Source organism: Panicum virgatum, chromosome 5K, assembly GCF_016808335.1.
Source record: "Panicum virgatum strain AP13 chromosome 5K, P.virgatum_v5, whole genome shotgun sequence".
NCBI lineage: Eukaryota > Viridiplantae > Streptophyta > Magnoliopsida > Poales > Poaceae > Panicum > Panicum virgatum.
The window spans coordinates 8,964,518-9,103,374 of NC_053140.1; the positions used below are offsets into that span (position 1 = coordinate 8,964,518).

Genomic DNA, 138,857 nt, shown 5'->3' on the forward strand with positions numbered 1-138,857 from the left:
CAACTTGATTCTAGAATGAAGGGCGAGTACTGGCGCAATACCAAAGCGAACATCAGCTCTTTCCTTTGCCCTTTCAATTGCGAGAATTTTATCTGTATCAGACAGCGACTTTCCTGTATTTTCTCACACAAAAGAAGAAAGAACACAAAGAGAGTTATTCCATTCGCTAGGCTGAAAGCCATACACCAATTCTTGCCACAGTTTACGGCTTTTCTGTATTCTCACACAAAAGGAAAATACAGATATTCCACCTGCTAGGCAGAAAGCCTTACTTCTTGCCAGTTACATTCGAACGAACAAATGGTTGAAAATAACAACAGTAGAAATAAGGTCAACCAGAGGCAGCGTATAGGTAGCAATCTGTTGCCGAAAGCTCCAGCAACACAAAAGTCAATTATTAACAAATAGTCCAATGACGGGGTAAAAGCAACAACAATAAGTATCCCTATATTCTCAGTTTCTAACAAAATCAGATGTAGGGATACACTTACAAAGAACACCTTCCTGAAAAACCATGGGAAGAATACAACTCAAAACGAATTGTACAGCAAACTTAAAACTCTGAATGCAAAGAAGGCCGCATGATGCTATGGCCTGTGAGTAACAAGCATCATACCAACAAGGTAAACAAAAAAAAACATTTATTCCAATCAATAGGGAAGACATGCTCAATGCACACCAGAGTGAAAACTGAAGAGTAACCTATTGCTGCACCACCTTCCAGACACGAATGCAAGCATCTTCACCGGCAGTCACCAGAGTATCATTGTCGACGAAGGTTAAACCATGAACGCCACCAAGATGTGCTCCCTTGATGGTAATGCGACTGGCTGCTGGCTTGCCTATCTCATAGACAATAGCGCAGGTGTCCAGTGAGCCAGTGGCAACCAAACGACTGTCAGGTGACCAGGCCACGGTGTTGATCCGAGCTGTGTGGTACAGCATGTTCTTCAGCTTGATCTGATCCAGAAAAAAAATATTTTATATATTAAACAACTTATCACAGTCCCAAAAGGCTACAACTGCTATGCAACTGCATGAAAAGACCCAAATGAAAATCGTACGAGGGGCACATAGCCTTCCACCTCTCCTTAGATAAAGAACCTTACATATTTTCTATTACTTCAGAAACTATTATATGGTTATGAAATCGTGATAAACAAAATTAATAATTAAGAGAGATAGCTATAATTCCAGTTCATGTGAAACAACAAAGCACAGTAAGGTGTACCAAACCATGAGGAGTGTTTACCGAAAGAAATATCCGCACAGAGTCCAGCAAACAATTAAGTGATGGAAACAAAAACAGCAAAAATGGCAGTACAGGAGTATGAAGTTTTAATGAATTTAAGTCACCAACAACAAACATATAATGTGGACACTACATAGTGCATTACTGGACATGATTCAAAGATAAACTCATAAGTGAGAAGAAATTTGGGAGTGCAATATTCACCATTTAACAACTGAAAAAAAAAAGATCTAGTTGAAAACTGGCATTACCTCTCTACTTGCCCGATCCCACACAACAGCTTCCCTGTTGACATCAGCAGAAGCAAACATAGAAACATCTGGTGAATAATGTATGGAAGTAATAGCACCTCGGTGCTTCTCAAGCACAGCTTCTTCTGTAACTGTATCCCCATTGATGGAATATATGCGCAGTTTCCCATCTTGTGCACCCACAACAGCTTCAGTGCCATCAGGAGAAACAGAAGAGGAAGTGATGGTATAATTGACTTTTGTTGTAGAAATAACTTTGGAGTTGTGCAGCAGTACGATCCCAGAATCTGTGGTGATCAGTGCAAATTCAGGATTCTGAATTGCAAGGTTCAAAGCATTTGGCTGACCTCCTACATCAACTGACTCGGCATCTCCACACTGGTCTCCATTAAGAGGAATTCTGAACACCTGCTTTCGAGGAGAAACTGTAAGTTGCCCATAATAACTGAGCCTAATCATATTTCAACCTCTAAAACGAAAAGAAAAGATGGCACTCAAAACTTCAAACTCAGTAGTTAATTTCATGAGTGTTACCCAGATAATACTTAAAAAACACACTTTCATATTGGAAACAATTATAGTGAAGGAACTACTCTAATCACTGTTTATCCAAACAAGCCCCAGATAAAAAAATTGATTTTATATCCAATTAAATATTCAGATAAACACTAGGTATATGAACAGCTTGTTGATTTCTTTTACCTTATTATCGTACCCTGAAGTAACAAGCTCTTCTTCTACTGCAGCAAAGCATTTAATCTGGGTATTGTTCTTGCGCATCAATCTGCCACCATATCCAACGCCCTGTATCCATCTCATGATGACCCCATCATAACTTGTAGACAATATAGTTCTTGGGCTACTTTGAGGAAACAAAACCAAAGAACTAATAGTCTTCAAATGTCCTGCAAACATAACTGGTTCTTTGTCTGGATTGCTTGCAGAGAACACATTAAATGTCCCACCAAGGGAGACAGTCAAGAGATGGTCATTCTGCCAGAGGCAGCCTACAAGCATGTCATCCACACCTCCTGTACCAGGACAAGCCAAAGTTCTATTCAGTTTCCCACTTGCATCTTCCATGATATCCCATAATTTCGCAGTTTTATCAGCAGAAACAGTTAGCACCTAAACGCACCAATAAAGTAAGAGAAAACCATTAGAAGTGGATACACATCGGACATCGTCAATCATATGAAGTTGCTTAGATAGACGTACAAGGATTATCTGCGCCAAACATCCATTGAAAAGGAATGAAGGTGCTTAGATAGGCATGCATGGGTTATGGGGACCAAATATCCATTGAAAAGGGGCTAAAAGGCTTTAGTTCCATACAATCTAAAAGTCGCACAGACAAGAGTCCCATCTAGAGATGAGATGATGCATATTCTAGGTAATGAATTTTTGTAATATACAGGCTAGATCATTCTACATCTCTGTTGAAAGAAAATACTTTATAGATGATCCAATACCCTTATAGGTGGATCATGTTATACAATCAACAATGTTACATTTTAGGTAGGGTGTTTTCTGAATTTGTGGGTGCCTCAATCATGCTTAACAAAGAATTCTACATCAAGCCCAAGACAACCTGGACACGCCATAAATAAGGATGTTTAGTATTATGGTATAATAAAGAAAAACAGAGAACAATTAATATAAAATTACTTGTTTACTGTCAGGACTCCAGCTAACAGCATATATGCTCCCCGTGTGACCGCCTTCAGCGGAAAGCTCCCCAATCTTTTCTCCAGTTTTGCCATCATATATCAACCCCTTCTTATCAGAACTCACAGTGATAAACTTACTTCCATCAGGAGAATACCGGATACAGTTAACAAAGTTTGAGTGATCCCTGAAATTCAGAGTGAACAGGGAAATGTGAAATATATCGCAGGAAGTGCCATAAGTAAATAATGTTACAAGATAATGCATAATAAGTGTATAATGAATGACAACTAAAAGAAGTGTTTGAGAAATAATCAGCGAACATTATTCCTACAAAGCATGTACATCAGGAATTACATTCTCCTTAAATGCATGGAGAGCAATTCTATGCACCCCAGTAATTCCACTGTATCAGCTTCAATTCCCATGCTAGTCAGTTCACGGCTACAGGCATACAGGTGTTGAAAACATTAATGCTGCAAAAACCAAATGCTATTTCTACATAGCTCAAGAAGTAAAGCGGAAAGAAAAAAGACATTGCTATAGCATGCAGTGTGCAAAACAGATCCTGCTGTAATCAAAATCTGTGCTCAGGGCATGTTGTCAGATTCCGATTGCCTTTTCTCTTAATCAGTTTGCTTCGTATACACAGAGTCATAAAGATCGCATAGTGTCATCAAAAACAAGACAAAAAGAATAAATAAAAGGTAAAACTATATTGATATAAGTGATATTGTAAGCAGATGCAAAACAGAAGTAATTATGCCATTCTGGTAGATATCACCCTCTGTTAAAGACATGAATGCATGACTGATACAGAAGCAAATGAAGGTTTTGATTCACACAATTGGATAATGTAGTATGGCAAGCCATATCATGTGAATATATCCAGTCTATTGCAAAACACAAGGAGAACGAAGCAAACAAATATGCCAGAAGAGCAACAGCAGCACACTGTTAAGTAGGTCCACAAATCAGCAATCATTACTGACCTTATGGAATTCTTGAATTTGAACGGCGGTCCTTCGTAAAAATTAGCCAGAAAATCTTCGCCACATGTAACAATGCGAAATGGCCGTGTTGGTTTAAAGTCACAGCTCAGAACCCTCTTTGAGTGCCCATCAAACTCACCAACCGTGCTGCCAGAGTCCCACCTACACATGCAGACAACTTGAATAAGTATATAACAAGTCAAAACACACAAGACAAACTCGTTATGGTCCAAGCCTGTGCCTGTTCCTATGAGGAAGGATTGTTATACAATTAAGTATTATGTTGCACTAAATTCCAACCAAATCATCATCATTCAAACAAACAAAAATACATGCATAGTCCAACCTAAAACCAATTGACAATTATCCTTTTGGCTTGAGGATGTGAGGAGGTTATACAGAATGAGACAAAAAAAAGATATGGAAGTGTCAACTGTCAAGGACTAAAGCTGATAGGCTGAAGTAGTCATGTACTCCTGTTTCACGTTCCAGTTTGCCTCCAAACAGTTTGATCATGCAGAATCCATAAAATCAGCCAGATTTCATCAAATACCTCATCCAATTCACAAAATCCCAAACAATTCATTTCCACCAGAAGAACTACTGGTGACGAAGGCTATCCCGTTATCATAGAATCCATGCCTCAAATGACCTCATACTGCCAGATCACCGGACAACGGCCAGTCACAATTCGAATCATTCAATGGTTGATATGCTCTCATCCGAATCCCGATCACAGCCATACCGCGTTACCGCGAAAAGGGAGGCACCGTTGGTTTCCCCCCTACCCCTAACAAATCCTGAAACGAGATCGAGGTGGAAGGGCAGGAAGACCATCTAAGGTTTGTACTCACACGAATGCGCGGACGAAGGACTTGCCCTTGCCGTCCCCGGAGACGACGATGCGGAGGCCATCGGGGGACCAGCGGAGGTCGTCGACGCGTCCCGAGAGGGGGCGGAACTCGGCCTTGAGCGCGCGGTCCCCGTAGCGGCCCCAGACGCGGACGCTGCCGGAGGCGTCGGCGGAGGCGACCCACTCGCCGTTGGGGGAGAAGCGGGCGACGGTGGTGGGGTAGGCGTGGTCCTGGTAGGCCCAGGCGTCGAGGGGCGCGTCGAGGCGGCGGATGATGACGCTGCGGCCGGTGCAGTAGGCGATCGTGTCCGTCTTCGTGTCCCCGGCCAGGAGGATCCCACGGCCGCGCTCCGTCGCCGGCGAGCACGCGTACGTCTCCACCAGCTGCGCCATTTTTCCCCTTTTCCTTCGCGTGATCTGAGGTCGCGACTCGCGAGAGGGAAGGGTGGAGTGGAGGCCATGGCGGATCTAGAGGGTGGGCCTGGTGGGCCGGGTGGGCCGCTAAGAAATGGCCCACCGCCCAGCACTCCCGCCTGACACTCCCCTGAGGCCCCCCTGAGCCGCCCGCCGGATCGACGCCCCCGCTCCTGACTGCAAGTGCTCGCGACTCGCCTAGGTTTTGGGGGCGGCGGCCGGCAGCGCTCCTGCTCCGAGCTTCTGGCGTCGCGGCACGCAGGAGCACCATCTCTGCAGGCTGCAGCGCGCGCACAACGCGGAGCCGGCCAGCCGGGAGTACGCGGGCGGCGGGCGGCGGGCGGCTGCGGAGCCGCGGAGGGCACGGCCGCACGGAGGCCGGAGCTGCGTGCTGCGACCTGCGATCACTGCGGCACTGCCGGAGGCCGGAGCGCGTGCTGCGACCTGCGAGCCTGCGACTGCAAGGTGCCAAGGTGCAAGCTTCGACGGAGCCACACTGCCACAGCCACAGAGGCAGGGTAATTAGCTTGTTGCTCGCTCTGCATGACTACAAAATTGCAATCCTTACCTGCTAGTTCTAGATTGGTAGCCCAATTAATCATGGTTAAATTAGGAATTATTTATTGCAATTTGTAACTTCTTGCATCATTTTATTGCAGCATTGTTAAGACATTTTACTAAGTCATTGTGGTAATTAATTTTTTTTTGCTTTGTTGGACCACCCTAATTTCAAATTCTAGATTCACCACTGGCCGCGACCCAACGCGGACTGAGGTGGCCACCACAGCACCACCCGCAGCCAGCATAGCTCGCCCGCCGACTCCTGAAGCCACCGCGGAAACAAGGTAAGGATCTACGCCCCCGCTCCTCATTCCCATTTACGCCAACCCATATCCTCCATCCTGATTCCTGACACGATTTCTCTCCACTTCAGCAGGACCCCTCCTATCCATGGCTCGCCGCCTCGTCGTGCGCCACTTTCTCCCACACTTGCGCCTGCAGGCGCCGCGGCCCCTGCCTGTTCCACCGCTGGCTCTGGGCATGATTAGGCGTTGTGTCGGTCCGTTGTCTTCTCCGGTTCTGGCGCATCAAGGTGCGGGGTGTTCGATTTCGACCGCTTCCACCTTCTTTCCTCTTTAATCTCGTGTGGCGATGAATCATGTGAGTTTAGTGTGATGAAGCACCAGGGGACACATGCATCATTACCACCACCTGTACCTGAAACTGCCTGCATAGTGACTTGGGGTTTCCAATGGACTGATGTTGCTGATAATCATAGAGAAATAATTTTCGCCAGGAATTCTGTCCAGCTTCCTTTCTTCATGGAAATCTATGTTACAGCTAGTTGGGAAATATGGAAAATACAAAATGGGAAAATCTTAGAAGGTTCCAGCGTTAGTCATGATCTTAGGGTTGTGAAATTCAATGAACAAGTGGTGCTCCAGATGCACTGAGTTGGAGAGGAACTTAGACCTCAGATTTTTCAATGTCTAGAAACAATTTTATAAGCTGAAATTTTTTTCTATTTTCTTTTCTATACATACTTTGACTCTTTTGTACATATTATGTACATATTAAAAATCTGTAAAATATGATGCTGTGTATGGAATTGCCCCATAGCTTTTCGTAAAAAAAGACAACTGTATTCTGTACAGAAAACCACCCAAACCCTAAACTCTAATCGTGTAGTGGCAAATCTGTTTTGTTGAATCTAGTGATTGGGGCTTTATGCTTAGTTACTGTGTGCTCAGTGCATTCTGAAGTTTTGCGGTTAGTTACTGTGGTTGCTATACAACTGAAAGTTTGAAACTCTTACTTTAGACTGTACATTCCCAATTGGGGAGAAAACGACTCTATGTTCTTTTTAAGACAACATAATGCTGGACTTATTTTCCAGGCAAGATGGAAAAAAGTAACAGAACATATATGCACATCACAAGTTTAAAATTGGGAATACTTCATTAGTAAACCTCAGCACTTTCTTCCTTTCGGGTGGAATGGATTTACACTATTTGTAGTATATCAATTACCTGCGCTTGTAAGTTATTCGGTAGTGCATTTTTCCCTGTTCTATTCCTTTTGAAGTACTAGGTGGTTGATGCATAGAGATAGTACATATGTGCACAATGCGCTATAAAATTCAGGAGCTTATAATATTGCCATTCATTGGCCACTAGATATGCTCCAGAAGGTAAGGAATTTGTTTGAAATCTTCCACTGCTTCAGTTAAAGAATGATAACTTACCAAATGGTAATTTGATTTAATAAAAGGAGCATTAGATTATATTAAGGCAGCTGTAGAGGCAACTAATAGATAATTCATATTTGATCAGTCTAGAATTGTGTAGTTTTGGTGTCTGAATGAACCTTTGAGGAGTATAATTTATACAGAAGGGATCTTCTTTGTCCAGGAATACGATACTTTGCCGACGATCACTCACACTACGATCTGTTTGGTAAAAGAAGACCAGGGGATGAAGAGTTCAGAAAAGCTTGGCAAGAGGATGTTGATGAAGAGGACTGCCTGTGGACAGGTAGTGAAGATGATGACGAGGAGGAAGAGAGTGATACAAAATTGGAGAGGGAAATTAAGAAAGTAAAGAGGCAAGCCAAGGAAAATGCAAATCTTATTGATGCTGATGACAGTGATGAGTTAAGAAGCATATGCCCTGAGAGTGATGAAGATGATATGACTCTTTGGAGTGGCAGTGAAGACGATGACGATGATGATATTCCCTCTGAGGCACATCCCAGTGAACGCAGCGATTCATATATTGATAAGGTGTTTGAATTTGATGAGTCACCAAAGTACCGCACAATTTCAGAGCTGTTGAAAGCAGAGAATGAACCACCAGAGCTATCTCCAGGAAAGCAAGCAAGAAAACTTGCCGTAGAAAATGCTCTTAAGAAGTTGAAGAAAGGCCCTGATGGACGCTACATTAACGTATTTGATGTTGTCACTGATATAGATATCCTTATTGGAGCATTTGAGAATATTGTTTCAGGACCAGAATATGCAGAGCTGCGGGAGGGTGGACCAAAAAAGCTCAATATACAGTTCTTTAAGGATATACAAGCACGCATGAGGGACCCAAATTTCAAGTTTTCTCCAGAGTTGAAGTTAAAACCAAAGAGTAAGTTAGTGTCTAGGAAAAAGTGGCAGAAAGCAAAAGCAAGGAAGAGGAAAAATGACAGACGTTGAGCTGACATCATACATTGTAATGTATTCTTCTTTTTTCCCCTCATCAGAATGCTTTCTGTAGTGTATGGCAGAAGCACTTACATATAGCATATATGTTTGTATCTTCCCATGTGATGTCTGTTCTGTTTAGCTATTTAGAGAAGTTCTGGATTGCGTAGTCTATCCAAGTTCAGTAAGAAGCAGGGAGTATGATTGTCCATTCACACATGAGTGATGCGAATTTAGTCTGCAACACTCATCGGACTTGAAGTTTCTCTACTCTCTTCACTCTTCAACACATGACTGTCTTGATGTTGTCGTTTTTTATGGATTGGAACGTGGGGCGGGGGAAATGATAAAATTGTTGATATTTTATAGTTCTCTTGCATTTAACAGGAATAACTAATGTCCTTTGAAAGCCTCACAATGTATATTAGTGGGATCAACTATAGGCCCTGTTTTTTTCGCTTAGCTTATAATCTAAGCGTGGCTGAGAAGCGAAGATTTTCTCGCTTCTCGTAGTTCAAATTTCTGAAGCGGATTACCACAGAAGCGAAAACAAGCGAGACATTTGGTGGGATTATCGCTTATTTCCACCGATAAGCCGATTATAATCGGAAACAAACAGGGCCATAGTATTACAGTGACAGATTTATCAGTAACCTAGTATAACCTATTAGCTATATTACTAGAAGCTTTCTACATCTCTCCCTTCTGTTGTCATTACAAACTAATTGTTTATCTTTCATTATAGTTCCATGGACATAAATTTGTTTCTTCGTATTGTTTGAGTGCGCTTGTGCAGATGCATGCAAATGAGCAGAATTATATTTATATCTCGTTGCTTACTTCTGTATTATGCAGTGATATCTTTTCTCAAAATATTATGTTTGTTTGGTCTTTCATAAACATTAATACTCAGATTATGTCAAAACCAATTGAAATCATCCCTTACTGGCTGGTCCAATGTTTACCGTCATCCAGGTGTGACCTTACTTGTTCTGGACTTGTTTCAAACTGACTGGATACCGCTGGCTTTTTGGCCTTTTTATTTGTCCCATGTAGTATGCTTATGATCTTGGAAGATCATACAATGATCGTCGATCCTATGGCAAACAACATTTTTTTGGATGTTTGGTCACTGAAGTATGATCTAAGCTTACCCATTTTATTTGTAATCCATATAATAGATTATTACTAATGTAATCGTCATGTAAAGACTAATGCTGTCATTCCACTAACCTGTTTTTGATAAATTGGGGATTCAGCCTGCATATTGAAAAGTTTAATTTGTTCTAGAGCAATCCATGGTCGCTAAACCCTGCATATCATGCTGACTGGATCTGATTCTTGTGCCAACCACAACTGAGCACAAAACTAAGCTAGCCAAAGGTTACGGATTTGCATGAAATTATTGTGCCAACAAAACCATCAAACTTTTGGTGTGGCATGCCATCCTTTATTTTATACCACCTAGCACAAGGATTTATTATGAGAAGTTGCCATAATAGCATAAAGGTTTTGAAAAACAATTGCTTGTAGTATATTTGGTCTGGAGTGCTTGGGACTGAAAGTGTGTCATGCAAATAATGTACCTTCTTTTGTTCACTTCTCCTTTTCAGGAAAGATCAAAGGAAAGGAAGCTTCTTGCTGGATCATGCGGGTGAGCATGCTCGTGCTCTACTTGTAGTTAATCTATACTTTATTACCCATCTCGCCTCAATTATAGCTCTGCTTATATTTAATTGCTGCCGAACATAATTATAGGATTCGCTGGGCTAGTTTCTTATCTGGAAGCATTGGTGACGGATCAATATTAAAGTTCCTGAACCTGTTGCTATTAGTCGACCTGAAAAGCATCTACTTCTGAAGTTAAAAGCATCCCCTGCTGAAGTTTCCCTTTGAGTATTGTAGTTGGCTGGCTCCACAACCTAATGATATATTGTAGGCTTTCAGACTTCTTTCATTGGGAGCATAAAGTTTCATCTTCCACTTTTACTCTCATAAAGCTAAACCAAAGTATACTATAAGACGGCGAACATAGTTTTTAATTGACAAAAAGGCAAGGTACTTTGAACAAATTGTGTTGAACAAATTGTGTTGAACAAATTGTGCTTTCTTCAAAATAAGGTAACTACCCCTGAAATTGCAAACCATTCTTTTATGTTTATTAATACAAGAATTTTGTATTGTTGAAGCTTTGTTCTGAGTTTTAACTGAGCATCTTTAGAATTCCAGTTGTTTATTGGTAATATAATAATATTTCGAGTCATGGTACTGACGTACCGGAAATGAGTTGTGGTAACTGATCTTTAGAACAGTGTTGTCGCTTAAAATTTTCAGGAATGACACGACTTCCGCAGTTGCTTTTACAGTTAAGGTCCCCATCGGCCATACTGCTTAAACTGCCCAAATTCCGAAGTTCCACTAATATACAACTGGAAACATCACCCAAATACCAAAGCTCTGAATCAAAAGGCTGGCATGTCTGTTGAGGCTCCCAATGGATCTCTGCTCGCTTGTTCATCTCGCAGGGGCCAAGTTTTCTCGGTAGTTGTAAACACCATTCCACTGTGCTTCACACCTGCAGGTCAAAAAGTCGTGGTGCCCCTGCTCAGGCATTGCCGTCACAGAGCTCCCTCTTTCTTGAACAGTTTTTCCCCCCTTTACATGCTTACCCCGTCATCATAATCCCTTGTACTAAAAGCAAGCATCAATTTTATTCTAGTTATATACCAAAGCTGCTTGATAAAGTCTAAAGATGATCATTTGTGTTTATAGTTTGCTGTGCATGGCATTCCATGCCCTCAGCTGCATTCCAGCTTTTGTCCACTGCTCCCTGTGTTCTGGTCCCTCCTCAGCGCCTAGCTTGCTGAGAGGTCTGCTGTAGTGCTGTACATCCTCAGCCTCACATGGTTGTTGGAGTACTTCACACACACTCTCTCTCTCGTACATGCACACAATGTGCATGTGTGTGCAAGGGATAGATGTTGACTGAAATGGGGAAAGCCTCATCTCAACTACACTAGCATGATGTACTGGGTCTGCTTTAGTGTCTCTCTCAGCTTTCTATTGGGGAGAAACCTCTTACTGGGTCTGCTTTAGTGTCTCTCTCAGCTTTCTGTTGGGGAGAAACCTCTTTTCCACAAAGCTAGTGTGTTGGGTATCAATACGGCAAGGGGCACGTAGCCCTAGTTACATTCCTGACGGAAAGAAAACTGAGTGGTTATCCAGATTTGGCTTGTTTGGTCTGTGACCGCATGTCTCTGTCTTTGGCCATTTCACTTCAGCCATTCAGGACCATTAGTTTGGTGGAAAATCCATCTACTAATTTATGCATACTTGTTGGGTCAATGTGCTTGTTACCGTGCATATTTATTTTTCGCTGAAATAAACTGCATACCTGCATCCTAACTCTTGTTCCATACTTCCATCCGTGCCTTTCAACTCCAATAGTTCAGCAGCTGTTGCATTGCACGATCCTTGCATTGAGTTGACCATCATTGCTACTGCAGCCGTGCAGTGCAGGCTGGGATGCCGCACGCCCCCTGCAAGTGTTTGCAATATTATACACACATCAACCATTCCACTCATCCATGGAAGAATATACAAACCATTTGTCTGCCAACCTCTCTTCCCGAGAATCCTATACATTCTTTACACATGTGAAGTGGGGGAACTGCCAACCGTGCACCACAAAAGTATTGCCTTTTGCAGTTCGTACAGTTAGCTAACTACTTGAAAACTGGATAAACTGTGCACTAAAAGTTCATGGAATCCTTAAGAATATAAATACAGGGATAGGTAGGTTTGTGCATTCCACCTTTGTGCCATGCTCACCTCAGTGCTGGGTAGTATAATACTGGGAAGTCGAACTTATAGGGACCTTTAGAATAACAATCTTAGTACCAGCGTTTCTGATTTTGTTTTTTTTTTCTCAACAGTTATCAATTGTCTATATGTCTGGATGCATCATGGTATCTGTACTATAGTCTGTCAAAAGTGGTAAGGAGGACTGGTGAGAAATCAGAATTTATTTTCGTTAGGGACCAATGCCGTCATGAAGTGAGCCACAACCATTATGATGCGCATTCATTTTCAACCACCTTTACCAGCATACACTTTCATCATGGTTCATGGAATTTGATCATGGTTGGCAACTTTGGGTTCCGCAGGCTCACAGCTTTCTTGCAAGGAAAACTGCACCCGGTGTTTGCAACCTTCCCCTTTTGGTTCTTGAAATCCATTTGCAATATGTACGTCTATTCTCCTAATGTTTTCAACCTTAGAACACTACTATGTGGATTTTTGCTGCCTAAAGTATGGTGTCAGGCCTTAAAAACTCGCAAGTCATCTATGCTTAATTAGCCAGTTAACCTTTAATTTCTCCTCACATGGCACTCCCACCAGCTCCACTCCAATGCCATGACCATCTGCTGGGTGGTGCGGGACAAATTCTGCCAGTACATCACCCCCGATGTTTGACTGCTAACAGTTGTTCAACCTCTCCCACTGTTAGCCTGATGCCATGATCACAGGTCACATGCCACAGGATACAAGTCCACACCAGATATACAATATACAAATTATAGCAAGCCAGTCAGGGCAAAGCACTAGGCAGTAAAAGGTATTACATTACAGTGTTTGATCACCCTCTCATGTTGCCCCTACTTTCAACAGCACATCTAAGTCAACACCATGATTCATTCTTGATACAGGCGAAACCATAAGAGCAGAAAAATAATGAGACGAAAAAAGAAAAGGTAGCAGGACTGCATCACCATTACCATCCTTCATCAACAACCTCTAGATTCTAGCTTTGTAGCAACATCCCTACATGACAACACATCCCTTGGTGTTCTCATCACTGAACATGGTCTCCACATCCCCATTGCTGGCCGGGTAACCAGCGCTGCCAGGATGGGGATGGTAGTAGTAGTTGTAAGGGTTGTAGTAGCCAGTGTAGGGGCTGATCTGGGGAGAGGAGTGGTACATCATCTGCGGCTGCTGCTGGGGCTGATGCATCATCATCATGTTGCTGTTCAGGCCCCTCAAATTGTTCTTCATCGCCGCCGTCGCCGCCGGGTGATGATGATACCCCTGCATGCTCGCCATGAGGTTGTTGCTCTGCTGCTGCTGGAGGTGGTGCTGTTGCTGTAGACCTCCATAGCCGGCAGCAGCATAGGACGGATGGTTGAAGCCTGTGTAGCCTTGGAAGCCAGGAGCGGCATTGCCTGCTCCCAGGCCATGGCTCAGGCCCAGCATGCCAGACATGGCACCAGCGTTCCTCTGGGCACCATTGGCCATCTTGGCGTTTGCCGCTGCCGCCATGTTGATCACATTCGCATTCTTCTGGTTCTGGACGCCGACGCCAGCACCCATCTTGGCATTTGCCGCTGCCATGTTGATCACATTCACATTCTTCTGGTTCTGGTGGTGATTGGCTCCACCACCTCCGGCGCCACCATTACCTTTCTTGCCATTGTTGTGGTTGTTGACAGCGGCATTGTTGCCGTTCTTGTTCTGGTTCTGGTGGTGGTTGTTGCTGTGGAACCCAAGCTGGCTCATCTTGTCCCCGAGGAAGCGGAGCTCCTCCTCATAGTCATCGTCGAACTCGTCATCCTCATCATCATACAGGTCATCATCCTCGGAGCTGAGCTCAGCGAGCTGGTGCTTGTTGTTGTGCTGGCTCTTGAACGCCTTGAGGCCCTGCATGAGGCTTCCAACCCCTCCCCCCTGCCCGCCCTGCTCCTTCTGCCCGCCGTTGTTGTTCTTGTTGTTGTGGCCATCCTTGCTCAGATTGGCACCTTGCTTCTGCTGATGCTGCTGCTTCTGCTGATGCTGCTGGTGCTGGTGCTGGTGGTTCTGCTGCTGCTTCTGCTGGTTATTGCCCTTGTGGCCCTGGTTGCCGCCGACCTTCTGCGGCGACCACAGCTCGGCATGCTTGCCGCCTCTGGTGAGCTTCCGGATCAATGTCTCGGCGTCCACGTCCCCCGTCACCGAGACCTTGTGGTTGTCCACATCGATGGCCACCGAGTACACGCCTGCACGAGATGCAAACAGAGATGGGTTCACAGGCGGCTCGTGAGCCACGGTAAATTACCTACCAAGTACTGGCCACCTATTACGTTATAGGGATCACAGGATGCGTGGGCTTGTGCGGCGAGTGGGGTTGCGATCCAGAGTCCTTTCATGTCACACACAAGATTGGCAGGGAATTTCACCCCAACGGCTCAACCTGAGGCAAGGCCCTTTTTAGTTGAAACCCAATTTTTTTTGAAAGAATCTTGCTAATTTGAAGTACTAAATGAAGTTTATTTACAAAACTTTTTTACAGATTGGTTGTAAATCGCGAGATGAATCTAATGATACTAATTAATCCATGATTAATCCATAATTAGCGGATGGTTACTGTAGCATCACTGTTGCAAATCATGAATTAAGTAGGCTCATTAGATTCGTCTCGCGATTTACAGCCCATCCATATAAAAAGTTTTGTAAATAGATTTCATTTAGTACTCCATGCATGTGTCGAAACATTCGATGTAACTTTTTTTTTTGTGTTTACAAAGTTTACGGGGTAGGAACTAAACAGGGCCTAAAACTGCATGGCCTATTTACCATGACTCTCCGGTAAAATGCACATCAGCTCAAAGCTGGTGAAGTGGCGAGCCGAGTTAAAATCCGTTCTTTTCTTTGTTTTCTCCAAACTAAGGCTGTGTTTAGTTCCAACGAAAAAAAAAATTTGCGATGGAATCTTGCTAATTTGAAGTACTAAATGAAGTCTATTTACAAATTTTTTTCACCGATGGATAGTAAATTGCGAGACAAATCTAATAATGCTAATTAATCTATAATTAGGGGATGATTAATATAGCATCACTATTGCAACTGTTGCAAATCATGAATTAAGTAGGCTCATTAGATTCGTCTCGCGATTTACAACCCATCCATAAAAAAATTTTGTAAATAGACTTCATTTAGTACTCCATGCATGTGTTAAAATATTTGATATGAGCTTTTTTTCGTTTACAATTCATGAGTAAAAATCTAAACAGGCCTAAGATACTAGCAGGAAATAATTTTGGTCTGAACCTTATGTGTGAGGTACATGAAAAGCCGGGATTTCTTGTCGTGTCAACGCATTGAGCAAGACACAGGGTGGTGCCTTCAGTTGCAAGTGGACAAAACCTTCAGTTTTTATGTCCGGACAGAACAAAAAAAGAAAGATAATTTTCAGTAAAGTGCTTGTGTCAAGAAAAGGGAGAACTGAAAAAAAAACAAGTACCTACCACTAGCACCAGCTGAGAGAGAGAGAGAGAGCGCGCGCTCTCCTGCAGGAGGCCAAGAAATGGGGGGACGGCGAAACAGCAAAGCTGAGGGCGTGCATGTGAGAGAAGGGGGGGGGGGGGGGGGGGGGGGCAAGTACCTTCAATCTTCTGGAGCAGCTTCTTGACCTTGTGCTTGCACCCGTCGCAGTGTATGTTCACCCTCAGCAGATGGTTCTGCGGGAAGGAAGGAAGGCAAGGCAAGGCGAAGACCCCAGAACAGTTGAGTCAGCTCTCTCGCTCAAAGAAGCCACATGTTTGACATGAGAAAAGGGGAGGGGAGGGAGAAAGGAACCTGGATCTTGACCAGCTTGAACTCCTCATCTTTGGTCATTCTGCCCGGGGAGAGCTAGCGCACTGTTGGCAGGTCGCTGCAAGGCTGCTGGGAGGAGAGGGAGAGGGGGCGCCGGAGGAGGAAGAGGCGCTGCAGGAGGCTGGAGCTGCAGCCGAGCGAGCTCGCGGCGGCTCAGTGGAGTGGGGTGGTGGGAGAGGACGGACTGGAGTGACGGTGCTGGTGGTAGTGGTGGTGGTTCTTGCTGTGCCGTTGCGGTGCAGGAGAAGCAGCCACTGCTACTCAAGCGTGTTTATTTCCAACGAAAAAAAATTCGATGAAATTTTATTAATTTGAAGTACTAAATAAAGTCTATTTATAATTTTTTTACACAGGATTATAAATCGCGAGACGAATCTAATGATAATAATTAATCTATAATTAACAAATGGTTACTGTAGCATTACTGTTGCAAATTATAGGTTAAGTAGGCTCATTAAATTTGTCTCGTGATTTATAGCCCATCTATGTAAAAAGTTTTATAAATAGACTTTATTTATTCATTTAGTACTCCATATATGTGTCAAAATAATCGATGTGATATTTTTTTTTATGTTTACGAGTTTTACGGGGAAAAATACAGTGCCTCACTTCCCCTCCCGCATTTAAGAATGGGGTGGAGGCTCCTCCCCTAGCCCGGCCCCTCTGCCCAGCAGCCCCTGCTCGTCGCTTGCTCGGTCAGACGGTGACGTCACTTCTCTACTGCTCGCTCTCGCGCTCACTGACCTCGGGCCTCTTTGGTTTTCACTGTCATAGCATAGCATACAATTTCCGAGAATTTTTTTTTACATAATACATGGAGTATTAAACGAAATTTATTTGCAAAACTTTTTTACGGATGGGTGCAATTTTTCACGACGAATTTAATGATAGTAATTAATCAATAATTGACGATCAAATGCCTCATTAAATTCGTGTCGCGAAGTAGAACAAGACTGTGGAGTTAATTTTATAAATTATATTTATTTAATACCCTTAATTATTGGTCCAAATTTTTGTGCTATTTGTACTAAACCAAACCAAGTACCCTCACCTTCGCTCGCGCACCCGCACCCACATGGCCCGGCCTTCTCCTCCCTCGCCCTCCCTGCCCTGGCCCCACCGCCGGGGTAGAAAATATCGCAGGCCATGGCCATGGTGCTGTCTCCTCTCTCTCCTCTGGCTGGAATAGAATAGCGCGGTAAAACCTGGCCGTTGCAGTGCCCCAGGACATTGTCTCGCGCGAGGGTCTGACTCGAGAGCGCGCGTGCGATTTGCAGGCTAATCCATCATTAGGGAACCCCCCCCCCCCCCCGCATAATATAATAATATCGTTATACACGCGTCCGAGGAGGGAGGAAATTGCGAGCGTGCCACGTACCACCAGTCCACACGACCACAGCTCCCGACCTCTGCTCTGTCCGCGAGCTCTCCTTGCCCTTCCATCCATGGCGACTTGGCGAGGCTCGATGCAGGGAGGGAATGGGCCGATGGATGGTGGTGCTGGTGCTGGTGCCAAGGATTATATTACCGGCGATATAGCATTTACCAGTGAGCTCCGGTATCGATAATTGGTTGAAAATCGGTGAAAAATCGCCAAAACCGATCGGTAAAGGAACCCAAATTCAAAAAAACGAAAAATCGACAATTTATCGTCGATAATCAATGCAAACTGGACGACTTATCGCTTCGCATACTGAAAATATATTTTGGCAGTGGAAAAAATATAAAGGTTTGATAGCATTTAATTTTTTAAGTTATATATTGTATTATATTAGATAAATTACACATATATGCACAATTTTGCATTTGAAGCCAATGCCAATCTTCTCTCCATGTTCCCAAACTAAGTCCTGATTATCAGACATTCACCTGCAAGAGGGAAATCGAACCATGTCTGTGTCAAAATTATGCTACGAATAAATGATACTCACTCTTAATTTGTACCATTTAGGCATACAATATAAAGTAAAGGCATGCACCTTGTTTTCCTATTTAACATAGCATATCGTACAACAATAAACTTTTCTCCGGGACTAATATCTAAAACTGTAGCCTAGATTTTAGATCTGTGATACAACCAACCATCCAAGAAATATTGTATACCAATGTAGTATATTTGGCCAAATCGATGAGTAGAAATACAAAAAAAGCTGATCTGAACTGAAAATCATCCGATACAAATCGATAATCAACGATTTACCTCGATTATCGACGCCACAATCACAGCTCCCTCACTCCCAGCTACAACATCATCGATAATCGCCGCATATATATCGATTATCGGCCTTAATCGCACGAAAAATATTTTTCCCTAAGCAAACAATTATTGCTTTCAACATGTGACAACACTCTGGAATCAAGAGGTCTAGTTTTTTATAAAAATAAGTTCTCTACTTTTTATGAATTTTTTTAAATTTTTGAATTTTCCATTTGAGCAATGTTGAGTACTCTATCCTGCTTGTGATGAGTGAATTGTCAACCGTATGGTGTGATCGTGCGCTTGGTCTTTGGATTGCAGGTCGACGGGGAGCTGTCGTGGAGGTGCTGTGGCCGATGGACCGTGCGGTGGACGGCGGTGAAGGGCAGCTGGGACCGGAGCTCGGACCGGGTGGCAGCTGTGGCGTCCACTCCTGAATCGAGGGTGTCGCGGTGTAGGGTCGAGATGGCGGACTAGAGGGGGGTGAATAGTCCTTTCTAAAACTAATTGCGCCGGCTAACCGAAACTTATGCGGAATTGAAACTATTCGCTTAGCCAAGACTACACCCCTCTAACTATAACTCTAAGGCACCTCCAAAAAGATCCTACACAAAGCAAATGGAGTGCCAAGCTAGTAAGAGCTCTCTTAAAAAATCTAATGCCAAGACACACAAGACTAAGCACTAGTACTTCACAAACCGCGGGAGCTCCTACACAATTCTAATGAGCAAAAGCACAAAGCCAACCTAAGCTCACTAGATGCTCAAGGACAAGGATACACAATCCAAATCCAAGAGCTCAACTTGCTTAGTTACACAATCTAAGCAAGAGCAACTAATTAAGCTACACAAGCTAACTAGATACACTAGGATCTCTACTTCTAGCTACACAAGCAAGAAGTTGATTAGCAAGCTACACAAGCTAACTAATCACTAGAGAGCAACTACACAAGCACAAGATATAGAATAATGTAAATACAATGCTTGTGATTTGGAGAAAGCAAACCACCGAGAAGAGTAGACAAAGTTGACACGGTGATTTTTATCCCGAGGTTCACTTGGTTGCCACCAAGCTAATCCCCATTGAGACAAGCTCCAAGGTTGCCGCCGATCCTCTTGCTAGTGGTGACTCTCAAGTCACACTCTCCCACGTGGAGTGCTCACACCGAGCTCTAGCACATGATCCGGCCGGACCACTTGTTGCTTTTCACGTCTCGCTCAACTAGAGTTGCTCTTCGCGGCTCCCGCGGGGTGAGCACAATACCCCTCACAAACTCTTCTCCGGAGCACCGCACAAACTTCTTGCGGGCTTCAACGGAGTCTCTTGCCACCAAGCCGTCTAGGAGGTGGCAACCTCCAAGAGTAACAAGCACACCGGCTTGCAACACGATCACCTAGTGCCACTCGATGCAATCTCTCAAAGCAATCGCACTAAAATCGCTCTCTCACTCGATCGGATGAATACTATCAAGTTAGAGTGAGTAGAGGGCTCTCAAGCACTCTCACACATGGACACTAAGTCCCCAAAGTGCTCAGCACTCACAAATGGCCGGCCACACCCTCTATTTATAGAGGGAGGCCCCAAACTAGCCGTTACACTCAAATCCCACGAAAACTGAGTTTTCGCGGACTGTCCACCTCACAAAAACCGGACCGTCCGCCATTTAAAACCAACGGCTAGAACTGCAATGATTATGTGTCAGAGTCGGCCGTTAGAGCCCCGGGCGGACTGTCCGCGCCCCTGGGGCGGACTGTCCGCGGTTCAAAACTTCGAACCAACCGATTTGCAAACGTCTCTGACTAAATCTGGAAGTTACCGGCGGACTGTCCGCTCCCCAGGGGCGGACTGTCCGCAGTTCAAAATGTGAGCACACACACAAACCGCAGTGTTTCTGTCCCAGAAATTTCAGTAGGAGGCGGACCGTCCGCCCCCAAGGACCGGACGGTCCGCAGGTCATTTTGGGCACCCAAGACAGAACAACCAAGTTTCTGCGCCCGTTTCAGCTTTTAAAGGCGGACCGTCCGCCCCCATGGACCGGACGGTCCGCAGGTCATTTTGGACCACCCGCAGAGCCAAAAACGGTTCTGTTTGAGCTCAACCGAGATAACTGCGGACCGTCCGCCCCTCAAGGGCGGACCGTCCGCCCCTCAAGGGCGGACCGTCCGCGGGTCTAGTGCGGACCGTCCGCAGGTCTATTTCCAGCAGAAATGTACCTCGGTAAAACGGCCATAACTCTTAGCTCCGATGTCCAAATTAGGTGATCTTGGACTCTATGGAAAGCTAATTCAGAGGGCTACACAACCCAACTGAATACTTGATCCAAAACACAATGGATCAAAGCAGTATTCCACTCCAAGAGCCACCTAATTTCCGGAGAACACCGAAAAACCTTTCTTACTTCCCAATGTTGATCAACAACAACTCCAACTCTTTCTCCTTTGCAAATGTGCCAACACAACCACGTGAACAACACCATGTGCATGTGTGTTAGCATTTCACAATCATTTTCAAAGGATTTTCACTTGATCTCACCACGCCACTCGATCCTAGCTACATTACAATGTTAGATCGCTCAAGTGGCACTAGATGACCGATATGCAAACAAGTTTGCCCCTCTTGATAGAACGGCCATCTATCCTAAATCCGGTCATGCACTTCTCTACACAACCTTTGACCGGTGAAATGAAATGCCCTACAAATCATACCTTTGCCTTGCGCATTCCATTTCATCTTTCCAAATATTGATGCCACACAAGCACCAAACTCCATCAAGCCTTTTGATCATCTTCATGAGTCAACACTTGGCTTGATCTTCCTTGAATGATATGATCCACTCCATATCATCACATGACCTCTTTGGTCCATCGATCTTGACCTTGCTCGCTCTTCACCGTTGCCTCGGTCCATTGGCGCCAAATCTTGCCCAAGCTTCACCGCCTCGCGGTCCATCGCTTCAAAGCCTTGACTTGCCCTTCTCCATTGCAACCGGTCCATCAAGCCAAGCATTGTCTTGATCTTCTCCACTTTGGTCACATGACTCCATGTCATGTCTCATATGCAATGAGCTCCTCGATCACACTATATGAGCATAGCATCAATCCCTTAGCCATTTCTCCACCATGGCACATGTTGCTCATACTAGTGTCTTTGTGTGGACTAATTTCCTGTGTATCTCAACATAAACACTTATTAGTCCACCTAAGTTGTCACTCAATTACCAAAACCAAACAAGGGCCTTTCAATCTCCCCCTTTTTGGTAATTGATGACAACTCTACAAAGATATGGAAATTAAGCATATTCCAAGCTAGCACTTCACACATGTGTAAATAGCTAACTTGGTTTGGATTTTATGTTTCTTATCCACCATTAAGACCACTTGTAAAGATTGGATAAGCACCATAAAAATCCGACTTGGTAGTGATAACTCCCCCTACATGTGTGCTCAAGAGATTTGGTTTTAAACTCACACACATGCATAAATATGAAATTTGTGGGATTGTTATCACTACTAAGTGATGCTAAGGTATATAGCATAAACCTTTGAAGCATGATACCAATTTGAGTTGCATCATTGGAGTTCATTCCTTAGCATCAATGAGTAACTAGACATTCATCAAAAACTCAAGATACCTCATGAGATCAACAATATTAGCAAGGCTCTTGATCCATTTGTAAAAAAAATGTCTAGCTACAATCTATGCATGCTAGTTATCAAATCATCAATTAAGTTCTATGACTAGCATACATCACACACAAGCAATGCATATATAAATTTTAAAACTTATGCAAATGCAAGCAAGCACATGAATATGCACATATCAAATGCAAACAACTAAGTTCATGAGCTTGCTCCCCCTTCATGAGCTTGCTCCCCCTACTTGTGTGCTCCTCTTGTCCAAGAATATTGATCCTCCTCAATATTGCCCCTCTTGATCCATGTCCATGATCGTACTCTCATCTCATCTCTCCCTTTGTCATCCAAGGATAATTCATATCTTTGTTCATTTCTCTCCCCCTTTGTCATCAATGACCATAAAAAGGGCCGAAACCACATGAAATTGGCCATGTGAAGATCAATGGCTACCACTTGAGGTTGTACCTCTTGTACTTATAGGGTTACCACTTGAACACCCCTTGTAGGCAATCATATGAAACATTTGTGGTTTGATACAAAGAGTTGGACTTGGGTAGATGGTTGAGTCTTGAATCTTCATTTTTGATGGACACTTTCAATTTGATTGGAATTGACACCACTTGTAACAACAACATGTGGAAGCATGAAGATCACCTTGAAATGCCACATGTAGGATACTAGTAGGATCCTTGACCTTGATACTTTGTAGTGGGGCTCCTCCCCCTATGTCAAAGTGTTTTGTCAATCTACTTGAATCTTGAGCTCTTCTTGATGAGGATAGCTTTCTTGATTTGAATTGATCACTTAAAGTTGAGGATCACTTGTGGAACCAACATTATTGCACTAGATCTTCTTGAATGAATACTACTTGTATGACCATGTATATCACTTGTAGAGATACAATGATATACCTTTTGTTGAATCTAGTATCACTTGTAAAATCATGATGGACCACTTTATTGAATTTGACATTAATAACCAATTCTTGAACTAGATTGTTTCCATGAGCTTCTTTCTCTTTGACTTGATCTAGACTACTTGCCCAAATAATTCAACTCGGTTTGAACCAATGACAAGCTTCTTCACACCTCATTCAAAGGGTTATCTTGACAATGTTGAGTTAAACACTTGAAAACTCATTTTCTAGATCAACTACTTGGGTTTAATAGCTCATGAACATGTCATATGTTACCACTAGATCATATCAACCATAGAAGCAATAGTGGCATCATAAAACATTTAAAAATATTTTATTTTTCATGAATGATCACTATATGTGACTATATGCACTAATCATGTCCTTAGCATATAATGAATGCATATGTCAAGAAATTTCACCTTGCTATGTTGGAGTAGAGGATAGTCATTAGATTTCGATTTAGTTCTCCAACTAGCATCATGAAGTCCAATTATAATAGCTTGGTGAAGACAATGAATACCATCCTTCACCCATATGAAATGAATATCACTTATCATCAAATGTATTATCTTGTTGTGGTTGGCTTGCTTCATCTCTTTGATCCTTGCTTGCATGAGAGAATACCATTTGAATATACTTGAATTATCATGAATCTCTCTATATTGGGTATTGCTTGCTTTTCTTGATCTTCCAATTTTAGTACCAAAAATGTGATAAGTACACTCTACAATCAAATGGCCTTGTACCTAATACTTGTCATGCTTCTTGTCATGCTTCTAGCTCTTCTCAAAACCAAACCTAAGTTCCTCAACCACTTGTAATGATGATTCCAACTTGAGAACCTTTCAATTTAAGTGACTCAAGATCAATCCAACATTTGTCACTTTTCTGGCAGATTTTGTGCTTCTCAAAGAATACATCAAATCTCTCAAAGTACATGTTGAATTGCCACAAAAATTTGTGGAGATGTGTGGCACTAAGTCATCTAGTAGCCATAAAAAATTGAGCTTCAATGCTTTTCTAGATTGCTACCAGATTTCACATCTTCACTCATGGGTGCATGTTGAAAACTTTGTAGTTCATGATAAGTTCAGCTGTCAGGATCCTCCTTTTTGTCCATTCGCGGACTGTCCGCAATATCCTAGCGGACCGTCCGCCTTTGAATTTTCACACCGCCGCCCGACTGAAACTGCCTCTGGCAAATACTGCCCAACACAGGCGGACCGTCCGCGGTCCTTTGGCGGACTGTCCGCAGTGTATTTTTGCGGTTGAGAATTTCTCTGCAGAGCCTCTGGTGAGCAAGTCCCATGAACGGCGGACTGTCTGCCCCTTACCCGCGGACTGTCCGCAGTACCAAATTTCAGACTGTCCAGAATTTGTTCCAACTTTCTCAATTCCAACCTCAATTTGGGATCATTGCTCATATAAAAATCCAAAAATCTCAAATATTGCATGAAAACCTTCAAAAGACTCATATGAGCAAGTTTCAACAAGAATTCAAAAATAAATCGAGTAGAATCATGAAAACTCATAAATGGCTTAAAAATTCAGAAAAATGAAACAAGAAGTGCATATATGAACCAAATGCCATAAGTATTAGTTTTCAAGTCATATTTGAGAAGTCAAATGACAAGTAGCTCATTTCTCAACTTGCAAAATGATTTTCATCCAAAAACGAGATTCAACTCAAATAAATTTGCAAGCCATCAAATATTTCCAATAAATCTTCACAACTAGAAAAAGATACTTGTATGTTGTAGAACTTGGACTTCATTGTTTTGACTTGACATTGGGATGAGAATAGCACTAGGCTTCGATTACTTGACTCAATCACATGATGAACAAGATAAAACCAATTGAGTCAAGCCTCCAATGTCATTGGTACCTACACACATTTATCCACGTTTTGATGGTACCCAAACTAGGTTGGGTCCTCTCAAGTTAGGAGCAACATACTTTGGCAAAGCCTTAGTATGAATAACGGGATGTTTTGCAATAGTAACAAATGAGGTACCATTACCATCCTTTCTAAGCATAATATTTGCATCAATTGAAATAAGCTTAGAATTGTTACCTAAGGGACATGAATAAGCCATGTGTCCCCTTTCCCGGCATAAGTAGCATCTTCTCTTTTGTTGAGCCTTTTCTTTCTTACTTATTTGATGCTTCTCATTGCCTTGCTTCTCATAGTTTGCTTGAGCCTTCTTCTCAAGCTTGTTTGGGTAACCCGAAGCTTGGTGACCCAATTTTGCACAACTATAGCACTTGATGTGAGCATGTGGATTCTTATCTTGAATCATGTTCTTGCTTAACATCTTGGCATCTTGAATATGAGTTGGATGCCTTGCTCTTGCCTTGCCACCCCTTCTTGTTCTCTTTTTCATCATCTTCAAGTCATCAACTTGATCATCATGGTTGATCTTGACTTGAGGTTGGGGTGCCTTCTCTTGCTCAACTTGTGGCTTTGGTTGAGGTTCTTGTTGCTTCACCAATTGCTTGGTTGGGCACATTGAGGTGAGGTGACCCCAAGAGCGGCACTTGAAGCATTTGATATGTTTAAGCTTCTCTTCTTCCTTCTTCAACTTTAGCTTTTCTTTGTTGGGGCAACCATTTGCAAGATGTCCCATCTCATGGCATTGAAAGCACATGAAATGAGATAGCTTCATTTCTTCTTGCTTCTTCATCTTTCTATTATATTTATTTTTGCCCCATTTCTTGCCTTTGGCTTTACTCTCGATGGAACCAATGCCACTCATGTCACCGAAGCTTCTTTGATTTTTGATTATGCTTTCAAGGGTGACTTTTGATTTTGTCCATCTCTCTATCTTGTTGCTCAAATACTTCACTTGACTTTGGAGCTCTTTGTTTTCTTCTACAAGGTTAGTCTCATATTGCATAGTAGAAGAAGAACAAGCATCTATATGTGAAGTACATGGCATAGACAATAAATCATCACATGAGGTGGATACATGTTTCTTTCCTACATCACAAGGGTTAGCAACATTTTGCAATTGATCTTTTAACCCATGTGATGAGCTCTCACTAGTTTTAATTCCTTTACTAGAAAATTTGTTAGTGAGTAAAGCATGGTCTAGTACCAAATTCTCATGAGCAACACTAAGCTCCTCATGAGTCAATTTTAGCTCATCATGTGAACAACTCATGACATAAAGTAGATGCTTTTGTTGTTCACACGTGTCTTTGAGAAAAGAGTTTTCTTTTTCAAATTTGATTGTTTTGGCTAACACTTCCTCAAATAATTTGGTCAAGCTAGCATATCTACTCAAGAGCTCATCATATGAATTAAGATCAATCACATTGCAATTTGATACCTTTGTGTCACCTTGTGACATGAAGCAATGTGGAGATGGAGATGAGCTTGACATAGCAATATCATCCATACATGAGCCAACTTGATCATCAAGTATGCTTGGAGTAGAATCATAATTTGCAACACTTGAATCATCATCAATCATGTCAAGTGAACTTGTTGTAGATTGATTATCATCGTCATCACTTGACCATGAGGTGGAGCAATCTTCCACAACCACCATGTCATGGATGTGCTCATCATCCTCATGCACTTCCTCCTTGGTCTTATAATCATCATGATCATCGGAGGCCGCCCCATATTTCTCATTTAGATAACTCCAAATCTCATGGGCGGTTTCCTTGTCCATGATCTCACCAAGAATGCAATTATGCAAAGATCTAAACAAGATGTTAGTAGCTTGGATGTCTAGATCTAGGCATTTCTCTTGTGTTGGAGTTAGATTTCCTTCATCTAACACATGAGAAAAACCTACATCCACCATCCACCACATTTGAGGGCAAATAAATTTAAAATTGCATATCATCCAATTTTTCCATCGTGCAAAGTGTGTGCCATCAAAAATATGTGGACACTCAACATCTAGCCCATAAGTCGCCATCCTCTCGGGTCGGTAAGGACCACAAATGAGAGACATCGGCTCTGATACCACTTGTAGGGTCGAGATGGCGGACTAGAGGGGGGGTGAATAGTCCTTTCTAAAACTAATTGCGCCGGCTAACCTAAACTTATGCGGAATTGAAACTATTCGCTTAGCCAAGACTACACCCCTCTAACTATAACTCTAAGGCACCTCCAAAAAGATCCTACACAAAGCAAATGGAGTGCCAAGCTAGTAAGAGCTCTCTTAAAAAATCTAATGCCAAGACACACAAGACTAAGCACTAGTACTTCACAAACCGCAGGAGCTCCTACACAATTCTAATGAGCAAAAGCACAAAGCCAACCTAAGCTCACTAGATGCTCAAGGACAAGGATACACAATCCAAATCCAAGAGCTCAACTTGCTTAGTTACACAATCTAAGCAAGAGCAACTAATTAAGCTACACAAGCTAACTAGATACACTAGGATCTCTACTTCTAGCTACACAAGCAAGAAGTTGATTAGCAAGCTACACAAGCTAACTAATCACTAGAGAGCAACTACACAAGCACAAGATATAGAATAATGTAAATACAATGCTTGTGATTTGGAGAAAGCAAACCACCGAGAAGAGTAGACAAAGTTGACACGGTGATTTTTATCCCGAGGTTCACTTGGTTGCCACCAAGCTAATCCCCGTTGAGACAAGCTCCAAGGTTGCCGCCTATCCTCTTGCTAGTGGTGACTCTCAAGTCACACTCTCCCACGTGGAGTGCTCACACCGAGCTCTAGCACATGATCCGGCCGGACCACTTGTTGCTTTTCACGTCTCGCTCAACTAGAGTTGCTCTTCGCGGCTCCCGCGGGGTGAGCACAATACCCCTCACAAACTCTTCTCCGGAGCACCGCACAAACTTCTTGCGGGCTTCAACGGAGTCTCTTGCCACCAAGCCGTCTAGGAGGTGGCAACCTCCAAGAGTAACAAGCACACCGGCTTGCAACACGATCACCTAGTGCCACTCGATGCAATCTCTCAAAGCAATCGCACTAAAATCGCTCTCTCACTCGATCGGATGAATACTATCAAGTTAGAGTGAGTAGAGGGCTCTCAAGCACTCTCACACATGGACACTAAGTCCCCAAAGTGCTCAGCACTCACAAATGGCCGGCCACACCCTCTATTTATAGAGGGAGGCCCCAAACTAGCCGTTACACTCAAATCCCGCGAAAACTGAGTTTTCGCGGACTGTCCGCCTCACAAAAACCGGACCGTCCGCCATTTAAAACCAACGGCTAGAACTGCAATGATTATGTGTCAGAGTCGACCGTTAGAGCCCCGGGCGGACTGTCCGCGCCCCTGGGGCGGACTGTCCGCGGTTCAAAACTTCGAACCAACCGATTTGCAAACGTCTCTGACTAAATCTGGAAGTTACCGGCGGACTGTCCGCTCCCCAGGGGCGGACTGTCCGCAGTTCAAAATGTGAGCACACACACAAACCGCAGTGTTTCTGTCCCAGAAATTTCAGTAGGAGGCGGACCGTCCGCCCCCAAGGACCGGACGGTCCGCAGGTCAGTTTGGGCACCCAAGACAGAACAACCAAGTTTCTGCGCCCGTTTCAGCTTTTAAAGGCGGACCGTCCGCCCCCATGGACCGGACGGTCCGCAGGTCATTTTGGACCACCCGCAGAGCCAAAAACGGTTCTGTTTGAGCTCAACCGAGATAACTGCGGACCGTCCGCCCCTCAAGGGCGGACCGTCCGCCCCTCAAGGGCGGACCGTCCGCGGGTCTAGTGCGGACCGTCCGCAGGTCTATTTCCAGCAGAAATGTACCTCGGTAAAACGGCCATAACTCTTAGCTCCGATGTCCAAATTAGGTGATCTTGGACTCTATGGAAAGCTAATTCAGAGGGCTACACAACCCAACTGAATACTTGATCCAAAACACAATGGATCAAAGCAGTATTCCACTCCAAGAGCCACCTAATTTCCGGAGAACACCGAAAAACCTTTCTTACTTCCCAATGTTGATCAACAACAACTCCAACTCTTTCTCCTTTGCAAATGTGCCAACACAATCACGTGAACAACACCATGTGCATGTGTGTTAGCATTTCACAATCATTTTCAAAGGATTTTCACTTGATCTCACCACGCCACTCGATCCTAGCTACATTACAATGTTAGATCGCTCAAGTGGCACTAGATGACCGATATGCAAACAAGTTTGCCCCTCTTGATAGAACGGCCATCTATCCTAAATCCGGTCATGCACTTCTCTACACAACCTTTGACCGGTGAAATGAAATGCCCTACAAGTCATACCTTTGCCTTGCGCATTCCATTTCATCTTTCCAAATATTGATGCCACACAAGCACCAAACTCCATTAAGCCTTTTGATCATCTTCATGAGTCAACACTTGGCTTGATCTTCCTTGAATGATATGATCCACTCCATATCATCACATGACCTCTTTGGTCCATCGATCTTGACCTTGCTCGCTCTTCACCGTTGCCTCGGTCCATTGGCGCCAAATCTTGCCCAAGCTTCACCGCCTCGCGGTCCATCGCTTCAAAGCCTTGACTTGCCCTTCTCCACTTTGGTCACATGACTCCATGTCATGTCTCATATGCAATGAGCTCCTCGATCACACTATATGAGCATAGCATCAATCCCTTAGCCATTTCTCCACCATGGCACATGTTGCTCATACTAGTGTCTTTGTGTGGACTAATTTCCTGTGTATCTCAACATAAACACTTATTAGTCCACCTAAGTTGTCACTCAATTACCAAAACCAAACAAGGGCCTTTCACGCGGGGATTCTAGGGGTACCCACAGCTGGGTGGCGGAACGCACCCGCCTATTCCCAATGAGGGAGTACTCGGGGAAGTACTAGGCGATGGGGCTAGATCTACGCTGAGAAAGGGGACTCAAGAACACACGATTTAGAGTGGTTCGGACCGCCGGAGCGTAATACCCTACGTCCACTGTGAGATGTATTGTTCTTGGTTGTGTGTATGAACCTATCCTCTGCTGGCCTTGGCTCTTGCTCAGCCTGAGGTTTTCTAACGGCGTCCCCCCCTTTTATAGATCAAGGGGGAGCGGATACATAGGGCGTTGATGCCCCGACAGGTGGGCCCAACGTGACTGTGGCTACAGTGGTAGCGAATCTTTACTGCTGCTCTCCTGACTCAGGGGGGTCTTTTCTTGTCCCGTCAACTAGGCGCCCGTTGGAGTAGCGTAGCTTGCGGCGTGGCCTGCTGAGGCTATTATGTAGCGTCATAATGGGCGAAGCTGAGCCGTCGTATCCATCTGGCAGACGCAGTATGGGCGGCGCCAGCGGCTCCACTGCCTTGGTAATACGCGATCAATAGTATCCCCTGGTCAATGAAACGCCTCAGCTTCTGTCATATCAATGCAGACGTTCACCTACCGCAATAAATGCAATGGTGGGTGAACGTTGGTATGGAAACCCAAACGGCCATGTCTTGCAGACACGTGGCGGCCCCGGACCACCCCGACGCGGGGCGTCGATCTCTTCCCTTAGCGAGGGGTCCGGTTATTATACAGGGGGTCCGGGACCCCATGAGGGGTCCGGGACCCTGCGGGGGTCCGGTCTCCTCGGGGAGGTCCGGAGCCCCGACTGCTTGCGCACGAGTTCCTGCCTTTTCCGGGACACGTGGTGTCTCCGGACCTTTCCCAACTGAGGAACGGCCCAGGCCGCTGCTGGGAGAACAGGATTCCGGACCGCAAGGGTCCGGCTGTTTGGATGTAATTAAGGATAACTACAAGATCCTTGCCTAGACACAGCAAGAGGGGGTACCCCAGTCCTGGGGTACCGACAGAGGGCGTAAGCGGCGATGAAAGGCGAGTTTCTTGGTTTGCGCCACAAAACCAAGGAGGCGGACGCGGTTGAAGACGCCAAGTCGTGGAGGCACGGGCGTCGGTCTCGGGACTGACGGAGGTGACGGGCGTCGACGGCGTCTAGGGCCTCAATTGCGGGCGAGGAGGTGACGGGCGTCGGGCGGCGTCTAGGGCCGTCAGAAGGCCGAGGCGGGAACGACGTCTAGGGCCACGGCGTGGAGGCGGGAATCTTCCCACGCGTGAGGTTTTGACGGTTTTCTCAAAATCGGCCACCTACCCGGGTTTCGCGGACCCTCCAAAACCGCGGACTGAATTTTCATCAAGATGGCGGCATCGTGGAGAAGACTTCGTTCCGAAGAAAGAACCTCGGCTGTCGGATGAGATCGTGTACAGGGGGTGCTGCAGGCCAACCGGTCTGACCGGTCCAGCGTACCGGTCTGACCGGTCCCGCGGGTATAAATACCCCTTCACTTGTGTTAGGTTGAGGGCGGCTTTTGTATTCTGTTCGTGGACTCATTAATTCTCCAGGCCGCTGCCCCTGTGTCTCCCTCCCTCTGTTCTTCTCTTTAGAGTAGAATTAGTCCATGGATTTGTGAGAGTTTGTATTGGATTTGATTGGGAAAGGAGGCCCCATCCTCCTTGTGCCCTCTGGGCTTTTGAATCAATCCAATCCCCTAGTTTTTGTGCCCTTGTGTGATGGATTTCGATTTTCGTTTTTGGTGCACATGATTGCTAGGTTTCTACGAGCTCTTTGTTGTGATTCTCGTGCTTCTGATCCTGTCCCAAACCCTCTGGAATCACGAGCTCTTTTGAATTAGATTTCTTGAGTTTTTGAGAAAACCCCAATCCTTCTTGATCTCCCCTCGAATTCTCGAGATTCTTTGATCTTTAGGACGATATCTCTTGGGGATATGTTCACGGGGTAGGGGCGAAGCAATCCCCCAAGTTTCATCGATTTTCGTGGTCGTTTGGTTGAGATTCATCGTTTGAATCCAAGTTTTCGGGGGTTTTCTGAGTGCCACCGATCAGACCGGTAGGCAAGACCGGTCAGACCGGTCTGCAAGTTTTTGAACAAGCTGCGACCGGTTAGACCGGTCCAGTGAACCGGTCAAACCGGTCCAGGCAGATCAGTTCTGCAGCTTTCCCGATTCGCTTCCGATTTGCTTCGTGGTTTCGCTCGCTCGTTCGAGGTCTTTTGTGTTGGTTTAGCTTTTTCATAGCTATTCGAAACTCTGGTCAGAACGCTTGAGGGTTTGGGTGATTTTCGGGATATAGGCCGACGGTTTAAATTTCGAAGAAATTTTGATCGGCTCCCATTCACCCCCCTCTGGTCGCCGGCTTCGGACCCTCACCATTGAAATCCACCGAAATTCCAGTCGGTTTACATTTTCAGCTAGCATCGATAACGATAAATTTCGATAATCGCGATTATCGAGCGGTTTTGTATTCTAGGGCTGGTGCATGGCAAACCCCGTCAGAGGAGAGCGGAGGAGCGGCGAGGGCCGAGGGGTGACGTGGTCCTTGGCTCGCCGCCGTGTCTGTCTCCGCGTGTGCGCGCGCGCGCGTGATGGGAGGGAGGCCTGCGCCTGCGCCTGCACGTCGGCGTCGGAGTTTGGGCTCCCGCAGCAAAAAAAACCAAAAGTATACCGCTGCCTGTATCGAAAAAGCGAGGCCTAGGAGGGAGCACGGAGCACCACGGTCCAGGGAACAAACAATTTATATATATATTACTGTTGTTCTAATGTTTTGGCCTTGGATCGGTCTCGGAGATTCTATGAACAGTGTGCGCAAGTTTTCCCTTAAAAGAATTTCGCATGTGTGGAGTACTAAATGAAGTCTATTTGTGAAAAAATTTTAGGGATGAGTGTAATTTTTCGCGACGAATCTAATGACGGTAATTAATTGATGATTGACTACAGTGACGCTACAGTAACTAAAGATCTCATTAGATTATTCAGGATTCAGAGCGCAAGATTCTAAAGTTGGTTTTGTGAATTGACTTTGTTTGACACCTTAATTAGCGGTCAAAATTGATAAAATTTCTAGTCCAGATTTTTCTAGTTCAAATCAAACAGGGTCTTTCTTCCCCTTAAGCATTTTTCAGTCTACCTTCCTTCCCGTGAAGAAAAACACGCTTGCAACACCAAGCCAACCAGCCGAACAGAGTGATAGCCGCATCTGCCTTACTAAGCTCCAGGCTTTATGCTCGCACTGTAGATAAAAAGATGTGCTAGTACAGTACTACTAGCACTACCATTTATATTTAGGTAGGGTCTTACTTCTGCTAAACGTATACTCCTTGCACGGTATACCAAGATTTTCTAGCCAGTGAGCAGCCAGCCAACCATCTTGTGCCCGCCCTATCTTCTTCAGACTCACTCATGTGCCATCGTCCTTGGGCAAAACCGTACCCGATACCGCGGCAAAGCATTTACAGGGAGCACCAAGACAAGCCAACAAGGCAGCAACAGCCATGGCGCTCTCGAGTTACAGCAATTTCCATAAATTGCATGTACGTAGCTGCATACAACATGTACACGACTTATTCGACAGTACGCGCGCTACGCAGCCATGCAATGCAATGCAAGGTCCTCCACACCGCACGACGGCAACAGTAGTGAACAGGATGCGCGTACGCCGGGGGATACTAACGTGGGCCCACGTGTCGGCCGCGGAAACAGTAGCCATGCCTCGCAGCTCACTGTTTTGGTGCAGTGACCTTTGCTGCTTTGCATGGAGGGAGCTGGTGGCCGACGCGGACGTTTAATACCGAGAGGGGGAGATGAGGGAAGGGACAGCCGGGGGGTGCTCCAGCGAGGCCGAGGAGGAGGGGGAAGAAAGCCAAAAGGGGACGGAGGAATTGAAAGCTAGGAGGAGACAGAAAAGCCAGCGAACAGCGACGCGACGGCGACCTCCGCTTCGCTCGCCCCCGTCTCCGGTGGCGCCCGCCGTACGAACACGACGCCGCTGCTGCGCGTAATCGTACTGTACTGAAGATCTTTGCTTCACGCTACTGAGGTGAAGGTGCAGGCAGGGGGGGCTCAGTTCAGGCAGGCCTCATGACTCGTGGCTGGGCAAGCTGGCTGCCACTGCTCGCCCAGCCCAGCAAGTATCTGCATCGTATCGTACGTATCCATGGTGCCTCGGAGATCGATCTCCCGACGCATCTGCTGCGCCCGCCGGTGAACGCGCCGTAAACTGAAGCCGGACGCGATCCGCGCCGCTGTACTGCGCTGAACCGTAGATCCTCAGCAGCAGCTGGCCCCGGCTACCTTGCGCTGCGAAAGATCCACGCCGCTGTACTGCGCTGAACCGTAGAGATGCACACGCGCACTTGAGTTTCGGGTAAGAATTCGATGCGGGTAACTGTTCCCTCCAGTTTTTTTGAAGCGGATAACAACTACTGTCTCCTCCAGTGAAGGGGTTGCCAGGTGTACTACAACCCTAGGCTCCAGGGAAGCACAGAACCATGCCATTTCGCTCCACTCCAATGCATGCGTGCGTGCATGCGCAAAGGCGACTAGGCGAGGCCGTGACGGCCTAGGAATGAAGTGGATGAGGCCGGCATGGAATTGGGCGCCGCGCCGGCCGCACTGCTCCAGCACTGGCGCCAGTGCCGGCAGCGCGCCACAGCGGCGTGCCGGCGACGGCGCGGGCGATCCAAAATTCCAAACTCCTTGATCAGCCAGGCGCTCCCCTCCTGCACTGCAGCAGCCTCGACCTGCATCGATGGGCAGTGCCGCTGCTCCCTCCAACGGGTAAAAGGGCGCAGCGGCGGCAGGGCCCCCCTGGACCCTCGGCGGCGGCAGTAGCTGTTGCCCTTGCCCGTGGCCTCGCGCCGCGCAGCCACCGCCCCCCTTTGCGCGTGCACTGGCCTGCCCCTCCCGGCTCCCGGGGCGGTGAAAGCCGACGGAGGGGAGGGTAAAAGCGAGCGAGAGAGGGACGTGCAGGGTGCAGCCAGCCGTAGGGCGAGGGCCCGGGACAGCACCCAACACAAGAGCAGCGAGTGAGTTCGCGCTGGATTTCAGGGCTCGCCCTTGGCGTCTCCCCGTTGGCCGCGCGCGCGCACGAGAAGGCGCTATGGTTCTGTGTGAGAACCGTCCAATTTGCACTCGGTTTAGGTGAAATTATTTATTAATATTTTAAATTGAGGGCTAGCACGTGTCCGTCTCTCGACACGCCACGCGCTAATCCACACTTTAGAGGCACTTAATCAACACAAATCACCTAGAACGAGAGCAAACCCGGTAAAATATTAACTTTGTTCTAAGAATTTGGATATCTACATCCATCCTCTGCTGGGAGGGAGTCGGGAGAGAGGGCAGGTTGCAGCGTGAGAGTGGTTAACGTGCCTGGGTCCTGCTCGAAAGACGCAACAGCATGCCTGCATCCTGCGCGAAGCTAGTACTCGTACTACTCCATTGGCGGGCAGTCCCGTCCGTGCTGTTCCAGAGCCGATGGAACGGATTGCTGAGGTTGTGGGATGTCGTGCTTGGATCCCCTCTGAATCTGATCCGTGATCTCTCGCTTGGCGCCGATCAGATGTGACCGAGGGTCTCGGCTTCGCAGAGGACAACAACCACTGATACGAAGGATCATGGCTTGGATCCCCCGAAATTTACTGTAGCGCGGGTTAAAACACTGTAGCATACTGTAGTCGTTTGTTTGTGGAAGATATTGTCCTGCCATGACCTAACTAGGCTCAAAAGATTCGTCTCGCAACGTACATCAAAACTATGCAATTAGTTTTTTTATTTACCTACATTTAGTAATTCATGTATAGGTTATTTGCTACATTTAATGTTTTGATGTGATGGAGATGTGATGTTTTTGTGGGGTTTTTGGGGGAACTAAACAGGGCCCATGATGGATAACGTCTCGTCTCGATCTCGGTTCAAGGGTGTGCTTGTCGTTTTTTTTTTGATCAGGTGTTCTTGTCGGTGATGCCGTTTCCTCTCGCTGGAATGCTGGGCACTTTGGTCTTAAAAAACACCGTACGCCAATACCTGCACAATTGCCGGTGAAGTGCGCTTGTTTTTTCCTTTTTTTTTGTTTACCGTATCGTATAACACTGCTCGTGTTCAATCAGGTAGTACTAAAACATTTTGCGGTAATATCAGACGTGTTCGCACGCAATCGTCGATCAGAGAGACAGCAAGTACCGCGAGGTCGCCCACACAGTAGTAGCGTGTCCGCAGCCTGAAGTGAGCAGCAGAGCAGCTACACAGTGAGCTCAGCGCCGAACAGTGGCAGCGCCCTGCCCAGTGCCCACATGGAGATGCAGTTGCCACACGCAACACGTGCAGCTCTACTCCGTAGGCACCCGCAGCATTCATACGGATGGCACGCTCGCAGCGGCAGGAGCGTGGGCGCCCCAGCGAGTCTGCGACGGCGATGTTGGGAGCGTGTGTGTAGGCTACGGTTTTTGGTGTTTTCCAGGACTCCTAGTAGACCCTGTTCTAACGAATTTTTTGGAGCTGGTTGGCCAAGCAGAGAATCACTGCAAGAGGAGTACAGTACAGTAGATTGGAGTCCTGGCGATTATAAGAAAGAAAAACTGCAATCCACACGCTGTCATTTTGAAAGGCAAGAACGTGCTAGCATCACTACGGGCGGTGGTAATCTGTTCCCCATTTTGGACCTTGAAAACGTATCTACGTGGAATTGTTACATAGAAACCGTGAGAAATGCCACCCAATTCTTGGAGCAATGCGAAGCAAGTTTCGCTGGCCTAGGCCGTAGCCCTTCCCATCCGTGACAGCTGACGCCGCGTCTGCCTCCAGCGCCCTGTAGCAAGCAAACCAAAAGTACTCGAGAGAGATCTCTCGGCCGGCCAGGTACACCGCGCCTTTTTACGCTTTATCTACTGGTGCTGTTGCCATGCTCAGGTCTTTTCGACACAGTTACGACGTGCAGGTGCAGCACCGCTGGCATCGCAGGGCCGCGGTACAAGCAAAGAAACCGACGCCCCCCCCCCCCCCCCTGCTGCCTGCGCTGCACGAACCAGGCGTGGCGTGGCGTGGCGCGATCGACCGAGCGGTCGGTCACTCATGGCCGGCCGGCGCACCCGCCCCGTCGAACACGTCGACTGGACTCGCCTCGTGTGTGATTGCAACAGCACGGCAGCGTCAGCGGCAGAGGGGACTGGAGGAAGGATGCGACGACAAGCGCACGACGCGTCCGTGGAGTGGCCGGGTCGACGGGACAGCGGCGGCGGCGGCGGCGACATGCGGACGCGGCGGGACGGCGACGCGCGCCCCTGTCGCGTGCGTGCAGGCCGGTGAGGTCACGGACACGGAGGAAGGCAGTGCATGTGGGCGCTGTGTCCTTGTGCCGGCCGGGTGGTAGGAGGCTAGGAGCACGCCGGCCGTAGCAGGAGTAGGAAGGTGCTATGTGGGGAGCTGGTCGGGGCTAGCATTGAGAGTTCGAGGCGCACTGTTGCGTGCGGTGCTAGTATACTACACGAGTAGCAGATAGGCTTTGTGGTTTGTGCACGCAGGCGTGCCGGACGGCGAGCGCGTCGGCGTCGCCGTTGCTCTCGTTCCTCTCCCTTTCGATGCGCGACGCGACGGGCGGGCGTTCGCGATTGGGCGGCGGGCGGCCCCCGGCGACGTCATGATGCGGTCAAATCCAATCCAACCGGCAACCGTCGAGGAGCGCGCCAGCCAGGCCGCCACCGCTAGCTTTTCCAAAGGCGACTGGCGAGGCGGGCAGCCCGCAGGCACGGCTAGGGCCCTGGTTGGTTTGGTGTAGCATGAGTAGCACAAAAATTTTGACTAATAATTAGGGATACTAAATAAAGGTAATTTACAAAACTAACTCAACAACCCTGCACTACTTCGCGAGACGAACCTAATGAGGCCTGTGACCGCACGATTAGAGGATGGTTACTGTAGCATCACTGTAGCCAATCATCGATTAATTACTATCATTAGATTCGTCGTGAAAAGTTACACCCATCCGTGAAAAGGTTTTTCAAATAAACTTCGTTTAGTACTCCATGCATTAAAGATTCTTTTTTTGGGAATTGTGTGTGCTACTTATGGCCGTGTTTGGTTAGATTTCGTGGAATTACTGTAGCACGTTTGACCGCTAATTTAGAGTATCAAATGAAGTCTAATTACAAAACCACCTCCATAATCCCCGTGTAAATCGCGAGACGAATCTAATGAGGCCTTTGACCGCGTGATTAGAGAATGGTTACTGTAGCATCACTTTAACAAATCAGCAATTAATTACCGTCATTAGATTCGTCTCGAAAAGTTACACACATTCCTAAAAAAATTTTACAAACAGACTTCATTTAGTACTCCATGCATGCGAGATTCTCTTCTCGAAAAACGTGCGTGGAAAAAACCAAACACGGCCATGCTATGCAACCAAACAGGGCCTAGGCAGGGATGCACTCCGGGGGCATGCTTGCTTTTGGCCAGCATCATGGCTGCAGGTTGCCGGCGTTAAAAGGCGGGCGCGTTCATGATCGCCGGCGAGGCGGTGACGCAAGCAATATTCGGGGGCCCCGGGGCCGCCGATCGCCCGGGTCGGGGGAGGAGGCGGTGGATGATGGATCGGTTGGCACCGGGTCACATGTCAGGCGGTCGAAGCAGGGCTGGCATCCCGGTGAGCAAAAGAAACCGCAAGGGCCACCGGGAAGCTGGCCGGCGTTTTGGGCTTCGAAGCGAGTGGGCGCCCTGGCAAGCCGGGCCAACCACGAAACCTAATTTGACGAAGCCCAAAAAAGATCTCCCATCAGATGAGCACTGAGCAGCCCGGCAGCGTACCAAGCACAGCAAGGAAATGAACCGCGTAAAAGCCAGTGTGACTGTGTGAGCACGACTTCAGGCCATTTTCATCGCGATTCATCTCATTGGATCACTACACTTTTTTAATGACGATACTGTTGCAGCTAAGCAAAAAAAGCAATTATATTTGAAACAAAGCATAGTACTATAGTACGAGATAACTGGATCATATTACCTGACACGAGAGCATGTGAGGTGCCTCAACATGCATATCTCCTGCTTGAAACCCACCCAAATGACACCCCAAAAAGAAAAAAAAATCCCAAACGCAACACCAAGACAGAAGCCCCATAGTGAACGGCAACGGCTGGACGCTACACATTCAGGTGGCAAAAGTCCCCTCACTGACGAACCAACCAATCACGAGCTATCACCGTCGTCATCCTCGTCGCTCTGGACGTAGCTACTGTAGTCCGGGTCGTCATCTTCATCAGCATCGTCAGCAGGTGTGATGTCGATGTTGATCGTGAGGACGATGCCTGCGGCGGCGTCCGGCCCGTCAGAAGCCTTGGGCACAAAACAGACGTACTTCTCCGGCGGCCAACCAGCATACCACAAGGGCCATACATTGCCAACCGCCGCAGTGATGCGATGGCGCGGCGAGCACGAGAAGGACACCGAGCACCCAGTGATGTTGATGTACTGAACGCGGACGAGGGAGACGGCGTACCCGTGCGGCTCTGCCGCCGGCTGCGCGCTCAAAAGGAAGAGCTGCCCGTCGTCCTTGCAGCGGAAACGTGGGAGCCCGGTTCGGCGACGCGGAGATCGAAGGGCGCCCAGTATCCGAACGTCGTCGACGGCCACTTGTGGTGGCCGGCGAGGTGGTCCAGTAGCTCCTCCTGCGGACCCGCAAAGCGGCAGCCGGGCTCCGGGCATTCGCACGGCGCGTAAGGACAAATCAACCGGTGGGGCGCGCAGTCGCGGCCGTAGGCGGTCTTCACGGCGCACCCGGCGCCGCAGTCGACGAGGATGGACTGGACGGCGCGCTCCATGACGTGGCTGCGCGCGAGGGCGCCGGAACATTCAGAGCACTTGCCTTCAGGCAGCTCGTCGCGGCAGGACGAGCACAAGAAGTGCCCATCGGAACACTAGAAGGAAACGGAAACACACGGTGCAAAGGAAACATTAGGATTTACTTGAAGAACAGTAAGGCAATAGCAAGTTCATCGACGACGACCGATCAAGCAAACGCTTCTTTCTTCCATTGTCAAATGAATCTAAATCTATACACACGCATCGCAATATATTGGAGGAGCGGTTTACCAGGAATATCGGAAGCCAGAGGGGCCGGCCGCACGCGTCACAACTGAAGGCCTCCGGCTCTATGCTGCACTTGAGTCTCTTGGCGCTGCTCCCTCCCTCTTCCAGAGCACCTTCCCTTCTCTTGCCAGTGATGCCATCTCCCTCCATGGATCGCCCTCCGAATCTGTTGGCCCTGGGGGCCGTTATTGGGCGGGCGTTCGCCGCAACATGCTACTAGCGAACGAAAGTTGCAAACAGTTAGCAACGCACATGCATAAAGATTAGCTAGTAGTGTTCTCGTTTCCGCATTCCCATGTCAAGCTTCTCTGGATTGTTTTTGCGCATCCTTAGGTAGCAACGGTGCTTTGATCTTAGCACAAAAATGATTTTGGCGTGTATTTTTTTTTCTCGTTTTGGGATAACGGGTGAGGAGGGTAGAGTACACGGGCGGAGAAGTTGGCTTCTAAATCTATATGAAGGCAAAAGTAGCATAGAGAAAATATCATGCTCATCAATATAATTGAATTGTAGCTCAGAGCTTGATCTGTAATACAAAAAACACTTTGGAAAAGATCATCAGCCATGCGCGTACACAATGATGAATGAAAAAAAATTATATATATCCTCTACTTTTGAATTATGCTTTTAAGAATTTTTTTTACTATAATTCATAAATACAGGTAGATCTCTCTATATTCTGAAATTTCAAGCTACAAATACAAAACTTCAATATTGAATGTGACAAGCTTTTCTCATAGTTAACAAGAACTTTCTACATCCTAGATTTCAATTCACCAATTCAAAGGTCCATACACAAAATTTATAAACTTTCAAATCGTGTACACAAAACTGTTCTTATATACCTAACTTTGATTTCATACATGCAAAACTTCACATTAGGGAATAGCGGGTGAATGGGTAGAAAACTGGGCGGGGACGATTTCCACATACATATGAAAGCAAGAGCCTTGCTTCAAAATATTTTTCTTTTTTCCAGACAAAATTAGAGTAAACTAGAAACCTGGGCGCGGCGTTGCCGCGCCATATATGTTTTATATGTTGGGCCAGTGTTATCTTGAAGATATAATTGTCAATGGTCACTGATGAATATTGGCAGCAGGTTTATGAAATGTAGAATTAAGCAGAATAAAATCAGAAGTGTAACAGAAGGATGTAACCATTTACAATAATATAATGAAAGTTGATGATTGGGTGCTTATACTTGATACATAATTAACAGATGATATATAAGTGTATAGTGTCATCATACATTCATATATTTCATACATGGCTCCCGATGGCATAGCTCATTGTACAGCATTGAACAAACAATTAGTACAGGGTAGTGCAATAGAAGCCGTAGTTCCCTCTCTCTCTGTCTCTCTCTCTGCTGTCGTCCATAGCTGGAGGAAGGCAAGAAGGAAAGTACAGATGAACAACTGTGACTTAGAAAGGGGGATAGGAAAAATAATTTTTAAGCTAAAAGCAATAGATTTACAAAGAGCCATTAGGTGATACGAGGCAAATGTACCTTTTGGTAAGTCTCAAACAAATGAAGGTGTTATTATGTGATCTTTGTCGCTCCTTTGTACACCTATGGAATAACTGTCTGCTTTGATTCAATTTGAGAAGAAAAAATGATATTCATCTGTATTTGGAAGAAGTGAAAGTGAAGCTAATCAGTGGATGCATATATACTCATTTTAAATTGATTGAAGTATTTCTTTATATACTATATTCTGTGTTTTTGATCCACAAGATCCATCCTCATTTTCAATCAGTATTTTTAGGCCCTTTTTGCTTGTAACACGTGACAATGCAACATATAATTGTCCATGTGTAAATACTTGTTTCTTTAAATATACTCCTACATTTGACAATGTTTGTCCCTGACTTTTGTTGATTGTCATTGAGTAGCAGACTTTGATAGGAAATTGACGGTGATTTAAAGTAAATGGCCAATGAGGTGCTTTTGTTGTTAGATTTATTCTTGGAATATATGTTTTTTGTCCAGTATGTGTACCTGTTATTATTTCAGCCTCGATAACATTGTCTCCTAAGTTAGTTACTATTAGTCTTGTTCCATTGCATAGTCCTAAGCTTTGATTAAGATTCCTCAGTAGCATTATTGGAACACCAACTTTTAGCAGCAGTTTATGTGGTGGATAATTATTAGCATTGAGTGTATTAAGGTATTCAACAGGATATAAGATATTTGCATCATTTATTGCATCTGAACATTTTGATATACTATCTGCACTTAAATATTCTCTTTCTGGACCAGGCAGGAACATTTTGATATACTATCTGCACTTAAATATTCTCTTTCTGGACCAGGCAGTAGTTTTGTCATGTAATCATTTATTTCATCGACAATTTCATTTGTAGTTGCCAGCATAGCCCTCTCTTTGAGGTAATTTGGCTGCTGAAACTTAGTCTGAAAATCAGGGTAAGTATAATGTACCAGTGCTTGTATTTTATGACCTGTAGTTCTAATCAGTAGTTCTTCTGGTATTTCTACTAACATTAAGCCTGAGCCATCATCGTTATTAGTTGGATCTTTGGTATCTCCATTGCCAACACTTAATATCCAATTATTGAAAGACTCAATTTCCTTGTATTCTGAAGTGTTTGGGTTGATCCTTTTTAGTCGCATGTTCTCAGTAAGATATATAGTAGTTACATGTTTCCATAGATATGATTTAACAATTGATGCACTTATAATCTGTGATTTGGAGCTGTTCTCTATAACAGGGAGTATTTGTTTTGGATCTCCACCAAGAACAACAACTTTTCCTCCAAATGGTATGTCAGAAGCTTCTTTTGTGGATTCAGACATTATATCTCTTAACGATCTATCAAATGCTTCGAAACATTGTTTGTTTGTCATTAGAGCTTCATCCCATATTACAAGGGAAGTTTCAATAAGTAGTTTAGCGAGTTTTGTGCCTCGTTTTATGTCACATATGGACATCTCGTCTATATCAATAGGTATTCGGAATCTGGAATGAGCTGTTCGACCATTAGGGAGTAATAGAGAAGCTACGCCTGATGATGCAACTGAGGACTATTTTCTTTTGTGCTCTTAAATATGATACAATTGTGGTCCACAAAAAAGTTTTTCCAGTTCCTCCATGACCAGATACAAAGTAAAATTTTGGTCTGTTATCTAGAACACTCTGAACTATTTGATGGAAAGCATCCTTCTGATCTTTATTTAATTGAGAGTATAATTTATTTGCCTCTTCTTGTAGATGTTGCACGTTGTAACACAATTCTTCTTGAATTAATTGATTGTGGATGTCTAGTCCAGAGCATAGTGATTTATATGGAAGGTTGTAGTTGTTTATGTTTTGTCCATTTCTACAAAATATATGTTCTAAGTGTTGAAGTAACAGATTTTGGAGCTCCATTTCATTAGGAACATATTTAATCGGATAATATTTTTGTGTTAGTTGATGTTGAATATCGTCTACCATTTTATACCAATTTCTATCAAAGAACTCTCTTTCATCCTTTAATTCGCAAAATGTAAGCATTATTACAAATAAATCTCGAAGCTGTGATGGTGTTGCCCACTTAGTAGCTTCTTCAAATGTATTATACCATTCATTGTCATCATTTAGTAATCCTCGTGCTGCACATGCTTCTTTGAAGGTTTCATACACTGTACCATTATATGTCCGTAGATCAGCATAGCTAGTTGCTCCTTTCACTATCATTAAGAGCATGCGTTGGTAAAATCGTTCACCTTCTGCTGGGTTTACATAGTATAATCTTCCTATTTTAAATCCGTGTTGACGTTTGATCCATTTCTTATTTGTTTCATCCCATCTCCATTTGAGTGGGAACTCACAATATGTAAGTTCTTTAGCTTCCTCGTATTGTTTGTTTGTAACAAACCATTCTGTAAGCATAGTTTTTTGCTTCTTTGGATCGTTGGTAATATCACTTAATTTAGCATCTTTTTTATTTTAGTTAAGTTCATTAGTGGTAGATGAACAGGTAGTCTTTCAATCGGTGGCCAATGGTAGTGTATCTCATATCCAAGTAATCTCCATAGTGCGTCCAGTTCACATATATATCTACAATCTAAATATTCTTTAATTTCATCGATGTCTTTGCTTTGTTCATTTACTGGGGTATCTTGTTCCTTCTTTATTTGTTCAAAAAATATATGTGCTTGCTCTGGACCCTTGTTTACATATTTGCATAAATATTTTAGGACTTTGCATTTATTTACATATTCCACATTTATATGTGCTTGGTATTTTTTAAGAAGTTGTATATTGTGAGGAACAACCCATTTATTATCTAAGTTGTGATTATCTCTACGTATGTATATACCCGTGTCTCGTCTTCGATACAATGTGAAACATGTATCTGTAAAATTGGTCTCTTCTTGAAATTCCTTAGGATAGAATTTCGAGCATCTTCCTTTTTTCATACATGGGCAATTCCAATTTTTTTCTCCACATGGTCCGTGCATCATGTGTTCAGATACAAGTATGTATCCTAAAGGATCTTTTATAGGATCAGGTATTTCAGCAGATATCCAAGTGTTTATTGTATCGCTTGTTATTTCATTTCCTTTTTTATCTAACCAAACTAAGATATGAACATGAGGTAATCCTCCTTTTTGAAATTCTATAGAATATAGTATTGCTGATATAGGACCAAAGATCGAGCCAGACCGTATGTCTTCTAGTAATTGTTGTAGTTTCATATGAAATACACGGACTATAATATCAGGTCTATCATTAGGATGTTCGCCTTCCAAGATTGTTGAAGTTATTTCTGGCCATTTAGGATTACATGTGAATGTTATGAAAAGATCTGGTGGTCCATATACACGACATATTGCTATGCCATCATGGTAATTTTGTATCACATAACGTTTGCAGCCAACATGGTTAGAAGGTAAAAGTACTCTTTTTCCTATTTGATTTGCTTCTGTCATCCCTTTTCCTATTGCATCAAATATTCCTTGAATATATTCAGCTCTTAGTTTTTGTTGATTTCTAGCAATAAATTGAAGTCTATCTTCATCCTCCATTGCTCGTGCATCTACTATCACTTGTTTTGATAATCGGCCATAGCATAAATAAGGGTTTGGTTGATTGTTTCGATAATGCATATGGTATTTAAAAAATTCATGTACGGTTACCTTGTTCCTTTTCTTTTTATCTCTTTGAATTGGTGTAGCATCATGATAAGATATACCAAGCTGATAACCTCTCTCTCCATATGGAAATAGCAATGGATATTGCAATGACAAATATGCGGGATGAAATATGGATATTCGTTGTAGTCCCCTATTTCGATTAGTAACAATAATATCTCGTTCATAGTTCTCAAGTGTCATATCACCTACTATTAACATTGCTAATTCTTCTGGATGTGACATTTCATATTGTATTGGATCTCCTTTATTAGCACCTATGATTCGAATACTAATATCGATATTTCCATGTTCCTCAAGTAGGTCACGTGCATGTCGAAATATTTTTACCAATGGATTATGCTCATCAAGCATTTTTTGCAATCCTCTTATTATATCTGGGTTAAGGTCGGTTGTATCAGGATCTTCTTTAGATATAGCCCGTATTCTATTTTGAATTTCATTTTTTGTATCAAAGATATATAGCTCAGCAAACTTGGGAATTTTATTTGTTTCGGGTAAAAGTGATCCTATACGATGATGTACTTGGCCATTTATTCGAAATACATATGGGCCTTCTCCTTGGTTTATAGTTTTGTCAATATTACCTCCCATTGATGTAAAAGCGAACATGCTATTATATTACCATATCTTTTGTAGGAAATGTCTTGAGTATCCATCTCCTTTGTGGTCCAATAATCTTTTTAGAAATTCAGGGGGTTCTTTGAATGGTGGTATTTTGATTTTTCCATATTTACAACAATTGGAGTACAATATTTCCCCGTGGCCTCGTTCGGTGTCGTATTTGTTGCGCTCCTCAAGCCAAAATATTGCATTGCAATATTTGCAGCTGTATTTAGGTATTCCTAAATATGATCTTTGCGCATATGTCTGTTTCAGGTACTGGATTTGTTCAGGTGAAAAGTATACCATACCATGAGGTAAAGACAAGTACGCATGTTTTCGGTCATGTTGTAGGCATCTTCGTTTTGTAACTTCTTGTATAATTTGATTTTGCTTCTTTTTCTTTGTTCTATTTTTGCCCGTGTGATATCTTTTGATATTTCTTTATTCACATTTGTATTGTCGATAGAACATATTTGTTTATGTCTTTTATTATGGCTGCTACTAAGTTCTTGATCAGATTGATACGATCTTTTACCCATTTCTATTTATAAATAATACATGACACAATTAGTACATAGTAGGAAATAAACAAACAATTAGTAAATCTAAATGATAAAATGGGTAAAATGTGATGATGGGACAATATTAATGCAAAAGAAAATGAAGTGCGAAAATAATTAGTTATTCTGAATGTTGTACTAATTGAATTTAGTTAAAGGATATTTACTTTTCTCATTTATTATTTTCAAATAATGGAAACTGGAAACAAGTATGGTAATTTATCAATTCAATAGATTTATTAATTAATTTATCTAGTATCCCTCCAATGTTTCCTGAAGGATAAGGTAAATGTATTGGCAGTAGTAATGCAATTATAATCATGTTGACAAATTGGTAATTTTTTACATAAACAATTCAGATTTTATTTTTTAAATATAATCAGTAATATAATAATTAGAGAAAGAATTAATTAAAATGGTAGATCCATACCTTTTTGGAATTTGGTTGTTGGTTCTTTGTACGTCTTTTTCACTTTCAGTATTTTTCGTAACTTCTTGTCCTGCATGAGTTATAGTGGTAAGAAATATATTTGCAAGAATTCTCAGCTAGTCTTTTAACTACAGGAAGAATATTGTATCATGGGTACTAAAATATTCTAAGATGAAACACACACATATAGCACACATATAGTTGCATTATGACACACGACATAAATACTTAATTAATTCCTTCAAGGAGGCGACACAGACAAGGAAGCAAGGGAATGGTTCATATAGTTTGTGTGAAACAAGCCTCAGTTGCAGAACAAATCAGTAGCTATAGCCCAAGTCTTAATAACTGAGCAGCCTTCTAGGAGGTTACACACAAGGACGCTACGACAGTTGTAGAACTGAGCAGTGTTAAACTACTGTCAGACTGTCAGATATTCTTAAGGACATGCTACAGAGTGGCGTTTCACATGTTTTAGCTATATGTACTTAACAGGCAATTTGTCGAGCATATGGTGTGCATTTTTTCCCCCACCATGACAGGCACTATGAGTAGATGAGCAACGTTCTTCTTGAAGAGGTAGGTACAGCTATAGCCCAAAGAAGAAGAGTTGAGGAAGGAGTGTCCATGGGGGCGAAGTTCAGTGACAAGGGGGTTTGCCTGGTTTGCTGTTGTAGTGGCGGCGGCCGGTGGTACTTGAGGTCCTCATCGTTGCCGGGTAGATGGCACTGGAAGTTAGGTAATTGAGCGTGGGAGGGGAGAGGTTGCTCGCGCCGGGCTGAGCGCCGCCACCGGACGCGGTGACATCTGGACCAGACTTCACATCCCCGTAGGACCTGCTGCACGGCACCGTCTTGCCGGTGGTGGTGTCGCCGGCGCCACCGGCGGTCCCTACATCCCCGAGCACCGGGGAAGCGGTCTGGCCGCAATCTCTCGGCTGGGTACCGGGGAAGCGGTCTGGCCGCAATCTCTCGGCTGGGTGGTAAAGGATTTGGTGGGGTGTTGCGGCAGCTTGAACGGGTGCCGCATCTGGGCAATGCGAGCATAGAGATGGAGGTATGTTTCAAAGTTCCCAAGGATTTCGGATGCATAATATTTACCTGCCTATCGATGGAGTTAATGGATGGAGGCGTTCTGATATCGCCGGATTCCGCTTGCCTGATCCTCAACGATGTTCTCGAAGGGAGCGTAGGAGCGTTGGATGGCTGGGAAATTGTTCTTTTTTGGTGGGAGGCCGTTGCAGAGATCAATTGATGAGCAATTGAGGAAGGTTATGCTGATGTCGACGGGATTCGCGAAAGGTCGAGGGACTCCAGAACCTGCCTTCCGTGTCCTTGATTTTAACCGTTGCGAAAGGTCGAGGGACTCCAGAACCTGCCTTCCGTGTCCTTGATTTTAACCGTTGATTGTAGATCCAACAGTGAGAAAAGAAGGATGACGTGGCCCGATCTCCTGCTCGATCCGATGGGGCAGATTTCGTCTTTTAGACACTAGAAATTTGTGGCGCGGCTTTTTGCTCCTGCCAATGTTATTACCAGTTATATGGCTTTATGCACACTAATTAGACTCGAATTGTTTGCCAATTAAATTACAGCAGATGCTATTACAGTGCCGGACATCAATAAACATGGTGTTGACGTCAAGCACCTTTTCTTTCTTAGATTCAGCTAGTAGGCGAACAAACGATAGTTATCCATGCATGGGTGCTAGCGCTATCTTGTTTATTTTGTCAACTGAGCTAGTAATGTAGTATGCATTCGAGATCAGCTTGGCAATATAAGGAAGAGAGAAGTCACATGAGAAGAGAGTAAATAAACGTCCAAAACTATAGCCATAGATATTACTGAGCTCACAGTTTACTAAATTCAGATAAGCTCACATTGCAGCAATTATTTAAGCTACTCGCTAGCAGTATAGTGAAATGGAGTCCAGGGAAGGAGGAAGCAACATTAGACCCCATTTACGATTATTCGTCATTAATCTCCAATATATGCTATACAATGGCACGAATACTATTGTGTTGAATGAACCAAATGTCATATTGTTCAATTTATCCTCACACAGCTTTTAGTCAGCAGCATAGAATAAATATGAAAGGAAATGTAGCCTAGGCTGTGCTAATGATAGAATGCAACTGCAGGTTTTGTTTTATGTACTTAAGCGATTGCTCTGTCTCATGAATGTTCATAGCATGTTCTTCTCTGCATCTAAGTTTGTCGTTCCTGAAGCCCAGCCATTTGGTCTATAGTCTTTTTCGTATGATGCCTCTGAGATTCTCGGTAGTGGTAATTTTAAAGTACTTGGATGATTTTAAAATGACAACATTAATCAATAACTGAATGGATAACTTTGTTAGCATTGCACAGTAAAGTATGAAAGTATATGTATGCATCTAAGCTTTTATGATCAGAGTGAACAAAGTATAGTACTGAACATTAGTAAAAGTTTCTGATACATTTTGCTAGAGCTCTAGTGATATAAGTTACTGATTGAGGTCAACAACGATCTTTTTATGTATGGAAAATACCAAATATAGATCATATTTATCCATGGAATGACTATGTAGTTGCATTCCTGGACCAACTTCAGTATGCTTATGAACAATGCTATCTCCTCTAAAATCAGGCAGAAAAAGTAGTTTGATTTGGGAGCCTGGCCAAGCATCGAAGCATTAATCCACAACAAAGAGAAGCAAGCAATGTCGCATTAATCCAGCAGCATAATCACAACTGCGGATGGAGGTAAGCTGTAGCCTAGTTGTAGTACACTTCCCAACAAAGAAGATGTACCTGACTGAGCGTAGATTGTTGCGCGGCGGCCGGCCAGCAGAGCCGCGACAGGATGCACAGGGGCGGACGAATGATCGGAGTTGTGAATAGATTCCGGCGGGCGATGGCGTGGTGTGACCGTGTGAGGCAACAGCAGAGCTTGCTGGATTTGAGCGTGGAAGAAGCCGTTGCAGTAGCTGGCTATGGATAGGAGTTCGTCCGCCCCTGAGTCGGCACGAAACGATGCGGCCGCCGCAACCTCCTCTTGCTCGTTCTGGTGGGGGTCAGACGGAAGAGGAGCGGTGGACTTGCGGGGAGGAACAACGGGGAAGAAGGATGGCCGCACGCCACGACTCGTGAGGGGGCCGCCGTTGCTCAGCCTGAAGCGTCTGGAAGATGGCCTGTGCGACTCGCGAGCGACGGGATGAGCTGAGCGTTCGCGAAGCGTCGGGAAAAGCCAGCGCGGGACGGCCAGGATGGACGGCACGATCGACGTAGGCATGGGAATCGGACGATGATGAAAACTGGGCGACGTGGCCCAATCTCCTGCTCGATCCTATGGGGCAGGTTTCGTCTTTTAGAGAAGATGTGTCTCAACTATTAATTCTAAAAAATACTTTGGAGCATTCATTCTTAACTTCATGCTCGTGTGTTTGAAAAAAGTATACTTCTAGACAAAAAAAGCTTTATAATTCAAAAACTTTGCACTCCCGAGTTGATGAACTTTCAAGTATAATATTATAAACTCTATACTACCAACTCCAAAACTTTATAATTCCTAGAAATAAAAATATATTCAATAAAAGCTCACATGCATGGCTAAAACAGATATATTGAAGATATTATCCTTGAATTTTTACTAACTTTGAACTCATGTAACCCAAAACTTTGTATTTGTAGCTCAGAAATTTTACCTTACGCAACCTTGTATTTGATTATATATAACTTTATAATACAATATCAAAAACTTTTGACTCCATTATAGAAAACTTCTTCCTCATACAGGCAAAACTTTCCAGAATCTCCCATTTGAATGTCCATATTCAAAAACTTCATGTTCATATTCGCAAGAACTTATGAGCTATATGTACAAAAAATTTATGTTCACGGTTCAAAAATTTCAAAATGCATAATTAAAAATTGATTTTATACTCTTTACATAACACTTTATAATAGAATTGAAAAACTTTTGAGTGCGACATACAAAACTTTACAGACTCCCAAACTTTAAATGTACATATTCAACTTCATAGTATTTTAAAAAAAAATTATAGATCGTCACTATATATATAATTTGAAAAATTCCGTGTGATTAAAGTAATTTTTGTCCTTGAGTTTTGAATTCTATACATGTCTCTTTATATAAGAATGTGAAAAACTTTTGACTAATATATGAAATACTTTGTAGAATTCATAACATCAAATGTATTGAGAAAATATTCGAATTTGCAAAATTTTATTATGAATCACATGTGCAAAAGCTTACCATTTGTAGTTCACAAAAAATTAACCGCAAGTTTTTAAAATCTATATACACAATCCATTTTCAAATATGTAATCCTATATCGATGAACCAAAAGGAGGCCTACGGGAGCCTCTTGCCGGTTCCGCCAGTATTATCGCAGCACGCGTATAGCTCTTGTGGCTACAAAGAAAAAGTTACCGCTTCAGCATAGCGCGTGGCAATTTACCGCGTTGTCTCTCGGCCGCTCAACGAAACTGTCACGCTGCAGAGATATACCTCGGCCAATCCGCCGTGCTTTGGTCGAGGTCGTGTTCTTCTTACGCCAGAGGCAGCTGCAACGTCCTTGCCTAGCGAGTTTTTTCAGCATCGCACGTTCATCGCCAACGCTTGCTGTGCTCTCCCCTTGCTCCATGCCTTCACTTGCTTTCCTGTTTCTGTCCCCGTCTTGCTGGAGGCGTGGCAACGGAGGTTGCCTTCTCCCACGGCCTTCCTCCGCCGCTGCCGCGGCTTGCCGACCACACAGTTCTAGCGGCGCGCCCATGCAGCACCTACAGGCCGCACGCCAAAGGCCCACGGGGACACCGGCGCCGAGCCCTGATCCATGATACCATGGCCGTTGTTGGCCTTGCGCATCAGCTCCCTAGACAGCGGGATTGAGGAGAAGAGCTGACGACGATGCGATGTAGAGCCGCATCAAGTAATCTCCCTTCTGTCCATTTTTTCGGTTAGCTTAGCCGCTTCTGGTCTCGATGCCGCCACGGCGAGGCCCCTGCTGTATTCCATGATGGCCATATAATGATGGTCCTTAGTCGATCTTCCGGCTTTATTTGGGCCACCACGTTTTCAATATGCCATGCCCAGAGCTGTGCAGCATGTAGCCGGTCATGGAGCAATAGATTTGCTTGTGGAAGGGCAAACATGTTTCCTCTCTGGTGGTGAAAGTTGGGACATTCTGATTCATTATTTTGAAATTTGGGACAGTGGTTTCTAATACGACGCAATTCATATGTGCAGTATCTTCGTAGTTGCATGAATGGTTTTTGGACAAATACTATTCATGTGTCAAAAGTCTTCATAATTGCAGGGCTACATTATATGTTGTGCCCACATTTTGGGTGCCTTCTCTTTTGAGAAGATTCATAAGGCATTCTAAGATTCATTGCTTAGGACATCTTTGTTTTTCAGGTAATTTGGAAACTTCTGATGCTATATATAGATGACAGTAGCAATGTAGGATCCACCGAATGACCCAATGGATCCATCGAGAAGATTCATAAGGCATTCTAAAATGGTAAGCATCTCTGATGTTTAAATGGATGTACTGCTTCCGACTTGGACTGTTCCATATTTACGAACCACAGTGAAATGTATTCATGCCTCCATTTTTTTGTCCTATTCATATTTCAGTTACAGGCTACTATTTCTGCTTGAGGTTCCAGTTTGATGTTAATCTTAGTAAGCAAATTAAATCCTGTTCAAAAAGGTAAGATAGGAAACAATATAGCCTTTCTTAAAAAATTCTCGCTACAAAGATTTTTGCTGTTTATTTCTTTGTAATAGGCAAGTCGATGGATTTAATCCGTTCACTGCACCCACAACGGAACAGTGCTCCTGACAGACGGGACTGGCACGAATAGCAGGCGCCGGCGCGGCAAAGCGCGCCATTCTTTCTAGTTGTATACACAACCCATTAGAATAGAATACAAGAAACTTTTTACTACTATATTCTATATTTTATGGGAAATTTATCCCTGTGACACTGCAAAAATCAGATCAACCTTGTATTTGATTATAAATAACTTTATAATACAATATCACAAAACTTTTGACTCCTTTATAGAAAACTTCGTCCTCGTACAGGCAAAACTTTATAGAATCCCTGATTTTAATGTCCATATTCGCAAGAACTTATAAGCTATATATGTACAATAAGTTTATGTTCATGGTTACAAAATTTCAAAATGCATGATTAAAAATTGTTTTTTATATTCTTTACATAACACTTTATAATATGATACGAAAAACTTTTGAGTGTGGCATACAAAACTTTATATACTCCCTAACTTTAAATTACATGCATGTGTCTTTATATAAGAATGTGAAAAACTTTTAACTAATCTATGAAAAGCTTTGTAGAATTCATAACATCAAATATATTGAAAATTTCATATTCGAATTTGCAAAAGCTTATTATAAATCACATGTGCAAAAGCTTACCATCTGAGTTCACAAAAAAATTTACCGTAGGGTTTCAAAATCTATACACACACTCTACTTTCAAATTCTATACACAACCCATTATAATAGAATATAAGAAACTTTTTACTATTAAAAATTTATCCCTGCGACGCTGCAAAAATCAGATTTTATGTAGAACACGTCATCAAGGTCAACTTTATCTTCACCACACGAGGAAAACATGATTTTAGTGTACAACATTTCAAATCCAATAAAAACTAATCATTTGCGGCTGACATGTTTAAATAAACTACCATTTTACTCTCTATTGGGCCCACTTGTCATCATCTTCTCCACCTCTATTCTTCCATCTTCTCTCTCCATATGGCCTTTCTAGGTCAGGATGGTCAACTTCGGCGGCTGCAGTTGTTGACAGCTCGTATAGGTGCTAGCGACACATCTACTGCGGCAATGATGACAGAGTTCATGGTGGGGCATGGGCAAGCAGGAATGGTGGGAGCTCGAGAGTGCAGCTTGCGGTGAACGGTGGCGGGGGCCGGGGAGCTAGTCGGGCGGCGCGACTCATGGCGATGGTCATGGCGAGGAGCATGAGCGTCGTGGCCATGTAAAGGAGTTGTGGAAGGAACAGAGCATCTCACGAAGTTTTACACGGAGTGGAAGGAGAACGAAGGAAGATGTGGATAGAGATAAAGCACCATTTAAACATATAAGTTTACGTTCATCTATTAGATGAGGTATTCCTGTTCGCTGCTATCTGGTGGCAGCGCACGCACGCCCAATAAGAAAATCGGTTGGCCCTGCCCCTGCGGCTTGCATACGAGTGTATGGACGAGTCTCGAGGGGTTGCAGATATATATTGTGATCTGGTGGGGATCCGATGGTTGGAAGCAATTCAGATTTCCGTATTGTTAGCCGGTCAATTACTTTTTAGAAAGGTGCGCTAATTACTGCCCAGAGGGAGGGTAATTATCGAGGAGTCCTGTTATGGTGTGGAAAACCATAGCGGGGTGGCAGAATGCACCCGCCTAATCCTAAGTGTAGGATGTGCTTGGGGGGCAGTCAAGGAATGCTCGATCTAGAGGCGTAAGAACACGGAAGAACACAAGGATTTAGAGTGGTTCGGGCCGCCGGAGCGTAATACCCTACGTCCACTGTGTGATGTATTGCCTGAGCTTGTGTGTAAGCTGGGGGAGGAGCTATGCCTGTCTCTGCATGTGTAAAAACTTGTGGAACCTCGTATCCGTGTGAACCTGTGTTCTAGCGGGCGTGCTCTCCCTTTTATATGTCCAAGAGAAGCACGTACACTGAGCGGGGGCCCGACAGGTGGGCCCGGTGATGTATTATAAACTATACTTTGGCCTTCAATGCCTCAAATCCGGAGATCTTGTCATCGGCTTTCGTGCGTAGCTTCTGACCAGGGATGGTCTTGAGCTGTCCTGTCGGAGTAGAGTCTAACCTCTGGAGCCGCGCGTCGAGGTCATGATGAAGCGCCGAACTACTGACTCAGTCCGCTGTAGCAGCGTGCACTATTGCTCCAGTTAGTAGCTGGTCATCATGATTCGTTGCCCATCCGCGCAGCGCTGGGTCTTTAATGCTTGCCTTGGTAACTGACGAGCCGCCTTGGAAACAGGCGGGCTTACCGTGTTGTCATGTCACGCCTGTCCAACCCGTGAGTGGGTATCCGATGCTCTTCTCTGGCAGCGCACGCCCCAACCACCAGCATTTAATGCGGCAGGAGGGCTGGCGATCCACAGTGTGGACTGACAAAAGCTACCCCGTGCCCAGCGGCAGCAGAGCACGCCTCAACCGCTCGCACTTAATGCGAGTGGGTGGGGGAGTTTCCAGTAGAAGGCTTGCGCCCGCGCCCGCGTCTGCGTGACACGTGGCGGCTCCGGACCCCTCCCGAGCAGCTAGCTAAGCCGAGAGCTCACGGGGTCCGGATAGGCACGTGGAGGTCCCGGACCCACCTGCGGGGGTCCGGGTCCGCGGCCACATGTGCTGAGCATTTCCACCTCTGGGACACGTGGTGACACCGGACCCGTCCCCGAGCGGGAAGCGGGTCCGGGACCGTTGGTCCGGTGAGATGGAGCCGGACCCTAGGGGTCCAGCTGCTCAGCTCCTTAGGGCGTAGTCACGGATAACTACGCGAGTCTTGGCACAGTAGAAATGGGTACTCCAGTTGCAGGGTACCGACAAGTCCCAATGGTGTAATTATGGTAGTTTCTATCTCTATTGATTAGCCTCAGAATTTATTTTATTGTTGCAGATATGGCAAAAGAATTAATGAAGAGAGAAGGGCCAAACTGTAGAAACCGTTTCCTTCTCGAGAAACCAAATCATCCCTGGCAAGTTGCACCTATGCGCCTAAAAATGACGGAATCACCGATGAAAAACTCCACTCATTTCTTCGTCCTCTCGCTCAAATCTCTTGCGCGGGCCTCTCCTGCCATTCACCCCTCTCCTTCCGTCTGCAGCCTCGCCCCTCCTCTCCTCATATGCTCGCATGCGCCCGCGCCGCCCTGGGAGGGGCCGACTGCGAGCAAACCGAAGGCACCATCATGGATTGGGGGTGTCGAGAGGGAGTCGCGAAGGGGGAGCTGGGAGCAGAAAGATTCCACGAGGGGGGAGAAGGGGTGGTGAAGGTGGGGTCCATCTCATCTAACTGACTAACCCTAATAAATACTTCATCCGTTCTAAAATATAGGTTGTTTTAACTTTTTTAGATTCATAATGTTTGCTATACATCTAGATATAACATAGATACATAGCAAAATATATGAATCTAGAAAAGTCAAAATGACCTACATTTTGAAATGGAAGGAGTATTCATAGTTTTTTTTAGGATTAGATGCAAATAATCTCAATCCAATCGTGATGTTTGCATACTTTAGGGTTAGATGAAACTTACTCTTATCCATGAACTCTAGGAGCCTCGACTCGAGGCCGCTGGCGAAGCTTCGTGCATACTGAGCTCTAGAGCAATCTGATAGATTTATCTATCTATCTATACTATAAAGACCGAAAATAATTGAATTTTTTTCACTCAAATTAGGTTCGCCATACCCCTCACGCTGGATCCACCTGTCGGGTTGGAGTGAGGTGGAAGGGAGGGTAGACCCATAAAAATCGCGAGTTACGAGATGTTTCTGCCAAAAAGCCCTTTACTTTTTTTTTTCACCGTGACCTGCAGCGTACCCGCGATCGTTCCCATATCTCATCTCCGAAACACTTCCTTCTCCAATCCTTTTCCTTTTCTGTCGTGGCTCCCCTCTCCCGAGTGATTTTTTTTTGGGGGAAGCCATTCGGCGATGGAATTGAAGCAGCGGTGGCTAGATGGCTACACCGTGGCTGCGGCTGCCGACATCGACCTGCATGTTTCCATTGGGCGCCACCATGATAGCCCCAACTCTATGAGTTGCGAAGGGAAGTACCCTCCCATAATACCGTCACATTGCTTTTGTTCAATCGAAAGATTTGTGGTCGTTGTTTGCGAGCAAGATTGATAAACTCTGAAGTCCTGCTTGTGCTCTCTGCGGTGGAGGCTCCTGGAGGGAAGCTCGCTCCCCTCGCACCCTGCTGCGCCTGATATGATGGCTCTGCTGCAACAGGGTGCTCACCTCATCGCTTTTCACATTGTGTTTTTAGTTATAGTATATAGATTATAAATGAATCGTTGCATTTGTTTGCTCCAAAGATGCTTAATGTAAAGCAGCTTCTGGATCCAATAAAACTTTCCCTGTGTGGGTTGACTATTTTCTGTCAGAATTATTTGACATTTCCTCAATGTACATAGTGGCACATTTTAGATGGACTTGGCCGGTTGTTTCTCCTAGATGCAGAATTGCAGATAGATATTTTAAGTAGATAGAAGCTGTTGTATTAATTATACATGGAGAAACTTGTGTTACTTTTACATGGAGCCTTCAGAGTACAATCAGACAATTTATTTTTTTCGTCAAGTTGAGTGTTAAATTTTGAATTAAATTACTATCATGTAGAAGTTTAAGAGATTAAAAGTATCAGTGTCAAGCTGTAGTTTCACACCAATAAACATGACAAAAAATGGCAAATGTTATGAGATAGTAGTAGTGACGTTAATCATGATACACGTTTGGTTTTTGGAATTCATTTTAAATTTTAATTTAATATACTTGTGAATTAAAATCTACTTAAATTTTTTAAATCATGTGTGTGTCGCATGTGCGTTTAGGAGAGAGAGAACGAAAGGAAAGATCTCGTCCTAGGCAGCCCCCTCCCGTAGCGAAATTTTAGGCGCCTTTGACGCACGACGCGTGAGGGGGAAAAAAGAGAACATTTTTTGTTCAAAAAAAAGATAACATTTATTAAGAGAAGAAATCTGTATTGTAGGAGTAGATGGTTTCTTGCTCACGTGGCTGCTATAGAAACCGTGCCGGACTCCTCGTTTCACCAAGGCAGTAATTGCTCTGGTAAAAAAAGGCAGTAATTGCTAATTAGCGCCGCACCACCGCACTTTGACTGGCCGCGGCCGCTGAATTGCCTCCGCCCTACTATATATCTGGAGCCCCCTGGTGCCGTCATTGATTCGGAGGCCATGGAGAGGGACGGGATCGCCACCGAGGAAGAAGGCGGTGGGCACGGAGGGTCTGGGTCCGGTCGGTGCAGCGTCGTCAGGATCAGGCTGAAGAGCACGCTGCAGAGCAGCATAGCGGTGGAGGACTTCGGCTGCCATGTCTGCGCCAAGCCGCTCCGACCTCCGATATTCGAGGTATCTTCTGTTCTAACGCAAGTCGATCGTCCTAATTTAATTTGCATCGCATCGTGTGCTTAATCCTAAATCCTAGTGTACCGCCGGCGGCCACCTGCTCGTCTGCTCGTCCTGCCGCGACGAGCTGCCGGGCGGCAAGTGCTCGTTCGGCGGTGGCGCTGGGTGCGGCGGCGCCCTCGCGCGCAGCCTCGGCATGGAGCGCGCCGTCCGGGCCGTCCTCCTCGACTGCTGCTACGCCGGCCGCGGCTGCACCGCGAGGACAGCCTACCACCTCAAGGAAGAGCACGAGAGGGCGTGCCCGCACGCGCCGTGCTGCTGCCCGGAGCCCGGCTGCGGCTTCGCCGGGGCGGCGGCGGCGGAGCTCCTGGACCACCTCACCGGCCACCACGCGTGGCCGTCGAGGACGTTCAGGTACTGGCGGCCCTTCGATCCGCTCGACCACTACAGGAAGTCCGCTTCTGGGCCGCTCGTCGCCCAACCAGCAGGCTCGCAGGCTCTCCGCTGCGAGAACGACGGGCAGCTTTTCGTTGTGAACTTGCGACCCGCGGCGGCGCCGCCTGGGCTCGGGCTTGCTGTCTCCCTCGTCTGCGTCCCGCCCTACGTCAGGGCCACCAGATTTGGGTGCACGGTCTCTTTCTCTACCTCGAGCCCTGGACTCAGCGGCACTTGTACATTGGACGATCTACAGCCCCTGTGCCTTTCGGACTGGCCGCCGACGGAATGCACATGTGTTGTGCCCAAGCCCAATGTTTGTTACCGCGACGATGAAGGCTGGGGTGAAGTCGTTCTCGCAACAACGATAGTATGTGCTGACCCTGATCACGAGGATGACGATCGGGACGGCATGGGCTTCGTTGCTACTGACGAGGACGACGACGACAGTTGCTGATTGCTCATTTGGATATTTTGGTCATTTGGTGGGCTGCATGCAGGATTATGTTGAGATCCTATCCAGTTGCATTGTTCCAGTGATCCTGTTCATGTTACAATTTCCAATAACAAGATTGTAGTAATGTATTCAAATTGATATATAGTATTCCATCTGTTATACACTTATACTCAATGGAATCTATTGTCAAAAGTAAATTGTAACTTGAGTTTTCAACTTAAGATAGAATAGGGAGGAATATTTGCAGAAGCTATATTCAAATTTTAACACTTTTCCCCTAAATGCAAAAACATAATTACACCTAGTGTTAATATTCGGGTAGATTATTGTTTTATTACTAAGAGTGGTGTAGATTGAAAACCGTGTAAGTCTGGTTGATCTCAAATTTACAATTCTTGAACAAATAATCCAACAAGAATCACATCAGTCTGACTAGATTAGGAGATACCGTATATATCAACCTTGCAACTTGTGATCAAAACCAATTCAGCCTATCTTTGAGATGAAACAGCAATAATAGGAACATAATAAACAAAGATTTGAAGGATAAATGAAGATAAACTTGAATGCAAGAATTTAAATTTAAACTAAAATCAAAAGCGGATGGAGAGAAACCAGAATACCGAACAATAATCTTGCAAAAATGTGGTCTTTATTATGAAGATAATGTCTACATGATATTTCATTATAACAAAACAAAAAAGTTTTCACTACTTTTTATACAAAGGAAACTTTATTAAAATAAAGTTTTGCCCTCGTAATGGTACATACAGTCAATACAAAAGGAAAAAAATAAAAGAAAGAAAAAGAAAGAGGCCTAGTACATGCTAAGCGGCACAAGATTAATTTCAAACTCGTAAGACTTTCCAAATGACTCGCTATTGGAGAGTGAAAATATATAGAAAGCGATTTTTACGCAGAAGACTTTCCAAATGATAATTTAGAAAGTGAAATTTAGAAAGACTCTTGGCGATGCTCTAACTACCTATCAACCCACACTCCATCTGCGGAGAAATAGCTTGACATTGTGGCTCCTATTCTTTTAGGTTTGCGTTTGGATGTTGGCATTGAGGCTCTAGAATTGGCATTGGCATTGGATAGCACCAAATGCTGATGTTTGAATGGCTTTAGTTTTAGAACTAGAAATCATTCTCAATGCCGAAGCGGTATTTTGCTGCCTGCGCCCGCTCGCCCTCAATACAGAGCCATGACCCTCTTTATTGGGCGGAATTGCCCAGTGCCGCTGCTCCCGCTTCCTTCGTCTTCCTCCCCGGTGGCCCTTTGACGCGTCGGAGTGGGAGGAGGCGAAGGCGCGGCGCCCCTCCCTTTCCTCCCTCCGTGGTCAGCCTCGCGGCGCCCCTCCCCTGCCTCCCTCCGCGGCGAACCCTGCGCCGCCCCTCCGCCAGCGAGCCGCACGGCACCCTTCCCCTGCCTCCCTCCACGGCGAGCCCTGCACGGCCCCTCCGCCAACGAGCCGTGCGGTGCCCCTCTCCTACCTCCCTCCGCGGTGAGCCCTGGGCCGCCCCTCCACCAGCGAGCCGCGCGGCGCCCCTCCCTTCCCTCCCTCCACGGCGAGCCGCATGGCGTCCTCTCCTAGCCCCCTCCATGGAGAGCCCCGTGCCGGTCCTCCGAGCCGCACGACTCCTCCCTCGCCTCCTTCGGCGTAGATAGACTCAGATGCCACGGTGTGGACATCCAAACATAAATCGATATTCACCAGCTGCTTTGATTCCATCTTGCAATTTCATCTACATTCAAACAACAGTTTTGATATTGTAACCTAATACCAATACTAGGTTGATTTGGCATTGAACCCAATTCAATACCAAGGCCTCCAATATCGACATCCAAACATAGCCTTAGAGTAACTCCAGCAGACTTTCTAAACAGCCCCCTAGCGTAAGTTTAGAGGGTTAAAAGAAAAGATACACTCCAGGAAACCATCTTCTAGACCCTGTATTTTAGAGACCCCTTCAAATCCCCTTCACCCTCCATTCTTAGGGGTCTCTAGGGAGCCCTTTATTATAACTTCAAACTGAAGGCTATTGCTAAAGTTGAAGCAAATTTAGAAGCCCTTATAAAGTAGAGGCAACTTCCATTTAGCATTTAGAGAGTCTAGCTTATGGATATTTTTGAAGATGCTCTTATACCTCAAAGTCCTCAAAACTCCATCGTAGGATATATAATTCACTTGATAAAATTCTAATTCAAGAAATGTATCAGGGGAAACATGTTCAACATAATAGAAAACTAGTATTATCTAAACTAATCACTCCTTGATATGTAAGATTATGTCCAAAACGATACTTCCTCCGTCCTGAAAAAACTGTTTGTTTAGCCTTCAAATTTTATCCTATAAAAACAATCTTTGAGGAAGTATGTTTATTTTCATGGTTCCCATTTATATTTTGACAATGTCTAGCAAATAGCACTCAAAATTTATGTACTCCATCCGTCCAAAAAAAAATAAGTCAGTGAGGGAGTATAAGGCCTGTCTCAATGTGGGTTTTATGAAGAGTTTCATGGCAATAAATATCATCAATTTTGCTGACATGGTAAGGAGATAGAAGGATTGAGTTTTGTCGTGGTGTGGAAAACCACAGCCGGGTGGCGGAATGCAGCCGCCTAATCCTAAGTGTAGGATGTGCTTGGGGGGCAGTCAAGGAATGCTCGATCTAGAGGTGTAAGAACACGAAAGCACACAAGAATTTAGAGTGGTTCGGGCCGCCGAAGTGTAATACCCTACGTCCACTGTGTGATGTATTGCCTGAGCTTGTGTGCAAGCTGGGGGAGGAGCTATGCCAGTCTCTGCATGTGTGAAAACTTGTGGAACCTCGTGTCTGTGTCCACCTGTGCTCTAGCGGGCGTGCTCTCCCTTTTATATGTCCAAGGGGAGCATGTACACTGAGCGGGGGCTCGACAGGTGGGCCCGGTGATATATTTGATATTGTACACAGCGGAGCCTTAAATGCTACAGATCCGGAGATCTTGTCGTCGGCTTCCGTGCGTAGCTTCTGACCAGGGATGGTCTTAAGCTGTCCTGTCGGAGTAGAGTCTAGCCTCTGGAGCCACGCGTCGAGTTCATGATGAAGCGCCGAACTACTGACTCAGTCCGCTGTAGCAGCGTGCACTGTTGCTCCAGTTAGTAGCTGGTCATCATGACTCGTCGCCCACGCGCGCGGCGCTGAGACACTGCTGCGTGCCTCGGTAACAGACGAGCCGCCTTGGAAACAGGCGGGCTTACCGTGTTGTCATGTCACGCCTGTTCAACCCGTGAGTGGGTATCGATGCCCTGCTCTGGCAGGGCACGCCCCAACCACTAGCATTTAATGCGGCAGGAGGGCTGGCTTTAGGCAGAAGACTCGTGCCTGTGGGACACGTGGCGGCACCGGACCCGGCGGTCGGCGGCCGCGCCCACAGGGGCACGTGGCGGCTCCAGACTCCTATCCAAATAGGGTGCTGGATCCGGGTCCCTTGGCTGGCTCGATGACTCAGGCCTCCTGGAGGTCCGGCTTCCACTTGTAGAGGCCCAGGTCCGGCCCGCGGAGGTTCGGGACCTGTCCGCGGGGGTCCGGACCCGTGGTCCGTGGTTGCCGCTCCTGAGCGCCTTCGTCCTTGTCTTGTAGGAGAGGGTACTCCTGTCTGAGTGTACCGACAAGTTTCATGGTATGTGAGGAGAGTCTCATCACCATGACAGGGGCGAAGCCAGCCCAGCTGATCATTGGGGTCTTCTTCACAAGAAAGCTGAGGTCTAAGCTGTTGATAATAATAATTTGCATTGAATTTGGTAGATTTTATCGGGTCCGCAGACCCCGGTAAACACCCCTGGCTCCGCCACTGCACCATGAAACTAATCTGACACGGTTATCTAGTTCGCAGTCTAGATATCTGTACCCATGAAACTCCCACTGGGACTGGCCTAATAACACCCTACCAGTTGGAGTAGATCCCACGTGAATCAATGAGTAAAAGAAATCTGCGTGGCTGCATGCAGTGTGCCGCCGTTAGTAAATTTTCGGCACCCTGCACTGCGCCCTTTTGGAAGGGGAAGAGGTGCGACCGAAATCATGGCGCTGTGTAGATGGATTTTGTATTGATTGTGGGCCCGTAGGATTGTCTAAAAGTTGAGATGATTTGTTTTGTGGGATAAATTTTGAACTTTACGATGACCCTTTTTTTAGACGGAGGGAGCATTTATCAAACAACACCGGTTTTGTTATAGTCTGTGGCCCCTCACCCCTGGCCCATCAACAGTTTCAGCACTCTTCTCTTTAAGGTCCCGTTCGGTTAGCCCCCCGTTCCGCGCCGTTCCGAGCGTGGAACGGCCAGGAACCATTCTGGTGCTATGTACATGTACATTAACGAAGGGACGCTCCCTGGGAATCATTCCCACGTAACCGAACGGGGTGTAACACCGGGATGGGCCAAACGACGTCCACTCGTGTAGCCATGACGAGAAAACCAAAAGCAGCGAGAAATTGATCGAAAGCCTCTTGAATTCTCGTAGCTCTCTGACTCCTCGATTTACTCCTAGGCATGCAGTAATTAACGCACCTTTCTAAATAGTAATTGGCCGGCTAACGATACGACGAATGTAACGACCCAAATATAATTATCATGTTAAATATCGCATAATGAGCATCTTTGTTTAGCTTTGAGAAAAATTTTGTGCTTGATTTGAATGCATTTGTATTTAATTGTTGAATTGTTGATACATTTGAAACTCATGCTTTGTGAATCAACTTGCATTATTATTATATGACTTATGTTGAGAGTTATTTTTATAAAATACTATTTTGAAAATCTAGAATTTAGGTGATTTTCCCCGAATTTTAGGAATCCATCCTGAAGCCAAACAGCTCAGCCGAAAAACCCAAAAATAGCATTCCGGGAAGAATTTTCATTTCAAATCTACAATAGTTTTTCCACCAATTACAAGCAAAATGGGTTGCTCTTGATTTCTAGTATCAACACAAAAATTGGCGTGATTTTTGGAAGCTTGGAAAATTAATTTTGAAGATTGGAGCAAAGAAAGAAGTTTATGTAAAGAGCCAGGATGTTAAGTGACTTTGTTCTTCCACTGTCTGCTTCTCCCTCGAGGACGGTCCGCGAGAACCACCTGTGTGCGTGTCATCTTTGCAGAGAAGTTGCGCCACGTATACTCACACCTGTCCATGCCCCATCCGACGCCCACCTCAACCAACGCCCCCTCCCCTCCCTGTAGTCTTCCTTTTCACACAGAAGCTCCTCCCTCCCCTTGCCCTCTTCTCCACTAAGCTATGGAGGAAGAACCCACCTCTCCTCACTAAATCCACCACATCCTCGCCGAAGTTCGATAGAGGACCAGCGGAGGACGACGTCGACGAGCTTCTCCACCCCTCGTTCATCTCTTTCTCACCGGAGACCTAGGAGAAGGCCATCCCCAAGCTTCTTCTTCATCTTTCCCAAGCTCACAAGGATGAACTCGACCCGATCTACACCGACGGCGCTCTACTCCAACAAGTGGCCCTTTGCTTGTGCTCCACACGTCAGCGGTGAGCTCCGCTCACTGTTCCCCTTTCTTCTTGTGCCCTCATTCAAGCTCTCTATCCCATCCATGGCCTTTCAACACTTTTCACCATTGATGACTTAGAGCTTCGTAGACTTCATGCATGTCAAATCTACTAGCCAAACAAGTTCCCCATGTCTTTAGAAACCCATAGAAACAAACCACACTCGAAACTGTTGCCGGAGCCTCCGTCGGCGACCTCGCCGGTGAGCCTCGGCCGACAAGCGGACGGTCCGCGACCTACGGTCGGACAGTCTGCGAGTCGTGACCTCCTAGATCGAGCCTCTACACAAAACACGTCCCCTGAATTTTCTACGGCGGACAGTCTGCGATTCACCCCTGGACGGTCCGCCGTTCACTTCCAAATTTTACACAGAACCGATGCGTTTCTGGAACTCATCCCGAGCTTGTACTGCGGACGGTCCTCTCTTCCGGACCGGACGGTTCGTGGGTACTGTAGCAGTGGCAAGTACAGTTTTTGGTTTAAGTGTATAAGCATGTATCATCTTATATAATTTCTATAAAATTGAATATAGCTCCGATTGATGTGAAACAAATTTTGTTGGTTTTGTCTTGTTATTATCCACCTGTTAAAAATATGTTTTCTCCCCAAATAGTTATATTATTTTCTCAGTTTATTTAAGGTGTGTTAATTATATTAATTACATAATTAATTCTCTGTTAGTCCAAAAATTATGGAACCAATTTTGCTAGCTTCCTTATGATGTGTACTATCCATTAGACATGTTGTTTGGCATGAATTGTTTGTAGATTGATACAGTTTAATCCATATTTGCATAAACCTAATTAGCTATTAAATTGCACAATAAATACATATGTGCTTCTAAAATATGGATCCAATTTTGCTTACTTTGTTGAATCTTTATCTACTGTCTAAAATTGATAACACATTTTAACTAGTTATATAATCATATAGTTTCTAGTTTGTTAATAAAGAGCTTTGCTACCTAGTTGAATGCACGCATGGTTAATTATTTTCTGCTGCTCCTAAATTCATGGAATGAACCTTGTTAGTTAGCAATGCTCATGATATGTTGTTGATAAATGCTAGCTTTAATTAAATGTTCTTAGAAGGATGTTAATTTATATATACGTGTTCTAAAACTAGTTTACTTGTACAACACCTAGTGAATCAATTGTGCTCATGTGAGCTATCAACCTTCCTGTTAATTAGAGATAAATATGATATGCTTTTATGGTTAGGAACCTCCATGAAATAATTTATAATAACAATGCTTTCTTAATTAAGTATAACATAATTTGCTAGCTTTTCTTTTACATAATGATGATTGTATCTTAACTAAGATGTGATGTTGCTAGACATCCTTTAATTCTTGAGTTGTCTAAAATTGGGTATGCTAGTGTATCAACTTGAATGAGCATGCTCTAATCCTTTATGTTGATAACAATCACGAACTAACTCACATGGTTGATGCTTGATGTTGTGATGAGTTACTTATTCTTAATTTATATGACAACTAATAGTACCACAACTAGTTTTGATGACATCTTTTTGTTACAACTTATTTTGTAGAGTGTGTGCAAAAATATTATTGTTTTTTGCATCTCCCTTTGTAATTTTGGTGTGCCTTATTTTAGTTGCTTGCTTTATGACCTTGAATCATGTTAGCCTTTACTTCTCATGAGTCATTGCATCTCATATGCATAAGCATTCATGGCATCTTTTCTAATTCATGCATTTATCTCCTTTCCTAGAGGATGACGTTTCGAAGTGTCGCGGTTGCGGAGTACCAAGACAGGCACCTATGTATCTCAAACCCTACTTTTGAATCTTAATTTGCTATTATAAAGTATTATTTGTGCATGGGCTTAACCCTAGCTAGTTCATGTGATGTGAGTAGAACCCATTTGGCATATTTTCCCTTCTAGCTCTAGAATCACTCATACTAGGCAAAGTATGTTTGTTTAGACTTATCGACTTAATTTGCTTAGCCATGCTTAGCTTACGGTAGAAGTCGAGATATGGCAAGGTCACCATCACTCGCAAGTTATAGGGTGTTTGCCTAAATATACTTGAGTAGATGAGAGAGACTAAAACATGAGCAAGATAAGAATGATGGATCGAGACTTGAGCAAGTGTCGTAGGGTCATGTTGGGAGTGGAATCCAAGTGGCTTAGACTTGCTTGAGTTGGTTAAGGACCGACGTGTCATCGCTTTGATACTTGAGCATTTTTTCATACAAACCACATACTTAATAATGGGACGGTAAGCCAACTAGCATGAGTCACACTTTGCCTTGATCGGATTCGGTGCGAGTTGTGATGAAGTGTGATCGGCGGTTCCGGTGCACTTGTCCTTCCCGACCGTTCGATCATAGCCGGTTGTGTTTGTGTGAAAGGTTGAGGCATGAATCAACACTTATCCTTGGCCGTGGGTATGGTCGTTGGTCTTGTTCTCGTGTGGGAAAAGTTGTACACCCCTGCAGGGTTTTTGATCTATTGCAATAGCCGCGCTCTCGGTCATTGAGCACGCTCTTGTACTTTAACTTTAACGTAGAGTTCTCGTGAAGGGCTTATGGAAGATTGAGCTCATGATTACATGATCACTTTACTCATGCAATTGTATTGGTGCTTGATACAGAAATATTAGATGCCATGTCTTTGCTTGTTCACTTGATAAATTATGCTCGCATTTTTATTTATAAATGTTAAAATTTGACAAGCCTCATGCATCCACCAAATGTATAGTATTATGGATAAGCCCTGCAAGTACGAAATGTACTTACAGTGTTGCCGTTAAGTTGTTTTGCAGGTTTTCTTCTAAGGAGCGATGGCCACGTTCATCCCGCCGGAGCCGGCAATGTGGATGGATGGTGAAAGTTGCTCAAAGCTTATGCAAGTGGTGTCTTGGGCAAGAACATCTTTATTGCTACTTATTTACTTTCTAATTTTCCGCTGCGTTTTACCTCTTGACTGTAGGAAAACATGATAGGATATCCATCTAATTTTAGGATACATCTTAGTTTGTAAAGAAAGTTTATTTGCTAAAAATCCTTATGTATAGTTGCTTATGTTTAGTTAAAGTCATGAGCTTTGTAAGATAAATAAGACTTGTAATCAAAAGTTTAAAATTTTGCTCTCATATGTATCCTTGTGATGGTTGCTATGGCGTGAACAAACGGTATGCGAGTTGATCCTGGGCGTTGCTCAAGGCGCATACCGGGGACTACCGGAATTATCTCGCTTAAGCTGAGATTGATCAATGGACGATAACCCGGTTTAGTAATTTGGGCGGTTCCTCACAACGAAAGTCTAAATAGTTTCCATCCACCGGATCCTTAGATCACAATATATATCTGCAACTCCTCGAGGCTCCATACACTGCATATGCAAGCAGCAGGACCAACAGATTCGGAAGGCCATCCATGGAGGGAGACGGCATCACCGGCAAGAGAAGGGAAGGTGCTCGGGAAGAGGGAGGGAGCAGCGCCGCCAAGAGACTCAAGTGCAGCATAGAGCCGGAGGCCTTGAGTTGTGACGCGTGCGCCCGGCCCCTCTGGCCTCCGATATTCCTGGTAAACGGCTAACCACTATATTGCGAATTGCGATGCGTGTATAGATTTGGATTCATTTGACAATGGAAGAAAGAAGCGTTTGCTTGTTCGGTCGTCGTCGATGAACTTGCTATTGCCCTACTGTTCTTCAAGTAAATCCTAATGTTTCCTCTGCACCGTGTGTTTCTGTTTCCTTCTAGTGCTCCGATGGGCACTTTTTGTGCTCGTCCTGCCGCGACGAGCTGCCTGAAGGCAAGTGTTGTGAATGTTCCGGCGCCCTCGCGCGCAGCCACGGCATGGAGCGCGCCGTCCAGTCCGTCCTCGTCGACTGCGGCCCCGGGTGCCCCGAGGAGGCCGCCGACTACGTCCACGGCGTGCGCCACCGGTTGATTTGTCCTTTCGCGCCGTGCGAATGCCCGGAGCCCGGCTGCGGCTTCGCGGGTCCGCATCAGCAGGCGCTCCGCGTGGTTGCGTTGGGGTCGGCCGACACCGATGGATTTCTATAAAATCAGTGCTAATCACTGTTCTGTACTACTTCTTAAAAATAAAGACCCCGGCAGAAAATAGAAAAGACCCCAACAACATTTTTATCTGGCTTCGTCAAGTGGCCGTCGACGACGTTCCGGTACTGGGTGCCCTTCGATCTGCGCGTCGTCGAACCGGGCTCGCACGTTCTCCACTGCAAGGACGACGGGCAGCTTCTCCTTGTGAGCGTGCAGCCGGCGGCGGAGACGCACGGGTACGCTGTCTCCCTCGTCCGCGTTCAGCACATCAACATCGCTGGGTGCTCGGTGTCCTTCTCGTGCTCTCCGCGCCATCGCAGCACTGCGGCGATTGCCAATCTATGGCCCTTGTGGTGTGCTGGTTGGCCGCCGGAGCAGCACGTCTGTTTTGTGCCCAAGGCTTCTGACGGGCCGGACGCCGCCGCAGGTATCGTCCTCACGATCAACATCACAACTGTTGACGATGCTGATGGAGATGACGACCCGGACGACAGTAGCTACGTCCAGAGCGACGAGGATGACGACGGTGATAGGCTGATAGCTCGTGATTGGTTGGTTCGTCAGTGATGGGTACTTTTGCCACCTGAATGTGTAGCGTCCAGCCGTTTTCACTGTGGGGCTTCTGTCTTGGTGTCGCGTTTGGGATTTTTTTTTCGGTGTCATTTGGGTTGGTTTCAAGCAGGATGTGCATGTTGAGGCAGGCACCTCACATGCTCTCGTGTCAGGTAGTATGATTCAGTTATCCCGTACTAGTATACTATGCTTTGTTTCCAATATAAGGTTTTTGCTTATTAGCTGCAAAAATATCGTCAAGTGTAGTGTCAATGAGATGAATCGTGATGGAAATGACCTGAAGTTGTGCTCACAGTCACACTAGCTTTTACGCGGTTCATTCCTATGCTATGCTCACCCGATGGATGTTTATTCGGCTTTGTTTAATTAAGTGGCGTCGTCGGCGGGCGTCATCGACCAATCAGTGGCCCGCACTCGCGTCCGCCGGCCGCGCGCGGCAACGCTCCGTCCGCACCGACGCTCCATCCTTCAGGCGCTAAATTAACTGCGACTTCTCTTCCAACGAAGCGTTTACGGAGGAAAAACATATACTCCCTTCGTATAGGAAATAGATGATATTTAGGACAGTGGCACGGTCTTCAAAATATAACTTTGATTACTTATTTTTATAAAAATATTTGTTGAAAAGTGATATATGTATATTTTTATGAAAGTATTTTTTAAGACAAATCTATTCACATAATTTTCACTTTTTAAACTTAATAACTTAAAAGTTATTTATGATTTATATTCCCAATGTTTGACTTAAATCTTGTCCTAAACATCATCTAATACCAGTATGGAGGTAGTACTCCCTCCATCCTGTTATACAGAGCGTTGTAACTTTTTACCAACAAAACAAGGAGATGGGAAAAAGATGCATGTACCCCTCATTAATCCTCTGTTCGATTAATGAGGATATAACATACTCCCTCAATAAAGGATATGCATTAGTACTTTCCTGTACTGACTACTAGTATCACATTCTTAGCTTATTGTAATTCAGAGAACTAAATTCGTTTAAAAAAAACAGACATCCAGATAGCATATAGTGAAGTGAAGTTTCGCATTAGGCGAAGGATATCAATCATTCTATCAAAAAGGAAGAGAAACAACAAAAGCAAATACACAGCAAAGTTAATGGAACAGCCAGAGAGCTACAACTTGGGAAATTTCTAAAATCCATGCACCTGAAAATGATCACGATGAGTCCAAATCAAGTATTAAAAACAGGTCAAAAAAGGACAGGGGGGCATGACATCCTTAACTTTCAGTAAGCTCTGAACTCATATGTATGCTTTTCGATTTGCAGCGAGCACTGAGGACAGCTTCACCATCCACACAAATATTCATATTGTTCCATTTGACAAGAATATCAAGTCAATGTTCAACAAAGAAACCAAATTGCTATGAATGCAACTAGACGATCAGAGCACGAAGCATGGCATATCCGACAAAAAAAAAACATCCAAGGACATCACACATACACAAGTCTCTTTTCTCATTTTTGGTAGCAATGTAGCATCCACATTCAATCAACTTCTTCACTTTTTGTACATAACAAGACCTAGACGTAGTAAATGGTCAGAAATACCCCCTGATCATATCTCAGCTATGAACAGGCAGTGATACGTACATCAATAAGCTGTAACCTGTGCATGACACTTATGGTGGGTGAGTGTCACACTCACACTGGCTGTGGCATTTGTACCGGTATCTCGGAGCAGCACCTTTGGCACAACAAACAGGAAGCAATCCTTCGGTAGCCCATCAAACAGATTAGTGCTTCTCGTTTGGAACTGACTAACCTGATAGTAGCTCAATTCAGGAGATGAGATTGCCAGTTTGCACATGTATTTTGATTCATTGATGTTAGGCTGGACGCTGAAAAGTGAGATGAGACCCCCAACGGGCTCCAGTACCATGTTAACCAAGAACAGGTGCCCATCTTCACCCTGGAGGACAGTTGAACCCTGGGCAATGCGGAATCGGTATGCCTTGTTGTAGGAAAGCCTGACGCAATGCCACTTGTGAACCGAAGCAAAATGCTCATGGAGCATCACAGTTGATCCGCGGAAGGAGCAGTCGGTTTCAGGCCAGAAGCACGGCCCATGAGGGCACACTTTCTCATTGTCTTCTTTCTCGTAGTAGGTTATCTTTTCAGTGCATCCAAGGTCCCCATAGAAGCAAGAAACTTTAGTGGAGTCGACAACATGCTCAATAATGTGGCACCGATTGTAGCCTGTGGTGATGGAGTAGGAGTGGCACCTGTCCGTGAGCTTGGCAAGACAAGATGAGCATACGACATGCCCCACAGCACACTGAGGAAAAACGGATGTATCAGTAAATGTGAGAGGTGAGAATAATTTCAGACGTAGGAAACATGAATGATCAGACTGCAAGTTGCTACTGGAATCTCTAGCATGAAAAGGCACAAATTAGTAAGCAAGCATTCGATATTTCAATGGTAGTTGAGCGCATAGAAGAATAAAAAAGTACTACTGAAACAATAAGTGAATAGGGAACATGAGGAATCCCTGAATTAGTTCAGTATGCCCTTCCTATTTGGCTGCCTTAAATTCACTGAATTCAATATACTAGTAACTCCAGTTTTAACTATCTACAAGGCATAAACACATGAATTTTTAAGAAGTTTAGAATTTGAATCGACTTGGACTGTTAGATGCAGTCGATGTGGGGCAAGCAATGTCAGTTCTTCTTGCAACTACAGCCATTTTCAATTCAATTTCAGAAACCTATGACTATGAGCAGTTGCATACAGGAGAAAATCAAAATATTTCGGCAATCATGCCGCTCAATCTGGACAGTATAATTCTTAGGACAAAGAAATAATTCTGAATCCTATTGTTTAACTTATTCATAATGACAATTTGAATGCCACTTCACCGCTACAAAGAAACTTGAGGACACTGACACTGTGAATCTGTGACACACATATATCCCTGCTCCATATACTGATCAATTAATTTTCAGACGAAATTGTCGATCAAATTAAATTAACGCTCAATTCCAGTAGCCTACTCCAGTTTGGTCAATAGCTAAGCAAGGTACCTAATGTTAAGCACGACCATACAATGAAATCTGCAATATACTGATCGAAATTCTGAATCCCACGAAATTTCTTCGAATCATATGAGGCTATTCATCCCCAAGATAACCAAGAATTTGTTGGTGCTAGGTGCGTCCTTTCTACAGAAATTTCCTGCTTAGTACACCCAAAATTAAAAAAACAAGAAGAGTTTCTTTTTTATATATAAAAGATCAAACAAAGCTATATACTTAATAATCATCCAATTGAGATCCTGCGCGGGAGCCTAGGGCAACAGCATTACATCGCACAAATCCACCCTGTCAGGTTCCAACACTGCGTCGCAAAAATATCAAGGAAAGTAAACTCGATGTAAGTACGCGTGCGTACCTGGAAAATCGGAGGCTGCAGGGGGTGGTAGCAGACGGGGCAGTCGAGGATGCCGAGCTCCATGGTCACGTCGGTGGCCTCGGCGGCCTTCCTCCGCTTCACGACGCCGCCGCGCTCGCCTTCTTCCGGCTCCTGCGGCGCCATTGCTTTCTTCGCGGCTTCGTCTTCCGCCTCCCTTCGGGCAGACTGCATGGGGGGGACCCTAAACAGCAGATTCTGGGGAAAATAGGGGTGCTCCATTGCGGCGGCGCCGCGGAAGGAAATTTCGAAACGAACTGGGAGAAGACAGAAGACAGACAAAGAGAGAGAGAGAGGAGGAGGCCGGAAATCGAACAATTGTTTAAATTGGGCCTCGACGGGCCGGCCAGAATTTTGCGATTCCTCTCCGGCTCTCCTCCCTCTCAAAAAATAGTTTTATTTTTCTCCCAAATCTGAAATTTCTCAAAAAGAAAGAGAAAAACATTTTCTCAAGAAAAAAGAAAGAAAAATAAAAACAATTTTGGATATGTGCATATCGTATTTCTATCCAATACATCTACTGCATCCGACTAAGTTATGTCCATTGTTTTGAAAAACACCCTAAGTTATTTCCATACTATAATCAGATAAAAAAATAAAGTAACCGATGAATAGAAAATCTGACAGAAGGAAGTATATTTCAGAAATCAATTTGAGAAATGTTTTAGATAAAAAGCTACACAACGGCACTCATATAAAAAGTATGCTAGATGAAGACTTATATTTGTTTTGGACGAACGATTGGTGCCAGCTTGAAAGATCTCAAGCCTCATCTGAAATGATCTAAATTAGGCCCTGTTTAGTTCTCTTAGGCTGTAAACGCAAAAAAAAATTTGTGTGGGAATTTTGCCAATTTGAAGTACTAAATGAAGTCTATTTATAAAATTTTTTGTATGGTTGGGTTGTAAATCGCGAGGCGAATCTAATGATGCTAATTAATCCATGATTAAGCAATAGTTAGCGGATGGTTACTGTAGCATCACTGTTGCAAATCATGGATTAAGTAGGCTCATTAGATTCGTCTCGCGATTTACAGCCCAACCATGCAAAAAGTTTTGTAAATAGACTTCATTTAGTACGTCAAATTAGCAAGATTCCTTTGCACTTTTTTGCATTTACGGCTTTTTTGCGTTTACGGGGTGTGAACTAAACAGGGCCTTATTCTTTTTGACAAAGACACCATAAAGATGTCTCATATCTAATTCATACTAAAGAAAATAATTGGTGGTATAAAAGAAGGACAACTTGACATAAGATGATATAAAGAAAATAATATTACACTGAATAGTTCCTTCTTCCTTCGATTGTTCGTTGTCCACCGGAACTTGAAAAATACACTGAAAAAATAGCAAGGGTAAGGAACACCTGCAAACGTCATCACCACATAAGACTTTGAAGACCGCAAAAATCATTTGCTATTTATAATGAGATCTAGCAACCGCTGAAAAAACATTAGTTGGGGGAACACCCAAAGCAACGTAGACTTGCAAACTTTCACCACCAAAACAAAGGGTTAAAGAAACCAGATCTTGACGCAGAACAGATCGAAAGAAAAGGTCGAAGTTGCCACAACAAAAGATAGCCAACTGCATCTAAACTAGAGAGAACCTACAGATCTGGCAGAATTAATTCTCACTTGGCCTTTGTCGGCGCTGGAACGGACATCGTCAAGGTAGTAGGGAAATACCAGATGGACCTTATTCCAAAACGTCATTATCGCCACCACCTCGCCGATATCGCTAGAGAATAAAACTTTGAAAAAAAAACTAAAAGACTAGATCTATGTAGAGGATGGGTCCCGCTGCTCAACTACCGGCGAGACCACCGGGGGGACGGAGGAGGGGGCCGAGGGGGCCGCGAAGATAGGGCCTGGTGGCGGCGGTTTGATATCCTTAGCTTATGTGGTTGTGTGTGGAGTCTCGTGAAAATGAGGTCATGTTTAGTTCTAAAAAAATTTCTATAGTATCCGTCACATTAAATCTTCGGACACATGCATGGAGCATTAAATGCAGTTGAAAAATAACTAATTACATAGTAGAACTGTTTCATGCGAGATGAATCTTCTAAATCTAATTAGTATATAATTGAACATTAATTGTCAAATAACAACGAATTGTGCTACAGTACCAAAACTCAAATTTTTTCGCGAACTAAACACGGCCTGATCTAAATTAGAGCCTATGACATATGAGTAACATCCAACAGATCTAAGTTAAACTCCGCACTCCACGATGTTTGTGGAATTGGAGCCTTTATTCCTCCTGTTGCGCAGCCATTCCCGGCGATGCGGTTGGTTCAGCTCTTCGTCGTGCGATCCGACGAAAAAATCTTCTTGCCACGGTGGGAGTACTGAACAAATCCTCTTCGAACTCGCGGACATTCGTCGCCCTCCATAAACGAGTCCGCCTTTCTGATTTCAGGCATGATACAGCTTCAATCCAGTCCATTGAACTACTATTTGTTGAAACAGAGAAACGTTTCTACTCAATTCAAAAGTTCAAGATTCGAAAAGGCTGAGAAAAGATGCCTGTTAACCAAGGTGAGGATCAAGTAGAGCAAATGCATAAACGCACAAACCCAAAGCTGCGTCAGTAATTAGCCGTAACTGAAGAAATGCAGAGCTCGGAAGACCAAAAGAACTACTAGTTCTCATCCTTCACAAAAGACATGCAAAAACGACCCGCGGAAACAGTGCAAATAAACAATAACGCAATAAAATAGAGATCTTGTGCACCAAACCCCATCTTCAGGTAATTCTCCCAAGAGTATTACTAGCAAGCCGGAACTGATACTTGTGCTGTTACAACTTTATATCCATAGCAGAGCGCCTAACACTCGACCAAAATAACACTGGTACATAATAGGGATACTTGCTACTAAACACGAGAAGTTTAGATATGGTGGTTGATAAAACCATCAGTACGATAGCTGTTACATATCCCGAAGCAAAAAGGATTGCATGTGACAGTGAGCACCTGAGGGCGTGGAGTCAGGTTTTTCATGCTGAAGGCTTCCTCATAGTGACACAGACTTTGCTGTCCTCGTCCAGATAAAACATGGGCACAATGAACAGGAAACAATCCCTTGGTAACCCATCAGAGAGTTTCGTGCTTGGCACTTGGAACTCTGAAGACTGGGCATGGTACGAGTTGTTCTTCCAGAAGTTGAAGGACAGAGCACACCGGAATTTCAGGTCCGTGTCATGAGGCTGCACACAGAACACCGAGATGGCACAGCCAAACGGCTCTAATACAATGTTGAGCAGGAACAACTGGTCATCTTCGCCAGAGATGACATGGACCCCTTCCTGGATGTTAGTGTAAAAGCACCAGCCATACCTGAACTTGGTGGAACACCACTGGTGCTCGTCAATGAAATGTTCTTGGAGCATTCCAGTTGATCCGGAGAAGCTACAGCTAGTGTCAGGACAGAAGCATGGTGCACGCGGGCAGGTTGTTTCATGATCTCCCCTTTCGTAGTAGCTTGTCTTCATGGAACATCCATAGATGGTGTTGGAGCAAGGAACTTGGATAGATCCAATGACTTTTTCAATCCCATGGCAGCGGTTGTAGTCACTTTCGCAGGAGCAGTGGTGGCATTTCTTAGGTTTTGGGAGCTTGCCACAGCAGGATGAACATATGAGATGCCCCACAGCACACTGAGGATTACAGATAAATAAATATAAACATTATGGTAGCCAAAGTAACTAAGGTTTGCAGTTGGAAGACTCAATCAGATCATATATGTAATGTATAAAGTAACTATATGTGCAAGGTCAACATGGATGAACAAATACAATTCAGTTATGCACTTATTGGTTGACAAACTTGTAGGACAATAAATATCAGGTGCTTGAAATTGCATGGAACTGAACTTGTTCCCATATCAAAAAGACGGTAAGCACATTACATTGCTTTTTAACTGTTAGTCATACCCTCAAACTAATAAGTAGGTAGGAGCATAGAAGATAAAAATGCAAGCCGATATTAAGATACTCCTGAGTTGTTCTGATCATAGCATACAGGTTTAAAACATCATCTGGTCTTCTTTTCAACAAAGTCACAAAGGGCATCTGATAGGTCCATGAGTACGACCTTAGAATAGTTCTTGAAATAGAAAGATCATCAAGGGTGATGTTTAGGCATAAAGAGAACTGGCGAATTTTAGCATCTCATGCGCAGGGAGCACAAATTACAGCAGAAAATTTCAACGCAAAATTTTAGGTTCATTAGGCTAAATTTAGCAGTGTGGTCTTTATGCTGTAGAATGTTAGAATCAAGTCTTTATCAGTTAGCAGTCAGTTATGCGTACCTTGCCAAAGTACTAGAGCTTTGGTCTGTTATTATAGCTAAAAGTATTGTCTAGAACCAAAAAGCATCTACCTCAACACAGCCTTTTCTTCTGGAATTGCAATATATTCTTTATTGAATGATCAACAACTTCGCGGTTACACTTATGATTCAAGATCAGTGCTATGACACATTGGCAATAGCATAAGTGAATTACATGAAGTTTGGTAAATGGTAATAGTGGTGTTCAGGTGTATCAAAGTAGTATTTTCTTTTCAACATAGCCTTTTCCTATCTTAATACAAAGATAGGCAGCTCTCCTGCCTGTTCAAAAGAGAGAGAAAAAGTAGTATTTTCTTTAGTGCACCATTTTTTTTGTAAGACCAGTTATTTGTGTACTCGATATTTGTCTAAAATGTACTTTGGATTCTGCAGTGGCTCATTCACAGATCAAAATATTAATAGGTGACCTGCAGTGCCTGTTCAAAAATAGAAAGACAGAAAGAAGCTACTATATATGCCAAACTCTATCTTCTCTTCGTGTCGTTTTCTAATTTCTTAAGATCAAAGTACAGCACCGTTAATAAGGAGGTTATGAAGCCTGCTACCCAGTCCAAAGTTTTGCTGCTTTCTCAAAATATTAAGACCTATTTGGAAAGAGGAGATTTTGCCCCATATCTATATTAGTCTGCAAACCAATAGTTTACCGTGAAATCAATGTGTTCCAAATGATGCTTAGACTGCAGCAATAACATGATCAAATAGATCAAATGGTCCCGTTTCTTTGAGACCCATAGATCAAATGGTCCGACAGCATTTCTTAGCACTGCATTATATTATCAAATCAAATAGACCAAAAGATTCGGAGGACTCTCGTCTGAATTTCCGACCACTAACCGAAGGACACTGCACCAAAGGAAAGCAAAAACTGGTGATGGCTTTGGTGGCACAACGAATGCACCTGAAATATTGGAGGCCGCAGGGGTTCATAGCAGACGGGGCAGTCCAGGACCTCGAGCTCCATGGTGACGCTGGTGGGGGAGCCATCCTTCCTCTTGCGGCCACTCCCTTCTTGCTGCGGTTCCGCTCTTCGTTTACCGGGGGTGCTGTCGCTCATCTCCCAACCGCCCGAAACCCACCGATCACGCAAGAACTGCTCGCCTAAGGGGTACGGGAGGCGCGGCAGCGGTGATAGGGCCGGAAGAGGAGAAGGGTCAATTTTTACGGCCACGGAGAAAAAGAACAAAATCAATTTTTTGATACGGCAGCTAGTACAGGGTGCAGCCACACGCAATGTGATGTGCAGAATTGCTCACCGAAACTACGGCAATCCGGTGGTGGTTCCCGGACGGACCCCGCGGCTACGCAGTCGCGGCGATCTCCGTTCTCCTGTCGCGTCCCGGCGTGGGAGGAGGGTGCAGCGTGGGTGGAGGGGACTGGCGGCCGCTGGTCTCCTCCTCCGATCGGGTTAGGGTGTGTGTTGGGCCAAGTAGAGAGTGAAGGTGAAGCTGGGCCAAGAGCCCAAGAAAGAAAAGATGATGAGTGGGGCAGAGAGGGATGGACACGGCCCGTGGTCTGGAGATTTATAAATTTAATTTCCCCCTAAAAAGAACTAGGAGCCACTTCAAACAAATGCTAAGAACTTCCAGGCTTGTGAGAGATTCTAGTAATCGTCCATGTAAGGCTAAGGCATTTCTAACCACTGATTGCAGAAACGGCTACCGGAATTTTAAGGGGATATAATCCGCAATCTGTATTTTGTTTTTTCTTGTCTGTTGCAACAAAACGAAAATTACTGATGAATACAGTACCAAATATTAAAAAGAACCACTTATTATTGGTGGTGTACTTGAAACTAAACGCTACTTCTCAGACGAGATCACAGTTCAACACCCCTATCAGTATCAAAAAGGGGAATTGAAAAGCTACTATGACAGTATCCCAATTGCTCAGATCAGCTGATCTGATCCACCCTTAAGCACTCTCGAGGCTAGCTACAGGTCTTTCACGCCAAGGTGTTGTGCATGGTGACATGGATACTGCTGTCCTTGTCCAGACACAGCTTCGGCACGCTGAACATGACGCATTCCGGCGGCATCCCGCCGAAGAACGCCGTGCTTGTCACCTGGAACTCCGATCGGGCGTAGTAGTTCGAGTTCTTCCAGGAGCCGAAGGCCATGATGCACCGGAACTTGGGCTCGACGTCGCGAGGCCGCACGCAGACCACCGAGAAGTCGACGACGCAGGAGGACGGCTTCAGCGCCACGGTGAGCAAGAACAGGTGGCCGTCGTCGCCGATGAGGACGCGCATCTCATCCTCATCCCGCACAGCGACGTCGAAGGAGGCCCCGTAGCTGAACTCGGTGGAGGGCCAGCCGTGATCGGTGAGGAAATGGCGGAGGTGCGTCGCGGCCGCTGGTCCGCCGCTGAAGCCGCAGCAGCTCACGGGGCAGAAGCATGGCTCATCATGGGGGCATGTCGCTTCGTGCTCCTGCTTCTGGTGGTAGCTGGTCTTCACGGTGCAGCCATACCTGGCGTTGGAGCAAGGAACCTGCATAGATCCAAGGACTTTATCCATGGAGTAGCAGCGGTTGTAGTCGCCTTTGCGGGAGCAGGTGTAGCATTTCTTCCTGTTTGGGAGCTTGGCGAGGCAGGATGAGCATATGAGATGACCCACGGCACACTGACAAATGGAGATAAAACAGTATGAGTTCACATCCTAAGCATGCATGTAATGCATAAAAGTAACTGTCGATGCACGGCCAGATTGGACGAACAAAATACAAAGTTATGCACTTGTTGAGAAACCACCAGTAGGACAGCAAACATTAGGTACTTTAGGCCATGTTTAGTTCCCAAAAAAATTTCTACAGTACCCATTACATCGAATCTTTGGACACATGCGTGGAGCATTAAATGCAGTTGAAAAAATAACTAAGTATACAGTATAACTGTTTCATACAAGATGAAAGTTCATGATTGGACATTAATTGTCAAATAATAACGAAAGGCTACCGTACTAAAAATCCAAACTTTTTTGCGAACTAAACACAACCTTAGTTGCATGGAACTGGGTGTCCATATCAGATAAAATTTTGTTCTAAGCTCTGTTTGGTTACTGGAATGGCTCCTATGTTGTTCAGGTCCTAATTGACAAATTCGGTCCAAGACATTATTTATCCTTTTTTTTGCAATGGTGAGCATCTACACATTCATATTTTTAAGTATGGCATTAGAATAGTTCCTTGAAACAAAGATTTTCATAGATGACAATGTTGGGCATGTAAATATGAAGTAGTGGGTACCTAGCAATAGAGGCATAGAGCTGTCAGTTGTGGATGCGTTAGATAGCAGAAGTGCTAGAGCTATGTACATCAGTACATCTCTCTGCTAGTCTGCTATAACTGAAACCACTGTCTTGGGCGAAATAGACATTCCCGAGTGAACTTGCTTGCAATATATTGTGTTGTTGAATGATCATGTAATTAAGCTTAAGAGTCAAGATAAACGCTATATGCAACTAGCATAAAGTGCACAACACCAATTTGTAGTATTGGTCTTTAGGTGAATCAAAGTAGTAAATATGCGCTCAGCCATGGTTGCGAAAAAGGTGAATAATCAAAGTAATATTTTCTTTTCAAAACTTGTTATCGGTATTTATTTGGTATAAAATATAATCTTTTTGGTTACTAGAATAGCTCACTCAAAAGGAACACACACAAAAAAAAGATTCATCATGGGTTTCTGGCAAATTTTGCAATTGTTGGCTATTCTCTAAACTCTAATGCAGCATCGATGAGGCCAGTCTCAATGGGGGTTTCATGATATTAAAAACCATCAATTTTGTTGATATGGTAAGGAGAGAGAAGGGTAGAGGTTCATGGGACGTGAGGAAAGTTTATCACTATAAAATTCATCTGGCACAATTATATAGTTCTCAATATAGTTAACTGTGCCCATGAAACTTCTACCGAGACTGGCCTAATGTGGTCATCAAAACTAACCATGAATCAAGGTTATGTTGCCTTTTCAAAAGTGAAAAGGATGGCCGATTGTACTAGCGGCATCAAATGCATAGTAACATATGGTTGGTTGGAGTCTAGCTAGCTAGGGCCTATCCTGAAAAAGGGATTTTAAATCTAGCATACAGACGAACCTAAGAAACAGAGAGAAATTAAAAAAGCTTTTACCTTGACCGTATTGCTGTCTAGTCTAGCTAGCACTACTTCAGTAATATAAGAAAATCCAACCCTAACTAAACTCTCAGAAAAAAAAATCAACGCTTCAAAGAACTCAAAATTTGTACCGGCACCACAAGGAGATTGCGGCACTTATGTAACAGCAAAAGAGATAGAAAACTTTCTGGTTTTGGGAGTGCACGATTTGTACCTGGAAAACTGGAGGGCACAAGGCCTGCCAGCAGACGGCGCAATCGAGGACGTCCAGCTCCAAGGTGCGCTGGTGGCGGCGGCGGCAGCGCTCCTCATGGCGCCGCCCGTTTCCTCCACCTCTGCTTGCTGCAGCTGCCCTCTGCTTCGCCTCTCCGCGGAGCAGATCCTGAACACCCGGCGGACGAGCTGCTTGAGCCCGACCATACGAACGGTGCGCGATCCTTCAGTTTTGGGGTGGCCGGGGGAGCCCGGAAGTATATGTTTCCTGATTAGCCTTCCGTGGAGAAGAAAGGATTCGACTGCATTTGCAGTTGAGTTCGTGAGAGCTGTAAGTATTTTGCTCCAAATTTACTGCCATATACGTCAACTTTATTTCCACAGTTGGCCACCGAGTTCTTTTTTTTTTCAATTTTTTTTGGCAAGAAGAACATTCGGAAGTGTACATGTTATATCGATTCCATAAACTCAGGTTCAGAGAGGATCGGAGCCTAACAAAGATACCAGGGGTGTAGACAGGGGGGCGGGCAGGGGCCTGGCCCCCTCTCCCAAATTTACATTGAAAATTTGAATTTTGATTAAATTTTTATATAAATTAACATAGTTGGCCCCCCTAATAATAAAAAAAATAAATTTCTGGCTCCGCCCCCGAAGATACCCATATCTCGCTTGGAACCTGAAACATACATCTACAGTTCTTTATGGGAAAAGAAATCTTGATCTTTTTTTAAACAGAACCGGCGGAAGAGTTGCCCGTTGTATATTAATAAGAAAAGAGAAAACCTAGATGCTACAGTACTGCACGGAAGAAATTGTAGCGTTTGAAAAAAAAAATCAAACCTCACACGTCGAACCTATGACGACGTGAGCACGCACGCCGGATCAGGCCGCCGGGGCAACGGCTTTCTTGACGGTGACTAGGAGCACGGCAACCCCCCCGCTAGCCGGCTAGAAGGATCGGGCAGCACGAGCGGGATGCTCTCCGCGTGCGGTGGCGTGCCGTCGGGCAAGTTGGTGCTCCTGACGCGCTAGGCGCCGCCGCCCATCGCCGGGCGCACTGCATATGGCAGACGAACCTCGGCCGCCAGGAGCAGGAGGAACGACGCGCTGTGGCAGAACCGTCCGAATTAATCCGGCTTAAGTGTGCTAATTATTACCATAAAGGTAATCCCGGCTAACACGCACTTCAAACGGAGTAATCCGACAGTCAGTCGGGTAGAGTCCCGATAAAACCACCTGAGCTGCATTCGAAACCCAAAACTTACATGCAACTCACACGAAGGTGAGTCCGGAGAGTACAATATTTCACAAATTCTTACATCACAGAGTCTTAACTTAAATATTACAAACCGAGTTTGAAATCTTAAAAAGGTACTTGAAATTCAAATTGAAAGTAGTTCAGAGTTCAACTGCAGCGGAAATAAAGCGAGTTCTAAACGACGATACAAGATGTCATGATGAAGCCCGTACATGACATCACTCGGCATTGTCATCGTCGGCAGAAGTCGGATCCCACTCCACCGACCAATCAGGAGGTAAAGTACACGGCCAAGTCAAGCTAGCTATCTGATCTTCAAATGTATCACCTGAAAATAAAGTTAAGCCACAAGTAAGGCTGAGTATACTAATACTCAGCAAGGCTGACCCGACTATGGGTATACTTAGCCCACTACCTAGACATACAAGGCTTTTGGCTGGAGGGGTTTGTTTCGCCGAAAGAAACTAAAAGTAAATCCTTAATTTCCGATTTTAGCTTCAAAATTCTAGTTCAATTAATCCTTCTAAGTGAACATCTATCCAATAGCATACATGATGGAAAACAATTATTTTTCATCATTCAACCATATTCATCATCATCATTGTTCCACTTCTTACTCTATGTGGCAAAAGAGTTAAGCAGTCACAATAACCGCGAGAAACGGACGATTCGAATCGAGTTTGTTAATCTAGCCAGGAAGATCTAAACACACGCATGGGAACAGAGTCACCCACGCAATAGTTCCCTTCAATTCCCGCTTCACGGAACAGGCCCACCGCCCTCAAGTACATCAATACGACGACTCTGTACTCGCCATTAGCTAGATGTGAATGAGTTCAAGACGGTGAGGAGTATGTTTCGGCCTCGGTTCAATCCAGTACTTAAGCTTACCGATTACCATATTCTCGGCATGTGGTTAGTACGTTCAAACGCTTAACCACCACTACCACACACTGCGACCTTAGCCATTTTCACTACCCAGACGGGGCCTCAACCAGTAACATGAATATCGTATCACAGCCCCGCCCGTCGACCTTATGGTTTCAACATAAATTAAACAATCAACTCCTAATTTTCTCGCGACTGACAGGGAATCACTCGACTTCTACCGAACTCTTAAGCATAGCCAACTAGCGACCTACACATACTAGTGTTCAAACATAGGTACCTAGAATCATGCAAGTAAGGTTTCAATCAACTCCTGTAAACTTAAATGCACAAGTATATAGAAACAATAAGTTGTATAAAGTTGAAAGTAATAGGTCATGCTCCGGGGCTTGCCTTCCTGAGTGTACCTAGCCTTGGGCTCTTCCGAAACTTGGTTCGGGTCTTTAGTGGCTTCAGTTAGATTCACTTGAGTTTCACGCTGCTCACTCTCGGACTCGGGCACCAGCTCGTACGTACCGTCGGCGAGAGTAGTCGAATCTACACGAGATGCATATGCATGAGTTTACGTGATGATCTCAATTCATGATTTAATTCACTATAAAGTTGTAAACCAACACAACTCCAGTTAAGTTGGAGATTATGTTCTCTTTATTGGGCAATCGTTTATAGAGTACTATCTAACATAATTTTATTCATAAAAGGACTAGGAGTTTGTTGTCTTTCATTTTCTTGACATGTAGAAATGGTATTTTTCTTAATTAACACTATACTAACCTGTAACGCCATAACTAGGGTTACATATACTTTCTGGTATTGAAATTTTTATGCAAGGTACATATCTGAGTAACATGCCTACTGTGAAATTTTTAGCTAATTTCATTGAGCATATTAATTATTAAAAAGACATTAAACAGCTACTACTACGACCAAGATTCATTTATACAGAACAAACCATACAAGTAAAGATGCTACAATTTTTACTGAGGCTTCCTACTCTTATGTGGCGTCTACTGTTAATTTTTAAGATTTTATGGAGCAGTAAACATAGCATGAAAAATAGAGAAACATATAGCTATATGGATCAAAACTAATTTCCATAGACTGTTACACTAATTTCTAGAGACTCAAACTTTACCAGAAGGATTTAGTACTCTAATAGAAGCTCTAGTAAAAATATGAGATTTTTCTATACAGAGAAACTATTTTTCTTTATTTAGTACATTTCTTCCTACCATAAATTATTTGGATCAGTTTTACTTAACTAAAAATTTCCAAAGTTTTTCTGAGGAATACATGAATCACAATAGAGCAACTGTGAAAGTTTCAGCTAATTAATATTAGCAGAACAATTTGTATAAATAAAACTATTTATCCTAGGCATAAAGCAAGGTCTATTAAAATCTATAGCTAGATTTGTCCTATGGTCATGAAACTTTTACACTGAGCTACGCTATTTTCTACTATACCACTATCCAAAAATAAGAACCAGAACATGCATACAACATGAGATACAAATAAAAGCTACTTATTTTTGTATTTTAAATAGAGCAAAAACTATTGAGAAAATGAAATGGTTCATATAATTAAAGTTGTATATATAGTCACAAGGATTCCAGAACATTTGAGTTTGCATTTTTCCAATTTTTCTACGAATTTATATCGATTTTACAAGTTTGCTGTTTTTGAAAATAAAAAGAAAAAGAAAACGAGATCTTGCATCTAGGCCCCTGGAAAGATTTGGGCGATTACAAATAGGTCGCTGGCCGGACTTGGAGCAGGGGAGACGTCGGGGTGCCGGATTCCGGCGAGGAAACTCGGCGGCGGCGTGGGGTAGGTGGGGGAAATGGAAGAGGGCGTCGAGGCGCACTTGTGGGTGGTCTCGGGGCTCGCGGGGATGGCCGGATGGGGCTCGCCGGCGGCACAGTGGAGGGGGCGGCGGTGGCTAGTGGCGGCGGCGGCGCTCCAGCGAGAGAAAGGGGGCGAGCTTGAGCCGGTGAGCACTAGTGGAGGGTGGAGATGCTGTTCCTGGGCTTGGCTGGGGCGGAGGGAGGGTGGAGGGTGGGGTTCACTGTGGAGGGGTGGCGGCCATGGCGGGCACCGGTGGTGGTGCTCGTGTTCCGGCGAGGGGAGGGGCCTGAGTGGCTGTCCAGCGGCTTGGGAAGGTAGATTGGGTGGTGGCCAACACACCTAGGTGGTTGTTCGGGGTCGAGGCGGTGCGAGAGTGGGGCTCAGTGTGGAGGGCGAGCTCGGCGGCGTTAATGGCGGCGGCTGTGGCTCGCGGGCGCGCGAGCAGAGGCTTGCGTTGGCTTTTATAGGCGGCATGGTGAAGGAGGAGGGGATGGGCGCGGGCAGGGAGGCCGGTAGCTCGGGCAGGGCGGGCAGCAGCCCGGGCATGGCCGGAGGCGCGCGTGCGCAGCGGTGGCCGCGAGCGCGTGTCGCGGAGCCAGCGTCGTGGTGCGGCATTGAAGCCGGGGCAGAGCGCAGCGAGGAGATTGGGGCTTGGGGTCAACGGTGGCCGCAACGCGGTGGCAGCAGTGGGCGCAGCGCTGCGGCAGGCGGCGAGCAGGCGCCTGCCGCAGGGGCAATGATGCCTTGCTCGGCTCTGCTCAGGAACCAGGGAAGGGAACAGAGAGAAGAGGGAGAAAGAGTCAACGAGTTTGACTGAAATTTTCTCAAAATTTTCAATTGAAACTCGAAAAACTTTCAACATGAAAGTTGTAGGAAATTGCAAAAGCTACAACTTTCGTTTTAAGCAAAAGTTAATTTGAGCCCTATTTTTGAAGTTATTTTAAACCCACTCAAACTTGAACTATTCATCATTTCATGTTTAAAATTAAAGTTTTGATCAAAACCTTTGATTCATTTTTGCAGACCAGATCAACATGGACATGTGGATGCATTTGGCTACACTTGTATATTTGATTATGAAAGTTTATAGAACTATTCTACTCTTGCACACATACTCATGTACACATACATATATACACATGCATTTGCTTTAATTATGCTTGATTATGCATGGTGACCTGGTTAACAACCTTGCTAATTATTTTTAAACACATGAGGTGTTACAGGTGCGCCGGCCGGAGCCGTCGCGGAGGACCCGCACGACTACTCGGAGTCCTTCCTCTCCATCCTCAGATCCTCTCCAGGTATAATGCCTCTGGCGGCGACTGCTCTAACGGCGGCGAGTGGATCGATGAGAGTACGTCCGGGAGATCGAGCAACCCCCTCTCCGACAAAATTCTTTCTTTTTTTCTGAGCAGTTTTTTTTTTTGCCAAATGAGCAGTTTTTTTTATAGGATTCTCCGAGCAGCATGTTGAAAAGGACACGTTTTTTAGCTTCTCACGTTCAATTGTGCTTATTTTGGGGGGTAAACTGCAACCCAAAACCTAGCCCGACATGGCGCCTGAAAATTGTTAAGGCCTCGCTGTTCTGTTCACAACCCGCGATGGCCCAAAAGGATTGCTGCCGCTCGAAAGACGCTAACGCTTTCGCCTTTACCACTTTTTCTTATCTTATTATATCCAAGAACAATTGTTCTGTTATTCAAAAAATACGATCTATAATATCAAGTATATGACTACACATAAATGGTCGCATAGGATTTTTTATCATACGAAGAACATAAAACAATGTGGCTGTTTCACGAAATTGAGGAATTCATCACTTTCTCAGCATTATACGTGTTTGGTTAAATTTATCCATACAAAAATTACTATATTGAATAATTATTACGAAACAACTTAAAAGGCAACTGATCGTAGATGTTTTATATGAAATTAACTTAAAATTATATGGTAATGTATAAGTCTGTCTATTAGACAACATCAATGTACTTGTCCCAATAATACAAGATTTAAAATTTGTAATGGTTAGTTGAGATGCATTTGGTGGGTGCATAAACTTAGAATGTGGGGTGCCATATATATGGTGAAAATTAATCCAAATCACTGATATTTCATTTTTTTGTGGGTGCATGAGTTCTCTTCTAAATTTAATGATATTTTAATAATAGTTTGGAATTTTTTAACTAGGTTTGGAACACAATTTATTGTTATGCAAGATAAATCCTTCACCAAAAAACTGTTCCATCGAGACTTTCGAGTAACCTTTTCTAGCCGAGAATTCCGATTTCATGATTAGTTTTCCTTCACAACCAAAATGTTAGAAATTTGAGTAATATTTCAAGACATTCCAAGTTGGAAGTTTCTGAATTCAGGTTAGAACCACGACAATCCTCACGGGTGTATAAGTTTTTTTTCCACCTTTACTAGTGTGATGAAAGAAATTGAGACAGAAATTGGATTACACATAAAAAAATACTAGCAGAAATTGGCTTTGAAATGGAAGCGCGAAGAAAAAACTGATAACGGTTTGAAACAAATGTGCATTTGTACAATAGTAGTTTGATGGGAACATTTGAATTCCCACAAGAATGAATTGAGAGAAAATTAAAGTTTCATGTGTTTCAAACTGGACCTAGTAACTGAGATATTTAAATTTTCTATGTGTAAACTGAGAGAAAAATCGATGAATCATGCGAGATGATGCTTGCTAAACGTGGCTAAATTAACTAGTTGTCCCTGGCAGGGGGGCCAGGCGCCGCCACCTTGTGGACGCGCACCTCGACGGAGTCTTGCTCGGGCCCTTCCAGCGGGAACATGTCGTCCGGCACCGTGACGCAGACGGGGTTGGCGCCCTCCGCCCCGCGCCACAGCGACGTGGCCCACACCGTCGACTGCATCTGCAGCCCGTGCCGCAGCCCCGCCGCCGCCGGCGTCCTCAGCTCGTACGTGAACTCCGCCGCCGCCGCGTTCTCGGGGCGGATGCGGATCATCGACAGCGCGGTGCCGCCGGGCTCCAGCTCCGAGCAGAGGTGGAAGATCTCGCCGTCCTCGGCGCGGAGCAGGGACTGCGACGGCTGCACGCGCACGCGGAACGGCTCGCCGTAGCGGAAGGCGACCACGTCCCAGTCGTGGCGCGACGTGAGGTGGCGCTCGAGCTCGTCCGCCGGGCCGCCGCCGAAGTAGCAGTGCCGGAGGGGGCAGAAGACCGGCGCGTAGCGGCAGGTGGCCTCGTGATCAGCCTTCATCTCGTGCCTCGGGAGGAAGGACGGGCAGCCGTACTGGTAGTTGGGGCACGAGAACCGGACGGACCTCAGCCAGTTGGCCACAGCGCGGCTGGGGGCGTACTCCGGCGAGCCGCAGTGGCTGCACTTGTGGCCGCCGGCGGCGCCGGCGCCGTTTGCGGAGCCGTGGCAGGTGGCGCAGGTGACGTGCCCCTCGGCGCACTGCAAGTCGACGACGACGACGGCGACACGAATGTCAGGGAAGATGATGAGGAAATCTAGCTAAGGCATGGTTTGGATCGATGATGGGTCACTCACCTCGTAGACGGTGGAGGAGAGCATGTCGTGGCAGCGGACGCACTTGAACAGACGGTCCGGGCTCTCGATGCGCACGTAGAAGTCGTCGTCGTGTGGCGGCATGTGGAGGTCGTCGTCGTTCGGCGAGCAGCAACCCCTGTCCTCGCACTCCTGGCTGCGGGTTCGGCTGCGGCTGCGGCAACTCCTAGGAGCGGGGCGACGTCTGGGGCTGCGGCTGCGGCGATCCGGCTCGTCGAGCTCGTCGTCCCGGTCGCTGTTAGAGCGCGCACGGCGGCGACGCCTGGGGCTAGGGCTGCGGCTGCGGCGATCTGGTCCGTCGTCGTCCCCGCCGCGGAAGCTGTTGGAACGCGCACGACGGCGACGAATGGGGCTAGGGCTGCGGCTGCGGCTGCGGCTGCGGCTGCGGCGATCTAGTTCGTCGTCCTCGCCGCGGAAGCTGATAGACCGCGAACGGCGACGATGACTGGGGCTGCGGCTGCGGCTGCGGCGATCTGATTCGTCTTCCTCCTCGCCCCAGTAGCTGTTAGAGCGCGCGCGCCGACGCCTGGGGCTGGGGCTGCGGCTCAGGCGACGATCGACATCGCCGTCGAAGTTCCGGTCGGGACGCGCACGTCCATGGGCGGGGCTGGGGCTGCGGCGGTCGCCCTCCAAGTCGCTGAGGACCACATGGTTACGCAACGCCAGGTACGACGGCGACCGGAGGACGTCGCGGTCGCGCTTGGCCTTCCCACGCCTGCGCGCGGGGCCGTCCCAGCGCGAGGCGAAGGGCCTCCGGTCCTCGACGATGATGCCCATCTCGGCGCCTCGATCGTTCGCGCTCCCGGCTGGCGCAAAGAGGTTCTCTTCGATGTTTTGGAGGAAGATCTCGCCGGGGCTGGAGGTTTTATAGCCCGCGGGGTCCCTGGAGATAGCGGGTTGGTTTTTCGAAGGAGATCGTGGCAGATACGATAAGTACTCCTGATTTTCCGGAAAGGATTACATCTCGGACTCTTTTCCTGTTTCCCGTGTCATCAAGGACTCTGTTTCGGTCAAGTGGTTCCGGTAATTCTATTCATGCTGGTAGGTTTCCAAAATTCCGTTTGATTCTGAACAAACATGCATGAACCAGAAGATACGAACGACTCCATCAGAAATCCTAGGATTATTGTGCTGCTGTAGCGCTCCTAGGAGTGTCGTGGCAGATCATGAGATGGCACGATCGACATCCACCTGAGCTAATTCCTGGAAACATTTTATCAAGCTCAATTAACCAAAATCGATGGCATATATATTGTGTTTGCTCAAACACATAGGGTGTGGAAGAACACGAACACCCCAACAGGACGCTGCACGCATAAAGGTTTTTTCTTCTTCTGAAGGTAACATGTATAAAGGTTAGTAAATAGAGCAACCATATGAACACGATCATGGGCAGCACATAATGAAGACGTGACCACGAGTTGCAAATCACGTCAGACCTTGGGTCAACTACAACCGCCCTCTATTTTTGGCCCCCGCTGTTCCACCTAAATACGAACCTGTCATCTAGTTGTCGATCTATCCTATGTTGCATCCGTTTCAAAATGTAGATTGTTTTAATTTTTTTAAATTTATAGTGTTTGCTATACATCAAAATTTAAGTTATTTTAATTTTTCTAGATACATATATTTTTTATGCAACTAGACATTTGCCCCGAGCCATTCTTATGCAACTAGAGTATTTCACCGAGAGAGTATTTCACGGTGAACTCCAACGAACCATTCTTATTTGCCCCAAGCATCTCCAAGAGAATAGTTATACTGAGCCTCCTAAATGGTGAAAAAACCAAATGACTAGATAATTCTAGAGAATCTAAAATTCAAATGAGGTCTTTGGATTTTGCACTAAACACCCTAGAAAGAACTTGAGGCTTGCAATATAGTTTCCAGGCGGTGGAGGTGAAAATCCGGCGAGGGGAGGGCTTGCCAGTAGTGAGGAAGTGGTGGGGGAGCTTGAGGGGATCACATGCGATTGATTTGAGCCAAGAGCCGGGGTTGGAGGTGGTCGGAGGAGGGTCATCGGCATACAGGGGTTCGGGCGACGGGGATGAAGCGAGAGCGTGAGGACGGCGCCGGCGACGCAGGCACGCAAGGGCGGCATGCTCTCAACTGCACTCTTAGCTCTCGAGCCTAGTGAGAGTAAAACAGTACTCCCAGTGCCCCAAGATATAAGGCGCGCAAGTAATTCAAGATTCAAACTCTAAAATTCTTTTACCTATGATTAATCTTGTATAATAAAAATTTTGTCTTGTAACAATCATATCATTGTATTCATATTTAAAAGTAGTTTCATATAACTGTACTTTTATTGCTACAAATATTATATTATAAAAAATATTAAGAGTCAAATATTGTTATTGAAAACCATACCAAATTTGACCACGCCTTAGGCCAATCTCAGCAGGAATTTCATGGAGAGTTTCATATGCATTAATTTCTATGCCACATCACTAATTTTGCTGATATGGTAAGATATTTATGAGAAGAGATAAGGAGGAGTTACATCATATATGAGAGGAGTTTCATTCTCATGAAACTCCTGTGGCATAGTTATCTAGAACTAGATAACTATGTCATGAAACTCCCATTGAGTAGGGATGGCAATAGGTTGGGTTCGGATCGGGTGGAGTGTCTGGGCACCCAAAACCGAAACCTGAACCCGACCCGAACACCGATTCGGGTCAAAATTCATTCCAAAACCGAAACTTGAGAATACCTGAAACCCGATTGGATACCCGAAACCCGCTTTTGTATGGCAACGTAATAAGAGCAATAAGTACTTTCTATAAATGTATGCATGATATATATAACATTTACATGTATAAACAAGATGCAATAAATAGCAAATAATTTTCTAAGTCAACATAGAATAAATTTATTAGTCTAAGTAAACAAAGTTATTACTAAGTATACTATAAAACATGAGGTTTACTCCAAACGGTTATCCATTGGGTATCCACGGGTGAAAAACCAAACCCAAATCCAAAAACCGCGGGTGAAAAATCATCCCCAAAACCAAATCCGCAAAACCCGAAACCCGCGGATATCCGACCAGAAGCCGAGCCATTGCCATCCTTACCATTGAGACCAGCCCTATATCCTTGAATGGAGGGAGTATATTAACTTAGGCCATGTTTAGTTGTAAAAAAAATTACAGTACCCGTCACATCGAATCTTGAGACACATGCATAAAGCATTAAATGCAGTTGAAAAAAAATTAATTACACAGTATAACCGTTTCATATTAGATGATTTTTTAAACTTAATTAGTTCATAATTGGATATTAATTGTCAAATAATAACAAAATGTGTCACGGTATCAAATCCCAAATTTTTTCGCGAACTAAACAGTCTTACAGTGGAGTCTCTTACTGGTAGTATTCCAACATTTATGAACCTCTGGTAGTCTCCTACTAGTATCCCAAGCGTGTAGTCTTCTAGTATTCCAAAGTTTATGAACGCTTGGGAGTACTCGTTGAAGGTGAGGAGTCGGAGACTCGGAGAGCTTTCCAAATTCCAACTGGTAGTAGTAGTAGAACCTGGTCGAAGGGTGATAGATCCTGCTGTACTGGCCGTGTTTGGTTAGAGCTTAAAAAAATTTCGCAATTTTTTTTATTTTTGACCACTAATTTAGAGTATTAAATAAAATCTAATTACAAAATCACATGCAGGATCCCTAGTAAATTCGCGAGATCAATCTAATGAGGTCTTTGACTGCACGATTAGAGAATAGTTAATGTAACATCACTGTAGCAAATCATGAATTAATTACTGTCATTAGATTCGTCTCGAAAAGTTACATCCATCTGTAAAAAAGATTTCGCAAATAAACTTTGTTTAGTACTCGATGCATGCATTTGTTTTCTGTGAAAAAATTTTGGTCGTGTTAACCAAACGCGGTAGTAGTACTGGCAGTAGCAGCTTGCAGCTTATTCTGGCGAGATTCCTGTTGCAGGGAGACTGCAGGTCTGCAGCCCAGCCGATCGATGGAGAAGCTCGAGCAGCAGAGCACCGTCAAGAAGGCGATGGAAGCCGCCGCGGCCAGGGGGGAGCTCACCGTCAGGATGGACATGGCCAAGCTCCACTGCCCCCGCTGCAACCACCCCTTCAAGCCTCCAATCTACCAGTTCCTGGTATGTATGCCTCAGCGTCACCGGCACCAGCTACATCGGTAAATCCTTTGCTTGTTCTTGGTTGCATTCTCATGGCTACTCGAGTTTATTTGTGCAGTGCGATGCCGGGCACTTGGCTTGCAGCAACTGCCATGGCCAGCTCCCAAAGGACAAGTGCTACGCGTGCGGGCACGACGGCGCCTACCGCCGCAACACCACTCTGGAAGATGTCGTCGGCTGGCACAAGGTCCTCTGCCCCAACGGCGCGTACGGCTGCCAGGCCTACGTCCCTACCACAAGTGCGGCGACCACCAGCGCGAGTGCCCCTGCGCGCCGTGCGGCTGCTCGGAGTCGGGCTGCTCCTTCGCCGGCTCGCCGCCGATGCTCCGCGACCACCTCAGGGACGCGCATGGGTGGTCCGTGGACAAGATCCGCTACGGCAGGCCCCTGGACCTCTGCCTGCCGGAGTCGCAGCGGCGCCGCCTGCTGGTCGCCGAGGAGGAAGGGCGCGTGTTCCTCGTGGTCGCCGTGGGCGCGCCCGGCGAGTGCCCCGAAGTCTCGCTTGCGTGCTTGAGAGCGAACGCCGCGGCGGAGCCGCAGTACACGTGCAGGATGTGGGCGGTGGGGGAGGCCGCGGGCACCGCCGGCGCGCTAAGCGTGATGATGAAGATGGAGGTGCCAAGCTGCGGGGTGCCCGGCAAGGCCGCGGTGGTGCCCCTGGTTGTGCATCGCAAAATGCTTCACGGGGCCTCAACGGAGATCCACCTAAGCGTTCGCATCGACGAGGTGCGGGCACGAACGCAATAAGGAAAATTTCAAGCTTTTTTATTAGGGTTAGAATTTGGTTCTTTTGTCCATGGCAATAGCTTGATTAGATCTGAAAACTGCGTTCTTTCTTGTGCGAAAATGCAGGAACTTGACTCAAGGTCCAACGAGCTTGATGACCTACCTATGCAAAGGGATTACCATGAAAGCGACAGAGACAAGGAAATGGTCTGATGGTTTATTGCTATTCTCCCGTTTTTCTCCCACAAACAATGCTGAAGTTTTCTCTCTTTGCTATTTCATTTTGGTTGCATGATATTACTCGTTTACTTCTCGTACATTTGTTTGCATATTACAGCTGCATATCACCCTGCTAATGGTTTGGGCTGAAATGGGCTTTATGGATTGGATTTTGATGTGGATTGTATTTGGGTAGGTTAAAATGGGTTGTATTAGCTAATGGGTTGGCGCGGAGTGGGTTATATGTAAATGCGGGTTGAGATGGGTTGGAGTGGATTGAAATGGATACTTTGTGCAGAACAGTATGGATCCTAAAAAAAATCACGCATTAACACCATAAAATATTTGAATTTGACTGAAATTTATTGAAGATGACTCAATATGACTAGCAGTTACTCTGTGCAAAACAGTGCGGCTAGAACTACACGTGGGCCTCACGTCAAGAGCCGGACCTTAGAAATAAAACCTCGCGTTCACACTATAAAATTTTATCAAAATTGACTGAAACTTGTTGGAGATGACTCGGTATGACTGGCAGCTACTCTGTGCAAAGCAGTGTGGCTATAACTACACGTGGGCCCATGTCAAGAGCCGGACCTGGAAATAAAACCTCGCGTTCACACTATAAAATTTTATCGAAATTGACTGAAATTTTTTGGAGATGACTCAGTATGATTGGCAGCTACTATGTGCAAAACAGTGTTGCTTGAACTACATGTGGACCCCACATCAAGAGCAGAGCCAGTAAACTAATTGGAGAGAATTTGACGTAGTAGTTCAAAACCCGTTTGTTTGGGTTGAAACTATTGGTTTGGTTTGCTTTGGAAGAAGAGAGCTAGTAGTTTGGGTTGGTTTGGGTGGAATAGCAAGTGGATGGAGTTGGTTTGATTTCTAAAGTATATTAATAATGAAATAGGTTGGTGTGGTTTCCAAACCATTAGCAGGGTGAGCTGCATACAGTTTAGCATTAGAGGAATTAGGGTAAAAATGCAGGGAAGCTGTACAGCTTTGTATCTTCTTAGAGAATATTATGAAACAATCTAGATGGTTATTCCCAAAAAAACAACCAAAGCCATGGACAGGTGAAAGGACTGACACACTGCTCAGTTAACCATACTTCTATCTAAAGAATCACAATGCAGGTGCCTTAACCTTGGGCCGTAGAGTAAGAAAAGCATTTAGTCATTTACTTTGTTGGGATACAATGATGCTGTTGAGAAATGCATGTTGCTGCTTTGTAATTTCCCTGCAGTATACTATTTTGAAAACTTACCTCAGGCATTTGTTATTGAATGCAGAATAAAATTAAAACGAAGCATCTTAAGATGGTGACATTGGAGCAACATAGAGCCATTGCCCAGTGGCGGAGGCTGGAATCACCGGCAGGGGGGGGGCTGCTTCCTCCTCTTCCTCCCCACCCCCCCCCCCCCCTTTCTTCTTCTTCTCTCCCTTCTTTCCTCTTCTTCTCCCTCCTCCTCTCCTCTAATTTCCATGGAGTTCATGGGGGTAGGGGGGGCTTGAGCCCCCCTTGCCCCCACGCTGGATCCGCCCCTGCCATTGCCCATTGGTCACATATTTTTTGTTTCATGATATGTCATTTATTCAGAAACTAATGTGCGCCATGTTATCATGTGTAAATGCAGAGGGACAAACAAGCTGCTCTAGAAAAGATTCTCAATTTACAACAGCAATTAGCTGCCAAAGAGAATCTTGAGTTAGAAATACAACAGTTGCAGGGAAAACTGGAAGTTATGAAGCATCAAGGTTTAGAATCAAAGGAGAAGATAGATGTACTGAGTCAGGTACTAGAAGATAACTATGGCGAAATGGAAGGATTGGAGTTGCTGAACACGGCTCTGCTTATCACGGAAAGGAAAATCAATGATCAGTTGCAAGATGCTCGGAAGGAGCTGATAAATGTAAGCTGTCTCATTGATCGATCAACAATCCAATATTAGATTCCATTTTATTGTTCAAACCAATGGTGGCATCTACAAATCCATCGCTTTTGCCTTCACAGGGCTTTAGCGAGCTTGATGTTGGCAGAGGAAATATAGGTATCAAGAGAGTGGGTTAGCTTGATTTCGAAGCATTCGAAATCGCTTGCAGGAAAAGGTTATTGGAAGGGGACACAGAAATCACTTCTGCTATCCTTTGTTCAAAATGGGAAAAATGAAATTAGAGACCCAAGCTGGCACCCTTTCCAGGTTAAAGTGGTTGATGGAAAAGAAATGGTACACCCCTCGAGCACTAACACTTATTTTCGTGCTTTCTGGTTGTTTAATCTTGAGCCGTCTGTTTCTTGGAGGACTTGCAGTTTTGCAAGTGTTTCAATGTTACAGTGTTGCATCTGATGGGCGTTCTCTGGTGCAGGAAGTTCTTTTAGAGGATGAGAAGCTTCAGAAGCTAAAGCAAGAGTGCGGCGAAGAAACCTGTGCTTTGGTAACAAAAGCCTTGGTTGAAATCAACGAGTACAATCCTAGTGGCCGCTATCCTATACCGGTGCTGTGGAACTATGAGAAAGACCGGGAGGCAACAGTGGCTGAAGCCATCCATCACATCATGAAGAAGGTGAAGACTCGGAAGAGGAAGCATTGCGCCAATTATCCTAGTTTTCATCAAAAAAATTATCCTAGTTGAGTTCTTTTGTCTGCTCTGTCCTGAGCTAAATTTACTAGGCCTGGTGTCGTTATATCAGTTCGTCGGTTCTTAGATAATGATGGGTGGGTGCACTATGATCACCTGCAAGACGCTAGTAGTATGGTTCGGTTGCAGGGTTCCATCCCTGGAATTTACTGTTTGAGCAATTGCATGAATGCTGCTATATTTTCAGAAATTCAGAATGAGAATTTGGGCGATGTTTGGTTGCAATTGGTGCTTTCACCCTGTGACACTTTTTGGTTGGACAGCTAAAATTTCAATCAGGTGGCCACCTGGGAAACTGAAAAGCCAAAGCAGTACTTGGTTTGCCAAGTTTGCCACTGCCAGTCTGCCTGTACTTGGTTTGCACTATGAATTGATGCAAGTATTGAGTGGTGAATTGACGTAAGTATTGAATGGTTTGTAGTTATGGCCTATCAGCTTACATCTATTTTCATTTCATTTCGTTAAGAAATTTGATACTGTATGTATTTTGCGTTCATCACGGTCTTACACTCGAGGGTTTGTAATCATTCTGTACTTGCTAAGTTCATTTGAGATTTCCAGTCCTGTTGTTCGCATGTTTGGGGAGCAGACAAATGGTCCAGGAACTGAATTTTCCGGCCACAGAAGCCGGCAATAATCAGGCGATGTGAGCATCGAATTTTCAGTCATGCCATTGATTTCAAGTTGAAGCTTTCCAAATGGAAATGGAACTAACGAGCTGGAGGCATTCCATACATCCCACTTCGTTGCGGCGATCACTGCCTACGGGGATGCATGCAAGGCCTCCAGATACCAGAGCTACCGAAACAAAACACACCAACGCTGATGCTGCCTTTGGTCTTGGCAGCTTGGGCAATCAGACCTTGTCGGCGGTCACCTTCCTGACAGGGACGGTGACGGAGACGCTGCCGGAGGAGCCCCAGTACGCGTCCGGCACGAACAGGAACGCCTCGGTCGGGTGGTGCCCCGCCCAGCGGCAAGTGCACGGCACGGGTCCCGACGCCGACAGCGCGAGCGCGCCGGGCTCGCCGCCGCCGCCGACCTGCAGCGTGTACTCCAGCGACTTGTTCCCGCAGGGGCGGGGGCCGACGCAGACCACGGACAGCGACCGCCCGGAGGGCACGCCGCCGCCGTTGAGCAGCAGGAAGACGCGCGCGTCCGTCTCGTGCAGGAGCACCCGGAAAGGCGTGCCGCGGCGCAGCGTCACCGCCGCGGACCCGGCGAAGCTGACGACGTCGTTGCCGTCGCCGTCGCCATCGCCCGCCGCGGCGTGCGCGTCCCGGATGTGGTCGCCGAGCTCCAGGCCGGCGTAGGCGCACCCCGGGACGGGGCACGCGCACGGGGCGTGCTGGCAGAGGAGCGCCTCGTGGACCTGCTTCTCGGCGAACCTGAGGCGCCACGTGCAGCCGTGCTCGGCGAACGCGCAGGGGACGAGCATGCCCGCGATGGCGTTCTCCAGCGGCCGGCAGCGGATGTCGCCGATGGGCTCGGCGCAGGACGGGCACACCCGGTGGGTGCGGGCGCAGCAGGCCTCGCACGCGGCGTGCCCGTTCTTGCACTGGCGAGTCAGCACACGGAATAGTCAGATTACAATTCCCCATTGCTGCCGCGCAAGCGCACGCGGTTAATTTGATCGCAGATTTCGCAAGTGAAAAGGAAGGCGGCTTGCCTGGAAGATGGATGCTTCGAACGGGGAGAAGCAGAGCGGGCACTCCAAGGCGTCGCGGTCCAGGGTAACGCTGAGGGTCCTAGGCTCGTGGCCTTCATCTTGGCGCTGCTGCTTCATGGCCACGGGCGATTTCCGGAGCATCCTCGGCTTCTTCGTCGTGGCGTTCTCCTTCGCTGCCCTGGCGCCGCTCCTTTTCTCCATCGTTCTCCGGGCTGCCTGACGGAAACAACGCTGCAGGTTTGGGCCTTTTATAGACGCGAGCTGAAGGAGTGTGGCCGAAGAAGAAAGAAAGAACGAAAAGAGGCTGTGTTCGCTTCCCCCGACTCCTCCAAAACGAAAAGAGGCTGTGTTCGCTTCCCCGACTCCTCCAAACTTTCCAAATTTTTCATCACATCGAAATCAAATCGAAACATTAAATATAAAAAATGACTCATACATGGAGTACTAAATATAAATAAATAAAAAAACTAATTGCATAGTTTTGATGTACATTGCGAGACGAATCTTTTGAGTCTAATTAGATCATTGTATGACAATATTTACCACAAACAAACGAAAAGTACTACAGTGTGCTACAGTGTCCGATGTGACTTTTTCTACCAGCTTTTCGCGGATCTAAACACACCCAGAAAGGCGTTTAGATCCGTAAAATAGTGATAAAAAGGGTCGCATCGGACACTGTGGTACACTGTACCACTTTTCGTTTGTTTGTGGTAATTGTTGTCCTACCATGACCTAACTAGGCTCAAAAGATTCGTCTCGTCGTGTACATCAAAACTATGTAATTAGTTTTTTATTTATTTACATTTAATACTCCATGCATGAGGTAAAAAATTTGAGTGAATAGTGAAATTTGAAGAAAGAAATTTTGAAAGTAAACACAGCCAAAGAGAAAACGAAAGGAGGCAGCAGGAGGTAGAGAAAATGGACAGTGGCGCGATGAATAGTGAAACCTGACTGCAGTGAAGTGGACCTGTCCTGTCCATAGACGGCGCCCATATTACAGCATCCCAGCGACGGACAGCAGGCCAGCTGCCGTTGGCAGTCGGCAGATGAGCGGATTTGCCCGGCAAAGCTTCGCCGCTGCACACCGCATGGTCGGTTGGTCCTGGCAAGCTTCCCTTTTCAATGAGCCTGCCTGCCGCCGCGACGTGGGGGCCTAGCTAGGGTAGCAGAGCTCTTCGATCAAGGCTGTGTTTAGATGAGGGAAAAGTTGAGAGAAAAAATCACATTAGTTATTGTAGTATACTGTAGTACTTTTTATTTATTTGTGGTAAATATTGTCTTACTATGACCTAACTAAGCTCAAAAGATTCGTCACATCAAAACTATGCAATTAGTTTTTTATTTAACTACATTTAGTACTCCATGCATAAGTCATTTGCTATATTTAATGTTTCGATGTGATAGAGGATGTGATGGAAAATTTGGAAAATTTGGAAATTTTGTGGGAACTAAACACACCCCAATTCGTCCCATGGGAGAAGAGAAACAGTGCTGGACGAGAAGGCCTGCGGCGGATGCCATGCTCGACTACCGAGTACTGATTGCACGGGAATAGACGTTCTCTAGGATTAACAGGTGCTCCTATCACACAGGCACAAAATTTAATCTTTCTTACAAAATTTATAGGTGGGTTTTGAAAACGGTCCCAATCACGTGCCTCCCCAAGTCATAATCATTCTTGGGGCGTGTTTGGTTAAAATGCATGGAATTTTTTTCCACTTTGATCTCTGATTTAGAGTACCAAATAAAATCTAATTACAAAACCACCTCCACAACCCCCGTGTAAATCGCGAGACGAATCTAATGAGATCTTTGACCGCGCGATTAGAGGATAGTTACTGTAGCATCACTGTAGTAAATCATCAATTAATTACCGTCATTAGATTCATCTCGAAAAGTTACACTCATCCCAAAATTTTTTTTACAAATAGACTTCATTTAGTACTCTATGCATGCGAGATTCTCTTCTCGAGAAAAGTACGTGAAAAAAACCAAACACGGCCTTGAATCAAGTTTCCTGGGTCTCTACACCCCAGTAGCAATTGACACGGTTTATCCCATGGTCAACAGGTGCAATTGTGCCATTGCTAGGCTCCGCAACAGTCAAGCGTGTGCTTGTTTTTTCTGCCCATTCACACCGCATGACCAGTCGACGACTCAGCTTCATCTGTGCGTGTTCCCACCTGGCCGCAGCCGCAAGGGACTTCGATTTATGCGCCGTAGTATTGGTCACTGCATCGTGTTCGTGTGCACTGCACAAACAGTAGGCGATCGCTTCCTCTCCTCGTTCTAGGCGCCTGAGTGAGAGGATCGGAGGCGATGGCTAAGCAGCACAAGAGGGCATCCCTGGTGGATTATGGCGAGCACGCCCAAAGCAGCAAGAAGCCGAGAGGGCAGGCCTCGCCCACCGCCGTGGTCAAGTGCGAGCTGCCAGGAGGAGGGCGAAGAGGAGAAGAGCTAGAGGAAGAAGTTGGCCAAGGCGGCGGTGCCGGGGCTGCGGTCGCGATGGAAGTCATGGAGGAGCCGCAGCTCAATTTAAGGATGGGACTCGTCTTGTTCCATTGCCGAGCTTGCCTGCTTCCCCTTAAATCTCCCACGTTCAAGGTGAGTCTGCATTGAGGCTGCAAAGAAATCTTAATCTGCTCTACTTTTTCTTCCCCCTGAAACAAAATGTTTGATTGATTTTTGTCTGATTATCTTTGGAAAGAGCTAGTGGACCATGTTCAAATCCTGGTTACTCATATGTTCAGATGTGGTATTTAATAACTTCCTATAGCTCTCACATCATTTTTTATTTTTATCTGGTTGTAGTGTGAGGCCGGGCACGTCGTGTGCGGGTCCTGCCGGGTGAGCCACGACCAGGCGTGCGGCGGCGCCGCCACCTATGCCGCCTGCGCCGAGGTGGACGCCTTCGTGCGCGACGCAAAGCTGCCGTGCCCGTTCCAGGAGCACGGGTGCGCGAGCGACGTCGTCTACTACCAGGCCAGCGACCACGAGCGCGCGTGCCCGTGGGCGCCCTGCTACTGCCCGGGCGGCGACGCCTTCACCTCCCCGCCGAGGCTGCTCGAGCACTTCCGCGCGGCCCACCCGTGCTGGCCCGTCACCGACGTGAGCTACGGGAAGCCGTACCGGATCCCCGCGCCGCGTCCGCCGCAGGGCCTGCACGTCCTCGTCGGCCAGGAGGACCGGTGCGTGTTTCTCGTGTCTTCGTCCGCGCTCGGCCCGGTGACACGCCTGTCCGTGGTGTGCCTGAGGGCGAACGGCGACGCGGCGGCGGGCGCCGCCCAGTTCAAGTGCAAGCTCTGGGTGGAGGACGCACGGGGTAACGCGACCATGGCGAATTTCTGGGTGGAGAGCAGTAATCTGGCCGGCGGCGATGCGGCTGTGGAGCAGGGCTTGTTTCTGGCGGTAATGCTGGAGCTGGTGCAGGTTCGCATCGACAAACATGACCGCGCTGCTGCAAACTCCACCCCTACTCCAGCAGCGAGGTCCTCCGACGCACAGCTGGTAGCAACAGCGTAGGGGATCAGGCAGCAATCATAATTTAACTGTGTGTTTGATCTTTTGCATGTATAAACGACTAGCAATGTTAATGTAAGTTCACCATGAGACGATGGATGGTTTTCGGGACTCCAATTGTTCTATCAGTGATGACTGCAGATCTGAATAGTGCTAGGATGTCAGCACATTAGAAACATTGATCTGAAATTATGAATGGTGCAAAGCAGTCTATAAAACTTGGTGTACGAAATAACTAAGAGAAGTGAACTGATGCAGGTATTGATGAATGGTTTGTAGTCATGGCCTACCAGCTTCCATCCATTTTCATGGCCTACCAGTCTACACTCGGCAGGGTTTGTAATCTCCTGTTTAGTTGGTGAAAAGTTGTTGGTTTTTTTTACTGTAGTATATTTCGTTGTTACTTGACAAATAATATCCATTCATGGACTAAGTAGGCTTAAAAGATTTATCTCGTGCTAATCAGTTAGACTATATAATTAGTTATTTTTCAACTGTATTTAATGCTCTATGTATGTGTTCGAACATTCGATGTGACGGGTACTGTAGAATTTTTTTTATAACTAAACTGGGCCTTGCTAAGTTTATTAGAGATTTCCAATCCTGTTGTCCACATGTTTGTGGAGCGGATAAATGTATTTCCAAGAACTGATTCGAAAGCTTATATGCTGATTGGAGTGACAGCTCGATGTATGGAAGAAATGGTGTTTGTTTTCTGTAACAAAAAACAACTAAACCTTATACCTATTTCATCTGGCTTCGATTCTAGATCGAGGCGGCGATGAACAATGGCAGGGTACAGACGAAAATAGTGTGCCCTAGTTCAGTTATTTTAGGGTAGGGCAATAGGCTGCTAGTGCATGCGCAAAATCTACAGGGAGACGACCCCTTCACACAACATCTGAAGGCTCCGAACACAGAGAGAACTCTGATGAAGAACAGCGCCTGTTACAACGCACACCATAACTGAGCAGCAGCTAACAGGTGACATGCACAGCGGGGAATCGCCTTGCACCAGCGTTTAGTGCGTTACCCATGGTGTCAACAGGGTCAAAGACTCCAACTCTGCTATACATGAACCCTAAACAGGACGGGACGCCGCGGAGCAGAACACCATGCACGCAAGGGCGGCGGCTACGTGGACGCACGACGCCGGCGCAGAGCTACCGGTTCTAGGGACTACACCCGTGCGGCGCGCCACGGCTGGCTTCTGCGCTGTGACAGTTTGAGGCCCCGTTTGGCAGGGCTCCGGCTCTTCGGAAAACAGCTCCGGCTCTGGCTCCTCCGGTGGAGCGGTTTTTCTAGTGGAGCTGAAGCCGTTTTAAAAAACATTTGGCTAAACAGCTTCACCATTGTATTGAGGTTGTAAAATGTCTAAATTGCCTTTATTCTTTTTTTTCTTTTCCTTTTTTTCTCCTCTCCTTTTCTTTTTCTTCCTTTTTTTTCCTCCTCTCCTCTTATCCATTCGCCGCACCCCGTCCCCATCTCCTCGCGGCGCTCGTCGCCAGCCCCGCCGCCTCCTTCTCCTCCTCCTCCCGGCGGCGGCAGCGGCGGCCCGCGCCTCCTCCTTCGGTCCTCCTCCCGGCGGCTGGGGCACGCCGCCTTCGTCCTTGCTGGGCCGCGCGCACCCGCCACCTGGAGCCCCGGCCCGACCACAAGCAGGTTGACGCCTCCCGCGCGCTCCTCGCCGCCGCCAGGGACAAGACGGACGCGGCGGCCACGGAGGAGGAGGAGAGGCTGGCCGCGTGCCGGGAGGTGGTGCGGCTGGAGGAGGAGCACGAGGCGTACGGCGCCCTGCTGCGGAACGCGGAGGAGAAGCTGGAGCACGTGTACCGGATGGCGATGCACGGGAGGGACATCCCGGAGGCGGGCGGCGGCGACGGTAACTGGGAGGAGGCGGCCGGGGCGGTGGACGAGGAGGTGGTGCGGGTGCTCAAGGAGGCCGAGGACGGGAGAACGCTGGAGCGGGTGGACCTCGCCGACCGGCGGTCTGGCCGCCTTCGTCCTTGCTGGGCCGCGCCCCAGCGGCGGCCTGCGGCCGCGTGCCCGCACGCAGTCCGTGCCCAGGGGCAGAGACGGGAAGGGGGAGGAGGAGCCGCGCGGAGCCACGTTCCCGTGGCTTCGCCTCCCGTGTGTAAGCCGAAAACGGCTCCAGGTGCTGCTCCGTTTCCACCCCTTTGGCAGGGCTCCGTCCGAAGCCGGCGTTGGAGCCGCTCTCGGAGCCCTGCCAAACGGGGCCTGAGAGAGACGCTGCCGAGGAGCTCCAATACGAGTCTGGCATGAACATGAAGCCCTCTGACGGGAGGTGCTCGGCCCCGCCCATCGGCGCGAGCACGGCACGCGTCTGAACGCCGACAGCGAGAGCGCGCCGCGGGTCTGCCCGCCCGGGCGCCCCACCATGGTGTACTCCGGCTCACCGTCCCCGTCGCCCGTCGGGGCGGGGGGCGAGGGAGAGCAGTGAGAGCGAGCGGCCCAAGGGGACGTTCCCGCCGTTAGCCAGCACGAACGGTAACACGCCAGGTGTTAATCTCTTGTAATTAAGGATAGGCCGCGATTAACATGATTATTAGCCTTAAACACGCATGAACAAAATCGCTAAATAATTTTTTTGCTAGCAAGTTAACTTATGTGAGGAGGAAATAACTTTTAAAATAATTTTCAATAACGGTTCGAGCTACGTTTGAAATCCAAATCGACCCAATATCAATTTTTCTTCTCGGAATCAACCTGGGCCCGGATAGTCCGGGTATTAGCCCGGATAGTTCGGACTAACGTCCGGATACTCCGAACACGCGTCAGGATATTCCGGACCAGCCGATCGGATGTCCGATTGTCTTCTCCGCGGACGATCCGCTAGGGGGCGCGGACAGTCCACCATATATTTGAAAACAGTCTGTCCGGTAGTGTCCGGATACTCCGGACAGTCATCCGGATACTCCGGACTTGGATTTTTCTATTTCATTTTATTTTGTCCTCTGGGCCACACAACCGTTAAATATCTCACTCTCTCCCTCTCGTGTCCTCCTCCTCGACTAAAGCCCCGGTGCACATCCTACTATTTTGAATTATGTCTCCTATATATGTCTCTAATAATTGTGCATTAGGGTTAGGAATTGTTTGAAACCTTAGTTGCATGATCCCTAGGTTTTTCTGGGCCTTATACTAGTATGAATAGGTCGTTAGTACTGCTATGGTTAATAGGGCTCGATAGAAGCCGAGTGATAATTCTGTCACTCGCGAGATATATGATGTTTTTATATTACAGTATATGAGTTATTATATTCAAGATAGAAGGTATGGGATAGGAGATCGGATGGGGGAAGGTGTAGCCCCATCTGTGTTGATTAAAAACCGTTCCGTTGTCGGCTGTGCTGATCGGGGATTGAACTGTACTAACCGCATGCCGGGAGTAGGAGGTAGTCGAAACCGGTAAGCCGAGTACTACTTTGCTTCGAAAGTACAGGAACCTGCACCCAACTCCTAGGACGAGTCGAGTGGCCGCGGAGAAAGGGGTCGCATATGTTTACTTTTGGTGGTCTCACGTAGGGCTCGGCTGACTATATGTCGTTGGGCTGGTTCCTGTAGTTCGAGGCGGGGAGGGGAAATGTTGGTGCGTGGGGTCCGACGGGGCATTTGCGTGCCGTGTTGGTTAGGTCCACCTTGCAAGGTTAAATCGGATCGATTCGCCGTGTCTCGCGGTTATGAGAGGTTTGATCTCTTGGTCACATCGTAGAAAGGAAATGGAATAAGAATGAGATGAGATGCAATGAGGGCTGATATTATTTAATTAATGGTTTGCTCACCTTGCTTGTTGTAGCTTTGCAAATCCTAGATGGTTAGTAAATTTATTGATATAATTGGAAGCTAAAACTGGGAAAATAAGGACTCACTTCTAGTGTTTTTCTGCAAAATCAACCACCAGACAAAAAGTTTTGCATGTCTAGATATATGTGCTAAGTTATACCCACTGGTCGGGTAAGTCTTGCTGAGTATTAGTTGCTCAGGGTTTGTTGTTTACCCTATTTCGGGTATAGGAGTTAACTGGGTTTCACATCGGTGGGTTCAATGTGGCGCCTTGTCTTCACGTATCGGTAGTTCTCGACTTATTTAGTTTGTTTTGTTTATTCTCTTGTAAAAATGCTCTGTAAGTTAGATTCTCTTTCGCAGCTACCTTCTCTTTTGGAAATTTTAAATTTAAAGTTGTTTTTGTAAAAGTTTTAATATTATTTACTATTTTTGTAAGATTTTGTCATGCTGATACCTTCTGCGCTCGTCTTCGTGTGAGACTTTTGGTGTGTTTCGATCGGCCTGTGGGTTGGAAATAGCCTGTAAAGTTATACTTAATTAAGTTAACACGCATGATGTGTTTAAATGATGATGATTACGCTTAATTAAACTTTTTAACTCGGCGGGTCTTTCACACGAACACGGGCGAATCGCAGGAGCACACGGAACACCATGCTCCGGAGCAGCGACACCGTGGCCTCGCGGACGCAGCCGACTGCGGCGGCTCCGTCATCCCCGTCGCCGGTGCCCTGGTGCGCGTCGCGGATGTGGTCGAGGAGCAGGAGGCCCGACCCCGAGTAGGCGCAGCCCGGGACCGGGCACGCGCACGGGAGCGTGGTGGCAGAAGACCTCCTCGATCGTGGGCGCGCTTCTCGGCGATCCGGAAGCAGCGCCAGCGCCCGCAACCAGCGGCGCTGAAAGCGCAGGGGGGAACAGCATCGCGGCGATGGCGCGCTCCAGCGGGCGGCACCGGATGGCGCCGGTGGGGGCGCGGCACGACAGGCACGTCCCCCGCGCGCGGTCGCAGCAGCCCCGGCAGGCCGCGTGCCCGTTTTTGCAATGCTTAGGTTAAAAAAACGCGCATGGATCAGCACAGCAACATACTCCGTAGGAGACCAAGAGGAGATGGACGACGTGGCTGCCGGCGGCTTGCCCGGAAGATGGAGGCCTCGATTCCTCGAACGCCACGGAGCAGAGGTGGCACTCCAGCGCGTCCGGGGCCAGCAGGACTGCAGGGTGACGTCGAGGGCCGTTGGCTCCTCGCCCGCGACGGCCTCATGCCCCGCCGGCTCCTCATTGGTCGCGGCCGCGCGGGGCCTCTTCACAGCGCGCGGTCCTCGCCTTCTTCGGCGTGGCGACGCCGTCGGCCGCCGCCCCGTGTCCCCACTCCGTTTCTCCATCGCGGCCCTCCCTGACGCACAGAGCTGTGACTCCAACTCTCCAAGCCGGGAAGCTATGTACTAGGAGGGGCCACACAGGACAGGACGAGCAGGGTCCCTGATCGATAGACTACTGTTCGAAGGCACAGGCAGCGTTGGATGCTCAGGGTCCTGCTCAGCGTTGGGTGCTCAGCGTTCGAGATGTGGGTTGCGAGCCTGCGAGTCTGGCCCTGGTCAGCCTGCTGCCTGCTGGACACAGGACGCTGATCGATGAGGCGACGGGCTCGGGCCTCTCGGCCTGACGTGGTGACGCCAGCCGCTGCAAGCGAGGTCACGGTGAGCGACCGATCACGTTGATACATGAGGCTTGGGGGAGAAGGATGGGAGTTTGACAGACCAGCACGGTCAGTAGGCTGGGCTCGTCGATTCTGAATCTCTGAGCAGATCTTTCACGGAAGAGGAGCGTCTTGGGGAGCAGCGCGCGGAAAGGAGCGGCTGCTCCTGCTGCTGCCTCATGTGCTTCCGCCGCCTCCGCGGGCAGGGCCAGGGGGCACCCACCCCCCGCCAGCTGCTGTCCCGCGCGCCGGAACGCTTGGTTTGGTTGTGAACAGCTCGTCATTTTGCTTGCCTTGTGCGCTGGTGGTTATTTTTTTTCGAAGTGGATGCACATATATATTAAAAGGAAGCAAACGGAACAGTACACCCATTTTTTGCAGAAAGGACCCTAAGGAATAAGAAAAATACAACCAAGTCCCTACTGCTACTGTGGATCTTCCACCTCCGACCCAGCGCTCGATTCCCAACTGCTCGCAAAACCGCGCACACAAACTGCAACCCTCCATCATCAATTCCCCAAAACGAAGGCCGGACTCCGAACAATTGAAAGATGCAGCACATCCTCCGTAACCACTCATCAGTTGTCGGGCCTCTCGAGAGGTCTTGCCACGCGCCTTCACTTGCTCAGCGACTTGCGCACGCAGGACCAACAGCAACGAGAGGAACGGACTGGAGCCGAAGAAGAAGAAGAGCCCCGATTCAACTCCATCTGAAGACCGACGAGAAACTTCATATCTGAGTCGAACGAGCCCCACAGATCCGCCGCCGCCACCGGAGCACATGACGGCGAGGTGGACGGAGACCTGGGGGAATTTATTCCACAGTGGCCGCGCTTCCCCCACCAAACAAGCACTGCCGGGAACTAACCTCATCCCGTTGCCTCCGACGAAACAGAAGACGAAGACACCCCTCCAACGCCCGCCGAGCACACAGCAGGAGAGAACCACACTCACCGACGGACCCGGAGGTACCGTCGAGAGCAAAATAAGCCGCCATGAAGACCCCGTCGCCACCACGCGCCGCCTGCAGACAGCTCGACTCGACGGCGGCCCTTCACCGGCAAACCCTAAGCTACTCTATCTAGAACTAGGCTAGTATAGGAGCTACACAGACCGGACTGCCAAATCCCCCGGTTCCCCACCCTCTCCGGCGCCAACGGCCGCCGGAGACGAGGGGGAACCGGAGAAAATGACGCCGGAACGGTGTTCGCCTCCGGTTCGCCTCTCTGGACTAGCAGGAGAAAGGGGAACGGAGGAAAGGCCAAACTTCTCAACATTGTGGGCTGGTGGTTTGGAAGCACAGCTCCCATGGATGCTGCAAGATAGAATTAGAGGACGAGGCTAAGCTACGGCCCGTGCCAAGAGATGAAGGTTTGTGGCCGTGAGGCTAGTGGTATCGCCGTCGTTTGGTCATGCTCTTGTTTTTTTTTCGTTTTTAATTGAGGTGATTTCTCATGTAGTAGTAACTAGTGTGGCGGTGGTAGACGATGACACGATGTGTATCCCAATCTGTGGGTGTAGACAGTATAAGTTGGCCAGTTTTGTTTGAGGAAAATAGAAGGGGCCCAATCTCATGGAGGGCAATAGAAAGAATGCCCAGCGCAGCCCAGCCCATCATCTGCTACAACTTCTTCGGTTGCCGTGTTCAGAGTTCAGATAGATCTGGGGCACCCCTCAAAAAAAAAAAAGATAGATCTGGGGCAAGCTACGTGCCGGAATTGCAGCCACTGATGCCCCCATCATCTTCATCGTGTGCGACAGAGGGCGGCGCAAGGAAGGGCATCAAGTAGTCATAATCACAAAGCACCGAGATCGCCCGTATAATTGCACGGCTGGATGAAACCTACGTAGTTTGGATCAACGGAATGTTCAACTACATTGCTAATTCTAGAACCAAGTGATTATTACAACTCTCAGTCATCTGTTCTTCCTCTTGCTTAATTAGACATCAATTATGGTGTTCTAGTTTTACCTCGGTTTCCTGCTTCAACTTCAGCTATACTACTATACTAGTGCTAACACCGAGATCAACTTCTATCCAAGGCCGTGTCTTACTCTTCCTTTTAGTATTCCTGGTATGGTTTGCTGCCATCCAGATACTTCTCGCCTCCTGAAGAATTAGTTGCAAATTTTTCTGGATGTTTGTACTGTACAGAGTCGTAAAGAAAACGCAATTATACCACACTATCACCAGAGGAAAAAAAAGGTGTGCTTCAGGAGACAGAACCATCCATCGAATGATAGAAACCAGTAAAAACCTACTCAGTTCTTTGTTTGGAGCTTGATTCATAGTGGAACGACAGTTTCATCAACGACATCCACGGATTGGCAAATTATCCACAAATTGGGCATGCAATTGGCAAAACGACATCCATGCGATGCACAATGCTCGCTTTTCATATCTCGTCATCGTTCGCTGCGGCAGCGCCTAGAAGGATACTGGCTGCTGCCGTACAAACCTCTTACTAAGCACCATTCAGATCAACAGTCACTGGTAGAACAATTTAAGCCCGGAATAAAACCATCCCTACCACCAGCTGCAGGCAGCCATTGCAGCTACCGCTGCATCTACTTCTACATTGTTAGTCGTTTATACATGCAAAAGATCAAAAGCACTGCTAAATTCTGATGGCTGCTTGGTATTCGACTTCGACGTTTCGTTTTCATCATCTACTATCGCTCGTGCCCGGCGGCGCTCGGACATTGCGACGCACTGGCGGCCGGCCGCCACCGCAGCCCACGCAACGGCGCGAGCATCCGCTAGCACTAGCACTCAGCAGGTAAGATCAATTTTAGCCGTGAATTGCACTAGGCACTAGCGCTAGGTGGTTCTTATTTGTTTAACTGCTAGGGCTATAATTTATAAATTTCTAATTCAATTGATTTATTGAATATGTTAGATGTTGCCTTGGAAGCAGTTGTTGGGTGCTCAGAAAAGAAATAAAAACAAAACGAGAAGAGAAGTTGATTGAATCGTAGAGGGGTGCTCTACATAGATTATTATACATGGAGTTTGGTTCTTATTTGAGATAATCATAATTCACATCATCGTGATAATAGTTTTATGTTTCTATCATTTTAGTTTATAATATTGACATTATTTTTTTATAAATTATATATATTATTAGAAATTCTATCTTCTTTTAAAAAATTACTATTTTAAATGATAAATAGTTAGTCTAAAGGGTGCATAGTGTTCATAGTGTTTGGCTCAAGCCGGCCCTGCGCAGCACGGCTAAGTTTGTCGATGCGAACCGTCAGGCGGGCTTCCTCGCCGGAGGCGTCCCGCACCATCTTCGGCGGGACCCCCAGGTACATGCCATGCTCCACCGCCGAGAAGCCGCGGGACAGATTGCTGCTCTCCACCGGGAACACGAGCATCGCCACCATGGTCTTGGGTCTTGCTGCCCCCAGTGGCTTCCACCCGCAGCGTGCAATCGAACTGGGCCTGGGCGACGCCCGCCGCCGCGTCGCCGTTCGCCCTCGCGCACACCACGGACACGCAGGTCGCGAGGAGGCGCGCGGACGAGGACACGAGGAACACGCACCGGTCCCCCTCGCCGACGAGGACGTGCAGGCCCTGCGGCGGGCGCGGCACGGGGATCCTGTGCGGCTCCCCGTAGCTCACGTCGGTGACGGGCCAGGACGGGTGGTCCGCGCGGAAGTGGTCGAGCAGCCTCGCCGGCGAGGGGAAGGCGCCGCAGCCGGGGTCCGGGCAGTGGCAGGGCGCCCACGGGCACGCGCGCTCGTGGTCGCTGGCGTGGTCGTAGGCGACGCAGCTCGCGCACCCGTGCTCCTGGAACGGGCACGGCAGCTTGGCGTCGAGCACGGAGGCGTCCGCCGCGGCGTAGGTGGCGCCGCCGCCTTGGCCAGCAGCTTCTCCTTCCTCTAGCTCTTCTCCTCTTCGCTCTCCTTCTGGCAGTGGCAGCTCGCCACTGCCCAGCAGCGATCCCCTCTTGTGCTGCTCATTAGCCATCGCCTCCGATCCTCTCACTCTAGTGTTTGTGCAGATGAACACGAAGCGGTGCCAATACGGCGTATATAAATCCCGCCGGGCAAGAGGGCGGGTGGGCCGGTTAAAGATGTGCGCTGGGCGCTGAGATGCAGTAACGAGAGGATTTGACATGTGTGATAATAATGACAGGGTTAACAATTTTGTCGAAATTTCGCTGAAATTTCAGAAAATTTTTCGTTTCCGCTAGTTACCGGGAAAAGAAATTTCGGTATTTTCGGTATTTTTCGTATTGAATTTGGAAAATTCAAAAAAAATTGTAAAAAATTGGAAAAAAATATGATAAAAAACTAGGTGTTTTTCTAAGCAAATAGGACCAGAACACACTCAAATCTAAGATAATTTGCTAGGCTAAAATTAACATTTGAAACCGTAATTTGAATGACTCGTCATTTCATGTGCAAAAATTTGTTTTCTCCCCTCAACTTCAACTAGACTTTGGTTTATCATAATGTTGGTGAGGTACCTATTCAATTTCATATGCATACCTACATCGGTTAACATCTAACTTGGGATTAGAGACATCCCTGGAGCCTGACTTCCATCCAAGTTAACATCTAACTTGGAACTTGCGTCTGCTTTGTCCTTTGTGATTGCTATTTTCATATCACCAACTTGCTCTGTGTGCAAGAGTGGATCTGTGGTGCCATTTGTTGTTTGGTGTGAACTTGTATGGTTGGAAATTAGTTGCTGAATGGATGGAACAACTTTGAGGACGGCAACATCTACAAATAAATTGTGGAGTATGAAAGCCTTTCTGTCTCTAACTTGCCTCCCCTCAGCTGTTTTGCAAGGCATTGCAGCAAGGATGCCAAATTCTTTCACCCATGGTCTATGGTCATGCTTTCCGTCTCTTCCTTGACCACCATCGTTGCCACCCCAAGTTTCATCTTCAGTTGGAAGAGGTGGGAACACTGATGGTGAATCGGCTACAACAAGAGGAACCACCCATGTGTTTGATCGGAATTCGGAACCCATAAGGAAGATTTCCATAATGAATGAAAAAACTAGGTGTAAAAAATTGGGAAAAAATATGATAAAAAACTAAGTGTTTTTCTGAGCTTATTGGTGTCATGCATGATCAAAAACATGGAGATTTAGTCAGTCAAATAAATTTTTTCCCGTAGGTAGTAGAGCAGCTCGGCGCGGTGTCGTGACAACTCGAAAAACTTTGAACACGAAAGTTGTTCGTCATTTAAAACTCTATAACATTGGTTTTGGGCAAAAGTTCATTTAAGCCACGGTTTACAATTTATAACCAATTCACATGAATTGATAACCAATTCAAATCATGTTTGTCCTGGATTTAAAACAACTTTCAATTAGATCAACCAATATCTCCGAAATTTTATAGGCATATCCGTAATAACAAGAATAATAAAAGTCTAGTTGAGGCCTAAGAGAGAAAATGGAAGTTGTCACATGAAATGACAAGACTTTTAATTGGTAGTTTTTGAAATAATTAAATAACTTTCAAACCATTGCTCAAATGAAAAAGTTCCTGAAACAAAAGTTGTAGATCTCGAAAAAATGAACAAAGTTGGTATTCAAAAGTTTTTCATTTTCTGGTCTAAAATCACCGAATTTCGGTCGAAATCACTGAAATTTCGGTCATAATTCATCGGAATTTCGTTTTTTGAATTTGAATTCTCTTTCCGTTCGGAATTAGCGAAATTTAGCGAAATTTCGGCCGAAATTTCGTTTCCGGCAGTTTGCGGGATTCGGAAAAAAACGAAAAGGTAAACCCTGGTAATGAGAGGGTTTGACATGAGAGGAGTAGGCCAGTGAAAACCCAGCGATAGGGGCGCAGCGCTCCTGGTCCCAGTGCACCTCATGGGTACTTGGACCGCCGATTGACCGATGAGGCGCGCCGGGCCGCGGCACGCGTGGTCGTCGACCGATCACGTTGATCCGGAGAGTGTGTTTAGTTGGTGAAAAAATTTAAATTTTAATATTGTAGCATATTTCGTTGTTACTTGATAAATAATATTTAATTATATATTAATTAGATTTAAAAGATTCATCTCGTGCTAGTCAGTTGGACTGTATAATTGATTATTTTTTCAACTATATTTGATGCTCTATGCATATGTTCGAAAATTTGATGTAACGAATACTGGAGGAAATTTTTTGAGAACTAAACAGAGCCTCAGTTTGATTGCCTGGTAGCACAGGAAGATAGCCCAAGCCCAAGCATGATTGTTGCAAGATTTTAACTTGTCATCATAGTTATTAGGACCGGACTGAAGATCGAACCGGTAAGTACTCGGTTCATTGGTCCGACCGGTTTAACCACCGATTCAAAACGGTCTAAATAGATTAAATTTTACCTTATAGCAGCGCAGGGTTCGAATACCCACCAAGTTTAGTTTTGCACATTTATCTCCCGCTTGCGCACTTCTCTTGTCACGCTTCTCTTCGCCTGTGTCATGGTGCCTGGTTTTTCTCGGTTCGATTGAATAAAAACCGCCCGGTTTATCGTGAAAACCACCGGTTCAACCAAATATTCTCCGATTCTTTTGCATTCGGGGTCTTTTACGTGAACCGAACCGGCAGAGCCTCTGGTTCCCGATTTAACCGGCCGGTCCGGTCCTAATAACTGGGCTTGTCACTAGTGCCATCTCGCAAGAGGATGAGGCTAAGCTATAGTCTGTTGGGATCTTTGCTTGGTAGATGCCCAAACAGAAAGCATAAACCGAATGAAAGTGGTAAGTCAAATGGACAATAAATTTTCTAATAAATAACTAGAAAATCCAACCCCTTACAAAGTAGAGGGGATGGGCTATTTATACCCGTAGGCTACATTGTGATATCCCTAGAAAGCTCCTCTCCAGCTCATTTACAGCTCACTTAATGATAGGCACATTGTAAATACATTAGTTTGTAGTGTACAAATTGGACCTTCTCACATGTTCATGTTTTTCACGCACGCATGCATGGTCTACTAAGGTTCTTGTGTGCTTCGCCATCATTTCAGGCTTCCCGGTTCTTCGCCTTTGGACGACCCCGACCTCCGAGTGTTTAGAAGCGGCAGGTTACAACTGCGTAACCGCCTGCCTCCTTCGATCCATAGGCCCTATTTAGTTCCAAATAAGTCACATACTTATAAGTTAAAAAGTGCAAAAAGTGACTTATTTTGCCAAACAACCCTAACTTATAAGTCACCTCAACTTATAAGCAATAAGCAGCTCCACCCCAACTTAAAACTTATAAGTCCCCCTTCTCCGCATGGGGCCCACACCCAACCTTGTTTTCACCGCCCCGCACTCGCGACACGCCGCTGCCCTGCTAGCCCGCCGCCGCCCCACTGGCCCGCCGCCGCGGCACGCGCTCTCCGCCGCCCTGGTGGCCCGCCGCCGCGGCACGCGCTCGCCGCCGCCCCGCGAGCCCAGCACCGCCGCTCCACGAGATCTCGCCGCCGTCGCCCCTCGCCCCAGATCTGGCCGCTACGTGCCGTGTGAGCTAGGGTTTGTGCGCGCGCGGAGGAGCCGAGGCGCTCCCCGTCCGCCGCCCGCCGACGAAAGGGCGCGGAGGAGGCGGAGGCCGGCCGCCGGTCGAGTGGCGCAGTGAGGAGGCGGAGGCCGGCCGCCGGTGGAGGGGCGCGGCAAGGAGTTGGAGGCCGGCCGGCGGTGGAGGGGCGCGGTGAGGACCTCGGTTCCGCTGGTGGGGAGGGAGAGAAGGGGGGCGGATGGGGCTTGAGGGAGAGAGCTTATAAGTCATTGCAACCAAACAGACTAGACTTATAAGTCAGTAAATTTAAGTCACCCGACTTATAAGTCAAGTGACTTATGAAAACCAAACAGGGCGCCTTTCTGAGCTCCAGCTCGTCCTTGCTACTCCGAAGGTCGTCCCCGAAGCTGCCGAGAGCCTGACAGGCTTCCCGTGTCCCTAGGCTTATGGACCGGGTCGGGCCACCGCCTGGACCCGCTATCCTGCAATCACATTGGAGATGTTTTTTAGTGCTAGGGATATCCTCCCGAAATCCTTAGAGGGCGCGCGAGCGCTGCTACCTGTACCGGCGCACGAGTGCTCGCCGGAATCCAGCCGCCGCGGGCCGCCGAGCCAGGGGAGGGGTGGAGTGGCTGCCGATGAGCTAGGGGAGGGGGGTGGCTGGGGAGGGGTGGTAGGTGGGCGGCTCGGTCGCCGGCGATCGGGGTGGTGATCGAGGCGGCGGAGCCTTTAGGGTTTCGGGTTGCCGGGGCTTCTATGGACGGCGGCCCTAAAGGAGGGGTGGGGGCGGCGGTGGTGGCGGGTTGGCCGGCGGAGGGCGAGGCGGCGTTGGAGCGCCGCCGGCTGAGCCTGGGCAGGACAACCGGTGGCCTATGCGAGCGGCGGGGGCGGAGGAGGCAGCGATGCGGGCGGTTGGTGGGCGGCTCGGTCGCCGGCGGCCGCGAGCGGTGGGGTTGGCCGGCGGGAGCGCGGCGGATGGGTGGCAGTGTGGCAGAAGTAGGCAAAATCGGAAGAAGAAAGAAGGAAGAAGATAGAGACGAGAAAAAAGAATAGTAGTATAGGGGATCTTTATTCACTGCTACAGATAGCTGCGAACGTGCGCCCTGTAGTGGCCCCGACATCCTCCGGGACCGCCGTCCGAAGGTGCCGATCCCCAACACGGTCTGTGCCAAGAGACGAAGCACGGTCTGTGCCAAGAGACGAAGGTGGTTTTGTGGCCGTGAGGCTAATCGTATCGCGGTCGTTCCGTTTCGTTTTGTCGTGCTCTTGTTTTTTTTCGTTTCTAATTGAAGTGGTTTCAAATGTAACTAGTGTCAGTGTGGTGGAAGATGTGTCCTGTTTGTGGATGTTGTATTATTTACTGATCTAGTTTGAGGGGGAAAAAAAGGAGGGCCCAATCTCATGGAGACGGATCATTAGGCCTATTATAAAAAGAAAGCCCAGCCCATCACCTATGACAACCTTTTTGGTTGTCGAATTCACAGTTCATGGCTTCATGCACGAAATTGCAGCACCGGTGAACGTTGACGCAGCCATTGATGGCCCCATCATCTTCATCGTTTAATTGCACGGTGTAGTATGAGTTCTTTTATTTGAAGCGCCAAGTTCGCCCGTATAATTGCAGGCTGGTTGAAACCTATGTAGTTTGAATCAATGGAATGTTCAACAACATTGCTAATTCTAGAACCTGGTGATTGTTACAACTGCCAGTCATCTGTTCTTCATCTTACAAACCAGTACAATTAAGATTAAAGACATTGGTTGCAAGCTAAGGTGGGGGAAAAAACAAGTACTGACCAACATGTCCGTGTTTAGATCAAAAAAACTTTTGACCAAAAACAAGCTAAGGTTCTCCTATCATCAAGTTGTTGTCGGTCGAAACCCACCGGCGAGCAGCGACAGGCAACACGAAGAGCCGGGAGGTCGCCGGGGCGCTGGCATGCACTGCTCCCTCGTCGACGGCCCGCAATTCCTTCACGCGCCCGGAGATTCCGTGGAAAGCCGGGCGTGCCACCTGACCTATACCCGATCAGGAGGGTGCGAACGTGCTCCAAACAGTTTTCTGCGTACAAAGACACGTGTAAACATAAGTCCGAGCCGTGGTCGGCTCCCCGGGACGACTCTTGCATCGGCTTTAAAGAGCCGATCGAGTCCCGGTGTCAGATTAGATCTGTTTGCATCCGGATATTGTTAAATAAAGCAAATAATTGTAAAGCTGCTTCAATTAAATCTAACTAATCTAATCTACGACGGTAAAAGTTTCACTGTTAGATCGGAACATCCTACACGTGATTGGGCTTAATGAACGCAACAGATAACTAAACCATAACCCAAAACAGAGGCCTAAGAACTAGCAAGAGCCGATTCCCGGAACAATCCCTATCAAGGCTAAGATAAAGCATCTACTACACCACCGGATCATCCAACCCGTTTGCAAGGCCTAACCTAACAGATATTACGCAAACTCTTAAGATAAAAGCAAACCATAACAGATCAGATCTATTAAACTTAAAATTAGCAGGGTGTTGCCTCGGTGCAACTAATTCTATGCAGCAAGAACTAGCATAAGATTGAAACGTGACTGCACAGAGACAACATGATATTTGTAGATGATAAGCAATAAAGCACAATGGATCTACTAAAATCCATGCTATGAACATTAGGATAACTAGCATTACTCGCCATAAAAAACGCTTCAGTACGAGTAATACCAAGGTAAAAAGCAAGAACAACGCTGCCCTGATCGCGAGAAGCGATCAGGGCAGCATGACGCTTACTTGGAAGAAACCCTAGGATTAGGGGTGGCGATGCGCCAAGAGTTGTTGTTTGCGAGACGTGATGACGTTCTCCCTTCATGAATAACATAGGGTACATATTTATAATCCGGAGACTTGGGAAACAATCTAAAATAATCTTGTCCCGATCGGACTCTATCTCTAATCTTGGACTAAATCTAAGGATACATGGCCCATGTGGCCCAGATGCTCACGCAGGAGCCGATTTACAAGTCTTCTTAATCTTCTGCTTTAAGCCCACCTTGCTTTCGGCCCATAAATTAATATTGTTAATTTATGACGATAACACAAGTACGGTGTTCCAGTTTTACCTAGGTGTCCTGCTTCAACTATGCCCGTGTTTAGATCAAAAAAACTTTTGACCAAAAACGTCAAATTAAATATTTGGACACATGCATAAAGTATTGAATGTGGATAAAAAAATTAATTGCACAGTTCGTGTGTAAATTGTGAGACGAATCTTTTGGGCTTAATTGCGCTATAATTTGACAAATTGGTGCTACAATAAACATTGCAAATGATGAATTCATTAGACTTAATGAATTCGTCTCGCAGTTTACAGACGGAATCTGTAATCTATTTTGTTATTAGTCTATGCTTAATACTTCAAATGTGTGTCTGTATACTCCAAAAATTTTACGCCAAAAACTTCACTCCAAGACCTTGCCTTATTCTTCGTTTTCATATTCTTGATATGGTTTGGTGTTCTTCCATATTTTGCTACTAGCCCGCAGTACTTTTATTTTATAACAAATCAGCACCAGCCACCACACAGCGAACAGAGTGTTGGTTCCCATTTCCATTGTTGGTTCCCATTTCCATTGTTTCTGAACATGAGATGTTTCGTCTACTTTTTCTGAAGAATTTTAGGTGTTTAGGTGCATTTTTTTTCAGGAAGTTTCTTCTATACGGATTCAAAAGAAAAATCACAATTATACCACACTATCACCAGAGAAAAAAAATTGACTTCAGGTGTTCGGCTGGTTTAGGAAGCCGGCTGATTTTGGCTAGTTTGGACTGATTCAATAATATTTTGTAAGAGGAAATAAGCTAAAAAAACTGGCCAATTCCGGCTGGTAGAGCAGCAGAACTGAAGGATTATAGAACCAGCCACAGAAACCAGTTAAAACCTGGGTTAACATTTGGAGCTAACTTCATAGTCGACCACAGTTTCGTTCGTCGGCACTATCTCCGGATTTGCTGGAAAACCCACTATCTAATCCTACACCAAAACATAGACGAATCCCTCCCACGATCTCGCCGGCGAGTCGGCGACAGTGGAGATGGGCCGAGCCGCTCGCGGGGCTGGATCAGAGCTTGTCGATTTGCACGCCGAGGTGGATCTCCCTGGACGCTCCGAGCATCATCACCGGCGCCACGCCCAGCCACATCCCGTCCTCCACGGCGGCCTCGCCGGGCTGCGCGCAGCTCGGCACGTCCGTCTCCATGCACAGGCGGCGGCGCCCCGCCGCGCCCCGCGGCGCCGGCGCCTTCGCCCAGAGCACGCACTTGTACTGCGGCCCCGCCCTCGCGTTCGCCCTCAGGCACGCCACCGAGACGGCGGCGGCCTCGCCGCGCGCGCGCACGGACAGCACGAACACGGCCGGGCCCTCCGCGTCGTCCCCGTCGTCGTCGTCGTCTTCTTCCGCCGCCGCCGCCTCCTCCTCCTCCGCCACGACCAGGAGGCGGTCCGGCGGACCCGCCGCCGGAACGTGGAGCGCCTGGATCGCGCCGAAGCGGGGGATCTTGTGCACGGGCCAGGAGTGGGCGTCGACGAGGTGGGCGAGCAGCGCCCGCGGCGGCGCGGCGAAGGCGCAGCCGGGCTCCGGGCAGAGGCACGGCGCGTGCTCGCACGCGCTCTGGTGGCTGGCGGCCCTGTAGTAGGGGATGTAGCTCCTGCACCCGTGCGCCTCGTAGGGGCACGGCAGGTGGAGCTCGCCGTAGAAGACGTCGAGGCCGGGGCAGAGCGCGTAGGCGGAGGCGGCCCCGCCGTCGCCGCACGTCCGGCAGGCGTTGGTCGAGAGCTTCGTGCGGCAGCCGCCGCACGCCAGGTGCCCGGCCGCGCACTGCACGCCGATCGAACAGCGTCAACAAGCATCCAGCTTCCGGGGAGAGATCAGAGCTAGTAGGTAGGGTATTGCGGCGCAGCGTCTCTGACCTGGTAGATGGGGCGCTTCAAGGCGAGGGAGCACAGCGAGCAGCAGAGCCTGGCCTTGTCCACCACCAGCACCGTCGTCAGCCTCCTCGGACGCGCCGGCGCCGGCGCCGCCCCTGCCGGCCGGGCTCCAAACGAAACGACCACTCCTGCTTCGCGGGGCTTGCTTTCTTGCCTCCCATGGTTGGCCGCTAGGGGGTGCGACGGCGGCTGGGGCTCTTCCCTCGCCCCGTCGAGGCCGGGCGCGTCGCTCCCCGTCGACGGCGGCCGCGGCGGCCTCATCGCCCTGCTTGTCGGGAGAAAGGTGCGGAGAGCCGGAGAGGAGAGAACCGAATCCCTGGGCCTTGATAGCTTCCGTAAGGCTTAAGCTATCTTGGCACATTGGTTGCAGCGCAGAGGAGGGAGGAGGAGTTGGTTCACAGTTCAGACCCCTGTCTCCTGACATAGTGAGAGAAAAGCACCTCTCAAGGCTATAGATGGCCATTCGACCGCCCGGCCCGGCCCTAGCACGAGCCCGGCCTGGCCTGTTCTTAGCCGTGCCGTGCCTGGCCCGGCCCAATATAAAATCGGGTCGTACCGTGCCAGTCCACGGGCTCTACCAGCGGCCCAAACACGGACCCACGGGACTGTTTCGTGCCGGGCCAGCCCGCTGGACCCCGGCACTCCAACCCAGGCCGGGCCGCCCGAAGCCCATAGTTCAAATACAGATCACAGATCACACAATTATAGAAAAAAAAATCACAGATCAAAGCCCGAAGCCCTACTCCAAATTTAACAAGCAATTCAAAAAAAAGATCACAGCCAGCCACACACAGAGACATATAGCAAAATATCACTTAACTGATAAGTGATAACATAATTATAGAGCTATTTTAACACTTGATCTATGTGATCAAGTGTTGCTGCCTCATTAAAAACCTTCCTAGGTAAAACTCACTCTTGTGATAAACCCTAGGAAGGGAAAAAGAGTACAGCCCAACTCTATAATCGTTCAAAATTACATCACATTGTTCAAGTTCAGCAGACTCATTAGTACATTATAAACAGAAGATCAAATTGCAAAACACTACTGCTAAATTGGTAGCCATTGGCAGGGGCAAACCTAGCAAACACAGACAATAGAAGAATCAATGATCATGATTTAACTCATTTCCATGTGAACTTGTGAAGTACTTACTCATTGCCAGGAGCCTGCCCTTCAGCATTGTCCTTGATGCCAAACTTTAACTCCAAATCTCGCGTCAACTTCTCGACATCATGCTGCGCCCTTGCATCAGCAGCTTCCCAGTCCTTGACACAGGTCAAGTACTCCACATTATGAGGCGCCAAGCGTCGTCGACGCTCCTCAATCACCCTGCCAGTGAGACTAAAGCAAGATTACGATGCTCAAGAAAGTATTTTTCCAAATCTCTAATAGTGGTCTGTCTAGAGACTCTAGAAAAACAAGGATTGTGAGCACGCTGAATGTACTCCTCAAATGTTTCTTCATAACCAAAACCAAGAGGCAAATCAAGTCTAGAAATCAACTGGCACAGGTCTCTCCAAGCAACATCGGGTTTGTATTTCCAACCAGTGACTGAACCATCACCATTGAACTGGATGCGGGACTGCACTAAAGCAGCATGCTTAGCTTTCTTGACGCATTGCGCCTGGTGACGGAGCAGATGTCCAGTACCAGAAGCAGATCGAGCAGACAGAACATGATTACAGTGGCGGCACTTGGCAGCGATTCGTACCTGCTTGCCAGAGGGCAAGGTCTAAAAGATCGGCTCGAAGTCGTTCCAGACACCAGACCTGGCATGCTTCAGCACGATGTTATTGGCAGTAGAAGCAGTAGGCGTCGAGACCGGCGTCTGAGTCGCCGACGCGCCGACGCCATCACCTCCAGCACCAGCGCCGGCATCATCAGGGGCATCGACATTGATCGGAGCAACACTGCTACCGAACAATGCCTCAGCGCCGGCAGTCAGGTCGTCGTCGTCGTCCGCGGGCAGGCCACACGCCCTGAGGTCATCGTTGACGGTGTACTCCTCCATGTCGTCCGTCACGACGACCTCAGGGTGCAGCCCACCTTCGCATCAACCCTCGGCGGCTCCGTTCCTCAACGGCCGGCGGCCCCGAGTGCACGAGACCTGCACAAGAGACAAGACGGAGATGAAAGATGAGGGTTAGGGGTAGGGAAAAGAATGGAGATGGAAGACGAGGGTTAGGGTTACGAGACCTGCGCAGCCGGAGCCCGGAGCCGTAGAGAGAAGAGACAACGACGGCGAGACGGCAAAGACTACTGCGAACTCCGGCCATGGAGTGAGCCAGCGAGGTGCGTAGGAGGCTAGGAGCGCGAGATCTGCTCACCTAAGCGACGGAACCGGAGATCTACTCACAGGAGACGGAAGGGAAGACGACAAGCCGGCGGCGGAAGCGGGTGCGGCCGTGCGGGTCGCCGCTCACCAGCCGGAATGGAATGGGGGCTAGGGTTACGGGCGGGGAGTGGAGCAGAGCGGCGGCGGGATCCAGGCGACGGGGCGGCGCGAGGCGAGGCCGCGACCCGAGAGGGAATGGAATGGGGGCTAGAGTTACGGGCGGGGGGAGCCGCGGGCGGGTGAGTAATATACTCTTGCCCTGGTGCCCCCTCCCCTGGCCAGCTGGGCTGGGCCGGCCGGCCGCCGGCTGGAGTCACCGGGCCACTACCGGGCCGGCCTTGGAACTCCGTGTCGGGCCGTGCCGGCCCACGGGCGGGGGGGGGGGGGGGGGGGGGGAGCCGGCCCAGGCACGGGCACGGGACACGGGCCGTGCCAGCCGGGGCACGAAATGGACCGGGCCGGGCCGGGTTTGGGCCGGGCCAAAAAAACGGGCTTCCGGGCGGGCCACCGGGTCACGGGTTGCATGGCCAACTATACTCAAGGCCAACACCCTCTTCAGACGTGCACACATCCTATCTCTCACAGCTTTCATCACGAGCTCTAGTCGGGGGAAAAAGATTCATTTTGTTTTTTAAGTTTTTCTTTGTCATTTTAAAGTTTTTTGAACATATTTTTTAGCTTTTTCACACTTATGGATGTGCGTGTACGGATTTTGTAGCCATCCAGCTCTTGCTTGCTAGTTCCATGACCATGATGCATTGCACAAATATCCCTTCCTTTTCGTGTCAACGAGTCACTGAATTCGGACGGAGTAGTAACACACAAGTGCAAGTAAAACGTACATTAGGATACGAGAGATTTAGTAATCATCTTGATTTAATTGACAAGTACTCCAAATCTTTTTGAATGTTCAGTGGGTGTTAACTTTAGGTGGTTCAGTCGTGCTCGTTTACCTGAGCTGTAGTAAACCCCAGACCTTTTCCGTTTTTTTTTTTCTATTTCTCTTTTTTTGATTTTTTTCTGGCTGTGTTTAGTTCTAAAATTTTTCTCTCCAAATTTCACTATTCACCTATTATATTAAATTTTTTCTTATATATGGAGTATTAAATATTGGTAAATAAAAAAACTAATTGCATAATTTTGATGTACGTGACGAGATGAATTTTTTGAGTCTAGTTAGGTCATGATAGGACAACAATTATCACAAACAAACAAAAAATATTACAATATACTACAGTGTCTGATGTGTCCGATGTGACACTTTTTAACATCACTTTACGAATCTAAGCACAGCCTCTATTTCTACTCCCCCAGACCCCAGTTCACTCTGAAAGCTATCCAAAGCTACTCACCAACCCAGTTCATCCCTGTTTCTTTGTCCATTCAACATGCAGATGGAGATGGCCGAGGAGCAGCCCAAGCGTCTCTCGCAGTCGCCGACCGGCGAAAGCAGCAAGAAGTCCGCTCCCAACTGCCTGCTCTCCGGCGCCGGGGTGAAGGAAGAACCGGGGGAGGGAGAGGTAGCCCTCGGCGGCGGAGGATCGCGCGCAGGAGCTGCGGCGGCCGAGCAGGCCGGTCCAGCCGTGGAGCGGCCGCGGATCGACATCAGCATCGAGGCGCAGCTGCTCCACTGTGCCGTCGCCGAGTGCAACCGCCCCCTCAAGCCTCCCATCTTCAAGGTGATTCCGCAACCCACCCGATCTGGATTCCCGACGCGAAGAAATTTGTCTTGTTTGGGGTTTTGCTGCGCCCATGGCGAGAACAAAGATTGATTCTTTCACACCTTGTCCGTGTGTTCCCTCGTTTCTGGTCGCAGTGCGAGGCCGGCCACCTCCTGTGCGGCGCCTGCCGCGGCGACCGCGGCGACGAGGGCCTCTGCCGCAGGTGCGGCGGCGGCGCCGCCTTCACCCACTGCGGCCCGGAGCTGGACCTATTCGTCGGCGACGCCAGGGTGCCGTGCCCCTTCAAGGCGTACGGCTGCGACCTCTCCGTCGTGTACCACGCCACGGCGGTGCACCAGGATGCGTGCGCCTACGCGCCCTGCCACTGCTCGGTGCCCGGGTGCCCCTTCACGGCGTCCCCGCCGCGGCTCCGCGACCACCTCGCCTATGACCACGCCTGGCCGCTCGACCGGCTCCCGGGCTACGGCAAGCCCCTGCAGCTCCGCGTGCCCGCCGCGGCGGGGCCGCACCGCCTCCTGGTCGTGGAGGGCGACGAGCGCCGCCTGTTCGCGCTGTCCGTGCGCCCGCGCGGCGCGGCCAGCCTCGCCGTGTCGGTTTCGTGCGTCCGGACGGCCGCCGCCGCCGGGGCCGGCCCGCGGTTCACGTGCATGCTCTGGGCGCAGGCGCCGGGCGCGCTCGCCGGCGGCAAGGGGCGGCGCCTGATGATGGAGGCGGACGTCGCGAGCTGCGCGGTGCCCGGCGGGACAGCCGCCGAGGAGGGGATGGCGCTGTACGTGCCGCCGCCGATGCTGCGCGGGCCGGCCATGGAGATGCACCTCAGGGTCCGCATCGACGTCGTCGATCCGGCTCCGACCTCGCCTCGCTCTGCTGACGCATCATCTCGCAATGTTTAATGTATCAGCCCCGTTCTTGGCCTGATTTGATGCAATGGGTGCAAGGTTTTTTAATTCGTCGTCTTAGTTTAGTTGGAAGGAAGGTTTGCAATGGGTGCAAGGTTGTTCAATACATTTGTGATTTGTCTACTTTAGTTGGAAGGAAGGTTTGCAATGGCTCCCAATGGTGTGTGCAAATGCTAACAGCTCCAGCATCGCAGTGATTGGATCTTAAACGATCAAAATTTGGAATAAAAGTTGTGTGAACAATATGCTGGTGACGTTTGCAATTCCATCCAACAAGAACTGCCATTTCTGTTGTTTCAGCACAGCTGCCTGTGCGTGCCAGCCGTGCATGTTTGAGCAATTTCATCCTTGGGGTTGTTGATCATTCTCCTGGGATTTGCGCTGGGCAACAGGTAAATCAGCTTTTGACCCGCAAGATTGTGAATTTGTGTTGCCACCAATTTTGCCATTTGAAGCCTAAAAAACATAAAATGGTACATGAAATCATTCAAGATTTACTGTATTTAAAAATTGTCCACGTCTCGCTTTTCAAATTTTTTAAAAAATCCACCTCTGCAAACAAGACACCAGACGTTTTCGTGGGAGAGGAAAAGTTTTGAGGTCTACAGTAGAATCATCTCGCAACTATGGTGCTGCAAAAATCAGATGACCAAAGCCGGCTGGTTCAGGATCAATGCTCCAACCTGTTAGGCTACACGGAGAGAGGTAGTGATACTACAGCCTGTTTGGCAGGGCTTCACGAGCAGCTCTGGCCGGAGCCCTGCCAAACGCCCATTTTTACTGCGGCTCCAGACCAGAAGTCATATTTAGAGTTAGTTGTGGCTTCCATATGGGAGGCGGAGCCACCAAAACGTGGCTTCAAGCGGCTCCGCCCCCCTCCGTCCCAGAATGCCGGGAGCGAGTGCGGAGGCGAGGCCCGAGCGGCCAGCGTCGGTGGAGGGAGCGCGCGCTCGAGGAGGCCGGCGGCGGCGGAGGTAGCACGCGGCCGAGAAGGGCGGCGGCGTGGAGAAGGGCGGCGGTGGTGGCAGGGCGCGGCGGAGGCGGGGATCGAGCGACCAGCAGCGGCGGGGCCGCAGCGGACAGGCGGAGCCAGCCGCCGGGGCCGGGAAGAATTGGCGTGTGACCACGGCGTCCGCGGACGAGTCGTCGTCGGCGTCGTCGGGTATGGCGACGCGCGCGGCCGCGGACGAGGGAGTCGTCGGCGGACGGGGACGACGGCGTGGCCTCGACGGCCGGCGAGTCATTAAGATCCCATATGGCTGCTACTAGCTAGGTGGTGGTGTCCACGTGCGTGTGGTGCCCCGAGGTGGCTCTCCCTCGACTCGATCTCCTCCTTGTCTCGCACGCGGAGTGGTGGATGTCTGGATGAATAAGAGACGCGGGCCGCTGCCGCCACCGGGAGGAGAGGAGAAGGAGGTGGCGGGGCTGGGCGACGAGCGCCGCGAGGAGATGGGGACGCGGGGGTGCGGTGAATGGATAAGAGCCGAGGAGGGGAAAAAAAGAAAAGAGGAAGAAAAAGAAAAGGAGAGGAGAAAAAAAGGAAAAGAAAGAAAAAAAATAAGGACAATTTAGATATTTTACAACCTCAATATAATGGTGAAGCTATTTTGTCAAACATTTTCGAAAACAGTTCCACCTCCTCAGAGAAGCCGCTCCACCGAAAAAGCCAGATCCAGAACTGTTTTCAGAGAAGGCTGAGCCCTGTCAAACCCTATGTACATCGCTGGTCTGAAAAAAGGGCAGCACTGCGGCAAGCTTGCCAGCGTACTCGTTTTGGTGAAAGTTCACGGCGTACCTCCACCACGATATGGAGCGTTTCTACCTTTCTTACGCGTCTTATTATCTTGATTAGTTACTGCAAAATGAAATGAACTTTCTATAGTCAAAAGAGCTAGCATTGGCTTTCTATGATTATCTTTTAAATGAGGTCTGTACTTGCAATTAATATACTCCAACAGTTCAGAACCTACTTTCAAGAGTTTATGTATTCTCATCTTGTTCAAGTTTACTATTACTTCAAACTTCATACCTAATTGTGGATATTTGTTGCCCACAAGTCCGTTTATTCCCATCAATATTCACAATAAATATCAATTGTATGACATTCATGTTTAACTCCCCAAAAAGTTGCCCAATATGAAATATTGCATTGTGTGCATTGACTTTATTTAAAAAAAATAAAGAATGGCTTACAATTCATCTTTTAAATTTTTTTGAACAATTAAAGGCTGAAAAAACCACAGTACCGATGCCCTCCATGTATTGAACTTAATTAACCTTGACTGTCAAAATGGGTCAGTCCCCTTTGAAGAAAGCCTTTGCCGTCAAAAGGACACAATCATGTTGATGTTAAAATGATTTAGTATCATTTCTTGAAAACCCTTTCTTGAATTATTTAGTATTCAAGTAACAGGGAATTGAAATCTTACTCTTTTTTTCCTACTGTTTCTTTCTTAAAAAAATTGAGTTCATCAGACAATCACAATTTTGGGTGCAAAAAAAGTTTATTTTCAGCACAAAAAGCAGAATAAAAGTTTTTTTTACCAGACATGTCACTAAATGCCAAAATCGTCGAACCACCTCTTTCCTCTCCGGTGGTACGAAGGTGGTACGACGGAGCATCCAAAGAAAACCCTCTTCTTTAGGCATCCGGTCAGTTGGAGGTAAAACCATGGAGGCAGGAGATGATAGCCCGACCAGCGAGCTGCTCGCGCCGCCGCCGCCGCCGCCGGAGAGGATCAAGCGCAGGGGCAAGAGGGCAAGGGACGGGCCGCTGCTGTTCGGCACCCAATTGATCGAGCCCGAAGGGAAAGACGACGAACTGGTGGTTGATGCCGCACCACAAGGAGCAGAAGCAATTGTCCCGTCGGAGTCCCCGGGGAAGCAGCCGCCGGCGGCCGTTCGGGTGGACAAGGCCAAGCTCTACTGCTCGTTGTGCGCCTGCTCGCTAACGCCTCCCATCTACCAGGTCGGGCTCATGATCTCTGCGTGCAAGCTTCGCTTCCCCCCATCTCCGCAATCTGCACGCATAATTTCGATTCCTGATGATTCATGGTCGCCATCTCCTGTTGGCTCGCAGTGCACGGCGGGGCACCTGGCGTGCTGCAGCTGCCGCGTGAAGCTCCCGGGCCGCCGCTGCCGGACCTGCCGCACCGCCGGCGCCGTCTCCGCCTAGCAGGCGTGCGTTAAGAGTGGGAGTTTGATTAGACACACAGAACTTCACAATTGACGATCGTCGACCCATTCGAGGGCGCGGCATGAGCCGCAGTGTGCGAGGAGCCCCCGAGCCCCGGCCTACGTAAAGGCGTTCAGGGAAACCTCGACTTTGGTTACGGCCGTCGTCGCCCTTTCGCAGGGAGGAGGGGTGAAGCGCACCATGCTACCCATACCCGGGCCGCGAGCTATGGCTGCTTCGGTGAGCTGTTATCGGGTGGTTCAAGTGGACGTCCGTGCCCCGTTCGATAAGGGTCGGCTCGTGGTCCGTGGACACATCACATAAAGCGCTCGCGAAGGTTCGCTAGACAGGGCTCGGACACGTTCGATAGGGTCCGAGGGCTCGATGCTCTCCCTCGATGGGACCCCCCTGCTAGGCACCCTCGACTGGCCTTAAATACTACGTAGGACGTCTCGAACTCCGCGTTCGAGGGTAACTTGTACGGCACGTCCATGCAGTCCCTGACTCTGGCGATCTGGGGTGCCTGTCGAACCCTCGACGGGCCAGACTTCGAACCCCTGATCAGTAAGGCCTCGGAATAAGGTTCCCTCGAGGGTGAAGTGCCCCCGAAGGGAATATTCCGTCACGGTTCGCAAATGGCGCGGAGTCGCCGGTCGTGTGTGCGGGTCTTAAGCTGGTCGTGGGCGACGTGGCCCAATTCGTGCGGTGCGGTGCGGTGCGGGCGCGCCTTTTCAGGCGGCTACCTCGGGTAGACGAAGCGGCGTGGGCGGCGGCTGACGGATGGAACAGCGCAACAGTCGCGCCGCGCCCGTGGATTACCGCGCCGTAATTATTGCCGAGTGCGCGCGTGGGAGACTCCGCGGTCGTGGGACCCATCCGTCAGCGACGACAAAATCTACCGCATTGAATGTGGCGGATTCGGGCCGTGGCGGCGTATCCGAGCGCCGTAGTGAAATAAAAGCGAGAGAGGGGGGACTGTTTGGGCTCACCTGCCATTTGCCTTCATCTCCCTTGCCTTCTTCACCTCCCCTGCATCCTGAGCCCACAGCCAAGAGCGAGAGCGTACCTTTGGCGCCACAAAGCTCGTCTTCCCACACCTCCCCGTAGTTCAAAGCCATGTCGGATATCCGGGAGCCGGTGCCGTGGGGGAAGTCCACCGCCACGGAGGCGGTTCTGGAGCAGATGGCGGCCGACCGGCTGCTACCAATGAACATCAGCCCGGAGCGGCCGGCGTGGATTGCAACGCGGCCGGAGGAGACCGAGCCAAACCTCCCCGAGGGCTACGTCGTGAGCCTCGTGCGTCTGCACGAGCGGGGATTCGGCGTCCCCGTCAGCAGGTTCATGCGGGCGTTGTGCGAGCACTATGGAGCAGAGCTGCACAACTTTGGCCCCAATTCTATCTCGCAGGCGGTGGTCTTCGTCGCCGTCTACGAGGAATACTTGGGGATCCAGGCCCACTGGGATATGTGGATCCACCTCTTCCGTGGCGATCTCTTCGTCGAGAACGTGCGGGGGCAGCCAAAGCGGTTCGCGCGCGCCGGAGGCCTGATGCTCCATCTGCGTCCGAGCCGGAAGAATCTCTACATCCCGAACAAGATGACCACCAACAACACCGGGTGGACTCATGGGTGGTTCTACCTGCGCAACTTCGGCAACAAGCTCCCGGCCTTCACCAACAAGGTGCTTCGGTAGAGACCTGCCAAGTGGGACTGGGGGTGTCGCCACCAGTGCACCAAGCCAGGCTCGAGGTCCTCACCGAGGCGCTGGTGCACCTGGTGAGGAAGGGTTTGACGGCGGCTGCCGTCATCGCAAACTTCCACTGGCAGAGGGTGATTCCTCTGACGGAGAGAAGCCTGCCGATCTTCGGCCTCACCCCAGGGGTCCCGGCCTCGGGGTCGAGGACGTCGATGGTACTGCTCCCTCGAGGCATCGCTGCCCGGAGGGCAAGGAATGCGGTGGCGGAGTTCTCCAACGACGCAACCGATCTCTGGGAGATCAAGATGCGCCCCGAGCCGGGGTTCCTTTCATTGGTAAGTCTCGGTTTCGATCCGTTGTCGATTCGTGTTATTCCTTTCCCCTTCCTGCTTCCTGACTCCGATTTGATTGCGTCTTGCAGGAGGGGAGCCGCAGGTGCCACCGCTCGAGGCCTCCGATCCCGGAGGAACGTGAGGTCAACCGCCTTCACGCGGAGGTGGTGAAGAAGCGGAAGGAAGCGGCGGAAGCTGCCATTGAGAGGAAGAGGAAGAGGAAAGCGAAGCACGATAGGGTGTGCAAAATCGCTCGCGCGGAGGGGAAACCGCGGCCCGCCACGCCCGAGTCCACGGACGAGGAGGAGGACACCTCGGATGCCGAGGCCAACCTCCCCGGTGATGTCGAGGCTGCAACAGGCGCGGATTCCCCACCGGTATATCAAGAGGCTGGCGACGAGGACGCGCCAGCGACACCGCATGAGGCGAGGCCCGCACCAGGGTCGTTGGCGGACCCGCCCCTCATGGCGACGGAGCGAAGGTCGCCCACGCCGGCGGCGGGTCGAGGGTCACCCATGCCGGCAGTGGGTGGAGGATCGTCTGCGCCCGCGGCGGAGCGGGGGTCACCCTTGCCAGCGACGGGTGAGGGGATCCCCGTGCCCGCGATATCAACGGGCGGCGACGGGTCCGCGGCGAGCGCAGAGACGTCCGCGCAGACGGCCTCGAGGCCTCAGCCTGCTCCGAGGGCGACACCCTCGGATCAGTCGTCGAGGGGCGTCGGTGTGCCGCGGGCCCGAAGGAGCAGCACGGGCAAACGCAGCATGAGTGCCCGGTCCGGGTAAGTATTTTTGGTTTTGTTCGTTGTATTCATTTGATCGATCCCCCAGTCCTTTCCTTCCCCGATTTCCAGGTCCGGGGCCATTGCCAAGGACGCAGCTCTGCTCGTGCCGACCAAAGCCCTCAAGACCGGGGCACGCGCCATGCCACACTCGGCGTCGCAGCCCCCGCTCGTTGTGGATATCGTGGCGGAGGCCGCGAAGCTGCAGGAGGCGATGGCTCGCGGGGCCCAGGCGGCCCAACAGGCTCGAACGCCGGGGAACGGGGGCGATGCCTGCCAGAGTGGCATGGGAGCAGCCACTCCGGCTGACGCCATGGGGGAGGCCGGCCGGGGCGGCGCATATGACGCCGCCCGGCCGACGTCGAAGCCGAGGTCAGTCGGAGCGGCGCGGATAGCGCCGCCCAGCCGGTCGCAGAGGAGGGAGCTGGTGGGGATGCGCAGGAGCGACCCCCCAGCCAGACGGGGGTGGAGACCCTCGTCCCCGAGCCCCCGAGGGCTGGGGTCGAGGGAGTCGCAGAGGAGTCGGCGCCGAGGGCGCCGGTGGTGGAGGGAGCCCATGTCTCGGTGCACGCAGAGGCCCAGGACGAGGGTGTCGTTACGGCAATGATGGCGCAGGCAGCGATGGACAGCGTGATCCCGGTGGTGCAGCTGCCGGACAGCAGCGAGGAATACGGGGATTCGAGATACATCGACCCTGCTACTGCGGCGAGCGCCGCCGACACGATCGCTGAGTTTGCATCGGCCTGCGCGGAGGTGCTCGACGAGGGGACATTCGAGGGCCCCAGCACAGGGCAATCATCCAGTCTGTGCCCCCCCCGGAGTTTCTCCGCGATGAGCGAGAGGAGGAGGCCGTCTGGCAGGCACAGATCGAGGTAGGTTCTCAGATTCAGAACCACCTCGATCGTGCCCTGGAGCTCCATCGGACGACAGATTACCAGATCAGCCAGGTAAGCGGCTCCTCCCCGAGAATCATTCGTATTTTGGCCCTGATTTTATTTGTTTTACCCAGGCCTTTCCTCTTGCAGCGGCTGAGGGACATCTCGCACAAGAAAAGCACTGAGATGACCCATTTGTACTCCCAGGTACGCTGGCTTGGGCAGCACAACGCTGGCCTGGTGCTCCAGAGTGTCGACGCCAACACGAAGATGATGTATCTGGAGGCGCGTCGGCAGGCGCTGGAGGAGGAGTTGGCGCGGACCGCCGGTGAGCGCGACGTCCAGAGAGCTGCAGCAGAGCAGAAGGCTCAGGAAGCCGAGGTGCAAACCGCTGAGCTGCAGCTCACTAGGACGGCTCTCGAGCAGAGGGAAGCCGAGCTCCAGCGTAAGGAGACTGAGCTCTAAGGCAAGGAGGCCGAGCTCCAGCGCGAGAAGGAAACCGTCGCCACGCTCACCGGGACCCTCGAGGAGAAGGGCAAGGCCCTCGAGGAGAAGGAGGTGGCACTTCGAAATGCGGAGGTCGCCCTCAAGGAGAAGGAGAACTCCTTGTCTTCCCTTGAGGAGGTCGCCCGGGTCCAGCGAGAGGAGGCACGGAAGAACATCGCATTTGAGTGCTCGAAATTTCGATGTTGTTGGATTCTAGTTTTTCGTAGCTTATCTTCGTTTCTTTGATCAGAGCTAAGGCAGCAAGTGGCAGACGAGACTGCGGCGAAGGAGGCGGTCAACACTGCGCTCATGGCGGTGCAGGCGGAGTACGCTGACCTGGAGCGAACCGCCGTGAGCGTGTGCCAGGAGCTCGAGGGGGTGGGCGCCGTCTCTGGTAGCTCGGTGATCAGCCGCCTGCGAGCGTTAGGTGGCCGGATCGCTGAGCATGCCAAGAGCACCTTCCGCCTCGGTGTCCTGCGAGCCCTCACAGTAGCCTCAACGCATTACATCATGGATCTCCAGAAGGTGTCGTCGGGGTACGTCGTTCCCAGCGACGCCGATGCGGACGCTGTGTCGGCTATCATGGACGACGGCGACGCAGCCGCCGAGGAATTCGCCACTGCCTTAGCCGAGAAGCTCGAAGCTGACATCCCTCCGATAGCCGAGTTCGATGCTGTTGCAGATCCACAGAGGGGGGATGTTAACCTGTAGATAGACTGGGCCTTGAAGCCCATGTAATGAATTAGTATTTGTTGTAATCACACTTTGTATTTATGAATATAAGAAATTCATTATCGTTAAAATCGACAGTGTGGCCCATCGAGGCCTTGTGTATTCGAGCCTTCATTTTCTTTACTTTGCTTTCGTGTTCTCGTATGCGACTTAGATAAACTTCCGTGAGGAATTTCGCGTTCATAAGCGACGTAGGCGTGGGGTGGTGATGGGGTGCCATGTCCCAGAGGCGTAGGCGGCCCCACGACTCGGCCGGCCCCGTACCGTAGTGTAGCAGCACCGTCCAAATTAAACCGGCTTAAATGCACTAACCATCATCTTAATACTTAATCAAGTTACTGTGCACTTAAAACGGTGTAACCTGACAGGCTGTCGGGTAAAATCCTGATTAAACTACTGTACTCCAGGATCACAATTGCACTTAGACCCGTACGAAGACGAGCACAGGTGTTACCAGCATACAGAAATCTTCAAATTAATTTACAACACCAGTTTTACATAAAAGTCTTAAATACAAACAACAGAGTTCAAACGCACAGCGGAAGTTTAAAACTGAGTTCGAAATACAATACGATAGCTACGACGACGATAAAAGGTGAGCTCCACATCCTGCCCATCGATGTGACGCCAACCTGCCCAATCTTCACGGGGAAGACGGGGCCCACTCGACGGTCCAACCTGGAGGAAGCGGCTGTCCAATCCAGGACGCACAGATCTCCTCGAAGTCCGCAGGGACACAACCTGCTCAGAAGGGTTACAACAACAACCCTGAGTATACTAATACTCAGCAAGGCTTACCCGACTCTGGGTATACTTAGCCCATTACCTAGACATGCAAAGCTTTTTGGCTCTGGAGTGTTTTTGCTGAAAAGCTGCTAGAAGTGAATCCTCACTTTCAATATTTTAGCCCCATTTAGTATATCAAGTATTACTAAGTTCGCCTATTCATCTAAAACACACATGGTGGAACAGATTATCTTTTAGTAACTCCAAACCAGTCTTTTCCATTCCGTTTCCATTCCACTTTCTTACTACGATGTGACAAAGAGATCAAGGCTCTCATAACCGCGAGTCACGGCGAATCGATCCGATTTAACCTTGCAAGGTGGACCTAACTCACACGACACATGTAAGCCCCGTCGGGCCACTCGCGTCAACTGTTTCCACATTACCACAGCATCTGAACTACGCCTGCTAAAACCCAGGTGATGGGCCCCTCGCAGTGAACTCCCGGAGAACCCGGAGGCGGCATCCTATCCAACACCCACCAACTCCCACGCCCAGCGTAGCATGGCGGAATTCAAATCACCGCTGTAAGGTGGTACACAGCTTACCGGTTTCGACTACCTCCTACTTCCGGTATGTGGTTAGTACTGTTCAATCCTCGATCAGCACTGCCAACAACGGAACGGTCCTCAATCGACACAGGCGGAGCTAACTTTCCATCCATTCCATACCAAAACCAACTCATTTCCGCCCGGTCTCCATTTCTCTTTACTCCACAATTCATTTCAAGCCAAAACTAAGGAATCAAGATCCTAAACTCGCGAGTGACAGCAATCACTCGACTTCTACCGAAATCCTATTTAGCAAAGCATTTCTATCGACACCTGCATACTAGTATAGGCCCACGGTACCTAGGGCACATGCATACTATGGTTCCATTCAACTCCTAGAACATATATGCACAATACTTAAATAAACGATGAATACTTTAAATTATGGTTATGCTCCGGGGCTTGCCTTGCAGGTCAGCAGGGTTAGTGGTTTCTCCGGGAGCTTGATTAACGACTTCTCCTGGCTGCGGTTTTCCTGCGAAAGGCTCCTGGACCGGCCCGGCAACCAGCTTGTAGACGACGTCGGTTTCAGCGTCTACACGAATAAAATATGCCATGCATGAAACTCATGAAATGATGCAACGCAATGCAGTAAACATACAAGAAAGCATGGATAAAACACAGCCCTAACTATGGTTCAAAAGAGATGGTTCAGCGCTGAGACGGGTTCCTGGTTCAAATGTCTTTTAGCCTGAAGTGTTTCCTATCAAGCAAAAGTTACTAAACTCGCTTCGAAAGATTTAAATACCACCCTAGAACAACATGGATCAACTTAACTAGGGATTTGTTTTGTTGCAAAACACATGCATGCATGAAAGAATTAAATACAACAACTATAAAGAAAAGAGCCTAGCTAGGATCAAATTAAAAGCAAGACTAACCTGCAGGTATGATCAAGCCACAAGGATTATCAGAATAACAATGATTTTGGTAAAGCATGCCACATAAAATCTCCAACATTTATCGACGATGGGAAGCATTTACTTTAACCCTAGCCAGTTAAACTAAACACAATTAAACTTACACAAAAGTGCACAGCACCCACACCTGAAATTTTTATAGAGGATTACACATACAAATATTAGGCCACTGCATAAATTTCATGATTTTTAGACAAACAAAACAACCGATAGCAAATAAACTAGTTTAAACACAAAACACAATTTAAGCAGGGGCAAAGGTGACATTTCACCTGCACAAATATTTTTCATCTGAAGACCTTGATTTTAGAAACCTAACAAACTTTAGTTTGTATTTTTAGGATTTTTCTGCATTTTTGTAGAAATTATCAAACTTTTCAGCTGAAAACAACAAAAAGAAAAACAAATCTGGAGCCGTGGGCCCCACTTGGCGGTGGAACAGAGAGAGGGGACGGGCGGCTCCTCTGTTTTGCCCGGCCGCTCACGCCGGCGGCGCGGCTGCGCGCGCGCGGCGGCCATGGGCCGGCCAGCGGGGCAGCGCAGCGGCTCGCGCGCGGAGCCAGCGCGGGGCCCGCGGCCGAGCAGGGCGCGAGAGAGGGGGGGGGGGCGGCCAGGGCGCATGCGAGGCGGGGCGGGAAGCACGCGGGGCGGCGGCGGCATGCTGCGGCGGCGGCGTTCTCGCCGGTGGCGGCGCTGACCGGCGAAGGGGCGGGGCGCGTCGCGGCCAGTAGGGTCCGGCGGAGCGGGGGCGCACGGCCGCGCGGCTGGGACCCGCGCGGAGGCAGCCCGCAGCGGGCGCAGCGGCGGCGCCATGGCGACCACGGTGGCGCGGCGGTGGTCCAGCGCCGGCGGCCGCGGAATCGAGCGGGGATAGGGTTGGGAAGGGAGAGGGGCGCGCGGAGAAGCTCACCGGCGACTCGATTTGAGCGAAGGGAGGCCGGAAAGTGGAACTCGACGAGAGGGGGCGGAGCTCGACGGGGTTGTCAATGGTGGCCGGCGGTCGCGGGCTCGATTCGGTCGGGATACGGCACGGCCGCGCTCGTGGATGGATGGAGGAGGTTCGGGGCGAGCTCGCGCGGCACTGAGCGCAAGGAAACGAGGCGGGGCAGTGAGGTCTGGCCGGGGCAGCTCCGGCAGCGAGCTCTGCTCGGCTTGCTCGGCGTGAGCCCAAGGAAGAAGACGATGGGGTGGGGAAAACGGAGACGGAACCGGGACTGGATAAGGGCAACGTGGCCTCGAGAAGGGATAGAATGCGCCCGCGCGGAGAGCGAGGATCGTCGACGGCCGACGCGTGGCGTCGCCGGCGACGACGCGGTTCACGGCATGGGCGCGCGTACGGTTCACTGGAGAGCACAGTAACCGGGTTTAATTCGTTTGAATTGAAATTGATCAAAGTTTGACCGCCCAAAACTCAAATTTTCACATTGAAACCCGAAATTTGACCAAAATAGAAGTTGTAGAGGACAAGATGATCTACAACTTTGTTTTTGGGCACAACTTGATTTGAAGCTCGGATCAGAGACAAAAACTCGATCGAATACTGCTAAAACGATATTTACCGCACGAACTCGATTAACGCTAACGATGAGCTTAAGTCCGTAATTAGCGGTTTAAGCACCCGATTAGCATCGAAATTAACACCGGGGTGTTACAGCCTTCCCCCCTTAAAGGAATCTCGTCCCGAGATTCACACGCGTAAGTGACCGATAAGGAGAGAAGATGTTCGTTAACTCAGAATATTAGCACTATCCAAAAATTACCTTCCTCAACTGTCTTACCTTCGGAAACTTTCTTGGGGGTAGCGCATTCAGCATGAACTATCTCTTCCCGATGGTACCAAGTGCCGGACTTGTTTCTATCGCATTGCTTATTTGACCTCTGACCTTGGGTAGGTGGTTCGTACTGTGCAGCTAACATCCGAAGTAGATGTCTTGAGTCACCTCCCGACCTACGAACATCGGATTGTATCCTTGTCCAGTTTAGATTATTAGAGGTACTAGCCGAATTCGGTGGATCTTTCCAAGTAGATGAACGGCAATCTCTGATAAAATGGCCGTATTCGCCACACTTGAAACAAGGTTGACACCCGGTGCAACGACATTTCTTCTTTGACCTCATTGATCTCCGAACAGGTGAACGAGTTCTTGCTCTTATGGCTGGGTCGACATCAGTGGTACGGCTAGCTTGCCTCCTACCACGTGGACGGAATTCTGTGCATGTAATTTCCCATCCACTCAAGTCTATGCTTCCTGCACCGAGCTTGGGAGTCCGACAATCTACCTGGTGATCTTTAAATCCCATCGGAAATTGCGATGGTGGCATTAAGGAGTCCGAATAAACATTCTGCGTCTTTTCTTGCTTCCAACTTATTTCCGGTCTGGGGTTAGTATATTCTTCAAGTACTTCGCTATGCTCACTTTTCTTTTCTGTGGAGCTGCTTCGTAGACAAGGGCGGTCGTACATCTTGCAACAGTGGCAAGGCTCAAATTGCCTCATTGGTGCTTTAGTTATCACGACGTCGGAAGGTAGAAGGTTGATGTGCCCCTGACCAGGTTCCTTTCTACTACTTCCCACTGTATACTCCATTATTCACCTGAGAAACAGAATGAAGTGGAGACATCTTTAGCAGTAGGACAACTTCTATTTCGGGAGGACCCACACAAACCTCATACACATAAATAGCTATACACAACATGGCATACGCAAGTTTCTAGCCCAACTAAGCAAGGTCGTTTAGGGAACTCAAGATTACACATGCAGTCCAAAACCAGAATTTCCTACTATGGTGAAAGAAATTTCCTCTAGCCAAAATTCGCACTTTGCTGAGTTCAGCATATAGCTGATGTTCCCTAAGACGCTGGAGTACTATATGAAGATGCTGATCATGTTCTTCTTCTGTCTTGGAATGGATTAAGATATCATCAATGAATACCACGACGAATTTATCCAGCTTTGACATGAACACCGAATTCATGAGATACATGAAGTAGGCTGGAGGATTGGTTAATCCAAAGGACACGACCAAATACTCATAAAGACCATAACGAGTGGAGAATGCTGTTTTTGGTATATCCACCGGTCCGATTTTGATTTCATGATAACCAGATCGTAGATCTATTTTTGAGAATACCTTAGCTCCAGCTAGTTGATCATCTTGGTAAATTAACCAAGGTCCTTTGTCTACCACATCTTGTAGTCTTCTAGCATTTTCGTCCATTAGCAGTTCTTTGAAAGATCAATCCCCTTGGTAACTTCGGAAGAAAGACTCACTAAATTTAGGTCCGGTATAGAGATTTCTAGGCAAAACGGCGAACGATAGATGCGGGAAATGCCCATGAGGAGATATCACATCGACACAGTGGTATAAGGGATCATAATCAGCAATCTCCGCACCAGCGTGTGTCGAGTAGTACAAGCATGTGTTGATTGCTCAGAGTAGGCTCTTGGTTTCATTGCGGCGCCGTCAGGCATACTTCCAACGAGAATCTCTTGTAGCACATATAGATCGTGCATGTATAAGCATTACGAGACGGAGGGATAGCAAGGAGGCGATCCAAAAACGGGGCATAACATGAGAGCAACAGGGATTAGCTGCCACAGATTGCTGGAAATAAGATTCTTGCTTAAGCTTCACATACAGCTTCCGTCCACCGATGAGATTACCTGATTACCGATCAACAGGGGATTCGGTCCGGTTGGACAGTAACATGAGATCAAGTCCGCTAACCATTCAGGAACCTACGAGATCTGTAAACGAAACTAGCAGACACCTAGAACAGAACTGATGTACCTTCCAGAGACTTACCTGATAAAGCAATGACGTGATTTACAACGGAACGATTTTGACGCTAAAGGAGAAAAGGAGATTAGCATTGCATAAGATCATCTTTAGAATAAGCGACAGAGAGGTTCCACCATGATTGTAGGTATGGCTTTTGACCATCAGGCACATGAGCAGACCACAGACATAGACAAGCACTTGGTGAAACTTGGCCAGGGTAAGCGTGTCAACGAAAATGTCTACAGGACGCTTAGATCCTGGATTTTTACAACACAAACAACCGTAACTAGCACTGCGTTTAAGATTTCTAGCTCCAAACCTTGATCAGGGTCATTTATGGAACTCCAAAGATTACGAACGCATTCCAGCTCTAGGATTTTGCCACTAAAGCGAAAGGAACTTCCTCCTTGCATGCAGCCAGGGACGCCTCCTGAT

The 138,857-nt window shown here is 47.5% G+C and overlaps 14 protein-coding genes and 2 long non-coding RNA genes across 21 annotated transcripts; 6 read left to right on the forward strand and 10 right to left on the reverse strand.

The window, feature by feature from the left end:
• Positions 1 to 326: 326 nt before the first annotated feature.
• On the reverse strand, positions 327 to 5,457 carry LOC120706140 (actin-interacting protein 1-2-like). The gene is made up of 6 exons (XM_039990714.1): positions 5,018 to 5,457; positions 4,164 to 4,325; positions 3,172 to 3,358; positions 2,206 to 2,631; positions 1,504 to 1,911; positions 327 to 960 (listed from the first exon to the last, which is right to left on the reverse strand). The coding sequence occupies exons 1-6, from the start codon at positions 5,407 to 5,409 to the stop codon at positions 703 to 705; spliced, it is 1,833 nt and encodes a 610-aa protein (XP_039846648.1). The 5' UTR covers positions 5,410 to 5,457; the 3' UTR covers positions 327 to 702.
• Positions 5,458 to 5,590: 133 nt separating this feature from the next.
• On the forward strand, positions 5,591 to 13,374 carry LOC120706142 (nucleolin-like). 5 transcript variants are annotated; one of them, XR_005688208.1, is made up of 6 exons: positions 5,591 to 5,948; positions 6,171 to 6,275; positions 6,365 to 6,523; positions 7,842 to 8,649; positions 10,236 to 10,274; positions 12,556 to 13,374. XR_005688208.1 is itself a non-coding variant. In XM_039990716.1 (4 exons), exons 3-4 carry the CDS (start codon positions 6,382 to 6,384, stop codon positions 8,630 to 8,632), a joined length of 933 nt encoding a protein of 310 aa, XP_039846650.1. In that variant the 5' UTR covers positions 5,591 to 5,948; positions 6,171 to 6,275; positions 6,365 to 6,381; the 3' UTR covers positions 8,633 to 8,839. The 5 variants fall into 5 exon arrangements, 2 of the variants coding, with proteins under 2 accessions (XP_039846650.1, XP_039846651.1); XR_005688206.1 differs by lacking the exon at positions 12,556 to 13,374 and adding an exon at positions 10,371 to 10,603; XR_005688207.1 differs by lacking the exon at positions 12,556 to 13,374 and adding an exon at positions 10,379 to 10,603.
• LOC120706141 (heavy metal-associated isoprenylated plant protein 37-like) lies at positions 13,183 to 16,506 on the reverse strand. Its single transcript, XM_039990715.1, has 3 exons — positions 16,235 to 16,506; positions 16,041 to 16,116; positions 13,183 to 14,655 (listed from the first exon to the last, which is right to left on the reverse strand). The coding sequence occupies exons 1-3, from the start codon at positions 16,271 to 16,273 to the stop codon at positions 13,445 to 13,447; spliced, it is 1,326 nt and encodes a 441-aa protein (XP_039846649.1). The 5' UTR covers positions 16,274 to 16,506; the 3' UTR covers positions 13,183 to 13,444.
• Positions 16,507 to 38,946: 22,440 nt separating this feature from the next.
• On the reverse strand, positions 38,947 to 39,996 carry LOC120709648 (E3 ubiquitin-protein ligase SINA-like 2). Its single transcript, XM_039995322.1, has 3 exons — positions 39,850 to 39,996; positions 39,324 to 39,674; positions 38,947 to 39,276 (listed from the first exon to the last, which is right to left on the reverse strand). Exons 1-3 carry the CDS (start codon positions 39,994 to 39,996, stop codon positions 38,947 to 38,949), a joined length of 828 nt encoding a protein of 275 aa, XP_039851256.1.
• Positions 39,997 to 41,002: 1,006 nt separating this feature from the next.
• Positions 41,003 to 47,855, reverse strand: LOC120706143. Of its 2 annotated transcripts, none has more exons than XR_005688209.1 (4): positions 47,707 to 47,855; positions 46,607 to 46,676; positions 41,360 to 41,422; positions 41,003 to 41,231 (listed from the first exon to the last, which is right to left on the reverse strand). It is a non-coding gene; the product is annotated as an uncharacterized LOC120706143 (long non-coding RNA). The 2 variants fall into 2 exon arrangements; XR_005688210.1 differs by having other exon boundaries at positions 41,360 to 41,433.
• A 9,756-nt stretch (positions 47,856 to 57,611) lies between these two features.
• Positions 57,612 to 58,871, forward strand: LOC120709650 (E3 ubiquitin-protein ligase SINA-like 3). The gene is made up of 2 exons (XM_039995323.1): positions 57,612 to 57,785; positions 57,862 to 58,871. Exons 1-2 carry the CDS (start codon positions 57,612 to 57,614, stop codon positions 58,672 to 58,674), a joined length of 987 nt encoding a protein of 328 aa, XP_039851257.1. The 3' UTR covers positions 58,675 to 58,871.
• An 8,758-nt stretch (positions 58,872 to 67,629) lies between these two features.
• On the forward strand, positions 67,630 to 68,828 carry LOC120709651 (E3 ubiquitin-protein ligase SINA-like 2). The gene is made up of 3 exons (XM_039995324.1): positions 67,630 to 67,779; positions 67,959 to 68,225; positions 68,319 to 68,828. Exons 1-3 carry the CDS (start codon positions 67,630 to 67,632, stop codon positions 68,826 to 68,828), a joined length of 927 nt encoding a protein of 308 aa, XP_039851258.1.
• A 1,302-nt stretch (positions 68,829 to 70,130) lies between these two features.
• LOC120710484 (putative E3 ubiquitin-protein ligase SINA-like 6) lies at positions 70,131 to 72,545 on the reverse strand. The gene is made up of 2 exons (XM_039996162.1): positions 72,253 to 72,545; positions 70,131 to 71,134 (listed from the first exon to the last, which is right to left on the reverse strand). Exons 1-2 carry the CDS (start codon positions 72,490 to 72,492, stop codon positions 70,451 to 70,453), a joined length of 924 nt encoding a protein of 307 aa, XP_039852096.1. The 5' UTR covers positions 72,493 to 72,545; the 3' UTR covers positions 70,131 to 70,450.
• A 2,451-nt stretch (positions 72,546 to 74,996) lies between these two features.
• On the reverse strand, positions 74,997 to 78,000 carry LOC120706144 (putative E3 ubiquitin-protein ligase SINA-like 6). Its single transcript, XM_039990718.1, has 3 exons — positions 77,876 to 78,000; positions 77,521 to 77,720; positions 74,997 to 75,928 (listed from the first exon to the last, which is right to left on the reverse strand). The coding sequence occupies exons 2-3, from the start codon at positions 77,674 to 77,676 to the stop codon at positions 75,269 to 75,271; spliced, it is 816 nt and encodes a 271-aa protein (XP_039846652.1). The 5' UTR covers positions 77,677 to 77,720; positions 77,876 to 78,000; the 3' UTR covers positions 74,997 to 75,268.
• Positions 78,001 to 78,564: 564 nt separating this feature from the next.
• LOC120709652 (putative E3 ubiquitin-protein ligase SINA-like 6) lies at positions 78,565 to 85,182 on the reverse strand. Its single transcript, XM_039995325.1, has 3 exons — positions 85,163 to 85,182; positions 80,949 to 81,171; positions 78,565 to 79,242 (listed from the first exon to the last, which is right to left on the reverse strand). The coding sequence occupies exons 1-3, from the start codon at positions 85,180 to 85,182 to the stop codon at positions 78,565 to 78,567; spliced, it is 921 nt and encodes a 306-aa protein (XP_039851259.1).
• A 2,488-nt stretch (positions 85,183 to 87,670) lies between these two features.
• On the reverse strand, positions 87,671 to 89,278 carry LOC120709653. Its single transcript, XM_039995327.1, has 3 exons — positions 89,063 to 89,278; positions 88,484 to 88,633; positions 87,671 to 88,447 (listed from the first exon to the last, which is right to left on the reverse strand). The coding sequence occupies exons 1-3, from the start codon at positions 89,276 to 89,278 to the stop codon at positions 87,671 to 87,673; spliced, it is 1,143 nt and encodes a 380-aa protein (XP_039851261.1).
• A 3,209-nt stretch (positions 89,279 to 92,487) lies between these two features.
• Positions 92,488 to 93,737, forward strand: LOC120709654. The gene is made up of 4 exons (XM_039995328.1): positions 92,488 to 92,634; positions 92,732 to 93,046; positions 93,088 to 93,399; positions 93,526 to 93,737. Exons 1-4 carry the CDS (start codon positions 92,488 to 92,490, stop codon positions 93,610 to 93,612), a joined length of 861 nt encoding a protein of 286 aa, XP_039851262.1. The 3' UTR covers positions 93,613 to 93,737.
• Positions 93,738 to 95,541: 1,804 nt separating this feature from the next.
• On the forward strand, positions 95,542 to 96,489 carry LOC120710485. Its single transcript, XR_005689906.1, has 2 exons — positions 95,542 to 95,852; positions 95,992 to 96,489. It is a non-coding gene; the product is annotated as an uncharacterized LOC120710485 (long non-coding RNA).
• Positions 96,490 to 96,911: 422 nt separating this feature from the next.
• On the reverse strand, positions 96,912 to 98,134 carry LOC120709655 (putative E3 ubiquitin-protein ligase SINA-like 6). The gene is made up of 2 exons (XM_039995329.1): positions 97,934 to 98,134; positions 96,912 to 97,822 (listed from the first exon to the last, which is right to left on the reverse strand). Exons 1-2 carry the CDS (start codon positions 98,132 to 98,134, stop codon positions 97,121 to 97,123), a joined length of 903 nt encoding a protein of 300 aa, XP_039851263.1. The 3' UTR covers positions 96,912 to 97,120.
• A 20,228-nt stretch (positions 98,135 to 118,362) lies between these two features.
• On the reverse strand, positions 118,363 to 119,772 carry LOC120710486 (E3 ubiquitin-protein ligase SIAH2-like). The gene is made up of 2 exons (XM_039996163.1): positions 119,374 to 119,772; positions 118,363 to 119,281 (listed from the first exon to the last, which is right to left on the reverse strand). The coding sequence occupies exons 1-2, from the start codon at positions 119,650 to 119,652 to the stop codon at positions 118,526 to 118,528; spliced, it is 1,035 nt and encodes a 344-aa protein (XP_039852097.1). The 5' UTR covers positions 119,653 to 119,772; the 3' UTR covers positions 118,363 to 118,525.
• Positions 119,773 to 123,130: 3,358 nt separating this feature from the next.
• LOC120709656 (E3 ubiquitin-protein ligase SINA-like 7) lies at positions 123,131 to 124,386 on the forward strand. Its single transcript, XM_039995330.1, has 2 exons — positions 123,131 to 123,409; positions 123,547 to 124,386. Exons 1-2 carry the CDS (start codon positions 123,131 to 123,133, stop codon positions 124,303 to 124,305), a joined length of 1,038 nt encoding a protein of 345 aa, XP_039851264.1. The 3' UTR covers positions 124,306 to 124,386.
• The last annotated feature ends 14,471 nt before the right edge of the window (positions 124,387 to 138,857 follow it).

Bases quoted from the DNA above. Each gene is read 5' to 3' on its own strand.
- LOC120709655 (XM_039995329.1), bottom strand. From the start codon at position 98,134: ATGGAGAAAAGGAGCGGCGCCAGGGCAGCGAAGGAGAACGCCACGACG. The intron at 97,823-97,933 runs GCAAGCCGCCTT...CTGACTCGCCAG, and splicing joins TCGAAGCATCCATCTTCCAG to TGCAAGAACGGGCACGCCGC.
- LOC120709651 (XM_039995324.1), top strand. From the start codon at position 67,630: ATGGAGGGAGACGGCATCACCGGCAAGAGAAGGGAAGGTGCTCGGGAA. The intron at 67,780-67,958 runs GTAAACGGCTAA...GTTTCCTTCTAG, and splicing joins TCTGGCCTCCGATATTCCTG to TGCTCCGATGGGCACTTTTT. The intron at 68,226-68,318 runs GTTGCGTTGGGG...AGACCCCGGCAG, and splicing joins ATCAGCAGGCGCTCCGCGTG to AAAATAGAAAAGACCCCAAC.
- LOC120706140 (XM_039990714.1), bottom strand. From the start codon at position 5,409: ATGGCGCAGCTGGTGGAGACGTACGCGTGCTCGCCGGCGACGGAGCGC. The intron at 2,632-3,171 runs GTAATTTTATAT...TGGTGCGTTTAG, and splicing joins GGAGTCCTGACAGTAAACAA to GTGCTAACTGTTTCTGCTGA. The intron at 1,912-2,205 runs GTAAAAGAAATC...CCTCGAAAGCAG, and splicing joins CTTCAGGGTACGATAATAAG to GTGTTCAGAATTCCTCTTAA.
- LOC120706142 (XM_039990716.1), top strand. From the start codon at position 6,382: ATGGCTCGCCGCCTCGTCGTGCGCCACTTTCTCCCACACTTGCGCCTG. The intron at 6,524-7,841 runs GTGCGGGGTGTT...TTCTTTGTCCAG, and splicing joins TCCGGTTCTGGCGCATCAAG to GAATACGATACTTTGCCGAC.
- LOC120706141 (XM_039990715.1), bottom strand. From the start codon at position 16,273: ATGACCAAAGATGAGGAGTTCAAGCTGGTCAAGATCCAG. The intron at 16,117-16,234 runs GTTCCTTTCTCC...TCCTTCCCGCAG, and splicing joins TCAAGCTGGTCAAGATCCAG to AACCATCTGCTGAGGGTGAA. The intron at 14,656-16,040 runs GTACTTGCCCCC...CATCTCGTGCAG, and splicing joins GCTGCTCCAGAAGATTGAAG to GCGTGTACTCGGTGGCCATC.
- LOC120709654 (XM_039995328.1), top strand. From the start codon at position 92,488: ATGGAGAAGCTCGAGCAGCAGAGCACCGTCAAGAAGGCGATGGAAGCC. The intron at 92,635-92,731 runs GTATGTATGCCT...TTATTTGTGCAG, and splicing joins CTCCAATCTACCAGTTCCTG to TGCGATGCCGGGCACTTGGC. The intron at 93,400-93,525 runs GTGCGGGCACGA...GCGAAAATGCAG, and splicing joins TAAGCGTTCGCATCGACGAG to GAACTTGACTCAAGGTCCAA.
- LOC120709656 (XM_039995330.1), top strand. From the start codon at position 123,131: ATGGCCGAGGAGCAGCCCAAGCGTCTCTCGCAGTCGCCGACCGGCGAA. The intron at 123,410-123,546 runs GTGATTCCGCAA...TTCTGGTCGCAG, and splicing joins TCAAGCCTCCCATCTTCAAG to TGCGAGGCCGGCCACCTCCT.
- LOC120709648 (XM_039995322.1), bottom strand. From the start codon at position 39,996: ATGGAGGGAGATGGCATCACTGGCAAGAGAAGGGAAGGTGCTCTGGAA. The intron at 39,675-39,849 runs GTAAACCGCTCC...GTTTCCTTCTAG, and splicing joins TCTGGCTTCCGATATTCCTG to TGTTCCGATGGGCACTTCTT. The intron at 39,277-39,323 runs GTTTCCGCTGCA...TTGAGCGCGCAG, and splicing joins TCGCCGAACCGGGCTCCCAC to CCGGCGGCAGAGCCGCACGG.
- LOC120709650 (XM_039995323.1), top strand. From the start codon at position 57,612: ATGGAGAGGGACGGGATCGCCACCGAGGAAGAAGGCGGTGGGCACGGA. The intron at 57,786-57,861 runs GTATCTTCTGTT...CCTAAATCCTAG, and splicing joins TCCGACCTCCGATATTCGAG to TGTACCGCCGGCGGCCACCT.
- LOC120706144 (XM_039990718.1), bottom strand. From the start codon at position 77,676: ATGAGCGACAGCACCCCCGGTAAACGAAGAGCGGAACCGCAGCAAGAA. The intron at 75,929-77,520 runs GTGCATTCGTTG...TGTAATCCTCAG, and splicing joins TGCGGCCTCCAATATTTCAG to TGTGCTGTGGGGCATCTCAT.
- LOC120710486 (XM_039996163.1), bottom strand. From the start codon at position 119,652: ATGAGGCCGCCGCGGCCGCCGTCGACGGGGAGCGACGCGCCCGGCCTC. The intron at 119,282-119,373 runs GTCAGAGACGCT...ATCGGCGTGCAG, and splicing joins TGAAGCGCCCCATCTACCAG to TGCGCGGCCGGGCACCTGGC.
- LOC120710484 (XM_039996162.1), bottom strand. From the start codon at position 72,492: ATGGAGCACCCCTATTTTCCCCAGAATCTGCTGTTTAGGGTCCCCCCC. The intron at 71,135-72,252 runs GTACGCACGCGT...GTTTTTCCTCAG, and splicing joins TGCAGCCTCCGATTTTCCAG to TGTGCTGTGGGGCATGTCGT.
- LOC120709653 (XM_039995327.1), bottom strand. From the start codon at position 89,278: ATGGGCATCATCGTCGAGGACCGGAGGCCCTTCGCCTCGCGCTGGGAC. The intron at 88,634-89,062 runs GTCGATCGTCGC...ACCCGCAGCCAG, and splicing joins ACCGGAACTTCGACGGCGAT to GAGTGCGAGGACAGGGGTTG. The intron at 88,448-88,483 runs GTGAGTGACCCA...ACCATGCCTTAG, and splicing joins TCTCCTCCACCGTCTACGAG to CTAGATTTCCTCATCATCTT.
- LOC120709652 (XM_039995325.1), bottom strand. From the start codon at position 85,182: ATGGCCGCCACCCCTCCACA. The intron at 81,172-85,162 runs GTGAACCCCACC...CCAAAACTGAAG, and splicing joins ATGGCCGCCACCCCTCCACA to GATCGCGCACCGTTCGTATG. The intron at 79,243-80,948 runs GTACAAATCGTG...TCCATTTGTCAG, and splicing joins TGTGCCCTCCAGTTTTCCAG to TGTGCCGTGGGTCATCTCAT.